The sequence below is a fragment of the Talpa occidentalis genome, unplaced genomic scaffold, assembly GCF_014898055.3.
Source record: "Talpa occidentalis isolate TD23 unplaced genomic scaffold, MPIMG_talOcc4v2.1 talOcc4.7, whole genome shotgun sequence".
NCBI classification, from domain to species: domain Eukaryota; kingdom Metazoa; phylum Chordata; class Mammalia; order Eulipotyphla; family Talpidae; genus Talpa; species Talpa occidentalis.
The window spans coordinates 3,575,759-3,681,586 of record NW_023605083.1 but is presented as its reverse complement, the minus strand read 5'-3'; the positions used below and the strand labels follow the sequence as shown (position 1 = coordinate 3,681,586).

At 55.2% G+C, this 105,828-nt stretch overlaps 3 protein-coding genes across 5 annotated transcripts; all 3 read left to right on the top strand.

Moving 5' to 3' along the window:
* Nucleotides 1-12,004: 12,004 nt before the first annotated feature.
* FUBP3 (far upstream element binding protein 3) lies at nucleotides 12,005-58,402 on the top strand. 3 transcript variants are annotated; one of them, XM_037495092.2, is made up of 19 exons: nucleotides 12,005-12,135; nucleotides 23,552-23,657; nucleotides 33,530-33,563; nucleotides 35,660-35,709; nucleotides 36,082-36,153; nucleotides 37,408-37,465; nucleotides 39,392-39,554; nucleotides 40,624-40,722; nucleotides 43,631-43,735; nucleotides 44,690-44,792; nucleotides 45,484-45,584; nucleotides 47,288-47,429; nucleotides 51,261-51,421; nucleotides 52,134-52,207; nucleotides 52,501-52,581; nucleotides 52,698-52,774; nucleotides 54,899-54,970; nucleotides 56,163-56,290; nucleotides 57,079-58,402. In XM_037495092.2, the coding sequence occupies exons 1-19, from the start codon at nucleotides 12,052-12,054 to the stop codon at nucleotides 57,085-57,087; spliced, it is 1,719 nt and encodes a 572-aa protein (XP_037350989.1). In that variant the 5' UTR covers nucleotides 12,005-12,051; the 3' UTR covers nucleotides 57,088-58,402. The 3 variants fall into 3 exon arrangements, with proteins under 3 accessions (XP_037350989.1, XP_037350990.1, XP_037350991.1); XM_037495093.2 differs by having other exon boundaries at nucleotides 12,030-12,135; nucleotides 33,533-33,563; nucleotides 57,079-58,380; XM_037495094.2 differs by lacking the exon at nucleotides 54,899-54,970 and having other exon boundaries at nucleotides 12,031-12,135; nucleotides 57,079-58,380.
* Nucleotides 58,403-75,917: 17,515 nt separating this feature from the next.
* PRDM12 (PR/SET domain 12) lies at nucleotides 75,918-88,328 on the top strand. The gene is made up of 5 exons (XM_037494846.1): nucleotides 75,918-76,140; nucleotides 77,904-78,094; nucleotides 79,419-79,574; nucleotides 86,598-86,709; nucleotides 87,940-88,328. The coding sequence occupies exons 1-5, from the start codon at nucleotides 75,918-75,920 to the stop codon at nucleotides 88,326-88,328; spliced, it is 1,071 nt and encodes a 356-aa protein (XP_037350743.1).
* Nucleotides 88,329-95,718: 7,390 nt separating this feature from the next.
* EXOSC2 (exosome component 2) lies at nucleotides 95,719-104,212 on the top strand. Its single transcript, XM_037493719.2, has 9 exons — nucleotides 95,719-95,863; nucleotides 97,135-97,236; nucleotides 98,917-98,962; nucleotides 99,164-99,253; nucleotides 100,258-100,323; nucleotides 101,001-101,069; nucleotides 102,013-102,189; nucleotides 102,510-102,638; nucleotides 103,117-104,212. The coding sequence occupies exons 1-9, from the start codon at nucleotides 95,742-95,744 to the stop codon at nucleotides 103,195-103,197; spliced, it is 882 nt and encodes a 293-aa protein (XP_037349616.1). The 5' UTR covers nucleotides 95,719-95,741; the 3' UTR covers nucleotides 103,198-104,212.
* The last annotated feature ends 1,616 nt before the right edge of the window (nucleotides 104,213-105,828 follow it).

Genomic DNA, 105,828 nt, shown 5'->3' with positions numbered 1-105,828 from the left:
TGGGTTGATCCCTTCACTCACATTCAAGATCTCTGAGATGCCAGAAACCTAAGGCTGAGTTCTACGGCTCAACTCTCCAAAGATGAATCATGTCATTTTTTCAAAACAAATCATTGTGAAATTTTCAAACATGAGTAAAGTCAAAAGAATTTAATCATGAGGGGCCTCCCCGGTGGCGCAGCGGTTGAGCGCTGGGTTGCGAAGCTGCCTGCAACCTCTGCAGCCGGTTCAATCCCCGGCTGCTCCCCGGCCACCGGAGGAGGGTCCCACATGGCGCGCAGACCTCTCCTGCCGCCCGCTGCTCCCCTCAGCAGTGTCCTTCGGTCCTTCTGCCTGCTCTGCTCCCCGCTCTGGCTCTGGTGAATTCTCTCACCCTCCCGCGCTTCTGACTGTACCCAGTGCATGTATAAACCAAACAAACAAACAAATAATAAATAAATAAATAAGACATGCCTCTAGAAAATTAAAAAAAAAAAAAAAAAAAAAGAATTTAATCATGAGCAACTATTAACCCACCATCCAGATTCTACTATTAACCTTGTACTACACTTGTGTTATTCATGTCTGTCCATCTATTTGTCCTGCCATCAAGTAATTAAGTCATCTAATTGGCACGTTTCACCAAGTAATTGTAGACATCAGTACATTTCCACCTAAATCTGTATCATTGATGAGAGTCTGATATTTGCTTACTTTTTTTCTTTTATTATAAAATTTCTCATAATAGAATACAGAAATCTTGATATTTGCTGAGTTTTGAATATGCTTTATAGGGACCAAATTCCTATCAATATACAGAATTTTACAATCAGCCCAGAAAGTTCCCTCGTGCCCCTTTCCAATCAATCTCCACCCTCAACTTGTAGCAATAACTACTATTTTGACTATTCCACTTGGGTTATGTCTAGTTTTAGGCTATTATAAGGCCACTGTGAAAATTACTGTGCAACTTTTTTTTGTGGACACAGGTTTTCATTTCTCTTAGGTAAATACAAAGAAGTAGAATTTTTGGGTTAGAGAATGGATATATTGTTAGTTTATTAAGAACCCTCCAATTCTTGTTTTCTAAGCAGTTGTACCATCTCCCATTCCCATGGGCCATGTGTGAAAGGGCCAGTGCTCTGTAATCTTGTCAACATTTGGTATTGTCAGCCTTTTAGTTTTAGCCACTCAGGTGGCATATTATGGTTTTCACTTGCATCTGCCTGATGACTAATAATATTGAGCTTATTTTCTTGTGCTTATTGACCATTTGTTCATCTTTATGATGAGTCTAAATTTTTTTGCCTGTTTCATTGGATTGTTTGTCTTTTTATTATTGAATTGTAGGAGCTATTTATACTAGTTTTTTGTCAGATAGATGCTTTGCAAATATTTTCGCCCAGGTTGTGGCTTGCTTTTCTGTTTTCTTTTTTTAAAGAGTTGAAATTGAGTGAAAAATCATTTAAATCAGGTAGCTAGAAGTGGTTAGGAATTCCCTTTTCCTGCCTGAGTTTTGTATATACCATGTGGTTTTGTTTTTTTTTTAAAGATTTATTTATTTATTTATACAAGCACTGGGTACAGTCAGAAGCACGGGAGGGTGAGAGAATTCACCAGAGCCAGAGCGGGGAGCAGAGCAGGCAGAAGGACCAAAGCACACTGCTGAGGGGAGCAGCGGGCGGCAGGAGAGGTCTGTGCGCCATGTGGGACCCTCCTGCGGTGGCCGGGGAGCAGCCGGGGATCGAACCTGCGCTGCAGAGGCTGCGGGCAGCTTCGCAACCCAGCGCTCAACCGCTGCGCCACCGGGGAGGCCCTACCATGTGGTTTTTTTTAAAAGATTTATTTATTTATGCATACAAGAGATGGGGTGTAGGCCAGAGGTGGGTGAGAGGATTTACCAGAGACAGAGTGGGGAGCAGAACAGACAGATTAACTGAAATACACTGCTGAGGGGAGCAGCGGGGAGACAGGAGAGGTCTGCTGCGCTCTGTGGGTCAGCTCCCTGGCCGGGCATCCAACTCATGTGCAGGGAGTCCCACCATGTGTTTTCTTAATGGTGTGTTTTATTAATGTGTGACCACGGGTTTAGTAAATCTCATTTCCGTGACCACGAGATTATTTCAGGCGGGTACGTGACCATGACCCAGGCAAGCCAACGAGTCATTTTCTAGGAATGCTAGGACAAAAACAGACACTCTGTAGCTGGGTGTGAGCCTGAGGGGATGTGATAGCTATCGCTGCTGGCATCCATCTTGTCATGTGCAGAGAGACGTATTCTGAGAATGGATTCAAGCCAGGGGAGCAGAACCGAGGAACAAAGAAAGAGAAACCAGGTTGCAGTGACTCTGGCAGATCCCCGCATCAGACTCCCAGCCAGTCAAACTCGTCCACAGAGACCCTACCTTTCCTTGCCTGTACGCCTTTGTTCATGCTGCTCCCTTCCCTAGGAGTTCCTTTTGCCACACTCCAGATGTCCAAGGCGCCCGCCTGAGATCCCAATGTATCCGCAAATGTTCGCTGCTCGCTTATTTTTTCTATGCCCATCCTGAAGTCACTTCCTCCTCTTCTGAATGAAGAATACTATTGGTGTCTGTTAGCATGTGTTATTTGTAACCAAGTATCATTATTATTTTTATTATTATACATTATGTTAGTAAAACTAATTTTATTTTTTTATGAAGATCTCTTTATTTATGCACACAAGAGCTGGAGTACAGGCCAGAGATGCAGGGGGTGAGAGGATTCACTAGAGACAGAGTAGGGAACAGAACAAGCAGACTGACTGAAATACACTGCTGAGGGGAGCAGCGGGCAAGACAGGAGAGGTCTGCTGCGCCATGTGGGTAGCTCCCTGGCCAGCCAGGGATCGAACTCATGCTGCAGAGGCTGCGGATTGCTTCATAGTACAGTTCTTTACCCTTGTGCCACCAGGGAGGCCCCCAAACTGTAATTTTATAAAACTGGATTCACATCTGATCTTGATATTACTTACATAATATGGCCTCTGTGAATATTTTTACTGATAGAGATTTCTGGAGGTGGGAACAAAGGGAACCTTAATTTTCTGCATGATGTGTTCCTGGGACTATTTATAAAAGCAGGTGTTGCTTTTCTATTAAAAAAATAAAGATTTTGAGACTCATTGATTGAATAAATGAACAACAGAGTATATTATAGTAGCTTTAATTCCACTCCCAGAGTCTATAGTGATGCCCCCAATGCTCTGTTCCCCCTTTTGAGTCCCTTTCCATCTGCTCCCCTCACTTTAACTCTGCTTTATTCTCCTTCTAATTTGCCCCTCATGAAAGCTCAAAGCAACAATCTGGAATGCCTTGGTAAAGGTAGCTGAATTGGAGGGTGATCTTTTATGGTTCTGTTTTTCCTCCTTCTTGAATGTCAACTCATCCCAATTTTTCCAAAACTTTCCTGGTTTTAGCCCCAAAGTTGCCACATCCCTGGAAACACTTCATTCCCAGCTAAACTACATGGTTGAGCACCGACCTATCACCTGAAAGCTCACCAATCGAATTTCGCTACATGGGAAAAAAAACTTTTATTGGCTCCTGTAATAGGTGGAACTCCCAAACATCCAGCAAAACTCCGGTTCCCTGTGATGCTTTGTATAGTCCCCTCACCTTGAGTCCAGATGATCCCAGGGAAATGTGATGCACTAGTGTGCCGGTGATTAGGTTTCTAATTAGTTGATTGTGTGAATCAAAGTTTCTTGAGTGAGCTTGACTTACACACATGAGCCTTTCAAAGAAGGTGAATTGTCAGTGAAATGGTCTCCTGCCAATCAGGAACATCAGCTTCTGTTCATTCTACAGCCTCAAAGAGAGAAGTTTCAGAATCACATGAACTTGAATCCAAGCCTCAAATCAGACCTCAGCCCCACAAATACTTTGATTTCAGCCTTCTGAGACCCCAAGTGGAGAGCCCAGCTCCTCTGTGACATGACTTCTGCCCTAGAGAACTGTGGGATTATACTTTATTTTTAAGGTGCTGTATTTGTGGTCATTTGTTACCCATTAGTAGAAAACCAATATGACCCCAGAAAGGACACTCTTCCATGTGAGAGAAAGCTGCATGGCTCTGCATGTTTCTCAACCCGTCTGAGCCTTGTCCTTATTTCTAGGACAGGAATGCCAGTCCCATTTCCCAGGAGTGTTGGAAACAGCAAATGAGGTGATGAGTGTCAATGAGGTGGTGTTCAGGGTGGGGAAGCACTCAACAAACAGGAGAGGAGAGAAGAGAGTGTTTCTGCACACGTTCCTTGGAAGCCCACCACTTCCACTGTCAAGAACATCCTGTCTTCCATGACTCCCGGTTGAGCCCCTGCACAACTTGAACAGACCATCTCAGTGGGTGGCCAGGTAATGCCTGCCCTCCCCTCCTCGAATTAAGCTCTTCCTATCTCAGGGGATAGAACTATTTTGCTAGAATTAAATAGGAGCCAAGACCCCAAATAGTGGGTTCTGGCTTGGGGAGCATGGTCTATAGGGCAATTCCTGTTGCTAGAGGGAGGTACTACCTCTGGTGAGTTTCTAACCCAAGACCTCCTGGCGAGCAATTGCTGAGTGCCCTGCAGACCACACACCACAGCCGCGCCTGGCTCGGGTGAAGTTGGGCCCCCTCTTCCTACCCATGGGCCCAGCATTACTTTCTGAATTCTCACTAGTACTAAGTGCAGAGGGCGTGAGAGCAGCCCTCAAAAGATTCAGCCTCCCGGAGACTTAGTATGTGTACATCCTATGAAAATAACGTGACTTAAAATTCAGTTTTATTCACAGTAGGTGGGAGAATCCAGGTCTTCGCAATAATCGTGATGACTGTGTCTTTGACATCCGGCTCTGTGACTGCGCCATGGACAGACAATCTCGTGTCTGGGATTTGATAAGTTGGGGTTCACCACTCAACACACTTTAATGTGACTGATGAGCCAGATGCCTGGTGATGGGAATACAATGGAACATTAGGAATTGGAACACTCCTAGCCTCATGCTACATTTGGAGAGAACAGTCCGCTCTTCCATTCCAGCTTCTGGATGGCGGGGGCGCGTATCCACTCCTGGCCACAGCCGATCAGTATAGAGTTGGACACCTGACCTTTCTGAGCCAATCAGCATCTTTCCCTGGGATCCTGAAACAGGAACTAACAGAATGAGGTCACTTTCTACTCACGTGGCTGGAAATGATGTCATGTAAACAACGGGCTTGTTGGCTTCAATAGTCCCCGTCTAGTGTGAAGAGCAGAAACAGCAGGTTGGCCCCAAGAGAGGAGAAAGCCCCCGGGAGGCACACGAGCCAAGCCCTTCCCGACATGCCAGCCTTGCTCCAGGGCCAACCCCAGTCCTTCAGGATATGTCCTCCACCAGCTTCCACACCATCCTGTCAACAGACCCCCACTTTTTTTTTTTTTGACTACTCAAGATTTTATTTACTAGGGTTGCTACACATTTTTATTGTGGTAACATACACATAGCATGAGCCCCCTCCAGGCTAACCATCCTGTGCGTACACCCCAGGGGCCATCCTACGTGTTCACCCCATTAAGAACATCACAGGCCCCGCAGTCAGCGCCGCCGTCTGCCTTCAGGACTTCCTCAGCTTCCCAAACGGAAACTCTATCCCCATTCAACTGTGCCTCACCCAACCTCCCTCTTCTCACAACCTCTACTCCACTCTGTCTTTATGAATTGACCTACACTAGTATCTCATTCGAGTGGAATTATCCCATATTTGCCCTTTTGTAATTAATTTATTTCACTCAGAGTTTCTCCAAGGCCATCTGTGTGGGAACATGTGTCAGAATTTCACTCTTTAAGGCTGAATACCATGCCTTTGTATGTCCGTGCCACGTTTCATCCTTCCAGCCATCTGCTGATGGGTATTTGAATTGTTTCCACCCTTTGGCTATTGTGAGTAATCTGCTATGAACATGGTGTAAAACAGGTTCCTCTCTCATGTGTCAGTCAGTGACAATTTTTGTTATCATTGGAAGAATCATGACTAATACAGGGAATGAGAAACTGTAATTCCAAAGCCCAAAGCTCTCTCGCCTTCCAAGAACGAATGATCTGACCCCAACGTGACCTCAGACCTGTTTGGAATGCTGAATGGGTAAATCCAGATGAGAATGAAGCCTGGGAGCTAGGAGTGATTCATACTTTCTGTATTATTTCACACTATCAGGAGCCTGCTAATCAGGGAGAATTGAGGTAGAATGTATGATATTAGGGTATAGGAGAAACAAGCTTTTGAGTAGACAGGAGATACAAAATAATCAAAAACTCAAAAGGAAGAAATGTTCACAACATGACGCTGTTTTCTTCTTTAGCCTCAGAACTTGGTAAATTCATTCACACATAATCTTTTTCTGTATTTACCAGGCATCTACTCTGTGGGTACTTAGAACAAAGAATATAGTGGTAAATACACCCAAAATGCTCAACAAGGTATTAGCAAATTGAATTCAGCAAAAAACATAAAAATTCATCAAAAGGAATAGTCATGTGATCAAGTAGGGTTATCATGGGAAAGAAAAGTTGCTTCAACATTTAAAGATCAGCCAATGTTATTCACAACATCACCGCAACAGATACAGAAAAAAAGCATTTCACATGATAAAACATCTAAGTAATTAGGAGTAGAAGGGAAATTCCTTAACTTGATAAAGAGTATCGACAAAAAACGTACAGCTAACACCATAAAAAATAATGAAAGTCTATATGCTTCACCCATAAGATCAGGAACATTTCATGACTGTCTGCTCTCACTACTTGTGTTTGAGACTATAGGAGGTCCAGCTAGTTCAATAGCCAAGAAAAAGTAGTGAAAGACATTAGAAATGAAGACATAAAACCATCTCTATCTGCAGATGGCATAATTATCTAGATAGCAAATCTCAATAAATCTACCCCAAAGCTACTACAACTAATAAGTGAGTTTAGTGAGGTTTAGGGATAAAAGATCAATGTGAAAAATGTATTTTTTCTATATGCCAGTAACAAACAACTGAAAATCAAAATTTTAAGAGTACCATTTACACTAGCACCAAAAACATGAAATATTTAGGTACACATCTAACAAAGTGTGTGCAGAACCCCGGAAAAAGAAGCCAAAGAAGACCAAAATAAATACAGAGCTATAGATTGTTAATGGACTGGAAGACTCATTGCTAGAATAATAATTTTCCTCAAACTGGTCTGTATATTCAACACAGTCTCAATAGGATTTTTTTTTTTTTTACAGATCTCAACAACCTAATTCTACAATTTGCATGCTGACACAAAGAGTCTTCAATAGCCAAAAAACAATTTTTGAAAAAGAACGAAATTGGAGGACTCACGTATTTTAAATTTTACTGTAAAGCTACAGTAACCAACACAACATGGTATTGTTACAGAGCAACCCCGATATAAAACGGGTTGCCTGACTGTGGGTTCTCACCCACGTGCTTAAAGGGGACTTATTAATGCTAAACTGCAGACACACACAAAAGGTGGATAAAAAGTTTATTTACCAGGGAAGGGGAACTGGGGAAATGAATAACTCAGGGAGAAAAGAGGAAGATAAGTTCATAAATGTGTCCTACCCATTCCGCTGGTCTGGAATCCCAATGACCCTCTGAGCTGGTGAGAAACTGAGCACACCGCTTGGCCAAGAGAGAGACCCCCGGCCTCACGGCCAGTTAAATACTCAAACAGAGAATATAGTTGCTTAACTCTGCCCTCAGGTCCTCGAAACCTTCCCTTTGGTGATCATGGTATTTGTAGTTCCCGGTGACTTGATGGAGTGGGGGTGCAGTCCACAAATCCTGTATGGAGTTTGCTCAGGACATCCTTTCACCCTAACAGTGTGAAGAGATAGGCACATGTCAATGGAACAGTATAAAAAAGTCTAGGCTAGACCTTCACCTATATACATAACTAATATAGAGTTTAAATAACTCTCATTTGTTTTAGATTTCATGCTGACATGCTCTTTCGTCTGTACTTGAAATTACTGTGGACACCTGACATTGGAATTTATGTACATAAATCAATTCTCTCTCACCAAAAGAATTAAATGGAGAAGAGATTTTTTTTCCTTTTACATCATTGTTTAAACAATTGGACAGTTTTATGAAAACAAAGTGCATCTGACCCATACCTCATACCTTATGCAAAAGTTAACTCAGAATGAATCATAGACCTAAATATAAAACCTAAAACTTTAAGAAGACATAGTCGTGTGATCTTGGATTAAGCTGTTCTCTGATTAAACACCAAAAATATCATCCACAAAAGAAAAAAACAATGAATTAGGCATCATCAAAATTTGGAATTATGCTCTTCAAAAGAATGAAAAGACATTCACAGATAGAAGGAAAATAGTTGCAAATCATATATCTTATGATTTTTTTTACAAAAAAAACCATTATATATATACAAAGAACCCTCAACATTTGCTATGAGCTGTGTCCCCCAAAATTCATATCCTGAAATCCTGAAGTCCAATGTGATATAATAGAGGTGGGGCCATTGGGGGTGATTAGGAACTTACCTGAGGTAGGGTATTTAGTCTCTGAAGAGTAGGATGGTATGAGGGCAAGAATGATATTCTTACTGTTTACAAGACACAGAGTAACTCTCTAATGATCAGATCATTTAATATGGCTCCAAGGAGTATCTTTATTCTAAATAACTAATAGTGAGTTTGTTTTTTAAAAGATTTACTTATGCATTCAAGAACTGGAGTGCAGGTCAGAGGTGGGATGGGTAAGAGGATTCACCAGAGACAGAGTGGGGAACAGAACAGGCGGATTGACTGAAATACACTGCTGAGGTGAGCAGCAGGCGAGTCAGAAAAGGTCTGCTGTGCCATGTGGGTAGCTCCCTGGCTGGCCAGGGATCGAACTCGTGTGGTAGCGGCTGTGGATAGCTTCGTAGTGCTGTAACTTAACCCCTTGTGCCACCAGGGAGGCCTCTAATAGAGAGTTTAAATAACTCTCCTTTATTTTAGATTTCATGCTGACATGCTCTTTAGTCTGTACTTGAAATTACTGTGGACACCTGACATTGGAAAAGATGTGTCTGGTCTAGGGACATGTGAAAAATCTCTCAATGGAGACAACCCATTCACAAAGAGGTATTGCTATGAATTATTTCTGTCTCAGGGATAAAGAAAAACAGTATAGATCTTGGGATGATAATATGAGGCTCCCCCAAATTACAGATGACCAGATACCAAAGATCTTTGGGATACTAATGAATCCTGGCTACTACCATGCCATATCCTTCAGGGTAGAGGTTTACTCTGCCACATTCCCCATACATATTTTTTCTCTTGATTTCTTTGGAAAATTGTATCATTCTTCAAAAGTATTTGCTGTTTGCTCCCTGAAGGTGGATTATGTCTGCTAGTTGATCAGTGCTTCACCATCTGGCTTGCTTTAGTCAATTACAGTGAATGTGAATTAAATGTGAATGAAAGTCAAGCATATCACTAGAGGCAGAAGCTTTAAAAGGCAGCTCATGCTTTGCCAAGCTCTCTTCCCTTTGCCTCGATGTCATTTAATGTTTGAGACAGAGGCTGTTCTACCAGCCTTGGCTGAAGAGTGAAGACAACATGTAGCCAAGACAAACCCAGCTGCAATGTTGTTGTAGCATGAACAGTGGTGTCCGTGTGAGAAATAACCTGTATTGTCGTAAGTCACTGAAGGTTTGAGGCTTCTTACTAAAGCACAATCTAGGCTCTCCTGATACAATTTCACTTTAGAGTGTCTTCTACTTATGGTGAAGGAGGAGGCATGTGTCATCAGTGACATCATCTTAATGTCAGGAGGCATTTCAATGTCTCAAGTCCCAGGGCAGAATGATTTATTTAGGTGACCATCTCATATGCAAAGCTAGTCACATCCAGAGTACGTGGGTTTTGTTGACCTCTGAGAATCTCTTCCTACCCAATTTGGGCAAAATCATTTCACAAATAATGGAGAGTCAACAAAATGCCAGGCACTGTGCTAGGTGCTAGATGGAGGGATGAACAAGGTCAGCATGATCCCTTTATGAGGTTTTATGCTAGTGGAAAAGACAGATAATAAGCAAACAATTACACAGTGATTTAAAAATGATCACGATAAATGCCAAGATGAACTCCAAGGTGTCAGTGGAACATAAAACAGTGGATCACACTGGGTCTGTGTTATCTTCCTCGACTGAGTCCTGAGAACTACGAGAGATGCCCAAAGTTACCCAACCAGTACAAGAGACTTGTTTTCCTATTTAGGCATTCTGTGGTCTTCGGGCTAAACTTTGGAATTTGTGCTTATATTGGTGCCAGTAATTCTGTTTTCATTATTTATATTCCAAGGAGAAGCCAGCTGGAATTTGCATGAATCAACATACTCACCTCAGAGATTTAAAAATGTATTCAAAACACAAGTTACCACTGATACCGGGTCAGAACAGCCATCCCCATTCCTGAAAGTTGATGTCATTTCCTTGATTTTTGCAAGCATAGCAAAGTTAGAACATTCAACACACTCAAACTGGCCACAGAGAAATGTGTTGGTGTGCTTTGTTCTTGTCTCGTGATAGTATTTCAACAATAACAGCAACACAGCCAACTCTCCTTTTCCTCCATGGGTTGAAACATTCTGTCTGAAAGTGATGATCTTCGACACTGCAATTTTGCCTAATTTTTTAATTTTCCCATGATCCAGGAATTATTCAAACAATCAAAAGATGTTTCCTAAAAAGTTTCCCTACTGTGTGCCGAACTATGGGGAGACAGGTGAAATTAAGACTCAGTCTCTGCAGGAAAGAAACTCACAGTCCAGTAGTGAAGTCATTAACAAAAGAAGCAGTACGCTTTGATTATTGGTCGATTATTCCTCACACTTCTTTCCAAAACCCAAAGCTCTCCAAGCACGCTGATCCAAGGGGTCACCAAAAGAAGTCAACCGCATTTTCTTTCTTTTTCTTCCTTTTCATCTCGTAGGTAACTTCAAGATGTTTGAACACGACTCTTTGCTGAAATCTAACTCATTAGCAGCGTAGAGCTTGGGCCACACGAATCATGAGGGCAATCTTGTTAATCCAAGGTGGGCACCTGATTGGAACCGGCCACTAACAAGATGTGCATCGAAGCCCTGAGGCCCAGTTACGTTTTGGGGGGAGTTTATTTGCTCACTTATAAAAGGCTCAAGTGTGTTCCAGCCGTGAGATTCCTTCCCTTGCTTTGAAAAATCTGTACCTCTTACTCCCATTTTTTAAAAAAAGCTACTGAGGCAGTGCAAGAGGCCTCCCTGCAACACGGTTTGCACTCAGCAGGCACCGAAGCAAGGAGGGTCCGGGGGTCTTGCGTTTCCGCGGGTCCGAGTTGAAGGACTGTGCCAGCGGCGGCCACGTGGCTGTCGGCGGGAGCGTCCCTCCCGAGGGGTTGCCAGGCAACGCCAGGTGCGGCCCCGCCCAGGCGCAGGAGCCCGGGCCAGGGCTCGCGGCGCACGTGGGCACCGACACGCGGGCCCTGCCCCGCGCCCGCGGCCTCCCTCGGGGCCTCCGGTGTCGCCTCGAAGCGCTCAAGTCCGGAGCTGCGGGCCATGTCGGGAGGGGCTCGGGTCCGGCGCTCAGGGGACCCGGGCGGCCGGGGGCAGCCTTGGGAAAGCCACGTCAGCGCTCCGCGTGCCCCCCCGACCGCCAGCCGGACACCCGAGCCTCGGGGGCTGTCAAGACCCCAGGCCCACGGCCAGGCCCCGAGTCGCTCCCGGGCAGGGCGGGGTCGCGAGCGGCCCCTCCGAACCCGCCGCGGACCGGCGCGCTGGGACCGCCCCGGGGACCGCCCCCGCCCGCCGAGGCCACGCCCCCGCCCCGCCGAGGCCACGCCCCGCCCGCCGCGGCCCCGCCCTCACTTCCGGTCCGAGCGCGGTCACGTGCTCTGGCCCCGCCCCCTCAGGCGCGACTCCCGGCGCTGAGCGCCCGGCCTCCTTCCGCCGGAAGTGCGGCGACTTTCCCTTTCCGGCTACGGGTCCCGAGCGGAGCGGGAGGCCGGACCGGGGAGCCGAGCGGCGGCGGCGGCGGGGCGGCCATGGCGGAGCTGGTGCAGGGGCAGAGCGCGCCGGTGGGCATGAAGGCCGAGGGCTTCGTGGACGCGCTGCACCGGGTCCGGCAGGTACGGGCGCGGCCGCGGCGGGGGCGAGTGCCCAGGCGGGGCCGGGCCTGCGGGGAGGAGGGGCCGGCCGGGCGGGAGGCGCCGGCGTTGACGTCCCGGCCGGGCGAGGGGCTCCGGGGGCTCCCGCGGGCCGAGGGCCGGGGCGCCGCGCGAGGCCCGGGCGCGCTCGGCCGCGGGGGAGGCTCTCGCCGGGCCCCCCCCGCCCCCGGCCCCGCCCGGCGGGCCCCGCGCAGCGGCCTGGGCTCGGGCGCCAGGAGGGCGCGGGGAGGCCGGCTCCGCGGCTGCCCCTCGTGGGGACGCTGCCCTGGACTGTCCGTATTTCGAGGGTGGAAGGGAAGGAACTCGAGGTTACTTTACTCGGGAGCGGGGAGAGGGGTGTGGGGCGGGAGTGGGTGGCTCGCAAGACGCAGGAATCCGTATGGGCAGGAGTTCCCCGTCCTCCGGGAGCAGGGGAGGGGGCCTCTTCCAGCCGCGAAGCTTTACCATCTGACAACGTCGCGCATTTTGTCAGAGTGAAACAGTTTTCACAGGTGGTAAACTTCCTGGAGAACCAACATGGAACCTGCCAGAAATAATCTTTGGTTCTGGCACGGTGCTCAGAACAGAAGGTATCCTTGTTTTTGAAACTCACCAACAAGTTAGGTCTAACCCTTCAACATCTGCTGAGTGTCCTGTGCTCATCATCTCTTCCTGTTCACTTGTAGGCATACTAACTGGCGTTACAAAAGTTGGGCTATAACTAATTACTGCTTGATTCCTAACAGAAAGCCACAGGAGTCATTGTATTAGAAGAAGGTCTCCTCTACTCGGGCGCTTGAAGATATGGTCTTTCCATCTCTTTCCAGTATTCCAGGGGAGGGAACCCTACGTGTTTCTCAGATACTGACTTTTCATTTTAATACTGATGTTCCTGTAGACATTATATTGGATCCCAGAACTTTCCAAACCTGTGGTTCCACCTAAAATTCTATCTGATGACTTGTTACTTACTGCCTAGGCGCCAGCCAGCCCAGTAGTGAGTATCCATCTTACTTAGACTTCAGAGCCAACCAGTGGCTGTAATGGATGAACACGCCATCCAGCTCCCTCCATCACTCTGCGTGCCGGCGTGTTGCACTGCTCTACAGCACAGGGTCCTGAACCTTGTTTCTCACTGGCTACTAATATGTAATGGCTTTCGCTCTGGGCTGATGAGTGACAACCACCTTGTTGGCCTTCTGTATCCAGGAAGAATTATAGTCACTATCTAAAGAGCTCAGATCCTCAGTTTGCAGAAGGCCTGTAGTTGAACATAAAATGAATTTCGAACCATTGAGAAGACTCTGCTTCTCTTGAGCCAATGGTTGAACTCATGTTCTTGGACAACCTGCTCGTGAGGGAGGGAGACCCTCTGTTAAATGCTGACCTAATGTGGATTGTTGAAGCAGTGGTGTTTACTACTAGCAGAGAAAACTTCACTGGAAATGTGCACCATTGACCGGAACGGTATTAAGCCCCATGGAGACCGTGCTGTCAGTGTTACTTCTGAATATTAACAACTGGAGGTCGATACTGTCTCCCAGGATTTGATGGCCTTTAAAAACTAAAGGAAAAAAACCAGGTTTGTGGGTAATTTTAGGTTTATTTGTAGATTTGCATTTGGCAGGAATGGGATGTTAGAATCTAACATACTGTGTGCTGATAGTCCATCTTACCTGAAAGGATCTTGTATCATTTGGGCATTTGGATGATGGTGGTTCAACCTCTCCCTCATATACACAACAGGTTACAAGGTGTGACTCCCCTCCATCCTCAGTTAATGGAAATAAAAGACAGTGTATTTATTTAAATCAGTGCTAAGCTCTCTCCCCTCCTGTGTGTCCTCAACGCCAGTGACAGTCTGTAAGACCCTCATAAGTTTGTCAGGGAGCCCAATAAACTTTCTGAGGCCCAATTTATTTAGATAATTGTAATAGAGCCTGAGTTGACCCTGCTGGGATTTGAACCTCCAGTTCTTGTTAAGCCTAGTATGTGGGGTACAGCACCTAATTCACTGGCATCTTGAAACCTCCTTGTATATATCTTTTGGATCCCTTTCAACAGAGAAAACCAATGTTAGTTCACTCAGTGATATTCTTCGAGGACCTCTGGAAATGTGAAAAAAGTAAGTCTGTCCCCTAGCAGTGTGAAATTCCGTGAGTTAATTGTGTTTGGTACAAACAGGTAACTTGCCTCCATTCACTTGGGAAGTATACAAAGTATAGCATTATAATCTGATTCAGCCCCATTGATGAGAATCTAAAACTTCTAAGTATTGAAGAACAACCCATGTCCAGTTCTCTCAAACCATTGACTTGTTCACAAAAATAAAAGTATTTCAACTAGTTGTTTAGAAAGGGCAGGATGCTAGCCAGGACGTGATCCTGGTAAGGGCAGTGTCGGGTGTCCCGGCCCCCGGCCTCCCTACGGTCTACCTTGACTAGGTTACATGGGGAGCTCGTGGAGAATATGGATGAAGAGATGCAATTCCGCTTTGTTCTGCTTGGATTTCCTAAACATCTAACCATGTTTCCAGAAAGCCCACTGCTGGTAGTTTGGTAGCGTCCGTCGTCAAAAGCGTGCTTTTGCCTATTAGCGGGGTGGTATCACACCATGTGCAAGACACAGCCCAGCAGCCTCCACTAGTCGTCACCCAAATGGAAGAAAGTCTCTGGCCAAATCGCTCGTGTCTTTTAGTACTTTAAAGTCTTACTTTGATCTAGACTTTGTATGGCCTCTGTGCTGCATATGTGCAGAGAATTCTGTTCACACATATGCTAGGTAACTGGTGCCCCATGGAGTTGGGCACCCAAATGATTGTGACCAGGCCACTGTAGAATCGATAGAAAGTGACATTTTGACAGGTTTTTTTTTAAGGCCTCGAACCTATTATTTTCCAGGAAATGTTGATGTCCACCCAGAAAATGCCTCCCAGCGCTGCTGGTTCCCACTGTGAGCCTGAGAAGCAGGTGGCTGCCCCTTAAGAGAACACCGCTTCCGCCAGTGAAAGAAAAGCCTCTGTTCTTTAGCTGTCGGACTCCCTGTGAGAGATGCTGCCTTTGCTCACTTAAGATACCGAGTTTCTGACTCTTGTCAAGGGTACTGAATGCTCAGTTGATATCATTTATACTCCATCGAGCATATGCGTATGTACACACGCACGCACGTCTCATACATGGTTGAGACATCATTTCAAGTGACTTGCAACTCCTCCGTGCGCTCGCATTTAACTTTCTCAAACACTGGGACAAAAGCGGTGTTTTCAGGAAGTAGTGCCTGCTCCCGTGTCATTGCTTACAGGAGCCCAGTAGAGCGCCCTGCAGAGAGTGAGCCCTCGCTGCTTCGCCCACATTAACAGGAGCACTGAACTTCACATTTGGTTTTGAAAGGGACCGTTAAAGGAGCGGGCCATTGCACTGGATGCCTCTCAGGTGGTTCTCATTTTAGCTAAACCCCACTTTCCTCTAAACTTCGATGGCACCTGGGTGTCATCACGCTTCGGTTTCTTCTGAAGTCTCAGTTATTTTGTATTTGCGAGTTAGTCTAGACCAGAGTTCGCAAGCTGGTGGCCCCTGAGGTGGGGGTGCGCGCAGTGGGTCTGCAGGAAGGCTTTGACCGCGGGCGCCAACACGTAGGATCTTGAAGGGTTTCAAGTGGAAATTGAGATTCATAGTTTTTCTATAGAAGATTTGGCCACACTGCGCCCACATTCTGTGTGGCCTTCCCCGGTAGAGGCTGAGGAACAGCTGCCCGTTTGGGTGCACGCTGGCCTCCAGGTGGCCTTCACCCCCACCCTTGGCTGCTGTGTGACGCTGTTGAGTGGGGTGTCTCACTGACATTTTTTCCCTGATCCTTTTCCAGATACACGTCTGTCAGCTCTGGCTTTTATTTGGAATTTCTAGTGGAAAGTACTCTAGATGGAGAGTCAGGAGGCCTGAGGCTGCTGCAATAACTGCATGACCCGGACCGGCCCTTCCCAGCATTTGGCCGCCAGGCTGTTAGTGGATGGTCCATGGGACAGGACTCCTGCAGAGAAGCCTGGGGGATGCAGAGTTAAAGGGGAGAGGCTGCTTTGTTGCAGTGTTTCTTGGCGCCATCCAAGCTCACGTGCGTTAACCCCTTCAGAGGTTTGGGGCGTGTGTTGTAAATGTCCTGAAGTTAGGTCACCTCGCAGCCTGTTTTTATAGAACCAAATCATATTCTGTGGATCAAGCTTCAGGAAATGTTGAGCCAGATAATCTCAGCGGTTTCTTCAGGCCTACCAACATTCAACTTCCGTCTCGCTGGATCTGAACAAAATTTTGATGGTATTCTCTCTCTTTCTAGCGCGTGGAGGGTGTGACGTAGACACCCCTCTTTTCCAGGCAGTTCTCTCACAATCGTCCCTCTTAAAAATGTTTTGCATTTGGAGTTTGCTTATATAAAGACTCTTGGGAAAGTACAGGCATGAGCTGCACTTGCACCCTGCTACCAGAGATGACCGGGCCCTCGCAGGTCTGAGGACCGTCCGTGGGAGCAGCGAGGGGACTCGCTCCCGGCCATTATTTGAGACGCGCGGAGTCCGGGCCCTCGTGCCGGCGCTTGCTCCAGCGCAGTGGTAAATAAGGCTGGTTTGGAGCTGGTTTTAACCGTTGCAGGAGTAGAGCCTCCCAACAGCCAGGTGACATTGGCTCCTGTTCTCAGATTTGGAAATAATGAGCCAAAGTTTGGTAAAGCTGTTGTCTCGGAGGTGCCCAGAGTTAGGATGTGCAGTGGCTCTTGGACTCACAGCCCCTGAGGTCTAAGGGGGGGACTTGGCTCCCGCGCAGAGGTGATGGGGTTATCCACCTCAGAGACACACGTGCCACAGAATCTTTGACAGAACATCGAAGAGATACTGGTGGAATGAGTTGGAACAGGGGAGAAAACTCTGGACGTGTCATATTTGGGGCCTTTGATGCAGGGACCCACCAAAGGCCTGGTGGTCTTGGCATGCAGGCGGGCTCTCCCAGATCCGCTTTGCATTTAGCAAGCGTCAACCAGCGCCTTCTGTGTGCCCAGCGCTGTGCATCAGGAGGCTGCCCTATAACTTCTTTGCAATGTGGACCTCTGAGACTCTTAGAAACTTTGAACCTCTTCTCAGAAATACTTCTAAGTATTTTTGTTTGTCATTCTCTAAAGCCACACATGGAGCTCCTAGTTAAGGAACCTCGTCCTGGGGCACTGAGATGATCGAACAGGTCTCTCCAGAGAGTGCCCAGCAGCACAGAGACTGCAGCCGCTAGGTTCCTTGGTGAAGTTACGCCAGAGGTAGATTTTAAAGTGCTCACCAATACTGGTTTGGGCATATTCCCCGCAGATGTGGGTGGCGTGAGGTTGTCAGGAAAGGCTCTTAGGAGGAGCTGACATTCCTTCGACTATCACGTAGGAGCCATCGCTTTGGATAATGGCAGTAAGTAGGGCCGGCCCGGCCAGGCCATCTCTGAAGGCGGCAAAGCCGTCATTCGCTGCGCTGGACTGTGAAGGTCCAAGCAAGGACTCAGTGTCCTCATCTGAGGACACTCAGTGTCCTCATCTGGCCACACAGTCCCCAAGGGGCGCTACAGTGAAGTGGCCGTTAAGAAGATAGGCTTGGTGTTCAGACTGAGCGCAAGTTCTGATTCTACCACTTCCTGGCACCATGACTCGGGGCAGAGTCTGCAAGTTCTTTAAGCTTCAGTTTCCTCATTCACTAAATGGTCATCAGTGATGGTAGTATACGTGTTTAGAAAAATTAAATCTGGGCCTCCCTGGTGGCTCATGGGGTTAAGCAGCGCGCTATGAAGCAATCCGCACCCTCTGCAGCATGAGTTCGATCCCTGGCTGGCCAGGGAGCTACCCACATGGCACAGGAGACCTCTCCTGTCTCCCCGCTGCTCCCCTCAGCAGTGTATTTCAGTCAGTCTGCCTGTTCTGTTCCCCGCTTTGTCTCTGGTGGATTCTCTCACCCCCTGTATCTCTGGCCTGTACCCCAGCTCTTATATCATAAATAAATAAATCCTTTTTTAAAAAAAAGAAAAATTAAATTGAACTTTTGGCATTAGAGTTTAGAGGTTCAGATGGGTAGTGCTGAAAGGGGGCACGGGGACAGGCTTCTGTGGTCCTGGGATTGTTCTGTTCCTTGGTCCTGAGCCAGGAGCACGAGTACTGTGCTGTACTACAGGGAACTCGGCTACGAACTTAGGGTCCTTGGGCTTTTCTCTGTCTCATGCAGTAGGTGATTGTGATAGCAAACATTTCTTGTCCTGTGCCCAGCATCGTCCAGGTCTCCCGTTACCTCATCACCCCGTGGATACAGTTCGGGCAGATGAGTCCCACATCCCGGGTAGCTTCGTGCTCACCGCGAAGATGAGACGAATCTGCCATCGGGCACTCAGTAGGTGTGCAGCGTGTTCGATAGATGGCCTGCTCACTGTGACATCCTGGGCCACGGCCGCAGAGCTGGCACTTGCCCCTGGGCTCCCTCTGGGCTGGCTCTCACCCAACAGCTTGGGCCCCATACTGTTTCTTCCTACTGAGGGGTCGGAGACTTCCGGTCCAGCCATGTGTACTGCGGGGTCCCTCCGGGCGCCCATGGAGCAGAGGTTCTGGGGAAGCAAGTTGGGTTCCAAGTTGGTGGCGCCTGCTGGGCCCAGGGCTGTGCAGCTGCTGTGTTAACAGCACAGACAGTGCGAGGATGCTTGCTGGCATTCCGGCGGCTCTGCCTCTTTCTGTTCAGTAGAAAGTTCTAATAAGTGCACGTCTGCGGGGACATCCACAGCTTCCTACTTGGGTTATGAGACCTGTGGTCTGGGAACTCTAGTCCTGGGCGCGCGCTGGGGATGGAGACTTGCCGCGCGGGGTGACCGCTGCTGGGATGGGCGCAGCACCTGTGTGTTTCTTCCGTCAGCGAACCTCAGTGTTCTGTTGACTTAATATTTCAAAACCACTTTTAAATTTAGATTTATTTTAAATATTTTTATAACATTGTCACAATTGAAAAACTTTGTCATGCATAGAAAGTAACTGGGGAATGGATAAATAATGGATATTTAAAAACATCCTTGCATCACCCAAAAGTACCTTGTTTTCTTTCTAGAAAACTGTGTTGCTGGTCCCTGCATTACAGAAGTATATACCCCAAGGAGCCAGATTAGCAAAGGCCTTACCTGAGGTCACCCGCTGGAAGGCTGGCTGGGAAACCAGGCCTCCCCACTGACTCCCGGTGCAGTGCTCCTCTCCTCTGCATCTCCGCGAGCTGCTTACTGGCAGTGGAGGCCAAATGACTGTGATGTTGATTAATATTTCATCTATTACTGTGCTTAAAATAGCGAGGTAGTGAGATAACCCATTCTCCCTTCTGCCTCCCCCCAGAGGAGGGGGTAGTGACTCAAGTGGTGGAAAATAGGTAGCAGAGTCCCCTCAAGGTCATGCGTTCAGATAAGAAGTGGAGCGGCCTTGGCTTATCCTGGCTTCAGTGACTTGATGGCAGCCCTGTTCCCTAGGAATGTACCTCACCTCCCTCAGAAGCTGCTGCCCCAAGGGTCAGTTCCAGGGGAGGGGCCTCTGCATGGTGACACAGGTCCCGAGCCTGGGCTTCGGTGGTTTCTGCCACTTACAAATGTGACTTCAGACGGCCACGCAGCTTCTCTGAGCCTCTTAAAATAGAAATAAATCACCAGTCTCCTCCGGGAGTGGGGAGAGGGAAGGGTCAAAATGGGGCAGGGAAGGTGCTGTGGTGGTGGGAGAACTATGGGGTGACACCTGTGAGGTCAAATGTCTCAAAATTAACAACGATGTAGTAAGAAAATACATTAATTTTTAAAAAGTATTCAAATCAAAAAAAGAAGTGCATGTATAATTTCCCTGGATGGCCTCATATATATTGGCTCATGCAGATATTTTTTTGCATCTTTAAGATAAATAGTATCTCCATTAATTTTTTTAAGTTAAAAGTCATAGGGCCTCCCCTGGTGGCGCAGCGGTTGAGCACTGGGCTGCGAAGCTGCTTGCAGCCTCTGCAGCGCCGGTTCGATCCCCGGGCACAGGCGAGGGGCCCACATGACATGCAGACCTCTCCTGCCATACCCGCTGCTCCCCTCAGCAGTGTGTTTCATCAGTCTGCCTGTTCTGCTCCCCGCTCTGGCTCTGGTGAATTCCCTCACCCTCCTGCGCTTTTGACTGTACCCAGTGCTTGTATAAATAAATAAATACCTCTTTAAAAAAAAATAAGTTAAAAGTCATAAACCAAATCGTATAAATAGTTCTGGTATAGTTTTTAAAATAATGATTTTTGGTACCAGGCATCAGCTGTCCTTGCACAGCGTTAATTAAGAGTGTCTTAAAGAAATAATACCAGTCTCCTTGAGAACCATTATGAGGAATAAATGAGATAATACATTTAAAATGCCTCACACGTCATAAGCAGTTAATAAAATTTTAATTTTCATTATTGTGGTTGATCTTTGAACATCATTTCTCGGAAGAAAGGGAGGACATTGTTCCTTTACAGTATATCGTAGAACAAGGTGCAGCGTCACATCCACAGTCGATACCACACGATTGTCTGTCTGGCGCTTCCATTTGCCCGGCCAGGTTTGGATGCACTCTGCTGACTTGGGAGCCGTTCCTCTTACCCTTTATTCCACACTGCTTTCTTAGTAGGAATTTCCTAACTTACAGATAAGTGAGGCAAACTTGACTTCCACACAAATCTGAAAGCGTCAGTTGCTTATTGGTTTAATCAAAATTAGGAACAGGAACTGTTGCAACACTTGGGGCAGTCAGGCCCTGGAAAAGGGCCTTCCGGCGACCTGAAACAGATCTTTCTCCTGGGCCAAGCCTCGGGAGCGACCCTGGAGCTCCTGTGGAGGGAGACAGGAAGATCTGGAAGCCAAGGGGCATCATGAGAAGGGAGTGGGTGAGGGCTGAGCATGGAGAGCTATTTGGGGTCCAGCCACACTGTTGGTGGCCCCAATGATAAACAAGCCCCGAACCTCATTCTTTTTGGGGCTCATCACTGTCTTTTGGGAACCCTTTGGCTCAACTTTAAAAAACAACTGGGCTCATAACCTTGCAACCCCCACTAGCCTTTTACTGCTCAGTTTACTGTGGCGGAGGAGCGGGCCCTCGAGCACGGACGCCTTTTACCAGCTGAGCCCTTTAAAGGTGACTTCCGGTCTTAAGTCAGTGGCCGGCCCATCTAGAACAAACACGGAGAGCGAGTTCATGGGTCTGTGGTCGGAGGCTGTTGGGCCACATTTACTTGGCGTTTTGTGTTAGAGCGAATGGCCACTTGCCCGGAGACTTGGCTGTAAGGGGGGTGCCTATCAGCAGTCTACCCTAGTATTTTAATTATTTAAACAAGCACCTCTGCAGGCTGCCACCATCTCTGCCTAGACAGGGACGGCAAACTTCGTTAAAGCTCCAGGCTCTGCAGTCCCTGTGCACCTCTGCAATGAGACAGGGTGCGGCTGTCTGTCTGCAAGAGCAGTGGCTCACTAGCGGTGGCTTTCTCCTCCCTAGAATACCTAAGTGGCCTCCTGCTCTCGTCCCCTTGAAACCTATATACCTTGTCAGGGCTCTCTCACATATCAGCCTGTCACTCGCCCTTTCTAAGATTTGTGGTTGTCTCCCATCACCCTCCTACCGACCCTGCATCGCCCCACATGAGCCTCCCCACCTGTGGAACCCATGTAGTCCACGTGAAGGTCTGTCTTCCAGGCTCATCCTCAGCAAGCTTGCTCCTCCCACAGGGCCTCGGTGTAAACCAGTCCTGGAATTAGCAAGCATCTCCTCCTTTAGGACTCAAATGACATGTCACCTGACAGCTGTCTCCCGAGAACCCTGGTGAAGTGCTTCCCCTGAGCACTCTGCATGTCCCTTCCCTCCTGTTCCCATGATGCTTATCATCGGCCGAAAGGACCCGTCTTCTCATTAGCTCGTGTGCTGAGGGCTCCCCGGCCACTGATTCCGGGACTGGCCTGAGCCCGGACCCTGGAACTGAGCCCAGCACTTAGTAGGCCTTCAGCATTGTCGCGTGGATTGCTTCCTTTTACTACTGTAGTACAGCACACAGTTGTTTTGTGTTGAGTTATTTAAAAAACAAATGGTGAAGCAGATGCTGGTATCACCCCCGGGGGCCTCAGCAGCGAGGAAGGGGGCCTCGCCAGCACCTGAGAGCCAGCGAAGGGGAGGGACGGGCTGGACCCAGCCTGCCTGGCACGCACGTCCTTCCTTGGGGACTTTTGTTTGAAGTAATTTATCTCTGATTTCTGGGCACCTTTGGGCAAACTCAGGAGAACGATCATGGAAGACCTGGGGAGCTGTGCTGGCTGCCTCTCTCCTGCTCGTGAAGCTTAGCGTGGGGCCTAACATCGAGCCATTGCTGTAAATACGCCTTTGATTACAGGAAAGAGTTATTTTCACATTTGACTTCCTAATGAGAACAAAGGAGAGAAGTAACAAGATCTACATAACATTTCTTTCCAGGGGAAGAAATTTTTAATGGCTGCTTTTTTGCTGTTTGATAATAAATATCAACATTGAAATAACTCAGAAGTTAGCCCGCTCACTCCAGCCCTTCTGAAGTGTCTGGACGGACGGGCCGGGCCCATGCGTGGGGCCTGCAGAGAAGAGCAGCGTCGGTGTCTCTCCCTCTGCAGACCCCGCTGCCAGCTCAGAGCCGTCAGGTTAGCAGGAGGGACACGTCCCTAAAGATTTGTCACGTTTGAGTGGCCACAGTCTCTTCAACATTGTCAGGGAATTTGTTCCTGGTTTTGTGTTTTTAAGATTATTTTTTACTGAAGTGACATTGCACTGTAATTGTCATAACAATTGTAAGTTTCAGCATCTGCGTGCACGGCGTGAAGGGGACAGGGCATTTCTGCCCTTTGCCGTCCCCTCGCCCCTTTTGCCCGAGTTGGCCAGCCCACGTCCCCCTTCAGGTGACCGCTAGGTGGGCTTACAGCCTGGTGGTTTATTTTTGTTTTATTTAGCTTATCCGTTCGCGTGTTTGCTCTTCGGGCCACGCAGGAATAGATGAAACGCGGCTTTTGGCTTCCTCCGGGGACTGTTGCTTGAGGGTGTCCCGTGACAGTCTTTTGAAACCAGGTCTTCATGGCGTTAGCCCCATTTGCCCATAAAATGCAGGATCACCTGTGTTGTAAGTGCCAACTTAAAAATAATTTGCTGTAGAAAACAAATCTCTGCAACTATTATTTCTTAATGACAAGTTTCATTAGGGCCCAAAGAAAACTCAGCTGTGCAAAGCGCTCGTCCCACCCGGACGTGGCCTTCATCGCGGGGCGGGGAGGGACAGACAGACCCCGGGGAGGACTGTGCCTCTCCCTCGCAGAGCCCTGACCTGCTACTGAGTGTTTGAATCTGATTCTCTCTGTAGATTGCTGCTAAAATTGATTCAATTCCTCACTTGAATAATTCCACACCCCTAGTGGACCCCTCAGTGTACGGCTACGGAGTGCAGAAGCGGCCCCTGGATGATGGAGGTAAGTGCACGCTCGCTGGCGGGCTGGCCCCTGCCGGTCACGCCCGTCAGCCATTTCCTCAGCGCTCTCCCGCGCCGCCTGCGAGCACGCTGAGGGGAGTGTTTAGGGTGATTTCTCTCAGCAATTCTCCAGCATTTGAGTTCTGATTTGCCTTGATAATACAGGAGTCTTCAGCTGGGCTCTCAGGTAAAGACTTGACCCCTGAGCACCAACTTGGAAGTAATTTGACCAATTCAGGGAGTTTGGTTTGATTCAGCTGTTCGTTCTTGTGGGAATTGAAGTTCCCCCTTTTTCCAAAGAACAGCTCAGATTCAGTTGTGTTTCTGCAGAGCCCAGACTCCCTCTGTCCTGCTGTAACTCCCACAGGGTGTGACCAGAGAGGGAGCCTGGGGTGCGTGTGCGCGGGGGAGGTGTGCCAGTGCCGTCTCTGTTCATCGTCTGCATGTGACCTTGTATGTTTGTGTTTCTGTGATATGTTACGTGGAGGAGGTCAAGGTGCCACAACTTACAGTGTCGTCGCCTCTTCCCCCCAAAGTACATGTTTTTATGTACATGGAAAAATAATAGAATTTGGCAGGACTGATTTCTTCGGTCTGTCTCTTCCGGGATTCTGAAAGAGAGGTCGCTGCTGTTTGTAACGTGGGACTCTTTTGGGAATTATTATACAGACTCACACTGAAGATTTTATGGGCGCAGCACCCACGTGGGTGTATGTTTATGTGGGTTATGTTTACGATCATGCACACAGATGATACACCTCAGGGCCCTTGAAATCGGGGTGACCATTTAAACTGCTGCTCCAAAATGATATGCTGCGATCACTATGTGTGTGACTGGAGCTGGTGATTTCTCAGACCAAGTCTGACTGATCGCATTATCAGCTTTTTTGCTCGAGCTATAAACCGTAACGCAGAGTAACCTTTTCAGGGCAATCACGCTTCAGTTCCTCTCCTGGGACATCAATATCAAAATAAAATGAAGCTACCCGGCTTTGCGTCCATGCCTCGTTAATGGACAGCGTCTCTCTGGCCCACTGTTCCCAGCAGTCCAGATCAATACATTTCACAACTTTCAGTCTTGTTTTCCCGGTGCGTGGAGTTGAGGTGTAAAACTTCTGCACACAGTAACAGGAAGTCACTGTCCTTTGCCCCGTGCATGGAGTCGTGCGTGGAGTCGGAGGTGTAAAACTTCTGCACGCAGTAACAGGAAGTCACTGTCCTCTGCATAAGAAAAGCCTAAATATTTGCAAGTGAAACCACTGGCATTTTGTAGATTTTTCTTCATTAAGTTTCTTGCACACACACACACACACACACACCCCCTTGGAAAGAAATTAGTACAAGTCTGTGAACGTCTTGACAGAGAGAACCAGGGAGCAGGCAGGTGAAGACAGTAAGTCACCAGTAAGTCCAGAATCTCATCTGAAGCTCCAGTTCAGTATTTTAATCTTTTTTTTAGAACCATGATTTTTTGCATGTCCACCTTTTCTGGGGGCTGAGTCCTTGTGATCAGAAAGTGAACGTGGTTATTCTTTCTTCTTCTAAACATTAAGCCTCTTTTACAGTAGGAAAGAGCCTCTCTGCTAGGTGCCAGCCCTCCCACACCCCGGTGCCCATCCCTCCGCTAGACGTTTCCCCGAGGGTCTTACATTCTGCTTACAGTTTTTAATCCTCCCTTTTGCTGAGTGCGTTTCGATGACAGAATTCCGCGAATTGTTTTTCTCCAAGCTGGTCTCCACAAGAGGATTTGAGATTGACTGTTGCCCACAGCGAGCGCCCTGGGTGTCTGGGGCTGGCCCCCTCGAGTAGTCTGTGTCTTCCGCAGGGCAGGGCCGCCGAGACCCACGTGTTGACAGACAGACCCTGGCAAGGGCGTGGTGCTGGTGTTTACCCAGCGGCGCTCTCGGGTCAGCCGCCTGTTTGTGGGTGGAAGTTTAGGAAAGCAGAGACCAGCAACAAACAGGAACCCCAGCACCCTTTTCTCAGCCATGAAGATCCCCAGAGGCTCTGTGCTGCTGTTGTGTTTGACTTGGCTTGGGCTTTGTTTTTTGGTTTTCTCCTAACAGGTTCACTAGATCACTTCTTTAGCAATGTGAACTTTCTCACTTGCCTGTGGAACTGGGTTCTCGAACCTTTCAGAGGTTAAAGTTTAGTCCCCCAGGACTTTTCGGAGGTGTCATCTAGTTTGTTTAATAATTGGACCTTAAGTCAACCAGAAAGAAACTTTAATGTTGGGTTTGTTCAGGACTTGGAGATTGGCGAGCAAGTATATGAATGGGAGGATTTTTAAAGTGCTGGGCAGGAAAACAAGGGCACGGATTTGTTCCTAATGTCGAAGGGGACTTGGCTCAACTGTGACCCAAGGCAGCTTTGAGCTCTCAGGCCTGCTTAGAGCCCAGCACAAGTGGGCACAAGTGGGCACACGCCGGGGCCGTGCTCAGGGCCAGGTCGCTGTAACTCTTGGTGTCTCAGACTTGGCATCTGCACTGCAAGATGCACCTCCCGATCCGCAGACTCCTGCTGGCCTTCTGCCCCAGCTTGCTGCAGCCGGGCCCACGCAGACCTGTCCTGCCCACCCCCACCCCCCCGCAGCTTCTGGGGCCAGGACAGTGCGGCCCTTACCTTCTGGTCTCGCTCCCCCGTTGGCACCTGCTTCTCTCTGCTCTTCCTGAAACATTCCCCCGTCCCAGCTGTTTACCTGGCTGGGCGCTCCTCCTTGACCTTTAGGCCTCAGGATCCACGGGACTTCCTGCTGGAGCCTGTCCTCATCCTGCTCTTCCGCTTTCCCCAGCGCTCCCCCCGCCTTGTCTCCTCCTGCCTTCCGCCCCTCGCCCCTTCTTCCTCCCTACACGCTCATCTCGCCAGGGAAAAAATAAATCACAGTCCGCTCTGAGCTTGTGAGTGGCCCGCTGGCCCTCCTTCTGGGGGCCGGTTTGTCTCTGGCTTCCTCTGCTGTGCGCACGGGGGACCCGCGACGCCGCCTCTCTCTCCGTTGTTTCCCTTTAGCAGTTAGCGTGTTCTCGAAAAGGAAGCTCTAAATTGAACATAAATTCGGCTAAGTGGTCGAGAAGTGCACATTTAAATTGTATCTAAGTCAGGTTGACAAGGTTTTTCTTAAAGGACCATATATTTTAGGCTCCATCCCACCTGCTCAGCAGCTGCGGTAACGGCGCGCGGGGAGCAGGGCCGTTCCAGTCACGCCGCGTGGGCCCCGCCGTCACCTGCCTCTGGCCTCGTCAAGCGACAAGGTGAACTCTGATGCCTTAATCTTCAGTTAGGGAGGCTGGGGGGTGGCCCCTGCTTTCCTTAAGCAGATCTCCCTGTCTTGGGTGCCCCTGTCTAGCCATCTTGACTGCCCGAGAAAGCAAGGGGCTTCTGATGTTTGACCCGGAGCTGGCTGCCAGGTGTGGGTGGCGGCCCTTCTGCCGTCTGCTCTGCGATTCCGCTTCAGTGTGCCGCCTGGGAGAGTTGGCTTGAACAGGCCTGACTTTGCCCTTGGTGGGAAGGGTGGCGCAAAGCTGTGCCTCTGTGGGGGTTGGGGAGGACTGAGTAACTCTGAAAATAGCCGCCCCCTCTGCCAGAGACCCAACTTTGAAGTTTATCCTTTCCTGTAGCACCACATTTTGTAATTTCGTCTTGATGGTGTTCTTGTGGGGTGAAGGAAAAAGAGTGCTTAGTGTACGAGCGAGTTATTACAGAAGATTGGGATAGGGTATTTTATGAGCTTTCCAAGTTTTATTTCAGCGCTTGTACCATAGGGCAAAGAGAAGCGGGGGAGGGTGTCTTTTTTTCACAGAAGAGAGGGAGGTGCCCGGCCTCGTTCGTGGTGAGGCCACGATTCTTGCTGCATGGTCCCTCCCACCTCGGCCGGAGCCGCGAGTACCAGAGTCTGCTTTGGACAGCCAGGAAAGGGGCGCTCGGCGCTGACATGCTGCTGGGTGGAGGACACGGCCGTGCTGCGGGGGTGGAGGGGTGAAGCCGAAGCTCACCCCTGCCAGTCGGAGGGGCTGGGGGAAGACTCGCCTTTCAAGCAGCAGGAAAATGAGCCAGGGCTGTCCTCAGCCGAAGTCCCTGGCTCGGGCAAAGACCTCCGCAGGCCAGGTGGGGAGCCAGGTGGGCATGCTGGGTTTACAGGAGTCCTTCCCTGGCAATTCCGCGTCTTTGCCTTGCTTCCCATGTGGGCCTGTCCAGGACCTGGGTCTGAGCCCTCCTCATGCCCTTTCACCGCCCTGCTTTGTGCATGGCGGGCATTGGCCTGTGAAAGGACACCCAGCCAGACAGAGCCAGTCAGGGATGCGGATGGTAGGGAGCGGAGTGTAGGGAACTGGCCGGAAATGTTGAAGGAGGCGGGGTCTGACTTTGATTTCATCCAGGTAGCAACTCAGCAAAGCTCCCGCGTCTCATGTGATTCAGAAGTGAGGGGGAGTCACGGGCGCATGTCAGTACACATGTAAGGTAGAAAAGAAGAGGGTCTTCCTGGCCGAGTACGAGCTGCCTGGATGGCTTGACAATCGGCTCGGCCAACCAGGTGAAATAGTAGACGTCTCCGCGACGCGCGTGAGCTGAATATGCAGTGCCGGTGCTGAGGGAAATGTGACAAACTCGTACGATCCCCGTTACCCCCTTCATAACCTCTTCACCTTGGGGAAAGTTAGATGTCAAATTTAAAAGGGACTCACCGGTTTTCAAATTATTTTACGAACTATGTGACCCATTGTGACATGAGAACTACCTGACGAGCTTTCGAATGCCCATCTTCATGGTACAGTCTTGCTAGAAACTTAAGAAAAGTCAACATGCGCTCAGCATTCAACACACAGTTGTACTTCTGGTGCATTTATCACCAAGAAAAGGAAAACTGACATGCATACAAAAAACTACCCACAGAATTCTTTTTTTTTTTTTTATGTCAGTTAATCTCTTTATTATGAATTTCTTGTGGATTGTAAATTCACCTTGAATTTTTATAATTTTTCATTATTATTATTATTATATAAGCTCTTTTTAATTTAAATTTTATTTTTATATTCCCCATACAATTACAACACCCTTATTTTGACCCCAATCCCTCCTTTCCCTGCCCCCCCCCATCCCCCATAGAGTGTCTCTGGTTCATAGTTGTTTGTTGATTTTGATATTTTCTTTCTTATAGTTATTTTTCCTGGTCCCTTATTTAAGTTTTCTAGATTCCTGCTATGAGTGAGACCATCCGGGATTTTTCTCTTTTTTTTCTGGCTTATTTTGCTGAGCATGATCCCTTCTAGCTCTATCCATGTTGCTGCAAACTGCATGTGTTTATCTTTTTTGAATGCTGAGTAATAGTCCATGGTGTATATGGACCACATCTTCTTGATCCAGTCATCTATTTTTGGGCATTTGGGTTGTTTCCAAAGCTTAGCTATTGTAAATAGTGCTGCTATAAACATAGGGGTGCAGGTGCTCTTTGGAATTGATGTTTCCCCACAGAATTCTTGATAGCAGTTTACTTGTAACAGCCTCAAGCAGCTCACATAGCCTTCAGCCAGTAGATGACTCACAAGCCCCACCTCTGTGGAATATTACTCAGTAATGAAAAGGAACAGGTTACTGCTGTGTGCCAACAACCTAGAAGACTCTTCAGGGAATTATGCCAAGTGAAAAAAAGTCACTCCCAAAAGGTCATGTACTGTATGACGCCATTCACATAGCATTAGGGGCTGGCAAGGGTTAGAGCTGAAGCAGTGGGGGCAGGTACACCTGTGTGGATAGGAAGAGATCACAGCTAGAAGGACCCTGGAGCCTAAACCCCTTATCTTAAGATACGGGAACTTACTCTGGAAAAGTGCTTTGACCAAGGTAGATGCCTGCTGCGTGGCAGAAGGAAGGCGTGAACCTGCTCTGCCATAATCGCGTGTGCTCCACGACGCACATGCAGACTAGTGGTTAGGGCTTGAGTCCCAGCCTGGCCCTTGGTGGCTGTGTCTCTTTGAACAGGTTGCTTAACCTCTGGGCTGCTGTTTCCTTACCAGTAAGATGGAGATTATATCTCCTTCACAAGATGAGGATTATAAAACGGGGAATTGCATACTAAAATATCTCTCCCAATGTAAGAAATGCTCCACATCTCCATCAGAGCTTGTGCTTATTAAAGCACATCTAAGTGAAATAAAAGCTTTATGAAACATATACGCTGAAGGAAGACTTTGTTTTCTATTTCATTTTTTAATAAAGCTGCTCATGTTCCCCTAAATGAATTTCATGACCGTGGATTAAATAGAAATAAGGCACGGGCTATAATAGGTGTCACAGATCTGCTTTTCATCTTAATTTTACTCCAGTGCTCCATGGGATGGGCACTTGAGCTGGGGAGGGTTCCTGATGGGGTTCCTATGACACTTGCAGTCCTCGGGGCTGGGTTCAGGCGCTGCTTTATTCCACTTGACCCTAAGCTTCCTGAGGGCAAAGATGACCTTACTCACCATTTCGTCCCCAGAACTTGGCCTAGTGCCCAGCACCTGAAAGGCAGCAATTTGTGGGATGAGCAACAACCAGGAGGATTAGCACCAGAAGGAGCAATGGCCACGTTGAAGCCCCAGCATGAAGGCAGGGTGCGCAGCGCTGTCACCCGTCCAAGCGCTGCCATGACGGCGCCTTCCCCCCGGCTCCCATGGCACCAAGGGGGCTCATGCTGGAGCGCACCTAGAAGAGCACCCAGCGAGGCCGTGGTGCTGGCCTTCTCTACTCAGGCTTGTTAGACTGCCAGGGAAAGTGAGGGTGTGGAGATAGACTCCGCTTACTCTCACTTAAAAAAAAAATAACTTGCAAAATGAGTAACAGATTACTGGCCCCGGGACTTTTTGCTGAAGTCAGCTTGTCAGTGTTCTGTGGCCCTGGGGCGAGAGTGGCTGCCTTAGAACACAGGAAGCCTTTGTATTGTCCTTGGGAGAAAAGCTTTTTAAAAACCCTTTGAATGCTGCAGAAATCCCGGCAGCTTTCTGACCTTAACTGGGCAGTCAGCAGTCGCTGGGGACCAGGATTCCCCGCAGACCCGGATCCCAGCCCGAGGGGGCGGGTGGTCCTCAAATCTGCAGGGGAAGGTTTGGTGTGTGTCTGTGTGGCCAGTCATGGCAGACCAGCCCGCAGCGCCGTCCCCGGGCCTCGCTCGCCCACCCGGGCTCCTGCCCCGTGCGGCCTGCACTGTGGCTGCCAAGCTGGAGTGGGGGTGCTTTTGTTGCTTGGGCTTTTATTCCGGGGGTGAACTATAAAACTGATGCACACTCTAAAGTTAGGTATGTTTCCTGGTGCTGTTTTGTTAGCGTTTCTCTTGGGAAAGAAAAGACACTTTTCCTCCTCGCTCATCGGGGAAAATGGGTCTGGCCAGCTTGCTTTTTTCAACCATCATTATTGAAATTGGTAGAGTATTGCTCTCGAGAAAGAATTTCTCATATTGTAGCATGAATATTTTCTCCAGGAGGCTCATTCTCCACAGCCCGTGGCGCCGATTATGTGGCGTGCAGCGAACCGGCGGCTGTGCCCAGCATCCTCGCCACGCCGGAGCCGCGCTCACAGCCACGCGTTTCCACGAGGTGGGGTGACGTCCACACTTGTCCTTGCTTCCAGTAAAATCACTGTCGTTACCACTAAGTGCAGCTTGACAGGAGCCCGCTCCGCCTCCCCCCTTGCGCCCTCTTCGCCACGGAGACTCGGAGGGACCCCGCACCCAGGCTGGGCATCATCGGTTTGCGGCACCAGTACCCAACGGTACTGGTCCCCTTCTCCAACGGAGGGTTTTGCTTTCAGACGCCAGGTGGGGACGTGCCGGAGGGGGTGATCCTTCCGTCACGCGGCCCTTGTGGGGAGAAGGGAGATGCCGTCCCTCTCAGGCCCGCCAGCTCGGGGCCGGCCTGGCCAGCAGCTGCGCTCTGCCATGTGGCCCCCCGCGCCCATCCGTCGGGGGGACATGGCACGCGCACCTGGTCCTGTAAGCACCTCCACGCATTGGCAGGAGGGTCCCGTGTGTGGCGCCCGTGACGCGTCCTTGGCCAACAAAAGGAATTTCCTTTTTTGTGATAAGCACAAAATCTTAAGTGGCTTTTGCCCAGAAATCCTCTGAGTGTTCTTGTGACTCTGATGACATCTGTGCTGGCGCTGCTGCCTTTTACCCTGCGGCTTTCTGACTGAAATACGGGACAGTCGTCAGCCTTTTGACACCTCTTAGCAAACAGCGCCATAGGCCAGCCGCCAGGGTCCAGCCCACTGCCCTGGCCTGGGGAACAGCACCCTCCTCTGTTTCTCGTCCTTTCGAGGCATTCTTGTTCTCTCTCCAGCAGCCTCTCTCCCCCTGAGAGAGGGCCTCCGGCAGCAAGCAGCGGGGCTGAGCTCACGGGGGCCTCCTAGCCATCTCCAGGGCTCTCTGGCCCTCCCCCTGCCCACCTGTCTCACCACCAGGGCCCAGGGGTCACACGGTCCTCCCTCCAAACGTCCAGGGCCGAGTGTGGGAAGAGGAGCCCTGTGCTGAGCCGCCGACAGCCAGCGTGAGCGCGCAACAGGAGTGTGAGCGCCGTCCTGGGCCAGGGCACCGGTCGTGCGCGAGCTGGATGGACGTGCAGGCCTGTGCACAGGCCCGGCGGTGGGGAACGTGTCTCATCCCTGAGATAAGCAGATTAATAGCGCGTGCTGCAGTATTTTGGCTACAGACCATTATCTCGCTATTGATCCAGAAGAAATGTGGTATTGACTCCGTGGCTTCGCGTCCTTTTGCGAGGTTGTTTCTGTGCACTCTTCCTTCTCCTTTTAAAGTCTCCTTTTGTGGTTCCTTTTCCTTTGTCCTTCTGCGACCAGCTCCAGTCGGGTCAGGGTGGCGGGGCCCAGGTCAGGCAGGACGAGCACGTGGAGTCCTGTATTTCAGGTGCGAGGCCCTCTGTGCTGAGGTGCCAGGCGGGCCTGCCTCGCCTGCCTCTCCTCCGTGCTCTCCGTCACGCGCCCCGGGGCGGGTTTTGAACCCACTTGTTAGCGGGGCGGAAGGTTCATTCAGTTCCTTGTGACATGTTTAGGATTTATACTTTTTCATTGTCTGCTGACTTTCCTGGGCTAAGTTTTCCAAAAGAGGAACATCGCAGGATCGTTTTTGCTGATGTCTGGGGAAGGAGACGCTCATCAATAGCTGAAAGAGGAGAAACTGGAACAAAAAGCGTAGCTAAAGCGGTTTTGTGGGAATGTGATCACAGACTTGGTTTTCATAACGAGCGGCCGAGTGGCTCCGCTGTCTCTGCAAAATGGGCCTGAACGGCCGTCATCACACGTGCTGTGAGCAGCCAGTGTGCCGGGCGGCGGTAGTGGTCAGTGGAGAAGCCCGCCCGGGCGGGAGCAGCCCGGCCCTCCTCGAGACAGTGGCGCCCTGCGGGTGGGAGGATGAGGACCGGCGCTGCTGGCGGCAGGGACATATGTGCGCGCGCTGTGGGAACTGCAGCTGCCGTGGGTTGGCCTTTAACAATGCTCCCTGAGCGGGGAGGTTTAAATCTCCTCATTTGTTTGAAAAAGAGAAAGCAGGAACCCTCCTATCTTTACACTGAGCTGGACCCAGGGCAGGAGGGAGGTGGAGGGAGAGGGATTTAGGCAGCGGGATTTTCTCCCAGGCCTCTCAGCATGTGGACACACAGATCAATTCCTTATCCCGCGTTCAGCTGGACCCCGGGTTAGAGATGGCTGATCACGACGTCCCCTCCTGTTCCGTATCACATACCGCATTCATTTCAGCCACTGAGCCTCAATTACTGTGTGCTGGCTTTCTGCCTTTCTTTTCTCCCCCTGAAATGGTAAGAACTCGTGTGAGGATGAAGTTAGTTTATCCGTGCTAATGCTTTGATTTTTCTTTTCTCTTTCTCTTTGCCACAGTAGGTAACCAGTTAGGGGCCTTGGTACATCAAAGGTAAGCAGTGGGTTATGTTTTATTATTTATTGATCATTTCTAATTGTTTATTGACCCGCCATCTGCACTGGAGTGGCAGGACGTCAGAGGCTGAGAGTGTGAACACGCATGGGCTCGGTTTCTGGGAGGCTCAGGCTCTCGTGCCCTTCCCAGGACTTAGTGTGAGCTCTGGGGGTGAGCCGATGGCGCTACTGAAAATCAGTCAGCATTAGCTGTAAACTGGACGTGTTTGTAGAACGTCGGAGCTGTCCTTTCTGTCAGCGTCCATATAATTTAAAAGGAGAGGGTGTGAGATCCCTTCCTGCTTCCCGCAGCCTTCCCTCCGCTGGAGAGGGGTCCTGAGGGAGGGCGAGAAGGCTCTTCCTCTTCCAGTCACGGGCTCGGGACAGAAACATGTCTTCCTCCCCTCAGCCCCCGGTGAGAGCAGCTTGTCTGAGGACCTTGGTTAAGTGCCCCTTTGGTCCCCTGCTTCATTTTCCCTCTGCGCCCACCATCAGGTGAGGTAGGTGACCTGTGGCCTCGGGGGCCCTGCAGATGAGCCGCATCCCCTCTTCCTCCGTGGAGGACTCAGGGTGCATCAGCGGGTGTGACCCCGACCTTCACCAGAGCTGACACCCCTGCTGGTTCTGAGCGTCGATGTCCAGGAGCTTCTCGAAGTCACCTGACAAGAGTAGACCAAAAGATATTTCCCTGAGTTTTTGTTTTGTTTTTGTTTTTTAATAAATTAAAACACTTTAAATGAGGGGGGCAGTAGTGGCAAATGCAGCTCTCCTGTAAGCCGTGATCAGTCAGGGTTCTCCTTTCCCAAAGCTGTGTTAGATAGGCTTCAGCCTTGCGTGGCAACAGAGCTTCAAATTTGGGGGGCCCAGCTCCCCAAAGGTACCCTGAAAGGTACTCACCTTGAGTATCTTTCCCCCTCAGAGAGTCTGGTCAGATTGGCCCCAAGGGCTGAAGAATGGCTGAGTGTGGGGTTGTGATAGTGGTGAGCCCCTTCTAGTGGCCCCCCAGTGCTGCATTCTGAAGGAGACCGCACACCACGCCCTCCTCAGCATCAGGAAGCTGTCCAGGACCAGGCGCCACACCCCAGTGTCCCTGATTCAGGGTGAGCTCAAATATCCTGGCATGTAGAGGGAACCCCTGTGCATCTGTAAACCTGAGGGTGTGAGCACCTCAGAAGACTTGTCAGCCCCACTGGGCACAGGGCGGTGAGGAGTGCTGCCCACCCATTGCACTTCCTCTCCCCGCTGCGCTCCCCTGAACACGGGCGCTGCGTGTCCCCACCCCAGCATGGGGCATTTCAAAACACTCGCCTTTTTCTCTTTTTTAGCCACTTATTTAGCGTCCCCCAATGGTAAATGTTTAGATTTAATTGCTTTCTGGGGTGTTGGCAAGTTGGAGATTGTCCCCAGTGCACCATAGGGCAGGTCTGAAGGTCTATTTGAGTCAGTGCAGTAGTTGTGGGTTTTTTTGTTTTGTTTTGTGGTGGGGTTTTATTTGTTTGTCTGTTTTTAAAAAGCAGGCACACAATGGATGGGCCTGTGTTTAGTGAGGTGAGGTCGTGGCTCTGTCCTGGTCAACAGTGATCAGGCCTCTGTTGGATGCTGTTTTTGTTTGGGGGTGTTTTTGCCTTAAAGGATCCAGATAACTTAGAGGGAATCCTAAAAGTAATAAAAAGGGTTACGAAATAAGGAATGCTAGGGAAAGGTGACTATTGCTCATGTAGACTGGCCACCATACTAGCAGTCTGAACAGCTCCTGAAACCCTAGGGATCGTCAGGTGTCCTGAGATTTGGGGGGGGGGGGCAGATGAAGCTGCACTGAGAGTGGCTGTGGCACGGAAAGGCAGCTTCAGAGGAGGCGGAGATGATGGTTTCATGAACAACTGGGGCTCCTCCCCTGACTCCAGGGGCCGGGGCCTGGAGTCCATTCAAGGAATGACCAGCCAGAGGCTCCCTAGCCCAAGGCTCCCCCTAGGTGACGTGGGCTGGCAGGCCACACTGGAAGGATCTTTATCTTCCAACATGGGGAAACTGGGGGACTTAAGTTAGCTGCAAAATTCTTTATATTTTTTTCTCCAAAATGTTCTTTGTTTTTAGGGCAGTTATAACAGAAGAATTCAAAGTGCCTGATAAAATGGTTGGATTTAGTAAGTATCTGCCTTCTCCTCTCTTCCTGACACCCCTCTGTCCTCATCTTAATCCCTCAGGCTTCACCTGTCCAAGAATGCTTGACATATGGAGTGTTCTCTAGAGCCCCAGGGCACCCAGGTCTCTCCTCAGATTGGCGGAGAGACCTGAACACTGGGCCATGGCTCCCCAACTCTCCCCCTCCCCCACCTCTTATGGGGGTGACCTCTGTCAGCCTGCTGTGTTCCCCATACAGTTTCTGTGGGCTCACGGAGCCCAGTCTGACCTGTTGTGCTTTTGAGCCTGGTGTAAATGTTTGTGGAGATAGTCATCGTGTGTGGCTGGCTGTGAAATGGGAGGGGCACATTCTGACGCTGTTCAATTTGTTTCAGTTATCGGCAGGGGAGGTGAGCAGATTTCACGAATTCAAGCAGAATCTGGTTGCAAAATTCAGATTGCTTCAGGTAAGGGCTGCTTTCTTTTTTTTTCTTTTTTTTTTTTTTTTTTGTCCATAGATCTCAGTTTGTAGGCGTCAGTGTTTTGCAGTTTTCCAGATTCAGTACCTTTGCTCATTGCTTAGAAGTGTAGGGGCTTGGGTAAGTATATGCGGTTGCTGTTTTCTTGTGCTTCTGGAGCGGAACTCCCAGATGAGAACTAGAAAGACCAGGGCAGAGAGAAGGCTGGGTGGCCAGCTCCTCGGATGGCCCTCGTGGCTCTGGCCCAGCGCGGCCCCTCCCCAGCACCTGCTGCTCTAGGGCCTCTGTTTTCTGCACCAGAATGTTACATAGCAGCCCTGGCGGGGCCTGGGGGAGCCCTGTGGCCTTGGGGTCACTCCTGGGAACTGTTCATTGGCTCTCCTGGATTACACCATCGCTGCCCTTGGTGGACAGAGGCCAGCCGGGTTTCTGGCTACACGGGCACGTGTTAAACAGAGTCCGGGACCATCCCGCGGGGTCCGTCTTGACCACGTGCTACGGAGAAAGAGAACTGAAGGCACGGTGTCTGTTACGTTCATGATTTTGCCATCTAATTTGAGTCTGGTCTATGTCCATAGCGGAGGGGGATGGAGGGTGTTCAGCTAGAGAAATGTTTGTCATTTTAAGATATTTTCTACAGTTTCTGGAAGGCCATAACTGCTGCCAGCTATTTCTCTTATTTTGGAGTAAGAATTTTGAGAGGTCTGAGGTCTTTTTTTTTTTAAGGACCAAAGTAATGTGTCACGTGTATTGTTGAAAAGTAAGATTTTGCTCTCTTGTGAAATGGCCCAGGACCAGGTCCACATAGATGTCACTGATCTCTGGGGATAACCATACAATGCTGGGCTATAACCTGAGCATGCGGACCGCTAGCTTCCTTGCTTCCCTGTGCCTCAGAGCCCGCAGCCCTGCTGTAGAGCATCTGGGAAGCACTGGGCCACGAGAGGCTCATCAGCACCCTAGCGGGCTCGCTGTGAAACTGAGCCTGGTAATTAGGACCAACACACAGACCCCCGCTGCATCCCCCACTCTCCCCGGGACTTACTATACTTTGAGAATGTCGGGTGGAGCTGCCAGCTTAATATACCCCTCCAAGTAGAAGCCAACTGCCTTTTTCTGGGAGCCTGGGCTTCTGTGGGGCTGGTGTCGGAGCCAGCCCAGAGACAGTCTGCACACAGAGGCCAAGGTGCATGCTTGCCTGATGCCCACCAACACACCTCGTCTTCTCGATTCTTCTTATAGAGAGTTCTGGGATTCCAGAGAGGCCCTGTGTACTTACCGGAACCCCAGAAAGTATTGAGTAAGTTTATTTTATTTACTTTTTCCTTTCACTCTTCTTCCTCCTTCCCCACGTGGGGAGAAATGGAAGGGCAGAGCTGTTTCTGGACACGGTCATCTGGGCCACAGGCGGCGCGAGCGCTGCTGTAGAGAAGGCTGGGAGGTTGCCATGCCAGGGGAGTTTTTCTGTGACCTTAGTAAGCACAAAAGGTATCACCTTTTTTAACACCCTCCAGAATTTCTCGCAGCTGCCATAACATCGCTGTCATAAACCAGGCCCTCGTGCGTGCAGCTGCCAGCCTGGTTACTCTGGTGACTTGCGTCTTCCCGGTTAAGAGCTCCTTTACTTGAGCGGGTCTGCTTCGGAAACTTGTCACCACAAACCATTGAGAATCCTGGTGCCAAGTGCCTGGGCCGTTCTCGTTGCCTCTCCCAGACTCAACGACCCGAAGGGACTGGCTCCTGGCGTGCAGGCCAGCCGCGGGCCGCCTCGACTTGCAGGGCCCCTGCCACAGCCTGGCGACTAGCCCTGCTTCCACCAGCTCAGCACCCGCCACCCGGCGCTGGCCGCAGACCCCGGCACTCCGGGCAGGGAACGTGCTGACTCGGAGTCTGCTCACGGCCCCTTTCCCTCCTCTGAGTAGCCCTGCATTTGGGCACAGGGCGCTAAGATTATGCCGCTTCAGCAGGTAGGGCTGTTCATTGTTTCCGTTTCTCAAGGAGTCTAGATGAGTTGATGGTCTCATTCTGCTGTAACATTGCAAGCAGCGAACCAGAATAAATTTCACTGGTAGGTGTGCATTGTGGGGCCAGCAGGAAGGTCTTGCGGGGGCCAAGGCATTTTTCTTCCAACGCAGGATAGTCGAGGGCACAGGCAGAGTATTCCAGAGCTGCTGCAACTGAGAAGTACGCGTCGCCACGCAGCAGCTGGGGCTGCGAGGGCAGCACCTGTTTCCTGTCTTTCTCTTCTTTCTTCCAATCTCCTCACCGCCCCTGCTTCCTCTTCTACCCAGGGAGTCAAGGCCATGGGACTCTGACACGAGGAGAAGATTTTGTTTTCTTCAGTAAGCGGCACAGCCGCTGTTTCAGGGCTGCGTTCTCACCGGTCAGAGGCGCCAGAGTGGGATGAGGTGGCTTAAAGAATAAGTAGGGCCGACAGCAGGGCAGAGATTCTGGTGCAGAAAAGGGAACTGGCCCGACAGCGTCTCCGCCGGGCAGGCAGGTGACCTGGCAGGGACGGGGGCACCGCTTCCTTGGTGCCACTTCCCGCCCCCGCCTGCAAGTCAGTCCGCACAAAGTAGCGTCCCTGAGAAGCACAGGGCGTGGAAATGCAGCGCGGGGAGCGCAGACCGGGTGTCTGCCTGGCCGCTGTCTTAGGGCCCGGCTCGCCTTTTCCCACCCTTGACAGCAAACTACCAAACATGGTTCTTAGCCCGAGGAACAGTCAGAGGAGAGTCGACCTGGTTGTGGAGAAGAGGTTTGGAGCTGGGGAACCCAGACGGTGACCGTACTAACCCTTGCTTTCTTTCTTCCTGTCCTTCTCATTGCTCGCTCTCCTGCGCCGCCTAACACCATCTGTGGGGTGTGTCCTCTGTGAGGAGGGTTGCACTGGCCTGGAGGACAGAGGTGTGCCAGGGACCTGGGTGGCTCTGCCCCAGAGCGGCTGACCTGCTAGTATGAGACGAGCCGTGTTGTGGCCTGGGTCCGGGCACCCTTTAAGGGCCTGCGTCTGGTGCAGGCCGCCCTCGGAGGCTCCCTGTCCAGCATCGCTCTGTGCTGTGTTGTTTTTCACATTCCAGCCCAATTGCACACCAACGGCGAGACCTCCGGGCAAGGGGCAGGAGCGGAGCTGGCTGGGGGGCCGCCTGGCTCCTTCATGTCCTCCCTGACGCGGGCCCGTGGGGCGGTGTTTAATGCTGCTTCTCCTGTGGCTCTTTCCTTCCCAAAGACAAGCCAAGAGGCTCCTGGGGCAGATTGTGGACCGCTGTCGAAATGGACCTGGCTTTCACAACGACGCGGACAGCAACAGTGCCATCCAGGAGCTCCTCATCCCTGCTTCCAAAGTGGGCCTGGTCATCGGCAAGGGTGGGGAGACCATCAAGCAGCTGCAGGTACGGGCCTCAGCTGCGTCTTCTGACGTTCCCGGGCTGGGCTTTGGGCTCGACTCTGCCTCCCCTGCTGGGCTGCAGCGCTCCCCAGAACCTCTGCCAGGCAGTTCCAGGCTCCCCGTATGTGGTCAGCGTTTTCTGAACGCTGGCTGTGGCCAGACCTGATGCCAGGACTGCGCTCAGCCCCAGTCCCTGTGAGCTTGCAGCGGGCCCTCCTTAGGGTGGCCTGTACCATTGAATGGCAGCATCGCGGGTTTCTTAAAAATGTGGGCAGCCAGGACTGTGAGCCAGCAGCGCCCTGTCATGTGTTACCCATGGGGTCTTAGTATATTCTCATTCTTGTCCAAGGCTCGGGGGACAGCCGGCCTCCCCAAAACCCTGCCCACGGCCTGTACTTGCATGAGGCCCTCGCTGGGCACCTGCATGTGGGTGCTCAGTGAGTCCCGCTTGCTGTTAGTCCCAGCATCCCTTGTCTGGGACATGCGGGGCCAGCACGTTTCTATAGCCAAATGTAACCAGCCGTACGTACCAAGAAAGGCCAGAAATACGCTCACCTGGGTTACATGGGCGTCACTGCGCATACGTGCAAGCAGGCTCTTACCTCGAGCTTTGAGCTTCTGAGGCCACAGGTCCGGTTTCCAGCCCCTCGTGTATCACACAGCCCAGAGCTCGGATGGCAGGGGTGCTCTCGGTAGCACTGAGATTCGGGGCTTGGAGCCCTAGACTCCAGGTGTGGGTTCCCCCACTCGTCAGTGCTGGGACCTTGGGGATGCTTCTCAGATCCCCCTTCATCGATGCATGAGGGCACGTGTCCCACTGGTGGCCGTGCCTCTACTGTAGCCAGGGCGAGGCCTAGCTCGGCGCCTGGCATTTCGCACAGAGATTTGTTGATGCTTGGGCATCCTGGGGAGCGGGAAGGAAGGTGGGTTTTGGGGAATGGTTTTCTGCATCACAGTTGGAAGCTCCTCGAACAGCCCCATCTTGGTGTTCTTGGAGGACCTGACCTTGGAGGCTTCTTCGGTGCCTGCGTTTTTGTTCTGACCCTGGGCTCCTGCCCTGTGTGTGCCCCCAGGAGCGGACCGGCGTGAAAATGGTCATGATCCAGGATGGCCCATTGCCCACGGGAGCAGACAAGCCCCTTCGCATCACCGGAGACCCATTTAAAGTACAGGTAGGAGAGAGCCAGGGAGCGGCTGTCCCCTGGTAATCGCTTATAAAGCTCATTTAAGAAGTCATAAAGCTACGAGTGCTTTTTTGAAGCAAGCTTGTGTTCCTAGTGTGGTGGTGAGGAGATGCCGGGACATGCTGTGCATGTGATCTTTAGGGTAATCCTCTTGAACTGCACACTCATCACTGCTTTCCTTCCTCTGGCCACACCTTGAATGCCCGTGAGGGCGAGTGGCTGCTGTCAGAGGCAGCATGGCTGGCACATTCAGTGAGTGCAGAGCGCCTGCAGGACTGTGTCCAGCTTTCTGGCCTCTGACCTGCTCGCCTACAGACTCCCTCTGGCCCTGCTCACTTGCTTACTCGCAGCCCAGTTTTTTGGCAAGTGCTCCAGCCAGCCTGTAGCAGTGTCCCATGGCCTGGGCGCTCAGCACAGGGGCAGTCCCACTGGAGCAGGGGCTTGCTTTGAACCTGCGGCTCCTCTGTCCCACCCCTGCTCAGCAGGACTGCGTGGCTGTGCTTCACTCCCTTGAAATACAGGGGCCCTTTCTCCTGCCCACCGCAGCCTGGCCTGCCTGGGTGGGAAGTGGCTTGAGCATGAGTCGGGGCACCAGCAACAGCCAGTCCTCTGGGGGAGCTCTTGGCTTTGTTGCAGTGAAGGCTTCCAGTCTCTGGCCAGATGTAACAACTTTAAAGCTGTGGTTCAGCTACACACAAAGTGATTTCATTGGTGGTTTTTTTGTTTGTTTGTTTTTGTCAAGATACATGTGTCAGATAGTTGTTTTAAAACAAGATTTTGAGCCATGGTTAAAAGGATCTCTTACCTTAGAGTCCAGTCAGTGAGCAGCCCCTCCCTCAGGCCAGGCCCCCAGGTTTCTGTCCTTTCCTTGCCAGCCTTTGAGTTCGACCTTCGAGTTCACCTCGGGGATCCCCTGCCAGCCTGAAGGGCGCTGGAGTGGTGGGACGGTGCCTGCTCCCTCCCCCACCCTACCCGTCTCTGTTGCCACCTGTGATTTTATCTTATATAGATGAAATACCTGAGCAGGGATTATTTCATGGACAGGTCATGAATTTGTAGGAAAATAATTCTAGCAAAAAGTTTCAGAACTTTTTTTAAATAATTTTTTAAAAAGATTTATTTTTAGGGCCTCCCCTGGTGGCACAGCGGTTGAGCGCTGGGCTGCAAAGCTGCCCATAGCCTCTGCAGCGCCGGTTCGATCCCCGGCCGCCGAGGGTCCCACATGGCACACAGACCTCTCCTGCTGTGCCTGCTGCTCCCCTCAGCAGTGTATTTTGTCAGTCTGCCTGTTCTGTTCCCCGCTCTGGCTCTGGTGAAATCTCTCACCCTCCCGCGCTTCTGACTGTACCCAGTGCTTATATAAATAAATAAATGAATCTTTAAAAAAAAAAAAAGATTTATTTTTATTTATGCGTACAAGAATTGGGGTGTAGGCCAGAGGTACAAGGGGTGAAAGGACTCACCAGAGACAGAGTGGGGAGCAAAACAGTGGATCTGCTGAAATACACTGCTGAGGGGATCAGTGGGGAGACAGGAGAGGTCTGCTGCACCATGGGGGTAGCCAGGCATCGAATTCAAGCTGCAGTGGCTGGTGATAGCTTCATAGTGCTGAGACTTAACCCCTGCATCACCAGGGAGGCCCTCTTCAGTACTTACATTTTAAAAGTATGTGTAGTCCGTGGTTTCTTTACTCAAGACAAGCTATTGTGTTTAAGATAAATTAATGTTTGATTTTTCTCCCCTCACTGTTTATAATGGAAAGTCAGACGTGCAGGGAAGCAGCGCAGACGGCTCAGGAAGCACCAGCGCCCTTGCCTGCTGCCTGTGCACCTGATGAATGCGCCCCCCCGCCACAAAGACAGCCCACAAACATGCATCTGATGCCCACCTCATCATCTGATGGCCTGTCTTTATTCAGAGTTCTCCAAACTTCCAAGACTTTGTTAGCTGGGTTTTTTTTTTGTTTTGTTTTTGTTTTTGTTTTTTTTTTACAATGTTTGCTTTTTTTTTTTTTTTTTTTAAGATTTATTTTTATTTATTCATACAAGCACTGGGTACAGTCAGAAGCGCGGGAGGTGAGAGAATTCACCAGAGCCAGAGTGGGGAACAGAACAGGCAGACAGATGAAATACACTGCTGAGGGGAGCAGCGGGCGGCAGGAGAGGTCTGCCCCCCATGTGGGACCCTCCTCCTGTGGCCGGGGAGCACGCGGGGATTGAACTGGCGCCGCAGAGGCTGCGGGCAGCTTCGCAACCCAGCGCTCAACCGCTGCGCCACCGGGGAGGCCACTTTGTTAGCTGTTTTTGTCTGTTGGGTTGGGTTAGGCTTTTTCAGAACCAGGACTCATCCACCTTTATTTGTTGTATGTGGTTCATTCCCGAGGGGCTGATGTGCGCGGGCAGGCAGCATGCATTCTCTCTGGAAGGGCCCTCTGAGCAGAATGGCAGGGCCAGGAGACAGTCTTGCCGGCTGGTGGTTGAGATCTGTGTGCTCTGAGCACTGGGTGGGGTATTTCTGGGCTTTCACCCCTTACCCCCAGAGAGCCTCTGGGGGGGCCCCTTGGGGAAATGAGTTCTTTCTCACAAACCCGCCCCTCGCTGGGTTGCCAGACCATGCTGGGTGGTGGCATCAGACTCTGGCCCAGCACGTGTGTGGGCCCCACGGTGACCTGAGAGGGCAGGTCCTCGATGTGTGCACATTTGCGTGGTGCAAAGAACAGGTTGTGTGAGACTGGACTCACCCGACCTCACCACTGGTCCCCTTAGCCCCACAAAATCAGTTCCCCCACAGCTGAGCACCTGAGGCCATTTTAGAGGGTTTCATCTTGATGTTTCGCTGGCATCAGGTCTTTGTTCAGGATTGTGTTTTCCATAAAGCCTTTATCCGTGTTTCGCAGCAAGCAAGAGAAATGGTATTAGAGATCATCCGGGAGAAAGACCAAGCTGACTTCCGAGGTGCCCGGGGGGATTTCGGCTCCCGGATGGGCGGCGGCAGTATGGAGGTACGCTGGTGTGACGTCCGGGGTGAGTGAGGCTGGGCCTCAGCTCTACCTCGAGCAGCTCACCTTACTCCTGTCTCTTCTGCCAACTCTGCCAGTACTCCCACTTCTTGGGGGCCTGCGGACGGCTGGGGCGGGGCCAGCTATGGTGGGAGGCCAACTCTGCACCCTCAGTACGCGGGGGTTCAGCTTCAGAGCTTCTCCCACTGCCCAGGTGCATGCAGACCAGAGTCAGGTTGTCTTGGCAGTTTGCACAGTGGTTGCGTCAGCCTGGAAGCCTGTTTGATGAGGGGGATGGGGTTGAAACTGTAGAGTGAAATGCTGCAGCCTGGACGGGCCTTACTGACATGGACACGAGAGCCAGATTCTACTTACATGAGAAACCTGGAGCCAGGAGCTTCCTAGAGACACAAAGTGTGGCCTGACGGTTCCGCGGCTGGGCAGGGGGGAATCCCTGGACACAGAGTTCCTGTTGGGATGATGGAAGAGTTTTGGGTGTGGACATTAGTGCTGGTCACACAGCATTGTGAACGTATTAGTACCCCTGAATTAGTGTTAAAATGATAAGCCTGTATATTCATCACAGTGATACAAATGAAAGAGAAAACATTTTAAGAGCCAAAATAGGTGGCATATTGTTGCTTTCTGCATAGAATTTGGAAGACGAATTTGCCACTTTTAGGTATGTTTTTATCAGTAGAGTCTGCTTTTGTGCCTCTGTATTTTTTTGTGACTTTTGATCAAATCTCAGACTTACTGGATACATTTAGTGGATGAGACTTAGTTGTCAACCATGATACTATTCCTGAGAGGAAAAAATTGGCCCTTTTAAAGCATTTCATCACACTGCAGAAAGATCAGAGTGCGTGCGTGTGTGCGTGCATGCGTGTGTACGTGCCTTTAAGAGTACAGACAGACTTGCAGGAAGCTCTGATGAAGCTTCGTGTCTCTGTTCAGGTGTCTGTGCCCCGGTTCGCTGTGGGCATCGTAATAGGCAGAAATGGGGAAATGATCAAGAAGATCCAGAACGACGCTGGCGTGAGGATCCAGTTCAAGCCAGGTGGGTCTTGGTGCCTCCTCAGTGTGGGGAAGCACTGAAGCGCCCCAGAAAGCGAGGACTCTGTGACTGGCTGGTTCTCGTCTCTTGCCCGCTATTCACCAGGTCACCCACCTAAGTCTTCCGGGGGCCTCTGGGCCCCTGTGTCCTTCCTTGAACTGCTGGGCCTGGCTCCCAGAGCCCCTCTGGCGCAGGCTCATGCTCGCCCCAGGGTCTCCAGGCCTTCATTCCTGCCCCCAGACCCGTACGTAAGTCAGGAGGAACTCGACGCAGCATTTCCAGCATGTGGTCTTGTCAGGTTAAAAAAAAAGATTTTGATTTCACAAAATTAAAGATAACCTACAAACATGTGACAGGACAAACGCGTTAGAGTGAAATCCAGTTCTTCTTACGTTTTGTAAAGATCACCCTTACAAGCAGAATCATCGGTGTTGTCTTTTTTCCCCTCATTTGTCTGAAAATGGGAAACCCGTGTCGGGCTGGTTTTTGGAAAATAGGGTCACAACACGACTGTCTCGGGCTTTCTTTGTCCTGTGGCTCCTCTGGACGGCTGGAATCCCACGATGGTACCTCATGGACCACACAGGCCACGCGGTTCTGAATCCGGCGGTGTCATTAGACTCGGGAACCAGTAGGGATGTGTTTCCTTCTAAATTTGGGCTTTTTCTACCCATCTCTCCCCTTGTTCTTGCAGACGATGGCATCAGTCCGGAAAGAGCCGCGCAGGTCATGGGGCCCCCGGATCGGTGTCAGCACGCAGCACACATCATCAGTGAGCTCATCCTGACGGCCCAGGTGGGTCAGCTCGCTCACCTGCGCGGGCAGGCAGTGCTGCCTGGGCCCGGCCTCCCCTCGCGCCTCGACCCCCTCAAGCAGGGCTCTCCCCGCCCACCGCCCGCGGCCTCTGCGTCCGCCCCAGTCCTGTCTGCATGTCTTCAGCTGCTGGTTTGTTCCTCTCCTGCCTTGGCCATCCCAAAATCTAAGTTTTCTTTGTGTAGTAAGTTCTGACTTTAAACTGTTGGGGCAAGCGCAGTGTAGCTCACTGGGCACACGGGGTGTGAAGCTACGTTCCAGTAAATCTCTTCCCAGCTTAGCCTGCGTATCAGGACCTTCCCGCGTCGTCCTCGCCTGGAATGTGAGCGAGCTGGTGTGATGCCGTTGGCACTGCCACCTGCCCCTGTTGTGCGTTATTCCGAGGGACACTGTAACTTGTGGGGGTGCTTCCTGACATGTGGCACCGAGGGAAAGTGCAAGAACAACTGGATGTGAAGAAAAAGCAAGAGATTGGAAACTGTTGTCCCAGCTCTGCCAATAACCATGTGGCCTGGGGGACACCTTTGGACTTCTGTGGGGCTAGACGCACATAGGGGACTTGCAGAGGTGGTGTTCCCTGGCTGACCCCGCGGCCTCTCAGGGTGCGTCGGATCGGAACGTCCCGGTGAGGGGCTTCCCAGGCAGTTAGGATTAGACAAGCTCAGGAAAGGCCGCTGTGGCCCCCAACATCCTTTGTGTGCTCAGACTTGGTGGCCACTTGGAAGAGGCCCTTGTCTTTGAGAGTCTGTGGCATGCCTGAAAGTGGGTTAAGTGCCTGTGTTTTAACATAAATCCCTAGAATCACCTTTTTGGTTTGTCATTTGCCTCATAAAAGCAGAGTGTCAGCTGTCTGCTCTTAACGGACACGCGCGGGTTTTGCCAGACCTCTGTGTCTGTTCGTCCTCTCCCTCCCATGGCAGCACGCTCCGCCTCACCAGCTCTGCCCTCGACGTTGAAAAGATTGTAAATGTGTGGCTCCACAGTGGCTGGGAGGGCACAGGCTGCATGAGATGCTTGCCCTCGAACAAAAGGAACCTTCTCTGTTAAACATGTGCCATCCTGGGGACGCTGTGAGGAGGAGTCAGGTTTCTCCAGCCCCAGACCATGGCCTAAGACCTCGTTGCTTCTATCCTGGTTTTTGAGAGCAGGACAGCAGTTTTTCTTTAAAATCCCCTTGGCCTTGTTGTTAGGTCTGACTCCTCCAGCAGCGAGTGTCTGAGCTGTTCTTCATGGCGGGCTGGTCGGGGAGGGTCAGGAGTCACACAGGGACCTGTGTCACCTCCAGATGCCCACAGCTCTTTAGCACCTAGTGCCTGGCTTCTAGTGACGGGCCCGGTGTGCGTAAGCCACAGAGAAGGCCCTCCACGTCGAGAAGACAGCCGGCCCCAGAGAGGCGGCCCAGCCCTGAGGGGCGCAGGCTCCTGGCGTCGTTTATACCTGGCTGCCTGTTTAGTTGGGTTATTTGTGCTGTTTATGTAACCACACGCGTGTCTGCACACATCCTCCTGGATGCGCCTGTGATTTGTGTTAATTCTGCTTTTAAAGAGCACCGCGGCGTCTGGAACGTGGAGCCTGCGCTGGCTCTAATGTGTGGCGTTGATTACATCCTGTCACTTAACCTCCTGGAGAGGAAAGTGCTGGTGGCAGCGGCAGAAACCGTCACTTGAGCTTTGCTTCCTTCCCAGGAAAGAGATGGCTTCGGAGGCCTCGCAGTAGCCAGAGGGAGAGGCCGTGGCCGTGGCGACTGGAGCGTGGGAGCCCCGGGCGGTGTGCAGGAGATCACGTACTCGGTGCCAGCAGACAAGTGTGGCCTGGTCATAGGCAAAGGTGAGCGGTGGCCATGGGGTCCACTGCCTGAGAGCAGACAGTGGGGCGGCTGGGAGTGTGCAGTGGGGTGGCTGCGCCCAGCGGCAGGGCTGGTCTGTGGTACCCACAGCCTTCTGCAGGACCCTCCTTTGCCGGGTCCACTCATGGGCAGGAGGGCAGGGGCTTTCATGATGGCATAACAGGTCACAAGTAAGGCCTGTTGTGGAAGTGGCTATGTTGTTGGACAAGCACCTTGCGTGATTAACCCACCCCAGGGAGCTGAGAGGCACAGTGGGGACGACTTCTTCCGGCAGCCAGCACTTCCTGACGGGCTTGTCCCGCTTCCCTTCTGGGTTTGGGTGTTTGGTCTTTACTGGCGTGTCATGTGAAAGTTGTTTTTATCCTTTCAACACACTTACCCTGAGACTATCCCATGGGGGTAAATAAAAGTGAACGTGTGCATTGTCCCCCGCGTCCTAGAGCGCGCCCGGTAGACACCCCGCTTGGCTGCTGTGGCTCCTTCCCAGCCTTCCATGAAAAGCAAGGGAGAGCGCAGGCCAGTTTCTAGGCCGGGGTTGCTGGTTCACCTGCACAGGGTGAGGAGAGACTGTGCTCGGCGCAGGAGAGACTGCTGGGAGCGGCTTGTGGCCGGGGCCCTCCCCCACAGCAGGCTGGCCTTCTGTGAGTGTGAGCGCAGCCCCGCTGCCGGTAAACACCACCCCGGGTTCATCTGTGCCTTTGCTGGATTTTCAGGATAAATGATGTGCAGGGTGGGGAGTGGGAACAACCTTTTCCTGAGCCTCCAGTTTCTCTGACCAGCGTCTCCCTGGGGGGTGCTCATACCCCCAGGACCAGGACCTGGGAACCTCCGAGCACAGACACTGTCGTGCACCTGCTCGAGCGCGGAGCTTGGCAGGTTCTCTATACGCCTCCCTTGCCTCCCCGGACCCGCGCGGCCACCAGCACACAGCGGGCTTCGTGCTCACCTGAGTCTGTGTCTGCGGTACCTCTGAGACAGCCTCTCGGAGGTGGCAGACAGCATTGATTCTGGACAGGACGTCCCTGCTGACAAGTATCGGGCAACAGTCGGCCGCCAGAACCCTGGGGGTAGTTCCAGCCCCTGCTCTCTCCTCAGTGGACCAGTCTGAGGCCAGCCCACTCGGTGCCTGTCTGGGTTCTGTGCCCTCGGAGCCATCCTGTGCGGAGATCTTGGGCGAATGTGTCTGCTGGACCCTGGCAGCACCTCTCCCGCCATCTGCCCTGTCACAGGTCCTCACGGACAGGGACACCACACAGCCCGTCTTGTCCTCTCAGAGCCCTCTAAGAGGCCCCAGGCCGGTGCTCCATCTGCACCTAGGGAGCCCAAGCAGTTCTGTCAGGGGTCTTTCGCTACCCTGTGAGGGCTGGGTGTGAGGAGAGGTCCTCCTCCTTGGGAAAGGCTCGTGGGTAAGGGTGAAAGAGGGAGCCACACGCAGACGGCCGCTCCCCCAAGCTCCAGCCCACCCCACCCCCCCTTCCAGCCCTTGGGCAGACGCAGGGCCTGCAGGATTTCCATGATAAATGCGCATGGTGACAGATAGTGCGCCCAGCCCTGCACTTGTCAGCCAGGCTTTTTAGCAGGTTTGATTAATTGCTTTACGATTTCACATCCAGCCAGGAGGCCACTGGTGGGTCGCTTCTGCCCCCCATCAGATGGCAGAATGGAGCAGGCTGCTGAATGAGTGTGTAGACACCCACCATGTGCCAGGCCGGTGACCTCATTTTGAAGGAGGATGAACTTAAATTAACTCCTTCCGGCCCCATGCAATTTGGCGGTGCCTCCTGGCTTTATTCGCCTGCTCCCAAGGCTTCAGGGAAGGGGGTGTCACGCCGCAGGGTCTAGGTCTCAGACATGCCAGCCCTTTTGTGCTCTGGCCTCCAGAAACCAGGGTGTCTGGGTGGAGACAGGAGGGATTCCTCCATGTGCTGGGGTGCGGTGGGAAGGTCTCTGTTGATCCCTTGCTGTTCGTTACCCCCCCGAAATGGTGTTGCCCAGGAGCAAAGCCACTCGCTTCTCATGGTGTGACGAAGACCCAGCCAGCCAAGCGCTGGGCGTCAAAGGCAGCAGGTATGGATCCTCAGGCGATGCGCCCCCCTTGAGCAGAGGGAAGGGGCCAGAGGCTTTGCGCTGGCCAGTGCTGCTGCGTTTGGGCCAGGAATGCTTTCCTTAGACGGAGGCAGAACTTCAGAAACCATGATCACGAGACCTTGGTCTGCTGACTTATTTTGAACTTGCTTTTAAATTTAAAACCACCCTAAGCAGACCAGCACACCGGCTGGGCCTCCTTGAACAGAGCCCTGGCATGTGCTGTTGGCCCTGGGTTCCCCACCCAGCACAAGGGCTACCCCACCGCCGTCAGGAAGCCCATGGACCCAGGCCTCAGCTCAGCCTCTTGACCATCCCGGCCAGCTAGGCCCTGGCCTGTGCCTGCTCTTGGTGTCCCCGACCAGCCCGTGACAAGTAGTAGAGAGCCGGCCAGTGTGGGGGTGGACAGCAGACTGGAGGTGTCTCGGGGGCGCAGCAGTTGTCATTTTAGGGTACTTTTGACTCCCAGGAGGGTGGCCCAGGGGCTGATCATTTGGGAATGCCTGGTACCCTGCACCAGGTTTTTCACTGATTGTCTTTATTCGGTTTTGCAAAGCTCTTTTCCTTGTATTCTGGCTGCCCCCTCCCCCTCCCCAACCCCGCAGGCAAAGCTGATCTGTAAGTTCTGTGAAATTTCAAAAGAAGAATCAAACCATTGTTATACTGGTGGAGCTTTTGTTACGCAAATTTCATTAAGAGACTGGGACTCTCACAAGTTTTTCAAAGAGTCCAACTAAATTTTCATTAGCCCCGCTCCACCCAGGCCTCTCTGACCCCGCGCTCCGGCTGCCTCTCTGTCTAAGCCTGACTCCCTGGCGGAGGAGGCAGGGACTTGAGAAGGACAGGACAGGACTTAAAGGCCCACGTGGGCTCTGGGCATTGTAGGGGGCTGGGGGCAACAGTGCGTTGCCCCTCACCTAGGTCGAAGGCCCCACTGTGCCTGGAAGAGCCCCCAGGTTGCCACTCTTGGACTGAGAAGGAGGAGTGCCTTCGGGCTGGGGACCCGCTGAGATTCAAGGCGGGTGAGGATGGAGGTGCTGCCTGTGGCCTCAGCTTCCCGGCAAACAGCAGGTTTTGCGCTTGAGAGCGAGAGCCTGGTGTGGGTTCAAGCCCTTTTATTTTTTTATTTTTTAAATAATTTTTAGGTAGTTTTTTTTTTTTTTTTAAGATTTGTTTATTTATTTATGTAAGCACTGGGTACAGTCAGAAGCGCGGGAGGGTGAGAGAATTCACCAGAGCCAGAGCGGGGAGCAGAGCAGGCAGAAGGACCGAAGGACACTGCTGAGGGGAGCAGCGGGCGGCAGGAGAGGTCTGCGCGCCATGCGGGACCCTCCTCCGGGGGCCGGGGAGCAGCCGGGGATCGAACCGGCGCTGCAGAGGCTGCGGGCAGCTTCGCAACCCAGCGCTCAACCGCTGCGCCACCGGGGAGGCCCTCAAGCCCTTTTAAAGCACATAGAAATTTCTATCACCAACGGTCACATCGGTCACATCGCAAGGGAGAAAAAATGTAACCGCGTTTAGTATCATTTCACGACACACGCAGATATTTTATTGTCACGTTGTACCCCTGAGCCTAATGCCGGCCGGGTCCATTGTCTCCGTTTTTGAAAGCTGCTTTCTTTGCAACGCTGAATAGAAAGTTCTTTACTCAGAGCACGTGCAGTGTGCTCCCTCCCGTCCTCGAGCCAGGACCTGTGCTCACCCACCGGCCTTGTGTCCTGCCACAGGCGGGGAGAACATCAAGAGCATAAACCAGCAGTCGGGAGCACACGTGGAGCTCCAGCGCAGCCCGCCCCCCAACACGGACCCCAGCCTGCGGATATTCACCATCAGAGGGGTCCCGCAGCAGATCGAGGTGGCCAGACACCTCATAGACGAGAAAGTTGGCGTACGTACAGGCCCTCTCCCCGCCCGCTTCCCGAGGGCTGGGCTTTCTGTGGGGTGTTCCCGGCACCTGTTTCCCCGGCTGCTGGGACTCCTGCGCCTCTCCGCCCTCATCCCACGAGGGTCCCCTCCACGTTGCCGAGGGGGAGGGTCGGGGCCAGGGATGGCCAGGCCCGGGCCCTGAAGTGACGGAGGGAGCCTCTGGCAGGACTGACAGGGCCACAGCAGCACAAGCCCTCCCGGCGCAGGCTTAGCCTAGCCGCTCTGCTGACTCCCGCTGGCGCCGCCTTGGCAGCCAGCCTGCAGGCCGCGCTCATTGACTCTGGCTTTAGTTTCAGGCACCTCAAAGCAGATAAAGAGAGGGAGTGTTGGTGGAGGACAGATTGGCCACTGCTCACTTCCAAGGGGACGTAGAATGGCAGAGAGGCGTGGGCCTGCCTAAATTGACGGGAGAGGCAAGCAGGTTGGTCCCTACCCCCAGGGCACCATGCTAGGGCCCTGGCGGTGGCGCCAGGCCTGACTGTGCGGCGGTCGCGGTCACTTGGGCGGAAGCCATTTCTGCACATCCAGCCCCCTGTGGGAAGGAAGGCTAGTGTGAGCGCCGTAGGGTCTGTCCTGCACTCGGCTGTCTCCCCGGAAGCTGCGGTTGGCCTTGGGGCGGGGCAGAGGGCAGTGGAGCCAGCGACAGCAGGTGACAGTCCTCTGTGCCCACGCAGGGTCCTGGCCTTGGAGCGCCTGGAGCCTTTGGACAGAGCCCTTTCAGCCAGCCGCCCGCCGCGCCCCACCAGAAGTGAGTCTTCTCTCTCGGGCCGCTCCTCCCAAGGGGCCTCTTGCCCGCGCCTTGTGGGGTGTGCCGGCCAACCCGAGGTCGTGCATGCGGGTGGGCCTCTCGTCTTGTCTCACCAGTGGTCCCTATGGCCTGGCCACAGCCCATTGGCCATGATGGGTTAAGGGCCTTCCTGGCAGCCCTAGCATCTTCTCTCCACCCAGCCTCCCCGAGGGGAGCCCACCCCTGGGGTTTATGCCAGAGCCTTTGGTGGGGCCGAAGCCTATTGTTTTGACACATGTCTCACTTTCTTACAGCACTTTCCCCCCAAGGAGCTCAGGGTGCTTCCCAAACATTGCTGCTAAAGTGAACGGAAACCCCCACAGCACCCCTGTGAGGTAGGTGTGACCCTGGCTCTGTCCTCACGGGCCTCAGCTGGGGCACCACTGGCTTGGCTGGGGTGGGGTGAGCCGAGACGGCCCCCTGGAACGAGCGCCTCTTTTGTCGTCCACAGTGGTCCTCCGGCCTTCCTGACGCAGGGCTGGGGCAGCACCTACCAGGCCTGGCAGCAGCCCACACAGCAGGTCCCAAGTAAGTGGCCCGGGCGGAGGTGGGACTGTGCTTGCCCCACACGAACCTGGAGCTGGTCGTCCAGAAGCGCCCTGCTGCCGGCTCATGGTGACAGGCCCGATGGCCCCCGGCGTGGGCGGGGGCTCTGCTGGGTGGCTGTGAAGCAGGCCAGCTCTCCCCTGGCCTCCCTTGGCCGACTTCTGTGTCGTCAGCTCTGTCCTTCTCAGACCTGCGACTGTCGCTGTTCTTCCCCAGGGAGGGTGCGGGCCCCACCCACAACGCCTGGGCCGGCCCAGCTCGCAGGTGCCGTTGCTGCTCCCCTCCATGTGGTCACGCCCGCTCCTCTCCAGGGCCGCCTTGGAAGGGCAGCTTGCTGGTTGATGGGCTTTTCAGAAAATCCACACACTGAGGCGATTAGCTCTGCCGCGTGACCCCTACAGGAGAGCTGGCCGTGGACGTCCTCGCGGGCGTCTGACCCTGTCCCCACTGTCCCCCACACTGGCCTCAGGAACCATTCTTGGGGTTCCGTGCTGGGAGAGCCCATCTTGCACGGCTTTCAAAAGACCCAAACCGCAGGGTCAGTCAGGTCCTCGCGGTGTGAGGCCGCCTGCGTGCGCCGGGGAGTTGCTCCTCGGGGCTTTTGCCCAGCGCCTGTCCCCCGCAGCTCCGTCCGCAGCCTGACCACCTCCTCTGGGTCTCCAGTTTTGCCAGCTGTTCAATGAGGGGCTGGATTTGATTTTGAAAGTACCTGCAAGCTCTGAAAGTGAACGGTTGCGTTTTTCCCAGTATTTTCTGATGAAGTGTGTTAAAAACCCAGAATATGTCAAAGAACTTCTCTGTGGATGCCCGCGCCCACATTCCACTGCCATTCCCGTTCTCTGTCCCTGCTGCTCCTGGAGCCTGGTCCCGTCTGGCTTCCTCCTGCTCCCAGCTGAGGGCGCCCCAGGACGCGGTGCTGGCATCCTGGGGCGGCGGCGTGTGGGTTTCTGTGTGCTGCCGCCTGCGGGGACACAGCTTCTCCCCAAGGGGAGCCAGGCCTCGGGGCTGTTCTGCCGAGCCCCCGGTGTGCAGGGGCAGCCAGCCGAGGCAGGCGGATTGTGGAGAAGCAAACTCTTACTCCTTTCTTGCCTCTTCACTGACCTGGGCTCCAAGGTCTTGGGCTTGGTCTGGTCGTGAATTGGGGGATTTGGGAACTTGGTTTTGGTCAGTGAGGTCTCATTGGGGAGAACCTGCCTGCTCACCCGCACACCCTGGGTCCGAGTTGCCCACATTTCTCACTCATGTTCTAAGTCCCTTCCTGCAGTGAGTGTGGGAGCGGGCCCCCCCTCACTGCTCTTCCCCACCCCACTGCGAGTGTTCTGACTGCCCTCCTGCCCCCACCCCTTCTCAGTCTGCAGTGAGTTAGTGTTTTGCCCTGAGACACACCGCATGTGCTTCCTGCAGCTACAGACTGTCGCTCTAATAGAACCTAGCAGGACCAGGCGTGGCCGGAGGGGTCTAAGCAGGTGGGCCCCAAGCCAGCCCTGACCTGGACACAAGAAAGTCCTGACTGGTAGTCTGGCCAGGTCTGTCACTGGCCTGCTCGCCACCCCCCCCCCCACCCCCCGGTCTTTACCCATGCAGTATAGTGAATGGCCCCACACCACTCCCTCCCCCAGAAAGGCAGGAGGTGAGCCGGAGTCAGCACCTGCTGGATGAGCCTGGACCTGTTCTGAGTCCCTCATCTCCCCCGGGAGCACATCTCTGGACCTTGCTTGTCCAGAGCAGAAGCCTTCACTGGACAGAAAGGCCGGGAGAAAGGTGTGGCCACGAGCCTCAGACCACAGTCATCGGGCACCCACAGCCCCACAGAGTCCCTCCATCCTGCTGTCGGCCCTCACTCGCCCGCCTGGCCTCTCCAGGACTAGGCCGGCTGTGCCCTCCCCTGTAGGCCTGGCTGGAGCCCCACTGGGTGTTGCTCACCGCCTTGCCACCAGACCGGCCCGGACAGCTGTCACCTTCTTCCCAGGCCGGGCCTGGAGCCAACTGCGGAGCAGTGTGGCCGGGGCAAGAGAGAGCGAGTGCAGACGGCAGGGTCTGAGTCGCTGGCGGGCTGAGGCTGAGGCAGCACCGCAAGGCCTGACTGCTTTTGTGTTCTTCGCACAGGCCAGCAGAGCCAGCCGCCGAGCAGCCAGCCTGACTACAGCAAGGCCTGGGAAGACTATTACAAAAAGCAGAGTGAGTGCCTTGGCTTTCTCAGCAAGCAGGGCCCCTCAGCAAGCAGGCCTGGCACAGCCCTGCCCGCCCTGCTTTGCCACCGCATCTCTGTTCTCCGCTCTTTGCCCCAAGTACCGGGGTCTCGGTGCCCCCCCCCTTGCCTCCTGCTCCCCTCCATGCGGTCACACCCGCTCCTCTCCAGCGCCGCCTTAGAAGGGCTTCTTTCTGATTGATGGGCTTTTCAGAAAATCTGTCCATCCGCAGACGTGGCGGCTCTGGCCGTCCCCGCCTCTCCCTGCTCTCAGACCCCGCGGCACCCCAGGGCCTGGAGCTGGGCCTGGCACCTAGACAGGGCGTCCTTTTCCTGGCTGTCTTGCTGCCTCCCCTCGTGGCCTTTTGGGGCAGATGATGGACGAAAAGATGGAGAAACCGGGGAGCGGCGCCTGACCCTGGCATGCGCGTGGAGGCGTTCTTTAGTCCCCTCCCTCAGCTGCCAGGAACCAAAGCAGTCTTTCAAAAGGGAAGCCAAAAACCAGTAACACAGACAAGCCCTGAGCAAGTCATTGAAGATTAGACCTGAGCCCCTGCTGTCCCAGCGTGAGGGGTGGCTGGAGGGGCTCTCGTCGCGCCTCCAGTCTAAAGGGTGTCACCTGCTGGCTGGTAGCGCTCTGGCCGGAGGCTGGGCAGAGCGCTCGCCCTGGCGTCTGGAGTTGTCAGGGGGCCCATAACCGCTTGGGGGCCGAGGCGGGGTGGTGGGTCTTCATCAGCCTGGGCCCCTGTCAAAGCCTGGGATCCCTTACACGGGCCTGATGCTCTGCAGGAGTCAGGCAAGCCCCACATGTGTGTGTCCGTGTGTTTTTCTCTCTCCTCTCCTTCCTCTCTCTCTCTCTCTCTCTCTCTCTCTCTCTCTCTCTCTCTCCCCCCTCCCCCCCCATCTCCCCCGGAGCTGGGAGCTGACGGGCAGGCAGTAGAGCAGACTCACGGGCAGATGTTGTTGGGATGAAGCAGGGACCTGGCAGAAGAGGTCTCGGAGTGCCTTGCAGCAATGTCCCGGGCCCCCAGGCGGCCCGGCCCACACCCAGGAGAGCACCTCCTGGGGCTGTGCTCAGGAGCCCCAGAGTCTGTGAGAAGGGGCCCCCTGAGCTGACAGTGTCCTTTGCCTCCCCCGAGTGGAACCCCACTCCTGCTAACCCGCGTTCTCCTCTGTCCCTAGGTCACGCCGCCCCCGCTGCTCCTCAGGCCAGCTCCCCTCCGGACTACACAATGGCCTGGGCGGAATATTACAGGCAGCAGGTCGCTTTCTACGGACAGACGCTGGGGCAGGCTCAGACCCACAACCAGGTCCGTTGCCATCACCGAGGGGCTCGCGCGGACCCCGGGGCAACACTTTATTTAAGAGAAACAGCTGGGCCCCTCTCTGCTCAGCTTGGCTCCATCTGCTGAGAGCCCAGCCACAGCCATCCTGTCCCCCTCTTCACCCCAGAAAGAGTAGGCAATTGAGCCAGCCGGGAGAGGAGTTGGTGGAGCAGCCCCTCCCAGGAAGTACCTGGTCTTCTCTCACCCCCAGGCCCCAGCTGGCGGCGCTGGGTGCCACTGATGTCTCCCTCTGGGCCTCAGTTTCCCCAGCCATAAGCAAGAGTGCCAAGCTCAAGAAGCGGAGGCCCTGCCCCACTGCTGTTCTTGCGGAGGGTGGAGTGGTTGGTCTGTGACCATCAGCCCCAGTGGGCAGGAGGAGGGCGTCCACGCTGTGGAGGGCAGGGCAGGGGCCTGGAGAGCTGTGTCTGGCCAGAGGCCAAAGAAAGGACTTTTTCCTAATGTAGGGAAGAGGCCCACTGGTCCCCAGGGGCATTTTTCTGATGACCTGATGCCGGCGCAGTCCACACGGACAGCATGGTGGCGACCACAGGCCCCAGACCCAGTGGAAACAGGTGTCAGGGCTGGAAGTCGCTCCCCTCCCCCTAGAATCCCAGGACCTCCCTTTCAGGAGAGGTTGTGTGGGCCAGATGGAGGGAAGGTGCTGAGACACTGCTGGCTGCTGTGCAGGGGCTTGTTGTGGAGCCAAAGGGAGCCAGCGACCTGACGGCAGCCGAGTCGTGGCCTCAGCCTAACTTCTCCTCTTCCTCCCACAGGAGCAGTAGGACAGCGACCTGCGCGCCCCCCACCCCAACCCCAGAATCATTGTGAGCGGAAAACCTGTTTGTAACAGAGGTTTTTAAATTTGCAGACCTTTTGATGAAGAACCTTTGTTTTGTTCTGTGAAACACTATATTTAGATTAACAGATTTTTTCTAAAAATCGGGAAGATTAGTTACTAAAAATTGCTGATAATTTTTGTTTCATTATTATTGTTTGTTGTTTCAAACGTGTGAGCTCTGGGGATTCTTTCTGGCGCAATTCCTGCAAATACAGGCCCCAGGACGCGCCTCGGAGCAGTGACATTTCAACGTAGTGTGGTTCTGTTGTTTTGTTTTTGTGTCTTTATTTACAGTTTTTTCTGTTGCAACACAAAGTGGCTTGGAAGTCTTAGGTGGTATGTAACAAATTCTTTTAAAAAATTTTTAAACAGTATTTAAATATTCTTAAATGTAAATTCATTAAATGTTTTGCTTCTAATTTCTTGTATCTTGGCTGTCTGGTTTTATTGCATTTTTTTAAAAAACTGAACTATTATGTATTGTAATTAATTATGTGAATTCTGAATTGAGACAGATAATTGCATTGCTGTCCAACAGGGTTTGGGTGGGGACATTTTATAGGGTTTGTATGATTTCTAGAGCTCTGAAGGAGTAATATAAAATTGTGTTCATGTGTTTAGCATACTTGTTTTCATGTCTCGATTACCGGTTGCAAATATGTATCTAAGACCTCCAAGCTTGTTTTAAAAACAAAACAAAAACCTTTCTCTATGCTCTCAGAAATATAAATACTGTTATTTTTAATATTAAAAAGAAATTCGATATAACTTTTAACAAACACTGTGGAACATTAAACCATATAAAAATGTAGTAACTATTTTTTAATTCCAGGTGTTTTTGCTTTTTGCTTTTAAATATTTTCTTAATATTGTCAAATTAACTAGATAAATAAATAAATCTAGTATTAACCACAGTATGAATTACATAATTTTGATTTAATAAAAGGGATAATATGATTTCCAATGTTTACTGTAGTGTATCTTGTACAGATAACCTGTATTTTTAAAGGAAATGGAATGGAAGATATTTTTTCTTGTTTTTTTTTAATTGACCTGAGGGACATTCCGTTTGAAATGTGCTAAAGTTAGTTCCTGGTTTTTCTTCTGATTTTCCGTATAATGCTTGAAATGTCTAACTATTAAAAAAAGGCAATTGGAGGATATTATGCATGTTGTTAAAAAAAAAAGTGTTCTTTGACTGACAATTCATTTTACACTCTATATAATAAAATTTCCACAAGATGTCTTGTGGGCAAAGTATCTCGAGTCTGTGCGCTGCGTTCCGTCCCGGCCCGGCCCGCCGCGCCCAGACAGGGGTCCCCTGCGCTGTCACCCGCTCGGGTGCGGAGCAGCCGGGGCTCCTGGCTCTCCGAGGGGCCGGCCATAACGGCGTCGCCTGATGTGGGGTTAGACTGAGCGGCCGGCACCTTCTGACCTGGTTTCCTCAACCAGAGGCGCTGTCGTGGAAAGTGGGGCTGGAGGGGGCTCCCAAAAGAGGTGGTGCTGGCCCTGTGGCCGGATCGGCGGGCTTTCCTGCAAGGAGCCAGCGCAGCCCCGTGCCCCGTCCACACTCCCCCTACCCCTCCCTGGCATAGGTGCCCCGCACCTCCAGCTCTGCTGTTGGCGGGCTGCGGCTCCCTTCCCCGGCGGCTTGGTACCTGATTCTCTGGCTAGCCCTGCCTGGGCCTCCTCCCCGTGCCCAGCCCCCCTGCCTGCCACTGTACCGTAGGCGGCATCGTGCTGTGCCCGGCGCATCCCGGGGCCCCGGTGGTGGCTGCCAGGGCTGGAAAGTGCCAGCAGGTGTGCTCACTTTGTCGTCACTAAGGAAAGCGGAAGGGGTGTCCCGGGCCCTGCACTTCCAGGGCCCGCGTGGCCTGTGGGCTGGGGACTGGGTGGGTGTGGAGGAGAGCAGAGGAGTCCCCCTGTGCACCTCCCCCACCCTTGCTCTTCCTGCTTCCTGCTTCCTGGCGCTGGCTGGAGGGACTGGCCGGAACACAGCTCTGCCCGGGCGCCTGAGCCCGCCTCTGGCACGCCGGGGCCTGGGGCCCTCCGTGGCTCATGCTCGCCCTGTGTTCCCCACCCCAGCCCCGTCTCCACCCCAAGCTCTAAGGGGGGAAAAGAAGCATCTGTGGCTCCTTCAGGCCGAGAAGGGGCGTGGAGGGCAGCCCATCTGCGGCCGTGGGGAGCCTGTTGAGAGCCGGAAGACAAAAAGGAGATGTGGCATCTTTAACTACACCTCTAGAGAATCGAGTTTGACGTTGAGAAATTGAATAGTAAAAGCCACTCGTACGAAGGAGGGGCCGGGCGAGAGCAGGGCATGAGCGCTGATGCTGGTAATGGGACTACGGAGAGGGCATTACGGAGACTTCCTTCTAATTCATCTTCCAAGCTCTGTGCCAAAACAGCATTTGGCATGGTTCACAGGGAGCGATTGTGTGATAATGAACCCTAAGGTGTCCCTTAATTGAAGACTGAGCATTGCGGTTTGTGCCAAGAGTCATAAATGGTGCAGGCTTGCGGGAGGATGCATTTTCTTAAATGTATCGGTAAGTACAGATTAGCTCTCGTCCCCAGTGAAATGCCCATACTATAAATTATGGAAATCTCTCTCTGATGCAACCTTTTATTGAGGGGGGGGAGGCAGGGGGCATCCAGCGGGAGGCAGGGGGGAAAGTTTGCAAGCGTATGAAATTGGGTCTCTCATTAACATGGCGCCCACCGCTGATGGTTCTCATCAGCAGTCTGGTGTCCTGGAGGCTAAAGTGCTTGAAATGTACCAAGTTCAGCGATCGTGTTCCATTAAGAAAGCTGCATGGTCATCAGTGAGCCGACAGTCTGCGTGTCGGGAGGCGCTGGCGTGGGGCCGGCTTGTTTTCAGGACTCGGCCTCACCTCCACCGCAGCACACGCACCCTGGGCCTCTGCCAGCACCCCAGGTTGAGTGTTCGGATGCCGGCGGGTGGCTCCCAACCCTCCCTAGAGTCGGGGCCCTGGGCTGGGGACGCCCCTAGCCCACCCCTCTCACCAGGTAAGGGGCACTGTCCCCCCAGGGCCTCCCTCAGGGGTGCCCACCCACGATGTCCTACAGCCCCCACAGAAAGTGGGGTGTTTAGAGGGTCTCAGCACGCGGCAGGGCCCCGTCCGAGGCCCCGGCTCTGCCTGCTGTTTCCTGGGCCCCACCTCTGTCCGTCGGGGCCCAGCTGGGGTTTTTAAGATGGACTAATGCAAATGGTTCTGATAGACTCTTAGACATTAATGGCCAGAAAGTGGCTTCACGCTCAATTCCGCAGGGGGCAGCCCGCCCCGGCCCCGTCTGCGTGGGGTGGGACGGGAAGCCAAGCCAGCCCTCACCACGCTGGAAACGATGGGCCGCCTGGGCGGCCCGTCCTGAGGGCCTGTTAGCAGCACCTGTCTGGGGCTCTGGCCTTGCGGGTTCTCTCGCTTGGTGCGGCGGCCGCGCTTTGCAGGGAGTCGGGCCTGTTGCTCCCGTTTAACAGATGAGGGTGATTCGGCATCAGGAGCTCAGGGGCCTGCCCGTGCGGGCCTGTGCGGAGCCCGAGGCGGTGCTGGGCCGGACCGCGGAGCGCAGCGACCTGCTGCCCACGGAGCTGGGGTCCTGGGGTGACCAGAAACGGCCCTGGAGAAGTCCCGTGAGTGCCAGCTTCGGGCCAGGCCCTGTAAGTGCGCCCCGTCCACTTCGGGCGCTGCGCTCCCGGACCCCCAGGCTGCGGGGCAGACGCGCCTTCCCAGCCGGCATCGGCCGTTGGGGCGAAAGCTGGAGCTCCCCTGCGCCTTCCCGGGCGGCTCTCGGGGTCAGCAGCCGCCCGCTCGCCATCCATTTCGCGCCACGGTTTGGCGTTCTCCAGCTTTCTGTGCATGTCGCTGTTGCCGACGGCGCGGGCGCCCGTCCAGGCCGCAGGCCCCGAGCTCGTCCCGCCGCGTCCGGGGCTGCTCCTGGGCGGCAGCTCCCCAGCCAGCCGGCCCGTGTGTGCGGGACACGGTCACGCGCCGCCCAGGGAGTGGACACCTCGACGGCTCGCGGGAGGCCACCCGCGTGTCCCGTCCTCGCGGCTCGGCACGCCCGGCTTTGAGCAGCGGCCCGGGCGGGAGTCCTCTGCGCGCCGCACGTGTCTTTCTTGCTCTTGGCGTCCATGGCAGCATCGAGGCAACGGGTTTGGACGGGTTCTTGCCCCACACACGAGTGGACGAGCTGGCTGCCGCTGCCCGACTGCAAACCAGCCCCACAGACCCAAACGGCCCCCGCGGGAGGGACACCTCTTTGCGTTCTCCAGGCCCTGGAGGCGCCTGCGGCCGCAGGTGCCACAAGCTGGGTGTTGAGTCCCGCCTCCGCCCTCACCGCTGAGTCCCATGGGAAGCTACTGAGCACCCTGTGCCTGAGCTCCCACCTGCCCTGGGGTAATCCCCGCCAAGCCGAGGCCTACCCCTGCGGCCCTTAGCTGTGCGTGTGGAGCGCTCGGCCTTCTTGGTCTCCCAGGGCGCTTCAGAGCAGCTCAGGGCGCTCACTGAGCCAGGGCTTCTGATGGCCTCCTCGGAGGCCTGGAGGGCCTTCTCTGCTCCCCTGTGTGCTCCCGGGACAGACAGTGATGGGGGTAAAATGCCGGCCCTCTCGCTTCTGGGGTCTGAACACCATGGACCCCTGGCCTAGCACATTTGTCCCCAGAAGGGCAGCTAGGCTGTTAGGAAAGATCAGCCCCCGAGGGGCAGGTGACACAGCACGGGAAGGAGACACTCCCCCTCACACAGATGTGTGACAGATGGGGGGAGGGAGAATCTAGCCAGCCCTGGGGGGGATGGAGACGGTTCTATCCTGGTCCGCGGGATGCCGTGCAAGGAAGTCCTATTCCGAGGCCCTTGGCCTTGTGTTTGTTCGGGCCTCTCCTTCCTGCATCTGTGCTGATTTGACTTCCCTGGAACAGGTACCTTGGCCTTGAGCCAGGACCTGGGCCCTCCACTGTCCCTGCTGTCACGCCCTGACAGCCTCTGTCCAGTTCACGCCAAGTCAGTCCCAAGAGCTCTGTGTTGGGACAGGGATAGCAATGAAGACTGGTGGTGCCAGGCGAGTGCGGGTGACCGGTCAGGTTCTCGGGATGGATGCCTCCCAGGAGCTCCTGCGTCTGAGTGTGGCCATCAAAGGGGCTCCCTAGCTTTGCCTTCTGTTCCATCAGGGGCAGAGAGACCTGGTTTTTGTACCCTCTTTGGATGGGCAACTTGCGCTGGGACTTGAACCAGTCGCCTCTCTTCAGTCTCCCTTCCCAGAAATCGGAGCCCTGGAGCTGTTCCCTAACTATTAGGCTGGTGGCAAGTCTTCCACAGTCACCTGATTCAAATTCCAGTAGGATATAGTAGATGTGTGTAAGCCTTCTGAGTCATGGGTTTTTTTAGAAACACCACCCTTTTAAGTGTGTTATAAACTGCATTTCCATTTTTTAAATCTGCTCGTCTACATCTGTGCCAGTACAACCCATGTCTGAATTACTGTACCCTTGTCGTCAGTCCTTCATTTTATTGTCTTTCAAAGTGGCCATGGCTAGTCTCAGTCACTGGCATTCATATAAACCTGTATAAAATGTGGAATCTGCTTGCCAATTCCCTACCCCCACAGAAAAGTCTTTAAAATCTGCTGGGATTTTTGTTGGACTTGCTATTTGAGAGGAATCAACAAGTTAATTTAGTCCATGAAAGTGGTCTACCCCTTCTTCCATTGAGTTTTTTTGTTTCTCCCTACCATTTCAGTCATTGTCAGTAAAGAGGACTTGCACATCTTTCTTTCTTTCTTTTTTTAAAGATTTATTTATTTATTTTATACAAGAACCAGGGTACAGGCCAGATGCACGGGAGGGTGAGAGGATTCACCAGAGACAGAGCGGGGAACAGAACAGTCAGACTGATGAAATACACTGCTGAGGGGAGCAGCGGGCATGATAGGAGAGGTCTGCCGCACCATGTGGGACCCTCACCAGCAGGCCGGGATCAAACCCATGCTGCAGAGGCTGCGGACAACTTCACAGCGCTGCGCTCAACTGCCCGTGCCATCAGGGGAGCAGGGGAGGCCCACACATCTTTCTTTCTAGATATTCCTAAGTTTTGGATGTTTTGTTATTATTGAAAATGGTATTTTTAAAATTTCACTTTTCATGTCTTTTTTGTGAGTTGTAGAAATATAATGTTTTCTATCTTTACCTTGAGTCCAATGGTCTTACTTAAATTCTTGTTTAATTCAAATAACTTGTATACTCCTTTGGATTTTCTATCTTCAGAATCATACATTGGGAATAATGATGATGTTACTTTTTCTTTCTCTTTTTTTCCTTTTTTTTTTTTTTGTGGGACCCTCGCCAGCGGCCGGGGAATGAACCGGAGCTGCAGAGGCTGCGGGCAGCCTCGTAGTCCAGCATTCAACCGCTGCGCCACCAGGGGAGGCCCTGTTACTTTTTCTTTTACAATGCTTATTTGTTTCTTGTCATTGTTCTATCACATTGGCCAGGACCGCCTGTGCATTGTCGACTGAAAACAAGGAGAGTGGACATCCTGGGAACTCAGAGGGAACACTTCCAATCATTTGTCATTGATTTTCATTGCTGTACATTTGCTGTGCATACCTCTTGTCAGATAAGGGAGATCCTTTTTGTTTCTAGTTTACCAAAAGTTCTATCACAAATGGGTGATTGCATTTTTCAAATGCTTTTTCTGCATCTATAGAGATTATCACATGATTTATCTCCTTTTTTTTTAAGATTTATTTATTTGTTTATACAAGCACTGGGCACAGTCAGAAGCGCGGGAGGGTGAGAGAATTCACCAGAGCCAGAGCAGGGAGCAGAGCAGGCAGAAGGACCGAAGTACACTGCTGAGGGGAGCAGCGGGCAGCAGGAGAGGTCTGTGTGCCATGTGGGACTCTCCTCTGGTGGCCGGGGAGCAGCTGGGGATCAAACCGGCGCTGCAGAGGCTGCGGGCAGCTTTGCAACCCAGTGCTGAACTGCTGTGCCACCAGGGAGGCCCTGATTTATCTCCTGTTTCATTTCAATAGAGCAAATTACATTAATTGATTTTGAAATATTAAGCCAACCTTGCATTCCTAGACTAAACCTACTTGCTCATAATGTGTTATCCAAGATTTATTTATGCATACAAGAACTGGGGTATAAGCCAGAGGTGTGGGGGGTGAGAGGATTCCCCAGAAACAGAATGGGGAGCAGAACAGGCAGATGTACTAAAATCCACTGCTGAGGGGAGCAGCGGGTGAGGCAGGAGAGGTCTGCTGTGCCATGTGGATCAGCTCCCTGGCTGTCTGGGGATCGAAGTCATGTTGTAGTGGCTGGAAGTAGCTTGATAGCACTGTCTTTAACCCCTGCACCACCAGGGAGGCCCAGCCTACATATTATTAAATTGATTTGCTAATATTTATGTTTAAGACTTTTGTACCTTTTTTTTTTTAAGATTTATTTATTTGTTTATACAAGCACTGGGTACAGTCAGAAGCACAGGAGGGTGAGAGAATTCACCAGAGCCAGAGAAGGGAGAACAGGCAGAAGGATGGAAGTACACTGCTGAGGGGAGCAGAGGGCACGGCAGGAGAGGTCTGCACGCCATGGGGGATCGAACGGGCGCTGCAGAGGCTGCGAGCAGCTTCACAGCCCAGGGCTCAACCACTGCGCCACCAGGGGAGGCCCTATGTTTAGGATTTTTGAAGGTATTTTCATGAGCACAACCAGTCTGTAATTCATATCACATTTTAAACCACTGAAGACCTGCAACATGTTAATGTGTGTGCTACTAGCTCAATTCATTTCCATCTGGGTATGTCATCACTGCTCACCTTCCTCATGACAAATGCTTTAGCTCTGCACTGGTCTTTGAATTCAGGCCTGTAGGCACTTGCTCCAGCAAAACCGTACCCCCAAATTCACCACTTTGTTCATTACTGAGTTCTTTGCTCATGCTTGTTCCTGCAAGCAGATCATCTTGCTGTGGTCAGCAGTCACTGCAGTTAATATCTACAACTAATATCACTGGAGCATCAACTGTAATCCAGGGACTGTCCTTGGCCTTGAGGGCTGGGACACAGTCACTTCCCTAAAGGGGTGAGCCCCCGAGGAGAGCGGCTTGTTGATGCCTGGCAGTGGCTCCATCACAACTCAACATTGAAACAGAAAGTTCTCCTTGCACGTCTTTGAAGCTTCAGAATTTATTAGAGTCTCCAAAAAAAAAGGTGAACAGATCAAAACCTCTTGTCATTAAAACAGCTGCTTTTCCATGAGTCAGGATCATACCCAACCATGTACATAGCTCAGAGATGACAGGGAGGCAGAGGCTCATAGGAAGTTGTCACCACCCCCACCCCCCCCCCACCCCCGCATGCCTTGTTTTGCATTTACTCTGGATTACAGTTGATGCTCCAGTGATATTAGTTGCAGATATTAACTGCAGTGACTGCAGGGCTCGTCAGGATGATCCGCTTGCTGGAGGCTTGCAGGAACAAGCCTGACATCACTTCTACCCTTGTCTGACCACACAGCAGACTGTGAACTTACACCAATGAACTTATAAATATGTTGCAATCGAAAGGCCACTTGTATCTGCTTTGGTTTATTTTTCCTGCAATTTGAATATGTTATGCCTCAGGGTGGCATTTTTTGTATTTGTTGTGTGTTATTTGTTTTGTGCATTTTGTGCATTTTGTGGCTCTTAAACGGTTTTTATTATTTATCCTGCTCGGTGTTCCCAGAGCTTCCTGAATCTGTGCTTTCACTGCTGGCCATTTATTGTGGAAAACTCTCAGCCGTTATGACCTCAGCGATGTCTCTTGCTGGAGATAGATCTTACTTCTTACTTCTGGCTCCCCTCTTACTTCTTCTGGCGTTCCAATAATCCACACATCACACCTTCCAAATTGCTCCACAGTTCTTAGATATCTTGTGACTTTTTTCCTCCTTTTATCTCTTTGCATTTCAGTTTGGGAAGTTTCTGTTGACATATCTTCAAGCTCACTGATACTTTCCTTGCCTGTGCCATCTGCTGATGAGTCTGGACCATCAAAAGCCCTCTTTGTTTTTTTGCAATGTGTTCTATTGCCGGCATTTCCTTCTGAGTCTTTCTTAGCGTTTCCCCCTCTCTGATCACATTTCCCATCTCTTCTTACATCACCCACTTTTTCTATTAACATAATGATAACATAGCCTTAACATAGTGATCATAGTTATTTTAAACTCCCCCCTGGTAAGCCTAGTGTTGGTGTGCTGTGTGTGTCTGCTTCTGATCGTTGCTTTGTCTCTTCAGATTGTTTTTCTTGTCTTTTGGCACAGCCGGCAATTTTCTGTCGGAAGCTGAATGCGTTGTATCAGATCATAAGAACTGGGGTGAATTGGCCCTTAGTATGAAGACATCTGTTAACCTGCCCAAAAGCGGGGCAGTGCGTGTATTTGCTATGGCTGTAAGGTATGGAAGCTTCATCCTCTATCATCTTTTCCATTTCTTCTTTTTCCTTTGTGCATCCCTCCACAGAGCCTGCGTCTGGCAGCCCCCCCAGCTGTAATATATCATTTATTTCCTGGAGCCCTGCTGGTGCAGGAACTGGAGAGCATGCTATAATCTTCCATGAAGTAGCAGTCTTTTTGTGGACCTGTCTCTCAGCTAGAGCTTACACACACGCACGCACACGCACACACACACACGCACGCACACACACGCACACACACAGAGCTGCCTTCTACCTCTTTCTCTGGCTGCAGCAATTCCAAGCAAATTCCTAGAAGCCCTGACCCCTGTTGAGTATATGTGCTTGTGTTTTCTCCCCTCGGTGCGATAGGACGGTCAGAGTAGGAGTTCCCTTCCCAGCTGCAGTGAGGCTCTGGCAAGACTGTCCCTGGAGCAGAGGCCTTTGTGATAAAAAAGCTCTGGATGTCTCACCGGGATTACACGCCCTCTCCCTGCCCAAGACGCAGGGTGAATTCTTAGATCTTTCTCTGGAGCACCTGCTAGGGTTTATAGAGTTTTTTTTTTTAATTATGGAAGCGTGGGGCCCCCAAACCAGAGGATCCTGGGATTTTCTCGCTCTGATGCCAGTCGGTGCTCAGCCTCCAGTTGGCCACGGTTACCAGTGAAGCGACTGCCCTGGGTGACCAGGTCTCAGTGGCGACTCCTGGCTCCAGTGTCCCCCGACTGCAGAGAGGCGGTTGGCCCTGCAGCCTCAGTTCTCTGACGAGCCCAAGGAGAACTGCTGCTTCCAGCGTGTCCAGCTTCCTGCTGATGTGAAGACGAGCTCTTTGCCTGCTGGCGGAGCCGCGGCTGCCCTCATCTCATCTCGCGCTGAGAGTCCTTCGTGGGAAGGCTGCTCGCTGCTCTCAGCTTCCCACTTCATGGAGACAGGGTGAGAACTGGGTACAGAACTGGGCGCAGGGGACAGTGACTCTAAGCTCCCCTTTAAGAGAGCTGCACAAGAGGACAGTGCTCCTTGAGAGGCTTTTCTCCTTGAAATCCCACGGAGAAGGATTCCAGGATCCCGCGAAGATCCAGCCGCATGGCTGGGCACTTTGGTCAGGACACCTCTGGGACTCCAGGCCAGACACCGGGAGGGCCCCCTCTGGGCTCTCCCTGCTGGCACCGGGCTGGCAGTGTGCAAGTTCTCTGTGGGCGCTGGTTGAACTGGTTCCCCTTTGAAGTCTCTGGGTGCAGGTATCTCGGGGTGAGGCCAACCCCCACTCAAAGCCCCGGCCCCAGGTGCAGCCCAGCACATTGTAGGTCTGCAGGAAATAGTTTGCACCATTGAAAGAAGGAAATGATGATCTGAGAACATGGCTCATCCGGAAGACTCCAGAATAAGCACAACTTGTACTTGCTTGACACTTGAGGCAGCAGATTCCCCTTGCTCGTGACAACGTATTGAACTGGTTCTCCAATGAGTCTGTCTTCCCTTGTTGTGCCGAGGGGATGGGAGATGCCTCGTCTGAAATAAGTCTGCAGCCCGATGACCAGACTCCTGCAGACACCTCCGAGCGCCAGGCCTGCAGGGGCGTGGACAGGAGCGCACAAGCCACACTGGGCGGTCGCTGGCTGCCGAGGAGAAAACACCGGCTCAGAGGGAATGAATTTGTTACTCTGGCCAATGTCCACTCCTTCCAACAAGAAAAAGGGGGGGCTTTGGGAAGTGTCTTGCAGGTCCCACGAGCATGTGATTGACCGGCGTCCTGGCACGGAGCAGGAAGGAGCTCTGGGAGGGGCATCTCTGAGTGCCTGGGAGGCAGGGTGAGGCAGGGAGGTCCAGGAAGGCTGAAGACCTGCCTGGGGCTGGGAGGGCAAGGCCGGCCTTGAGCCCACCGCGTGCGCTCCCCGCTGTGGCCGGCAGGTCTGAAGACTTGACTCGTCCTGCTCACCCATACTCAGGCACAGCTTTTGCTGGTGGGCCTCAGTCCCTCTTCCATCGTGGAGGCCCCAGGATCCCGCGGTTCTGCGCTGCCCTGGTCTATGGATGGTGGCGCCCTGAGCAGGGGCTGGCAGTCCTCAGGCGTCTTCGCTGGAATGCAGAGGCCAGAGGCCTCACTGTCTTCCAAGAGCCGTTCGTGCCATCATGCCCTCATCCGCCGGGCGCTCTCTCTGACCAAGACCCTGTATGCCAGGTCCCAGCGCCGGCCCTGGAGACCAAGGAAGATGCAGGCAAAGTTCCACTTTAAGGACTTTACAGTCCACTTAAGCAGGCTGCTGAGATGGGGCTCATCGCTGCGCTCCCCACACCTAGTTCTGCAGCCAACAAAAGCCACTTCCCGAGCAACAGGAACAGCCACTTGGGGTTGACAGTGTGGGGTCACCCCGGGTCATGGCGGCTCCTCTGGTGTGAGCAGGCCCAGCGGGAGGCTGTGCAGGACGGTGGTTCTGGCCCAGCCCTGGAGTCAGGCGTCCGGGCTTTCGGTGTCAGCTCTGCTCTTTCATCACTGACTGTGACCCCAGGGGGTGTCAGCGGCCCCTTTCTCCTTCCCACCCTGTAGCAGGGTGGCCGGGCTGCGGCAGCCATCTTGTGGGGCGAGAACAGAGGAAACTTCAGGCCGCTCCTCCTCGAGCTGCTGAATCAAGACCAGGGGTGCCCGATGACCTCTGCAGTGCCAGCAACGCCGGAGGTCAAGGCCGCTTGCGCGAGGACCGTGCCTGGCCGAGACACTAACCTTGTCCGGAGCTCACCGTCCCCTCCTGGTCGGGGCCTTCGTGAGGGCGGTTGTCCCAGTGTCAGAGGGGGAGGCTGGGTTGAGAGCAGCCGCATGAAACCCTCGAAGAACTTGCGTCACGAGAGCCTGGCCGGCGCCCGCTGTGTTGTTATGAAGCTGTTGTGACACGACACGGCGGTGCTGCAGCCACTCTGGGGGACAAACCGGAGCCGCCGCAGCATCCTGACGTGCTTCCCGCACACGGGCTCACTTTTCAGTGTCTCTCAAAGGGGCATCTGGCTCCCACCTTCATGCTGTCCTATTCCCGGCTCGTCACGCCTGGCCCCGCGTTGCTTCCCGGGGGGGTGAAGCTCTAGCACTGTCCGTGGGCAGAGTCCCTTCCCCACTCGCTGAGCTTTTCAGACACCATGTGTTCTTCTCCCTCGCAGCAGCCCTCCCAGCCGAGGCCCTACTGTCCCCGTTGTGCAGACACAGACATAGCTGCTGAGGCTCAGCGAGAAGTGGGTGCTTCGGCTCCCACTTGGTGCCTGCACTTCACGCAAGCCCCTGGGGCCCGCAGCACCTCCTGGCCGGGGCAAGCCATCTCTGGCAAGGAACAAAGAATGAATGCCACACGGTGCCTCTGCAGTCTGCGCTCCATTACCAGGCACGTGGACTTGAGGAGACCGGGGGGTTATTTTTCTCACTTTACACATGAGGTCCAAGTCCCTGACAGATGTGTCAGGACCACCATGCTGGCCTAGGAGAGGTTGCCACCCCCTCTGATCCCACCAGAAAGCACCCCAAGAGCCCTGGAAGCCAGGACAGGGCCTGCCCCTGGACACTCTGGTGTCCCCGGGCCTTATATAGGTATAGGGCCTGGCACATAGTAGGTGCTCGATAAATATTTGTTGAACATGGAAGGACCAAGGTCTCTGAGACTCGTGGTGAGGTGGTGGGATTAGCAGAGTTAGGGGACAGCTCCCCGACCCAAGCCTCTTTCTATTACAGGACACCCCAGGAGCAAGGGCTGGGGGGCGGGGAGAGGGCACAGTGTGGAGAACTCAGGCTGCTGATGGTGGCTGAGAAGGGGTGTAAGTGGATCTGGAGTTCCTTTTGGCTTTACCAGCAAACTGGCACATAGGGTGAGGGGCTGGGGCTGGTGGCCCCTCAGAAAGACAGCCCAGGGCAGCAGCCCACCTCCCGCCCGCCCCTCCCAGGCTGTCTCTCTTGACCACGCCTGCTGCTTTCCCCAGCGCCCAACCCCCCACACCCCAATTTCTGGGTCCGAAAGACCCCTATTCGGTCCTCTTCCTTCCTCTCCTCCATCTGGCTCTCGAGTGTCCCCAGCACTGGCTTCCCCGGTACCCCGACTCGCTTCCCTCACCCCTGTCCGAGGGTCCCCACATTTCAGACCGAGGTTTCGTGGGGAATCTTCCGTCTCCACCACTCCCTGCCTCAGTCTCCCTCCATCTCCGCCCTTCTGTCTCCGGGAGCGGGTGAGCGGGTGCTGGGGCTCCCTCACAGCGTCCCCGCCCCCCAGCCCGAGCTTCCCGGAGCGTCTCTCCCTCCCCGCCGTCCCGCCGCATCGATCCGCCCGCCGGGCCCTCGCTGCTGGCTTCGGCGGGCCCCGGGGCCCCGCGCAGGTGAAGGCGCTGGAGGTGCCTCGGGGCGCAGGGGAGGGGCGCGGGGCGCAGGGGAGGGGCGCGGGGCGCAGGGGAGGGGCGCGGGGCGCGAGGCGCGGGGAGACTCGCGTGCCGTCACCTGCCGGTCCCGGCGCCGGCTGCGCGCCCGAGCGCAGGACGTGGGCGCCCCGGGGCGCGCCTTTGTCTCCCGCGGGCCCCGGAGTCCCATCAGACTGAGGGGGGGCGCCCCGACTCCCCGCCGGGCCCGCCCTCGCCCGCGGCGCCGCCGGCCGCAGAGTCCGCCGCGTGGAACCGTTTCTGCCCCGCTCCGGCGGCCGGAGCCCCGCGAGAACCAGGGGGAGGGGACGCACGGGCCCCACAAGGGACAGGGGTTCCCCCGGGCCACGCAGGAATGGGGCCAGAAAAACACGCGGAGAAAAGGAGCAGTTAGCCCAAGGGGTGCGAGAAGGCCGGGGGGCAGGGTGGGGGCGCCGGCCGGGGTGCGGGCGAAAGAGGAGAGAGTGGGGGAGACGGGGGGGGGGGGGGGGGGAGAGCAGGGGGCAGGCAGAGCGGCGAGGCCGGGGAGGGCGACGGTGGCACCGAGCGAGCCTGGGAGGGAGGGAGGGAGGCCGGCAGCGGGGAGAGCCGGACAGGGCCGGGGCCGGGCGGCGAGGGGCGCGGGCCAGGCGCGGGGTGCCCGGGCGGCGAGGGGTGCGGGCCGGGGCCGGGGCCGGCGGCGAGGGGAGAAGCCCGCGGGCGGCTGGACACGCCGACGGCCGCGCGGGCCCCCCACGCCGCGGGCCGGGCCAGGGGCCGGCGTCCGGGACGGGGCGAGGGGCCGAGGCGCGCCCACGGGCTTCGCCTTTTCTTCGGCGGCTCGTTCTGGCCGATCGATACCTGCGCGCCCGGCCCGGCCGCTAATATCTTTTAATGAGTTCGCGGGGCTTAGCGCGAGGCGATCTGCCCTCCAGGGTGGATTTTCCCCGGCAGATGTTGAGCCAGAGGAGGGGCGCGCGGGCGCCCGGAGGGGCACAAAGCTCTCCTCCGAGGGGCGCGGGCGCAGGACTTTCTTCTAAACTTCAAAAGAAAGACGGTCTTTCACTCGGCGCCCCAAAATGTATTTCTAGACGGACAATGGGCCCCTTTCTGCACCTCCCCGGGCCCCCGGGCGGGAGGGGCGGGGACCCGCGCCCCCGGCCCGCCGGGCCGCCGCGCCCCGCCTCCCCCGCGCGGGCGCCGGGCCGGGACCCGCCTCGTCTCCGGATGCGCAGACGCCGGATCGGGCCGCAGGGCCGGGGAGAGCCCGGACTGTCCCCCGAAACACCACCGCGCACCAGCCGCTCAGGCGGGGGCGGGCGTCGGGGCCCAGCACGAGGCGCGCGGGGTCGGGGCTCGCTCTGCGCCTCGCTCCTCGCGCCCCGCCCCGCGCGGGCAACAAGTGGAAACCCGCGGGCCCCGGGCGGGCGCGGCCTGAGGCCTCGTGCACCTGCGCCGCCCGCACCTCCCGGTGCGCCCCCGCCGCGGCTCGCAGTCCGTGGGTCCGTCGACCTGCCGCCGCGTCCCGCGGCCACGCCGTGGGCTCGGGGAGCCGGGGGGAATGAGCTTCGGGGAGCCGGGGAGAGTGACCCTCGGGGAGCCCGGGAGAGTGGCCTTCGGAGAGCCCGGGAGAATGAGCTTCGGGGAGCCCGGGAGAGTGGCCTTCGGGGAGCCGCGGGGAATGAGCTTGGAGAGCCAGGGAGAATGACTTCGGGGAGCCGGGGAGAGTGACCCTCGGGAGCCGGGGAGAGTGACCCTCGGGGAGCCGGGGAGAGTGACCTTCGGGGAGCCGGGAGAGTGACCCTTGGGGAGCCGGGAGAGTGACCCCCGCAGGCCCGCGGCGCATCGATTCGTTCCGCCCCGCAGCCCCGGCCGCGTGAAGGGCCCGGGCGGCGGCGGCGATAAAGATGTTCTCCCCGCAGGGGGAGGGGGCGCGGGGCGCGAAGCGGGGCCATTCACTCCTGGCCCGGCCCCTCGGGAAGCCTCGCGAAGAAAGGGGCCGGGGCCTATTCAAGCCCGACGAGCCGCCCACAATGGCCGATATACTGGGGGCCTCTCTATTAACGCCCATGAATATTAAAGAGCTCGCCGAGCGGCGGCCGGGGCGCGGGGCGGGGCGGCGCGGGGCGCTCGGGCCGGCTGGCCCGGGGGAGGGGGTGCTGCGCCCACACACTCCGCGCCGGCCGCGTGGAAAAGGACGCGGCGCATCCGCGGGAGACCCGGAGCGCGCCCTGTTTCCTCTCTCAGTCTCAGCAAGGAGCGGTGCGCGCCGAGACCTTGCTCCCCAATCCCCAAGGACCCTGGTCCGGGGCGCTCCCTCCGCTTCCCCCTCCCTGGGGCGGCCCGGGCGGGTCAGCGGCCGGACCCGAAGCACAAAACCTGAGCGTGCGGCGAGGACGCGCGGACGGCGGGCGCCCGCGAGGGGCTGCTCCGCGCTGTGTCCGCAGGCCCCAGCGCCTCCCTGGGTTTTCGGGGCCCAGGAAGGGAATAGGGCTCTGGTCCTTCCCCTCCCGACCCCCAGCCGGGGTCCAGGGCCAAATGCTGCGCCCCAGGACAGAGGGTCGCACAAACCCGGGGGTTTGCTCTGGTGATGTGGCCCGGCAGGCACCGGGCAACCTCCCTGGGGCTTTCCGAGGACGGCGCCCCGACCCCGTGAGACAAGGCGGGGAGCAGCCTCTCTCCACAAAGTCCAAGCGAAACCACCACACAGGCGGGGCGCCGAGGCCGGGCGCGGGGCTGGGCGCCCCAAGAGCAGCGCTCGTGCCTCCTCCGGTCTCCGGGAACGGAGCTGGCAGCTCCGGGGGTCGCTCCCCGAGGTTGTCCTCTCCATCCCGGGGCATTTTCCCTCCACCAGGTCTCCGCGGAAGCCAAAGCCCGGGCGCCAGCGAGGCTCCCCTGGCCGGACTCAGTGCGCCCCTCGGACGCGGATCCCCGGCTCCCCCCGAAGCCAGGGCGGCTCGCCCGAGGCGTCTGGAGGGGAGTGAAAGTCGGGCCCGGCTCCTCCGCAGCGCTGCCCTCTGCTGGCGCCCGGCCCGACGGGCGCGCCTCCGGCCGGCGCAGCCTCCGCGGACTCGGCCTCCGCGCGGGCCCGGCCCTGGGTCCGAGGCGGCGGGTCCCGCCTGCCCCCCGCCGCGGCCCGCGCGGATCCCGCCAGCCCGAGACCGGGCCGGAGCCGGCGCGGGGCCGCGAGGCGGCGGCTTCCAGGTGCGAGGCTGGGTTGGCACCGGCGGGCGCCGCGGCGCGGCTCTGGCCAGGGCGCGCGCACAGAGGCGCGGTGGGAAGGCCGGGCCCCTGCCGGCCCGAGCCCCGCGCCGCCGAGGTCTGGGGAGCCCCGCGCCGCCCTCCGCGAGCCCGGCCCGCGCCCGGCGTGTCCGGGAAACGCGCCGCAATCGAAATCTGGAATTGCGGGGCAGGAGGACGGCCAAGGAGCTCGGTAGGTGGGAGAGGTGTCCCCGCTTTCCCCCGCCCCGGGTCTGGGGCTCGGGGCTAAGCCCCCCCGGCAGCAAACCCTGCGGGGAGCGGCGGCCTCGCCGCGGGCGCCGGCTCCGCACCGCCCTCCCCAGCGAGAGACCCGGCCGGCTGCGCGGGTGCGGGGAGCGTCTGCCGGGAGGCGCAAGGGGGAGCTGGGGGAAGGGGAGCAAGCGTGGGGCCAGCGGGAGCGAGGGGCTCGGAAAGAAGCAGTGGGGCCCGGCGGGCTGGGCTGCAGCCGAGCTAAAGCCCCGCGCCCGGTTCAGGCCCGAGGAGCCGAGGCCGGGTCTCGAGCAGGCGCGGCCTGGAGCGGCAGCCGGCAGCCTCCGCGGGGTCCCAGGGGGGCAGCCTCTCCCGCCCGGGAAAGTCCGGGGCCCCTTTCCCACACCCCGTGTCCGGCAGGAAAGTCTTTCCCGCGAGGGCCCAGCGGCCCCGCCCGGCCGGCACCGGCCCCCGGAGCCCGGCTGCGCACGGAGGTGGCTGGGCCCGCCCGGCCCGCCGACGGCCCCGGCCGGTCTCCGCAGCCGTTCCTGCGGGGCTCGCGGCTCCCGCCGGCCGCGGAGCGAGCTGGGCGCACGGAGCGGCCCCGCGTGAAGCGAAGCGCCCGCCTCGCAGCGCGGTCTTCCCGGGCTCGGCGGCCGGCGCGGGTCCTGCGCGCTCGGGGCGACCCTCCAGTGCGGGCTGCGCGTCCCGGGAGCCCGAGCCGGCGCGGGGGCGCAGCGCAGCCGCGAGCCGGCCCCCAGGCGGGCCGAGGAGCGGAGGGCGGCGCCGGGCCGGGCCCGGGACCTGAGCGGGGGGCTCGTGGGGCCGGAGTCCGGCCGTCCCCACCCGCCCGCCCCGGTCCCAGGAGCCCGAAAGAGCCTCGTGGCGCCCCTCGCCCGCCCGCTTCCCTCCGCGCCTCGCCGCGGGCAAAGCCACCCTCCCGGCCCGCGCTTCCCACGGGGAGAGGGGGAGGGGAGGCAGGGCGGGGCGCGCGGGGCGCGCGGGGGGACGGTGGGGAGCGGCCCGCCCCCCCCCAGGCTCTCGCGACGGAGGCTCAGCGCGCCGGCCGGTACAACAAGTCTGTCCTCCGACGTCAGGGGGTCATTAATAACCAATTAGGAGGGTCGCTGCGGCTCCTATAAAGGCGCCGAGATTTTGCCAAGGGGAGACGGTCCCGGCCCGGCGCGCGAGGCGAGCGCACGGCCCCAGCCCTCCCGCGTCCTCCGCAGCGCCCGCCCCGCCCCGCACCCTCCCGCGCGCCCCGCCTCCGCCCGCCTCGCCGGCCGCGCCGCCCGCCGTCCTGCAGATCCCTCGTCGCTCCGCGCGCAGCCCCGCGTCCGCGTCCCCGTCCTCGCGGCCACCGCCGGCTCCCGCGGCTCCGGCGCCCCGGCCCGCTCCCCGCCGCCCCCGGCGCCCCGGCCCGCTCCCCGCGCGTCCCCGCCGCCCGCCCCGCTCCCCGCGCCGGCCCGGCCGTCCGACCCGCCGCCGTGCCGGCGCGCCCCGGGGCCGCCCATGATGGGCTCGGTGCTCCCGGCGGAGGCCCTGGTGCTCAAGACGGGGCTGAAGGCGCCGGGCCTGGCGCTGGCCGAGGTCATCACCTCCGACATCCTGCACAGCTTCCTGTACGGCCGCTGGCGCAACGTGCTGGGCGAGCAGCTGTTCGAGGACAAGAGCCACCACGCCAGCCCCAAGACCGCCTTCACCGCCGAGGTCCTGGCGCAGTCCTTCTCGGGCGGTGAGTCGGCGTCGCAGCCCGCGGCCCCCGCCGCCCGCGCCTGCTCCCGCGCGCCCCGCGCCCCGGGTCCCCGCGCGCCGCGCGCCCCGCGCCCCGTGTCCCCGCGCGCCCCGGCGCCCCGAGTCCCCGCGCGCCCCGGCTCCCGGGTGCGGCTGCCCGGGCGGGCGGGCGGGCGGGGGCGGGCGGGGGCGGGCAGAGGCGCACCCCGGCCCCCCCCTCCCCCGGAGCCGGCACCCCGGCTCCTGGGCGCACGGCCCCGCGCGCAGCCACCCCGCCCGCCCCTCACCCCTTTGCGCCGCCGGGGTCTCGGCGTGGAGCGCCTTCCTGGGCGTGTAATAGCAGTTGACTCAAAAAGAAGGGTTTTAAATTCATTTAGTTAACTTGGGCTTGACCCGCGAAAGTTCCCCCTGAAACCGCGGACTTTAAAAGGCAGCGGGGACGCAGGAGGGGCGCGGGCGGGCGGCCGGGAGGGGAGGCCGCGCAGAGCGCGAGCGAGAGAAAGAGAGAAAAGTTTCCTTTCTTTGAGATGTCTCAAGTTCTCACTCCTCATTCATCAGCCCGCGAACAATGTCTTCGCCGGCGCTGGCATCTCTGCGCGTCGCCCGCTCTTCCCCTCCGCGATTTCTGTTCCTCTCCTAATGCGCCGTGAAGACTAATTCCACTTCCATTCACGCTATGTCAACCATCTAATCCCCCCTTTTTGTAAGGGGAATTCCTCGGCCCCTTTTAAACAAGTCCCCTCCGCATTGAGCGACAATTTACTGCTACAGCATTCTTCCAGGGCTAATGAATTTAGAATTAGCAATTTCTTTCGGAAGGCGCCGAGTGAATGCGCTCCCGTTAACAGCGTGACAAATCGCCGGCCGCGCCGCGAGGGACACCGTTTAACCCCCCTTTCAGCCGGCGGCTCGCCGGGTATTTTCCCAGGTAGCTTAGAGGGGAACCTTGTAAGACACGGAGGCCGCCCCTGCGCGCCTCGCCGCCCCGCCCGGGCAGCCGGACCCGGCCGGGGCACCCGCGCCCCGAGGGGCGAGTCCGGGGATCTCCCGTCCCCGCGCGCGGCGCTTCTGGGCACCCGGGATCCGGGGCGAGCGCCCAGCCGCGCGCTGCGGGGTGCGGCCGCCGCCTGGTTTTTTGGAGTCTCCGCGGCGGCCCCGCACGCACCCCGGGGTTTGTTCCCCGCGCCGTCAGGCACCGCCGGCGGCCCTCTGCGCGCCCCGAAAAGGAGTCGCTGTCCCCGGCCGGCCGCGCGCGCGCGCTGCGAGCTCCCGCCGTGCCCTAAGCGCCGCCGGCCGCGCGGTCAGCACCAAGTGACCGGCCCCAGGGCCCAGGGCCCGACGGGGCGAAAGACTCCGGGGGACAGGCACCCCCTCCGGGGAGCTGCCCGCGGTTCGCCAGCAAAGCCACCAGCACTGCGGTGTGCGCCGTCGGCTCCGCAGTCCTTAAAGGAAGGACAGAGCGCAGGGGGAATTAGGGGTGCTCTGAGATCTCGTGAAGAGACTAAAACAAGACCTCCTAGAAACGAACCCCCAAGCACCACTTGCCTTTGAAGAAGAGGGAATAGGGTCCCGGTGGTAAATATTAGAATCTCCACTCCCCCCACGCCTCCCGAAATTCTCCAGCAGGCATACCTGAGTGACTTCTCCCGAGAAGGGGGGCCGGGGTGTGTTGGGCTCCATAAGGTGGGGCAGGTCCAGCTGCATCCCCAGCTCAGGACCTCCTGGCGAGGGCTCTGACCCAGCCCTCCTGCTCCTTGACCGCAGAGGTGCAGAAGCTGTCCAGCCTGGTGCTGCCCGCCGAGGTGATCATCGCCCAGAGCTCCATCCCCGGCGAGGGCCTGGGCATCTTCTCCAAGACGTGGATCAAAGCAGGCACGGAGATGGGCCCCTTCACTGGCCGGGTCATCGCCCCTGAGCACGTGGACATTTGCAAGAACAACAACCTCATGTGGGAGGTACTGGGGGTCTGGGGGCTGGGAGCAGGGGGGAGTGGGGTACAGAGTTCCTGGCCAAGGATGACTTTGCTGGAGAATTGCTGCAGAGTTCCCGCCCAGCCCACTGAGCCCGGCCTGGAGAGTCTGCAGGCCACCTTCTGGGAAACTGTGACCCTCCTCCCTCTGGCCAGCCCTCCGGGCTGTTGCTGGCCACCTCTCAGAGGAGGGCGCTGAGACGCAGAGCCGCCCCCATCTTGTCCTGGCCTGCAGAAAGCTAGAGGCCGCCCCTGGGAGCATCTCCCAGTCGCCTGCATTCTTTCCCTCTCGCAAAACCACCCCAGTCTGGGGTGAAGGTGTCTAGAATGCAGAATACCGGAGGCCTGTTGTTTTAGGGACCAGGCTTCTCCACCCAGAATAATGACCTTGGAAATAACCGTCCCTGAACTAGCACCAAATCAGCTCCCTGAGTCCCAGGCCTGCCTCCCCCAGGTACTCTCAGGAGCTCTCAGCTATTATCCCCATTTCACAGAAGGAACTGAGGCTCCCCAGGGCTTCCGTCCTAGGCTCTGAGCCTCCTTTGGGGCAGATGCCAGGGAGCCCCCCCCCCCCAGAACAAAGCCACTCCCAAGGCAGTGCCTCTTCTTAGTGTTCTTGCCCTGCAGAGGCCGAGCTGGTGCATCTTCTCCCGGATCTCATTTTCCCTGCACCCCCAGGGCTCCCCACCTGCCCCACTTGGCAGTCGCTGGAGGAGCCCAGCGTGACACATCTTGCACCTGCTCACAGGAGCAGCGGGAAGGAAAGGAGCCTGGCCCAAGGCCTCTCTGAGCAACCCTCCTTCCTCCGGAGGAAGGAGGCCGGCTTACCTTCTTCACTTCTGGCTAACTTAGGGAGTGGGGTCCAGTTTGAACCCTGAATACGCTTGGTAACTCCCATGATTTCAGATGCCACACCAGGGCCTCCCTGGTGGCACAGGGGTTAAAGTCTCAGTGCTCTCCAGCTACCGCCAGCCTGGCCAGGGAGCTGACCCACAGGGCGCAGCAGACCTCTCCCGTCTCCCCGCTGCTCCCCTCAGCAGTGTGTTTCAGTAGATCCGCCTGTTCTGCTCCCCACTCTGTCTCTGGTGAATCCTCTCACCTCCCCCACACCCCTGGCCTGCACCCCAGTTCTTGTATGCATAAATAAATAAATCTTTGAAAAAAAAGATGCCACACCAGCCAGCCCTCCCTCTCCAGCCACCCGTTCCCTGCTCTGAGGTCCTGACCAGGCCCACTGCAGCGTGTGTCTGTGCCTGGCAGCACAAGGGGCACAGCCCTGCCTCACCTGGTCCCATTTCACCTGTACCCAGGTGTTCAATGAGGATGGCACTGTGCGCTACTTCATCGATGCCAGCCAGGAGGACCACCGGAGCTGGATGACCTACATCAAGTGTGCACGGAATGAGCAGGAGCAGAACCTGGAGGTGGTCCAGATCGGCACCAGCATCTTCTACAAGGCCATTGAGGTGGGTGTGTGGACAGTTGTGTTGGGGCCAGTGGGGGAGCCTGTGGGGGGTGCATGGGGCCTCTGTGTCTGGAGGACGGGCGTAGCTGGAGGGGTGTGGTCGCCAGTGCAGCCAGCCCTGCGGGGCTTCAGGAAGCCTGGGTCTCTGGGAGCACGAGATCATGGCAAATGCTGGACTTTATGCCGTTGTGAATGTCACGAGCACCTCGGCGGTGAGGCCCGGGATGCCTGTGGACGGTGTCCTGGGCTCAGATGTCATAAAGACACAGAGCGAGATGTGGGCGGCAGCCCCGGGAACCACGGAGCTGAGCGGGGCTGGGTCTGCGCCCTTCAGCTGCATCGCCTGCCACTCTGCGCGCATGGGACACTGACGTGTGGCCCGCGGCGCGTGGCTCTAGTCTCAGCAATCACTTGGGCCGTGGAGCATTGTCACTCTCCTGCGTGCTGTCTGCGTGTTATCATCTTTAATCCTCGCATGTTTAATCCACGATGGAGGATTCTGAATTTTCTACCAGGCACACTCGGGAGCCTTTGCAGGGAACTCGGGGCTGGGAAGATATTAACTCATGTCTATGCCGGCGAACCTTCTCAGAGGAGAAAGGGGGAGATGTCGGACGAATAGTGCATCCCACGGTGGGCAGAGCTGCGGCTAAGCCAGGCCCGGGTTCGGGAGCGTGGGAAGGAGAGTTTCCTGCATTGAAGTGTTCGGACTGAGGCAGAAAAGCCCGTGCCGTATGGGGAGGGGAGAGTGGCAGGAAGCAGGGGAGAGGTGGCAGCCAGACGGCCACCCTGTCGGGACCCGCCCGGACAGCGTCCCTCGGTGGAATGGGGACCAGTTGCCCGAGCCCCAGCAGCAGGGTGAGGGCGAAGTACTGCATGGTAATGGTGGGGCTATTCCCCCCATGTCTGGCGCTCATGTTTCAGCAGTGCCCCTTGGGGTGGGGTTGGACTTGCTTGAGTTTTGTGGTGGCCCGAAGGAGCCCCCCGGGCCAGAGAATGACTCCTCTTTAATCCATTTTCTCCCTGGAACTCAGAGCCCTGAGTTTTTCTAAGGCCCAGGGGCACTGTGGCCTGGAAGCTTCTGGAACTGGGACAGGTTGTTTCTGAATGACCAGGCCCTGCAGAAATTTCCTAGGGCTGACGCAGAATGACCTTTGCCTGGGCCCTGGTGTGACCAGGGAGTGTGTCCCAGCCAGGGGGTGCACCTAGGGAGGACCAGAATGTGAAGGGTGGGGAGGAGGTGAGCCCGTCCCAGCCTCGGGTCCAGTGAGGTGGGTGGCGCACATGGGGCAGGACTGAGGGCAGGCCCAGGACAGAAGTGACTCCTGCGACATCAGCTGCTCCCCATGGGAGCAAGGCCCCCCAGACACCCTGGAATGGGCTGATCCCCACTGCTCTCAAAGCTCTGCCTCTCACCTTCTCAGCCTGAGACACCCTCACATTCCTACACCACTGTCCGGCCACCCAGAGATAGGCGTGGTGGGACGCCCACCCTTGCAGACCTGTGCACACACACGCACATGTGCCACCAGCACACAGGCACACACACACATGGGTGTGCACGCATGCGGTTTGCACGCACCCCAGCACCCAGGCACCCGGGAGATGCGCTGCATGATCTTGGCAAAAGGGTGCCCAGCTGAGGTGACGTGGGACGCTGAGGCTCAGCCGCTGTCAGGTCCCGCCAGCTAGAGGCTGGGCAGAGTCAGGGGCCGTGAATAGACATTTACACAGAAGTTTGGAGTCGGGGGCAAAGTGGCTGCAGGGCTTGTCCGGGGAGGGATTTGAATTTGTAAGAATAAACAGAAGGTCATGTACAGCTGGTCAGGAATTTCAGAGGGTGGGAAGAGCCGGGCCTTGCCGCCCAGCTGGCACACGAGAGCCGATGGCACGCACCGGTTTGGCGGCATGAGCCCTCCCGGCGGGTCTGAGCGAAGGACGAGGCGGCACAAAGTATCAGCCTTTTCACTACGAATAAGTGAGCTTGGGCATATTTGTGGTGGCGGCAGTTTTCTCGGCCTGCTGGGAGGCTCCCCTTTCTGGACACCATGTGTCGCGGGGTGTGTGACCCCTGGGCAGCAGGGCGGGGCCAGCGCTCACGGCCCTCCCGGCCCCCCCCCGACGCCTCTGGAACTCGGGCGTGTTTTCTCCTGCGTGTGCGCGGCCGGCCAGGGACCAGAGCGGCCTTTGCGTCTCCACGCGGCTGTTGCTCTTCACAACGCTAACCCGCCGCTGGGCCCCAGGTGGAAGGGAGGCCTTTGTGCAGGACGCCGAACTCACCGCTGCTGCCGTCAGGGGACGGTGGCGGGGCGAGACTCAGCAGAGAGCCCGGGGCGGGCTGGCATCCGGCGCTCCTGAAGCATGTCTGGGCTGGGCAGCTTCCTGGCTCATTTTAACCAGGAGAATTTGCTGGAACCTCGGGGCCTAAAGTGGACATTTCTAGAAAGGGCCTGGCATGTGGTGAGTGAGAGCTGAGCACTGAGTGAAGAGGCTTTTTGTGGATGGGGCGGGTAGAAAGGGGGACTCGGGGATGCGGGGACCCAGTTCTTCCAGGAAGACGAAACCCAAACCGGCCACCCCAGGAAGCCAGACCTTTCTCCCCAAAGCTCAGCTGAGGGAGGGATGTGGGACACATCATTTTGTAGGTATGCTTTGTAATTTTGGATTTTGTCACTGGGAGGAAACTCCTAGTCTTTCCCCCACCCCCCAATTTATTGGCCCATCCCCGTGTCCTGAAGTCCCGTCATCTCTGCCACTTTCCTCCTCGTTTCCAGCCACCGAGGGGTTTGCGTTCCCAGAGTCCCGTGGCCCCTCTGGCCTTTTCCCGGCGCCACGAGCCACTTTCCCCTTGCACCGGCAGGGCTCACCGGGGGTGCAGGTAGGTGCTGTGCTGCGGTGACCCGCCACATCGCTAGGAATGCTGCCGCCAGGAGCGCGCGACCCCAGGGCCTCTGCAGCTTTTTTTGTTAAAGATTTATTTTATTTATTTATGCATACGAGAGCTGGGGTGCAGGCCAGAGGTGTGAGGGGTGAGAGGATTCACCAGAGTCAGAGCAGGGAGAAGAACAGGCAGATCTACTGAAACACACTGCTGAGGGGAGCAGTGAATGAGTCAGGAGAGGTCTGCCGTGCCATGTGGGTAGCTCCCTGGCCGGTGATGGAACTCAGGCCGCAGTGGCTGCCGATAGCTTCATGGTGCTGAGACTTCAACCCCTGCGCCACCAGGGAGGCCCCCTCTCAGCTTTTAAAACAGAATGTTCTCAGCCTTGGGAGCTGCTATCACTGTCTCCATCTTAATGACGATGAAAGGAAAGTTCAGGAGGCAGACGGGAGGGTGGCAAGCTGTGACGTCCATCTAGGCCTGTTTGACCCCAGAGCCGGAACCCTTGATCCACGCGCTATGGGGCGTCCCTGGCCAATATCTATTTGCTGGAACTCTATTAATTGGTGTGTCGGGACATCTGTGGTACAATGGAAATTGATATTCGTCCAGATGACACCGAGATCCTTCTAGACTGGGGCTTCTGCTCTGCGGGGGGAATCGGTGGGGGGGGGCATCAGAGCCTCCTGGGAGCTTGTTCACTAGCGTGACATGAATTGATATAGGAAAGCAAACCCCAAGCCCCATCGTTTTCAATGTGTAATAAAAGTGCAGAAGCGGGGCAGGACGACCGTGCGGGATGGCAGGCAGCTAAGAAGCAGGCAGCGGGAGCCCGCGGCTTCTCGGTGATCTTCCCCCGGCGTGTGGCGGTGCGGATGTCACGGGCAGGGGCCGGTGTCACCGGGGCTGCTTTGTTTCCTGCCCGTCCTCAGCCGCTGCTGCAGCCCCGAAGAAGTGAAGCTGCTGGTGGCGCCTGCGTCTCTGAGCTGGCGCCGAGTCCGGCGGGGCTGCGTTGGCGAGTTGGCAGGACAGAAACAAACAGTGCTGTTGAGGGGTCACTGCGGGCCGCTGGGGACCACGCTCTTCTTTGCTCCTTGGCATCAGCTGGCAGGACGCTGGGACCCTCTAACAATAGTGCCGCCGTGGCAGGGGAGAGCCCGCAGCTCCCCAGGGTTCCCTGGCCTTGATCTTCAGGGATGTGGTGAGGGGTCCCCAGCAGCAGGTGACTGGCTCCCCAGAGCTCTGAAGAGCTGAGCGAGGTCCCAGCCCTGGCCTCAGTGCCGATGGCTGCCCCGAGGGCCGGTGGCTTCTCCCTGTCTAGACAGGCGTCACTTTCGACTCCAGCTCTTTCTTCTTGATAGATTCTCTATCTTAAAAAGTCATCTGTGTCAAGTAGTACGCACTTATTTTTTAAAAAACCATCTGATGTGTCACATGGAAAATGAAGTCACCTCATCCTACCTTATCAAGCTGCCCCCCACAAACCGTGAATCGGCATTTAAAAAACAGGTTCAAAACGACAAACTCTTCTGGGACAGGAGCTGGGACCGTGTGCCTGGGCATCCTGAGCGGAAGAGACCAGCGCGCTCGCCTTGTCTGCGTGGCCACTTTCCTGTTTGTCATTATTTAGTAAAATGTCAGCATGTTTTTAAAATGTGCTGGTAACTACCGGGCTCGCCCTTGTGTTGAAGCGGTAGCTGCTGCAGCTCTTAGTCACCGCTCGAGCGGCATTTGGGATCCACGCCATCCCGGGCATTCTCGGCCCCACGCCCGCCGTCATCATGTTATTTTATTTTAGATTTAATAGTAATTGTCACCGGCACTAAGATGAAAAGGCCAGTGTTGAGTCAGATATTTGCCTAAGGGTCCCAGACCACGAGTCTGGAGGTGGAGATGGAGCTCAGGGTGCTCTGCTCGGGGGCCACTGACCCTCCCACCCCACATCTGTGCTGCCCTGGGGGAGGCAGTACCTGCAGTGTGGGCTGGTGTCCTTGGGGCCTGCGCATCTGCTGGGCGCTGAGGACACAGCCCAGGCCATGCTCAGGCTTTCTGCGGTGGACCAGTCCAGGGAAAACCCTAATAAGCCCTTGCCCCATGCTCGGTTGTACCAGGAGCGCTAGGTGCTCCTGGCCCCCCAAACTCTGGCAGACACCCAGTGCGCCCGATCGCGTGCCCTGCCCCTGCAGTCCGGTCCCCTGAAGGAGTGGGCAGCGCTGACCGCCGGGGGGCCTGCTGGCTTTAGAATGGCAGATGGAGATGTCTGGTTCTGTCTGAGCACTGACACCATGGATGACTCTCAAGCAGAGTCTCAGAATTGGGGGAACCTCGGGATGTGCTCCCCCAGCCACTTATCGGAGGCAGCGTTTGCCTAAGGATCCCATGATCAGGGCCCTCCCACCAGCGCCCTTCACAGTGAATTCCTCTGAAGTGTTTTGTTTTTTTTTTTAAGATTTATTTATTTATGCATACAAGAGCTGGGGTGTGCATGAGAGGATCCACCAGAGACAGAGCGGGGAACAGATCAGGCAGACTGACCGAAGCACACTGCTGAGGGGAGCAGCGGGCAAGACAGGAGAGGTCTGCTGTGCCATGTGGGTTGTTCCATGGCCGGCCGGGGGATTGAACTCGTGCTGCAGAGGCTGCGGAAGCTTCATAGGTTGTGTCTTAACCCCTTGTGCCACCAGGGAGGCCCCCTCTGAAGTATTTTACTTTCATCAGCTTCTCGTCTAAGGGACTCACAAAACCTCCGCCCTCTTCCAGCCGAGCCCTGCTCGCCTCCCGGCAGCGGCCATGACCGGGCGTGACCAGAGAAGCCTGGGCTCTTGCTCTGATGTTGGATTCTGACCCGCCTGCCTGCTTTATGGCACCGGCTCATTCCCCTTGGGGCCCCTAGACTTTCTGATTCTCAAACCTGGGCCACCCGAGTGTGGACCTCTGCCTGGCTTCCCCCTCACTGGCCCTGAGATTTGAAGCGACACTCTGTGGTGGTGGGGGGGGCTGTTAGGGAGGGACCCAGGGACCCCAGGCTGTCTTAGGACCATGGTAGCTACCAGGCCCCGACCCCCTTCTCTGCTCAGAGGTCGGGGTGGTGTGGAACAGCTGGCTGTGATGGTCTCAGGGTCTTTGGGCTCTGGTATGCACAGAGGCGTCTGAGCGGGCAGGTCTGCAGGCCAGAACCACATGGAGCCCGGGCTTCTCTGATCACGGAGGCCAAGGAAGGCCCTCCTCGGGGGTGATTTCAGACACCCCTCGATGGAATCCCCTGTGACCCTTTGCTCTTAGACTAAATACAGACACCCCCCACCCCCACCCAGGGAGACAAACCAGTTGTGGCTTGGGGGTGTCCAGCTTTTGCCGTAGGTGGGGGGCACTGAGGGTCCCCACTTGGGAGGCATAACTGGCTTTCACCAAAGGCCTGGGGGGGGGTTCCTTGGGACATCCCAGAGTGTGGGGTCTACGGTCAGCATGACCTCAGAGCCCTGTCCCCATTTGTGGGGTTCTCTGCCATAGTGCAAGGACATGGTAAAGTGTGTTTGGTCCAGGGCTGTGTACCCCCGAATTTCCTGAAGTGGAGGCGCTCATCGGATCCAGATTGTGTCTTTGTAGCCTCTGCTGCATGCATGGAGTTGTGCAGGGTGCTTTGCTGGGGACAGACGTGTACATGATGTGGTGTGGCCGTGTGGGTTTGGCTTTGGCTGAGAGATGTTTCCAGAACATTCCAGATAGGCTGTAACCAAGTACCCTAGAGTGCCTCACAGTCTGTGTTCCTTGGGGACATTGGCCTCAGCCCCGCAGAGGCAGACTGCCTGGGTAGGAAACGTTTCCTGGCTTCCCGGCTCCTGTGACTGGGCTGGCTGCTGCAAGGCAGCCTTCTGCTCTGTTGTTGTCAGCTTAGAAGCACTCACGTGGCCAGGAGGCAGCTCCTTCCCAGAGGCAGCGCAAGGGCTGGGGTGGAGAGCAGGCCTGGGCAGGCCTGTGGAGACGGGAGTGAAGGGCAGCACATCCCGGGGCCTGCCCTGTTGGTGCAGCTTGCTGGGAACGGCCAGTGGAATGGGCCTGGAATGGCGGCCTCGGGACGGGGCCAGATGACATGAGACCCCCGGGGGCTGCTGCCCCTGACTGGCCCTGGCCTCCTCCCTGCAGATGATCCCTCCAGACCAGGAGTTGCTGGTGTGGTACGGAAACGCCCACAACACCTTCCTGGGGATCCCTGGTGTGCCCGGGCTGGAGGAGGAGCAGAAGAAGAATAAGCATGGTAGGTGTTCTCCAGGGCCCCAAGGACAGGGCACCCACAGGATCCAGAGGAGGGGTTGCAGGGAGGCGCCTGGCCTCTGGCACCCGGTTCCACCCAGCAGCATCAAGCACAGGAGCTCTAATGGTACAAGGAAGCGGGTGTCCCTGAACTCCCGTCCAGTCTGGCAGTGGCGGGGGGCATTTCTCCTGCTTTCTAACAGAATAGATGGGGGGGGGGCAGAGTAGGTGGTGGGACACCAGAGCCCGCGGAAGCAGGGGCCAGGCTTTGGGAGCCTGGATTGAGATCTGGTTCTGCTGTGCAGACTTGGGATGGCTCTTTGCCTCAGTTCCCCTATCTGTAGTGGAATGATGTAGAGCAAGATGACATCTGAGTCCCTTCCAGCTCTGAGACGCTGGGGATTGCCTGGTCCCAGGTGGCAGGTCTGGGCAGTGCAGGTGCTCAGTGGAAACCTGTTGAACAAAGGTGGGGTGGGGGGAGGGCCTGTAAGGAGACAGTGATGAGCAGGCTTGAGGCCCTTTGCTCACCACCTAGTTGGTACCAAGTATCTGGGTAAACCTTACCCACTGGGCCTTCACAAGACCCCGGCAGCTGATTATCCTTATTTTTAGAGGACGAGCCTAGGGTTCATGAACTAATGTTTCCCCAAGGCTTGCTCTGCCGGGAACGTCCCACACACTAACTTCCCTGATCCTCACAGCAGGCTGGGGAGGGGGCTGCTGCTCTTACCCCCTGAAAGGGAGGTATATGGGGAACGGGCACACTTCTGATTCACAGCTGGCGCTCAGTACAACACATGAAAGGTGGGGGACAGGGCTGTGGTAGTTACAACCACGTCTGGGGGGCCGCTTTGAGGCTGGCGCTCCCCACGCAGCGCCCAAGGCCGCTGAGGACGCAGCGCAGAGGTCAGGCGCAGTCGGCTTCGCGCGATCGCTCGGGCGGTTGCGCAGTCCGTGGGGTCGCCCCCATTTTACAGATGAGAAAGTTGAGGTTTCGTGAGGTTTCCAGGCCCGCACCCCCAGGTTTGGATCCAACTCCTATTCCACCCCTTAGGGCCCCTCCAGGCCCTGCCCGCGCCCTCGACAGGCCTCCCCAAGAACCACGCGTGGGGAGGCGGGAGGAGGCTCGAGGCCGCAGCTGGGCACGGGGTGCGGGGCGCGGGGCGCGGGGCGGGCCGACGGGGGCGCGGGTTCTAACGGGGCTGCTCTCTCCCCCACCCCGCCCGCGCGCCAGAGGACTTCCACCCCGCGGACTCGGCGGGCACCGCGGGCCGCATGCGCTGCGTCATCTGCCACCGGGGCTTCAACTCCCGCAGCAACCTGCGCTCGCACATGCGCATCCACACGCTGGACAAGCCCTTCGTGTGCCGCTTCTGCAACCGCCGCTTCAGCCAGTCGTCCACGCTGCGCAACCACGTGCGCCTGCACACGGGCGAGCGCCCCTACAAGTGCCAGGTGTGCCAGAGCGCCTACTCGCAGCTGGCCGGCCTGCGCGCCCACCAGAAGAGCGCGCGCCACCGGCCGCCCAGCGCCGCGCTGCAGGCGCACTCGCCCGCCCTGCCCGCGCCCCACGCGCCCGCGCTCGCCGCCGCCGCGCACCACCTGCCCGCCATGGTGCTGTGAGCGCCGCGCCCCCGCCCCGCCCCGCCCCGCGCGCCCCCGCCCCGCGCCCCCAGCGCCCTCTCGTCGCCCGGCTTCGCCGACGGGGCTCGGGGCGGCGTCCCTCGCCCGGGCCCCGCGCTGGCGCAGCCGCTCGCGCGGCCTCTGCGGCGTCGGGTCCCCCCCGCCGCTCCACGCCCGGGCCTCCCTCCCCGGCCGTCGGGCTGGCACCCCTCGAGGGGCAGGGAAGGGGCTGCGAGTCGCGAGGGCCCGCGGCGGGAAGGGGCGCCCCCCTGCCACACCCCCTGCCCCCGCGCTCGGGAACGGAAAGGGGCCGAGGTCCCCGCGGGGGCCGGGGCCGGGGCGGGGCCTCCTGCCTCGGGGGGCCGCTGTCCTGCCGGGCCGGGCGTCGCGGGCGCGCGTCGAGGGTCGGGGACTCAGGGGCCGCCGGGAGACGCCCGCGGGCACCTTCTTGGCCGTGCGAGCGCTCCCCTCCTTCTGGCCACCCGGCCCGGAGCGCGCTTCCCTGGGGGAGGGCTGCGTCCTCGGCCGGGCGCCAGGCAGGTCGAGGGTGAAAGCAAAAAAACCATGCGGGGCCCCCGGAAAAGGCGCTGCCCCTCTCTGGGCCTCAGTTTCCCCATTCCCCACCTGTAAAGCGAGAGTGGGACCAATAACCCCCCTTCCGCCCGGACCTCGCGGTCGGGAGGGGAAGGTTCCTGCCCCCCTTGCTGCGCTGCGCGGGCGGAGGCGAGACTGGCCCCGGGCGCGCTCGCCCTGCCCAAGCCCCCCAAACGCCGACCTTGCGCGCCCTCTGGTGCCGCCTCTCCCACCTTGCAGCCACCCGGATTCCTGGAGGGCGTTTTGTAAATTAAAACAACAAAAAACAAACAAAAAACCCCTATAATAATATTAATGAAAAGTATAAAATGTATAGAGTTTTCAGGAAACTGTGTTCTACTTCCAGAAAATGGTCACTTTAACTTTGTAAATATTTATCTGAAATGATATTTACAAAACTGTGATATATATTATTTGATTGTATATGTACAACTGTAAATACATTTGTACCTCTCTTGTATTCTAAAATAAAATAACTTGGAACATTTATTACTCAGCATCTGAAGGATCGGCACTTTGGTCTGCAGGAGAAGGAACTAGGCCAAGGGCCTGGAAGCCAGAGAGGGACCCCTGTGCCTTCTGCGAGGAAAGGCTGCCCCAGCTGGGGGTCAGCGCCCAAAGAGACAGGTGCAAAGATGGGGAATCTCGCAAGGAGAGGCTGGGCAGACGCCCCGGTTTCCAGCTGACTCAAATATCAGCACCTCATCCTGCGTCTTCCCCCAAATCCTTACTTCCTCTCTTTTTCCATTTTCATGGATTACTTGAAGGAATTCAAGCAGCCAGCAGGGGTGGGCTGAGAAGGCCACGAAGCGCCTTCCCAAGGCCTGCAATTTCCAAACACTCTGTGCTCCCATTTTAAGACCCTGCCTTGAGGAAGACCAAGGAACAAGGTAGGGCCAAAGGCTTCCTGTTGGCCCAGAGGAGGTGTGCACACTAGGGACTGTGAGTTCATACCTGTGCTCCAGTACATGCTACCTGAGGGTGGTACCCTTCCAACCCATGGGAAACCTCTCCGTGCATCCTCATCTTCCCTGCACACACACACACACACACACACACAGAGGCTGGAATTCACACTTGTCCAGACCATCCCCATGGGAGCTTCAGGTGTGTGCCATCAAGGAGGCCCATACTTTTAAGCATTTTTCCCCCACAAATAGCGCAATCTTCTCTATAGATGACAGAGACGCGTGGGCGCTGTCTCCACGTCTGTTCATCTCTAACGTCTACATGTCTCTAGATACCTGCGTGTCACCAGCTATGGATAGAGAGGATTACGTAAAGCTGTTTGAAAGGTAGGCACCTCTCTGACACTTTTCTCCTCCAGCACTCTTGGCCTCAGAAACCACCAGTTTGCACCAGCCTCCTGCGCTCTCAAGTCGCCTGCTGTGTAACATTTGGCTTTGTCATGCTGCTGACTTGCTGCTTTACTACACAGAATTCCCTCGAACGCCTTCGTTTTGCTGTAAACGGCAACACTTCAGCTTTCCTTCTGGCCGAATAGTATTCCAGGGCGTGACCACAGCGCAGCTCCTCGTGGTCTGGCACAGGCGGAGCTGGACCCTCGGTGCCCGCTTCCAGCTCGCACCTAGCTAGCGTCCCTCCCTGGGCCAGCAGGGGCGCCAGCCTCTGGCCTCCCTCCGGCCGCAAACCTTGTCTCTCCTTTGAAGTCTCACTATTCGGCTTCTGATGCCTCTGGTGGCCTCTGGGGCTACCCCCCCCCCTTGCAGGCCCCCCAAGCCTCTTGCTCCCCGGACCCAAGCTGTCTCTCTCGAATCTCTTCTCTCCGGATGCCCGAGGGTGACGGAGAACTAAACGCCCTCAGAGTCTTACTGGCTTCCTGAAGCAGGGCCAGCAGGAGTCAGACGTCAGAGAGAGAGATCAGGGCTCTTGATCAAAAATCTAAAAGACGCTCTACAGGTAATTCTGCTCAAGTGCCAGCCGCCGGCCCACAGGGCCCACAACCGGGCTCTAGAACCCACCTGGCGGCAGCAGCTGTAACTGCAAATGAAGGACCTCGCTTGACAGGTAGGTGCTGGCACTGCGCATACGCGGAGGAGCGGAGAGGGATGCTCCTGAAGAATTTGCAAACTTCTGCAGATTTCTTTTTTTTTTTTCTCTTTTTTTTTTCTGCAGATTTCTTACCTTGTCTGCTTCTCCAGCAGAGGCCTCCGGCCCCTTTATGGGCAGTCCAGGGATTTGAATGTGTGCATTCTAGAAGTCCTCCCTCCAACCCCATGAGGCAGATATCTTTTTTCTCTTTCCCCCCACCAGGCTCTTTTAATGTCCACTTGAAGAATGGAAAACCGAGGGCTCAAGTAAGCCTTTGCCCAGGTCACTCAGCTACAGTGCGACAGAGTGGAGAGTCGCCATGATGTCTGACCTCAGAGCCATGTTTGTGACCAGTGGGCCACACCGCCTCCCGGCCAGCCTGCAGTTCAGTCCCAAGTGCTTTCTGCACCTGGTGCAGAGTTGCTCAGCCCTTTATACTGACCTTGTAGCCTTCAACCTTGTGAGCCTCACTTATTCGTTCTGGCTGCTTTCTTTGTAGATTCCTCACTGAAGACTTTCTATAGACACATGATTGGGGCAGCTCTGGATAAAGGCAGTTTTACTTCTAAGTTTCTGATCAAAATGCCTTTTATTTCTTTTTCTTACCATATTGCATGGTTCAGGACCTCCAGTTCTAGAGGATTCTAGATAGAGGCCACCTGGTCTGGGTCGAAACCCTGCTCTGCTTTTCACTAGCTGTGTGACCTTAGGCAAATCATTGAACATCCCTGTGCTCATGTTCTTCATCTGGAAATGGAATAGAGGATACTTAGCTCCTAAGAATGCTGTGAGGATTAAGTGGGATAACATATATATGCATACATGTATTTATCCGTATATGTATATATATGTGTGTCTGTGTGTAGAAGATGAAGCTGGTAGCTGGCACGTGGTGAGTGCTCCATAAATGGACACTGATGTTAATATGAGGATGCCTTTGGTGGGTGAGAAGAGGGGTAGCTACTCCTCCCAGAGGGCACTTGAGGCAACTGTCCTGCTCCTCTCTATCTACAGCCGTTGTCCTCAGATCTCTGGAAGTGGAGGAACAGATATCCTACATTTTCAACTTCCTTCCTGCCTTGGAGCTGGCCTGCTCGGGTGAGCGTCTGCTGGTGGAGGGGAAAGTTACAAATGGTGGCTGCTGTCTGCTTCCTCACAAGATGGCTACCTTAGGGCAGTCAGCCTCCTTATAGGTCAGCTAGCGCTTCAAAGGCCAGGGTTCCAAGAGAACCAGGTGGAAGCCACATGGGCTATTATGACCTGGCTGTGGAGACCCAGAGAGGCACCTCTGACACAAGCTGTTGCATAGTCACAAGCCTGCCCAGGGAGAAGGGGAGGAGGCCCAGATGCCACTTCTTCATTGAAGGAATATCACACAATTCATGGATGTGCTTCAAAACTGCCATAGACACAATGGCTATTTCTCATGTCTCTAGGAGAGGCTGTGCATAACTCTTCGTACACAAGAGAAATTAGAAATTTCCAGAGCATCTTCCCTTCATTTTTTTAAAGATTTATTTATTTATGCATACAAGAACTGGGGTGCAGGCCAGAGGTGTGGGGGGGTGAGAGGATTCACCAGAGACAGAGTGGGGAACAGAACAGGTAGACTGACGGAAATACACTACTGAAGGGAGTGGCGGGAGAGTCAGGAGAGGTCTGCTGTGCCATGTGGGTAGTTCCCTGGTTGGGGATGGAACTTGTGCTGCAGTGGCTGAGAATAGCTTCATAGGTTGTGTCTTAACACCTTGTGCCACCAGGGAGGCCCTGTCTTCCCTTCTTAATGGAACATGAAGTGAAGGCAGTGGGTAGATAAGGACTGGGCAAGAGTTCAGCCCAGAGAGTCCCCACTGCCTCTGCTTTCACAGTCGTCACGATTCCCTGGTTGTTTACTCTTGCCTGGAGTTCACCTGCACTCCTCAACCCTTCTCAGTTCCTTCATTTCAAGGTTCACTCAAGTGCCTCTTCTGTCAGGTTGACCTGTCTGCCCCCCACCAGCCCACCCACCCTGTCCACCCCACTCTGAGCTCCTGTCAGAGCACCTTGATAACTGGAGCAGCACATGGCCCAGCGCCATAACTCCAGTGCACACAGTGGATGCCCAGCAAGTGTGCGTCGAGTAAGCTTACTGGTGCACTTGCAGATGTTTACAGTCATGCACATCAACACCGCATTTCAGTCAACAACAGGTCACACATTTGACAGTGGCCCCCTGTAGCGTGGAACTGTGTTGCAGCCTCCACCCGGGTCACATGTGTACACTGATGTTTGCACAATGACAAAGCCACCTCATGACAAGTTTCCCTCAACGGATCCTCCCGTCGTTAAGTGATGCCAAGAGCACTTCCAAGGAACTGGGATTTGTTTTAATCCAGTGAAGTAAGACACACAAACATGGAAGCGACTGGCATGGAGATCCTGGGCACTAAGCAGCCACCATCTGAAATCTCCTCCCCCACCCCCCAAACACATCCCTGCAGGCCAACACTGAGGCAGGAAAGCTTAGGATATCTGTTCCTCTACTTCAAATGGTGTGAGGACAAAAGCTACAGGAAAGGGTAGGAGGGTGGGGGTGGACCCCAGATGACCCAGAGTCTTACACCGTGTCTTACACTCACACTGCCCTAGAGCCCTGAGCTCTAGACTCAGGGCTCACCAGGTGGGGCTGAGCAGGGAAGCCCTAAGGCTGGCAGGAGGCACAGGAGCAATGAGCAAGTGTGGGAGAGACCCTTTATAATGGCCTCCCTGAGACAGAAGGGGTGGGCTGGTTTGAACCCTCTCAGGGGCGCTGAGGCATAGAGGCTGCCGTAGCTGTCACGGAGCTGCCCTGGCAATCAGCGGTGACCTCTGGGCAGGTGGCTGGTGACCCTAGAGTGTCAGAGCCCAGACGAGGGGTTGGGAGTGTGGTTTGCATTTCCAAGGCACCTCCCAGGCCAGTGATTGATTGTCTCTACCGATTGGATCACCCTGGGAGGGGCCTTCCTGCCAGTGTCAGCACCACTCCAAGATGCCAAAGCATCAGAATCCAGAAAATAAAAGACCTTGTTATTAGCAGGCCCTGCTAAAAATGAAGCAACTAGGAACTGGGCAGCAAACAAGGTAGACAAACTGGGCACACACAGGGCTCATAGCTTGTGGGGGTCACAGAGGACAAACACAGAGATATAGATGTTTCTAAATACATCTTCTGTAACACTGTTTCCTGGCTGTCCTCTTTGTGCCAAACAGTTTCCAGCACTGAAGAAACAGATATGTCTCTTTGTTGGTGCACTCCAGGTGTTAGCAGGGGGAGGTTGCAATGAACAAGCAAATAAAGAAGAAAATCCACTGACAACAAATAAAATGGGATCAGAGATAAAGGAAAGGGACAGAGGGTTATTCTAGACTCCTTTCCTGCTGGGTATGTGAGGGAAGAGCTGAGTAAGGAGAAGGAGGCAGCCACACAAAGACCTGGGGGAAGATCATTCCCTATGCAAAACAGGCCAGTCCTGAGATGGCAACCAGCATGGTTGCCATTTTTAGTGTGATGGGAAGCCCCTAGAAAGTCCTAAGCAGGGAAGTGGTTGGGTCTGATCTGTTTTTAAGAGCTCCCTCTGGCTGCTGCATGGGGACTGGATGGTGGAATGAGGAAAACAAGCTACGAGGTGACACCTGGCGGAGAGATGCTGGTGATTGATTAGGGAGTTAGCTCTGAAGGTGCACAGGCAGGAAGTAGATGGATGGGGGGAGCCATGAATGTCATTAAAATCACACAGGGAGTTAAAATACACACTCTCAGTTTCTAGGCCCCCCCCCAACCCTGACACCTCAATCTGGGCTCAGGAGTCTCCTGGGGTGTACACTGTTTCCAGGGACCCACTTCTCTGTGGTGAGAAGAGGCAGGGATGATGCGGGGTGGGAGGCATGGGGGGGCCTGGAGCCTGGGGTCTTGTCCCAGCTGTGGGTCTGTTTGGGACTGGTGGCTCCCGGCGGCCGGCAGGAGATCCAGGCTGGCCCTGGTTGGCGGCATGTGAGAACCAAGCCACGCGGCAATTGTGAAGCACTCAGCCAAGTGCCAGGCCCTCACCGGCAAAGAGCGCTGGATCCGCGCTGGCTCCGGGGCAAAGCAGGTGTGGTGGCAGGAACATCCGCCCGGCCACCAACTGCCACGTGAATTCTAGTCCTTTTGGGGCCTCAGTTCCCTCTATAAATCGGTCTCTGTGATGGACTGAATCTTTGACTCCCCCTCAGTTCATATGTTGGAATCCTGAGGATACTGGGGGCGGGGACTCTGGGAGGCGCCCAGGTGGAGCGGGTGGAGGCTCCACGGATGGGATCAGGGTCCTTGAGAAGAGACCCCCCACCCCGTGGTCTCGGGGGACACCGGGAAGCTTCCCCGGAGGCTGCATCCGCGCCCGCCTTGACCTCGGATTCCCAGTCTCAGAACTGTGAGAAACAAACTCCTATTTACGACAGTATAACAAAATACCAGCCTAAGGTGAGTCTGAAGCAGATTAGGTAAAAAGTCATAAGCCACACAATTTGGGATTTTAATATTCCACAGGTGTAGCCCTGCCAATAGTAAACATGACAACTGAGCTCCCTCCTTCCCTCCCAGTGAACCTCACGGTTGCCAACAGGCAACATGGCTGCCAGACGCTGAGCTCCCATTGGCTGCTGCTCTCAGTCCCCGCCCCGCCCCGCCCCTCTGGGCCGCGCCCGGGAAACTGCGTAGCCGGAAGTCGCGGTTCCTGGCGAACTGCGCCTGCGCAAGGCATTGGCGCCAAGATGGCGATGGAGATGAGGCTGCCCGTCGCTCGAAAGCCGCTTAGCGAAAGCCTGGGCGCCGACACTAAGAAACATCTGGTTGTCCCGGGGGACACCATCACCACGGACACAGGCTTCATGCGGTACGTAAGGTTTGGGGGCGCGGGCAGCAGGGGGCGGCTGCAGGACTCCCTGCACGTGGCCTGCGGGCGGAAACCCGGGCCTCTGGCCGGTCTCAGGCTGGTCTCCTGAGCATCCCCGCCCCTTCGTTAACGAGGCCTCGGGCTTCTTACTCTCTGCACCTTGTATGGCCCTGTCGGCGTTTGTCTCGGCCCCCCAACCTCCACTCGCCCCACCTCTGCTGGCCGTGAATCTTGTTCCTCTCCCCGGGACCCCGTCTCGTGAGTCTTACTCGTTGGAGCCCTGGAACGCTGACGAGGGTTAAGAACATGGGCCACTCGGTAGCTTTCAGCTATGTGGGGGACTGCGGGCGTTCCTGGCATGGTCCCTCCACCCTCAGCCTCATCTCCTAGCTCAGTGCTCCTCTTTTGGGCCAGTCTGGACTTGATTGGACTCAGGACAAATATTATATTATGTGCACACCCAACTATCCAACTTTAATTCTGAGGGCAGTACACGCCCCAGCTGTAGTTAAGACTCTAGGCTCTTGAGTCAGACAATTGGGGTACTGGTCTTGATGCCATCACCTGTTATTAGCCGTCAGTTTCCTCCTGTGTACAATAACGATAATGGTAACTATTTGCTAGGGTAGTGAAGATGAGATGATATTTTGGCAATCATTAAGAAGAGATCATTAAATCATTAAGAAGAGAAGCAAACCTCACTATTCTAGCTCTCTCAGAAATAAACACCGGTGGTGTTTTAGCTTTTTTTCTTTTTTTTTTTTTGGGTACATCTGTACATATAGGAGATACAGTTACACACTGGACTTTAACTCCTTTAGTTTGAGGTTACTGGAACCTTGGAAATCTTAAGATTCAGTTCTTCATTTACACATTCAACGTGGTTGGAGTACACAACAGTGAACAGAGTGGAAATCTTGGTGGAGTTTATGTTCTAAGAGGGAGAGACAGGTAAACAATAATTACTGAGATGAATGCAGTGAAAGGGATGAAAAACTCCACAGGGAAAGTAGAATGTGGTTGGTGATACGGTGGGGTGGGCGACTATTTTCAGTGGGATAGTCATGTAGGCCTGATGGAGTGAATGACCTTTGAGTAAGATGAGGGAGTCATCCGTGTCGCTCTCTAAAGGAGGAGTGGCTGTAGGTGGGGGAGCAGCAAAACGCCAGGCTCTCCGAGGCAGGAGGAGCCTGTTAGGTTGAGGAGCACATCATCCTTGATGGGAGAGGTCATATTTCAAGTGTCACCTCAATGTCTTTCTCTTGCAACAGGGGCCATGGGACTTACATGGGGGAGGAGAAGCTCATCGCATCTGTGGCAGGTTCTGTGGAGAGAGTAAACAAGTTGATCTGTGTGAAAGCTTTGAAAACCAGGTGAGAACACAAGGTGTGTATTCTCCTTGCGGCGTCCATGCTGCACAACTAGGTCTTTTCTGCCTCCCCGCACTTCCCACCCTCACCCCAGCCTGCCCTGTCATGTAGGTGTGTGGTTTTGAGCGGGACTATAGGAAGGGGATAAAGGCGAATAGATGAGTGCAGGCTTCAAAGATTTCCCCATCTTACCTGGCCCCCCAGACCGTGGATGCCTCCTCGGCAAAATGAGGATAATAAATAGCACAGCCTGCCTTGTAAGATTTTCATTAGCATTCAGAAGGACTCAGGCCTCCCTGTGGCCTAGGGGTTAAGTCTCAGCGCTACTACTGTGACCGCCCACCACCACGGCCTGAGTTCGATCCCCAGCCAGGGAGCCAGCCCACATGGCACAGCAGACCTTTCCTGTCTCCCGCTGCTCCCATCAGCAGTGTATTTGAGTGGATCTGCTGTTCCGCTCCCTACTCTGTCTCTGGTGGATCCTCTCACCCCCTGCAACTCTGGCCTGCACCCCAGTTCTTGTATTGAAAAATAAATAAAACCTTTTTAAAAAATAGAGAACAAATATTAAAAAAGTAATAATAATAATTCAGAAGGGCTCCATAAAGGTTCACCACCAACAGGAAGCAAGTGTGGTTGCAACAGTGAGCAGGGGAAAAAGCAGGTGCAGATGCTGGCAGACCTGATGGGCAGACAGTGGGGCTGTCCTGTAGTGCTTTGCCTTCTACTTTGTGTAATCTAGGAAGCCATTGGCCGGGGAGAGGGTGTGGGCATGATCTAACTAGGTTTTAATGGAGTCATTCTGGTGGCCGTGGGGAGAGTGAAGGGGGACCGGACAGGCTTAGGAAGACAGACTTGAGACTGTTCTCTTCATATGAAGTGATGGTGGTTTGGACTCAGGGAGGCAGTAGAAGTGGAAAGAAGTGGTTAATTTTGTATGTGTTTTATGTTCTGAGTGTTTTTTCAGTCACGGAAAGGGTGTTGGATTTTGTGTTACTTGGGATTTTGAGAGAGAAAGAGAGAGTGTTTTAGGTCTGTTTTGCTTGAAGATGCCTGCTAGTCACATGTTGGGTAGCCGGCAGCTGCTGGAGTCTGGCATTCAGGAGAGTGGTCCAGTCACCAGTGGGATTTGAAGCCATTTGGTTGGATGAGCTCACCAGGAAGTTATTGTGGGGGGAACGGAGAAGTGATGCAAGGACTGAGCCTTCGCCTGGCACACCTCGCCGCCAGCACGGGATGAGGAGCTAGTGGAGGGGCCAACTCAGCAGATAGCACCCGGGCAGGCAGGTGTGTGTGGAGGGGAAAGTGAAGACACCCTTTTGGCCGGAGCCTTGTCTCGGTCTCCCTCCTCCTTTGGCTGACACAGAATTATCTGTGTTCCAGAGCCCACCCAAAAATAACTCCATACCTGCCACTGTCATGTAGTTAACAAAATAGGGGTTTCGGGCCCAGCGAACTACTGGGATAAATGGTTGTCTAAGAGTTGTCGGTGGAGACGGTGCTCATGTGGGAATGTTTGCGGTTACCAGTTCCTGAAAATAAGTCCAGACAGCGTCGTCACGTGAATTCCCTAAGTCAGTGCCCTGTCAAGGCCCTCGTCTTGTTCACCTGAGCTGGCAGATGGGGCTGGCTCTTCTGATCAAGTCTTTTCACTGATGGATGACCCTTTGTCTTACCTTCCAGATACAACGGTGAAGTAGGAGACATTGTGGTGGGAAGGATCACAGAGGTAAAGACAGTGTGGGGTTGGGTTTTACAAGGTGAAGGCGAGCTGGCCAGGCTGCGGGCGGGACAGCCACACCTCCTTGTAGTCAGCGCTCGTGTGACCTTTGATGGAAACAGTTGCCTTGGGACATTTGGGACTGTGGTTCACTCAGTGATGAGACCTCTTGCTCTTGGGTGGGTGTCCAGGTGTGGAATTTGTTTGTAGGTTCAGCAGAAGAGGTGGAAAGTGGAGACCAACTCCAGGCTGGATTCAGTGTTGCTCCTCTCATCCATGAACCTTCCCGGAGGAGAGCTGGTAAGGGTTCCGGATGGCCCGGGTTGCCCCCCATGCTCACAGAGCTCAGCGTCCTCTGCTCCCCTCGGGCAGCTTTATTTGTCCCTTGTATTTCTGTCCATCTGCCTGCCTGCTGGATGCATAGGTAGGCCTTTCACTTGACCCAGGCCTCCCAACATGGCAACATTTGACGTATGGTAGACTGAAACATCCTTGGGGAGGGAGCCCAAGAGAGTAGGGGAGGGGAGCTCTCAGATGCTTGTAGCTAGCCTTGTCCTCTCCTGAGTGCGTTGGCTTTGCACAGCGGGTATTCTCAGACAGGCTGTGTTTAGGTGCGTGTAGAGAACTGAATGGGATTGATTACTCCAGACACTGGCATGGCCTAAGCTGCAGCTCTGTGTACGACATCCTGGCTCATCTTCAACTTGGTGCACATACAGAGCACTTGCTGTGCACGGGTCCATGGAGAATGCACAGTTAAAGAGGCCTGATGAGTCCTTGGAAGGGCTCACTGACCAGCAGGGGAGGTGGGAAAACGGACCCAAATTCCTGGCTGTAGAAGAATAAACAAGTGTGTGTCGTAGAAAAGAAGGGGTTGTTTCGGTGGGAGGAGCTCATTGGAAAGATGGGCGCCGGTGCTGTCCTGGGCCGGGGGCTGAGTGTCCGAGGTGAGAAAAGGGAAACACGTGAGCAGAGAGACAGTCGCCCTAAGGGCGGTCTGCCCCTTCCAGAGCATGGAGGGCTGCAAAGAAGGGGTGTGTGGAGAAGTCGCTGCTGGGCCAGACAGGGCGAGGGGTTTGAATATCACGGCAGGAGCCTGACTGTTGCTCAGGAGGGAGGCAGAGGAAGGAGAAGAGGCGCCTTGGCAAGGCCCGCAAGGTGGATACTGGTTTCACCCGTGCAGGTTACCTACTCTCTTGTTAGGCTGCCCGCCGGCCTCTGCGCGGGAGGATGCGGGAGCTGGTGGAGAGACCGGCAGGGTCTTCCTAGGTCTGCTGCAGTCATGTGACCTTTGTGCATTGCAGAGGAGAAGATCCGCGGAGGACGAGCTGGCCATGAGGGGCTTCTTGCAGGAAGGGGACCTCATCAGTGTATCCTGCACTTGCATTCGTGTGGGCTGGGAAACTGGGGTGCTGGGAAAATGGGGCGTGAGTGGACAAGTGGCGCCCTGGCAGGCTCTGCTGCTGCCTCTCCCCAGCTGCTTGGCCAGGGACACCGCTGTGCGCAGCCCCGTGCCGCCGGCCCTCCGGGTCTGTTCTCTGTGCTCTCAGCCAGACTCGGTTTTCTCCGGAACCTTTGTTTCCACTAAGCAGGGAAACAGCCTCGTTCCTACAGAGATGCTGCGCTAATTGACGTTGAAATCAAGGGCAGCCACTAGCGCTGTTGACAAATACCTTTAACAATCATTTTGAAATGCTTATATTCATGAAGTACACTTTTCAAAAACAGTATGTGTGCTCAGACTGGTGGAAGTCTCAGAAAGTACCTACCTTGAACACCGGAATTAATGGTAATTTTTAAAACAGCGATTTTTTTTTTTTTCTACAAAGACTCACATTTTCTTCGCCATGGTCACCGGTATCCCCTGGAGTAGATGAGGCGCCGTTCCTGTTGGAACGTTTATGGCCACCCCGGGGGGAGGATGGGTGCAGTGATGTCCTCCAGGCCCGTCTGAGGCTGCCAGGCACCGTGGTGGGACAGGAGGAGAGAAAATGGAGGGGGCAGGGAGGCAGACCTGAAGTGTTTGTTCCTTCATCACCCCGGCCAGGCCGAGGTCCAGGCCGTGTTCTCGGATGGGGCGGTCTCCCTGCACACGAGGAGTCTCAAGTATGGAAAAGTAAGTTGGACTCTGACTCCCCGATGGTTTGCGGAATCCCCGTGGCGGAATCCCCAGAGTTCTCTGGCATCTGGCTAGGAGATCCCCCAAAGTTAGGTGACCCCGGACTGATGGCTTGACAGTCTTGAGTTCAGACGACAACCTCTGTCCCACGGAGGAGGTGGTTCTGGCAGCAGAGCCCCTGGGACCATGGGCGCCGAGGCCCTGCTGTCTCCGCTGCCTCCCACAGGACACTGCAGCTTGGCACTGAAACCAAGGCAGGTCGAGGACTGATGAAACGGTGGTCTCCACCCGGACTGGCTCCTGAGTGACACGGCACCGCTCTCCTGTCGAGGCTGCATGTTTCTTCGTGGCAGCAGACTCCTTAAAATGTGTTTTGATTTCTTAGCCTCTGGGCTCTGTCCAGGCGGAGGGGAACAAAAGCTGCTTCTCTTAATGGTGTGGCTGTGCCAACCACACTCACCCCTTAGGGCGGCGGAGCCGGGTGCAGACCTTCACGGTACTGCGTCTGCCCTCCGTGGGCTGGACTCTGCGCTGTCCTGCCAAGCCCACGGGTGGATTTTCACCCAGCCCTTGGCCAGTCCCCTTGCCTAGTGGTGCACATCTCGTGGCAGGGTTGGTGGTGTGGAGTTAAGGGTTCAAGCTAGGGTGTTGGATGAGGACAGCACGGCTGGGCCTTCAGGCAGCTCAGGCCCCATCCCCACCGACTGCTGCTTCCCTGACAGCCAGCTCCCCAGCCCCTGTGACAGTGACCGCGGAGGGTACCGGACGTCATCTCTCGTTGATGTATGAGAACGCGTCGTCCACACATGTTCTCCAGTCACTGTGTGCGCGTCGTGGTGAAGCAGCTGTTGATAAGACGGAACTGGGACGTGTGTTCTGTGACTTGCTTTTCGCGCACTTCACTGACGTCAGCGCCTTCACTTCCGATGTATTTCTTTAGCTCGGCCAGGGTGTTCTGGTCCAGGTTTCTCCCTCCCTGGTGAAACGGCAGAAGACTCACTTCCACGACTTGCCTTGTGGTGCCTCAGTGATCCTGGGTAACAACGGCTTCATCTGGATCTACCCTACACCTGAGCACAAAGAAGAGGATGCGGGGGGCTTTGTCGCCAACCTGGAGGTGCGTAGACGCCGCTGCTGCTGTCGGGCCGGTGGAGCGGGTGCTTTTTAGCTGTTCGTGCTGTGCTCTGAGTTCATTTAATTCTGTCACTCCGTGTTCGTAACATTGGCTGTGGCCTCTCTTTCCGAAGAGAGGAAATCAGCCAGCGGTTTGGTCTTTGTGGGCAGAGATGCCAGCTCACTGCCGAAGTACCACTGAGGGAGCTGTCGCAACAGCCTCCCTCGGGGTTGCTGTCCAATGGGCTTGCAGTCTGGTTGTGATTCCCGGGGCTGCGGTGACCGCTCACTCATTTTGATCCTGGCTCTTGTGTCCCCTGGTAGCCTGTCTCCTTGGCCGACCGAGAGGTGATCTCGCGGCTCCGGAACTGCATCGTCTCGCTGGTTGCACAGAGGATGATGCTGTATGACACCAGTATCCTGTATTGCTACGAAGCCTCCCTTCCTCACCAGGTACCTGTCCAGGGTTCCCCGGCTCCAGCTCTGTGAGCAGGTGCAGCCTCCATCTGCCCCGCTGTCCCCTTGGCGGTAGCCGCTCATCTCCCGCACCCTCTCCCATGCCCACTGACAGGAGCGGACACGGTGGCAGGCCTTGCCCATAAGCTGGTGATTGTTTCAGCGTCCAGTGCCAAGTGAACGATTTTGTGGGGTGGGGGTGCCAGTAGGACTGTCTTATCACAGCAGCTCTCTCGCTTCACCTGCCCCACCAAATTTCAGTTGTCTTTCTAATGCTCGGTGCTCTCGTCGGCTCTGTCAGGACTTTTGCTGACTTATCCAGCTGGTCCTCACCGACCGTGTATTGCAGCACTTGGCCTCTGGTCAACGGAAGGCTGGCTTACGTTAACCGCGCTTGGTTTCTACATTTGGCTTGACTTTGAGGGTCCATTTATGGTGTTTCTTTTTCTGAACAAATGCCTTTTGCCTTTTTCAGATCAAAGACATCACAAAGCCAGAAATAATGGAGGAAATTGTAATGGAAACACGCCAGAGGCTTTTAGAACAGGAGGGGTGAGGGCAGTGTCTGAAGGACTGGACTGGGTACTGGCTGGGGCCTCGTTGAAGAGTGTGGTCTCTGGTCCCACGGGCACCTCTTCAAGACCTGCGACACCCCTCGCTGGCCCCCAGCTGCTGCCTCGGCTGCAGCCCCGCTTTTTCCCCACTTTCAGGCAAAGCCTCAGGGACACGGCAGCGCCGCCAGCCTCTGGGGCTGTCTGCAGAATTCCCTGCATTCAGTTGGTGTGGGGCTTACACGAAGCGTTCCTGAGTGGATTCCCATCCTGGAATCACGGAGGGTCTTTTGTTTTCTACTTACCAATTCACAACACATGCCCGTGAAATTGCCCCTATAAAATCCATGGCCTCCCAGACCCCCAGTCGTCTGCTTCGGCCTCCATTTCCACCTCTCCAGCGCAAGTCTGACCTTGAAGAAAATGATGGGTAAAGGAGCTCCAGCAGCCAAATGGAAGAGTGAAGTTGCTCAGGCAGCCTTTCTTGGGTGGGCACTTACTTCAAGGCTCCTTGCAGCCAGGCGTGTGCGTGTCCACACCAGGTGCCGTAGCCGGACTTGCTTTTCAGGGTGATTTGTAAGAAGTTGAATCACCCACTGGGGGATGGTTTGTGGTGCTGTGATTAACATGAGAAAGAAAAAATGAAAAGCTATTTTCCACCTGTACTTAAAGTAGCAACACATTAATTAACTTTTGAACAATCCAGGGTTAAATAATAAAAAGAAGATATTGAAGTTCTCACTGAGGAATGCTAGCTTTCCATGCACTGTCTTCAGGCAGGTATCTGAAAACGGCTCTGATTTAGTTTTGGGAAACGGTTTTTAGAGGCACTTTTATTTCACATGTGGTGCTCTTTTCTGCCTGTAAGTGTGCCACTGATGCCACTTCCTATTACGTCCTGTGGCACACTTGTGCCCTGAGTCCCCCAGCAGAATGTAAATGTAGGCTTAAGGCAGCGAGATGGAACTGCATCTGTGGTTCTGAAATACAGCTCAGTGTGTTTCTTTATAACATCTCTCAACACACAGCTTTTTTTTTTTTTTTTTTTTTTTTTTTTATAGAGGCATGCTTTATTTATTTATTTATTTGTTTGTTTGTTTTGTTTATACATGCACTGGGTACAGTCAGAAGCGCGGGAGGGTGAGAGAATTCACCAGAGCCAGAGCGGGGAGCAGAGCAGGCAGAAGGACCGAAGTACACTGCTGAGGGGAGCAGCGGGCGGCAGGAGAGGTCTGCGCGCCAGGTGGGACCCTCCTCCAGTGGCCGGGGAGCAGCCGGGGATCGAACCGGTGCCACAGAGGCTGCGGGCAGCTTCGCAACCCAGTGCTCAACCGCTGCGCCACCGGGGAGGCCCTCAACACACAGCTTTTTAGCTCATGTTTATTTTCTCCCAGGTGTGCCACTTGTTTTGAGGAGTTTGCAGGTAACTGGATCTTCCACAGGCATGTTGCAACTACAGGTTCGCTCACTAATTATTTTTGAGAATGCATTCTGGGTACTCTCTCTCCCTCTTGAGGGAGGGAATTTGAAAGACTGGAGCTGAGTCCTGGGTTTGTTTTGGTTTTCACCAGGGCTGTATGTCAGCTCCTTGGGCATTTATGTCTCCTAAGCTTCCAGCCTGTGCTGTTCAATGAATCCTGAAGGTGCAGCTCTGAAGGCACCTTTGGTTACTGGCTAGCAATACTTTCTGTGGCCCAGTAGGGGGTGCTGTTGTTCAGTGTAATTCCAGTAGGTGTATTTAAAAAAAAACAAACTCAAAGTTTTACAACTACTGAAATCCCTGCAGCAACATGGGCTGCTTTGCTTGGTGAAAATGAGGACAAAATTAGACTGCACTGCATCACTCATATATAAAATGAAAATATATGAGCTTATAATTTATTAAATATTTGGCAGTCTTCTGACTCAAGCATTTGCTGGACTCTGGATTCTAGTTTTAAGCCCCCAAAAGTATTTGAAAGTGAATTCCTTAGCCATGTCAGATACTTTCCAATCGTCTGTGCTTCCTGCAGTTTCTTGTTATATAGGAAGTAGAAATGTACAGAGACTATGCGTTATAGTATAGGCTTGGGGTGCACCTAAAAGTAGAAAATGGTAAGAGGTAACTGGAGATGAGGCCTTCAGAGCGTGCCAGTAGCTCGCTGCTTGACTTTCACAGGTGTCTCAATTTTTGTGGTAAGCAAACAAAATCTTACCTGATGCTCTCAACCTGGAGAGCTTGCAGATCTGACCCCCCACTTAACAAGTGAGGAGGCCGATTCAGAGAAAGTGACACAAAGCCTGTTGACAACTGTAAATCAGAAATGGGCTTAAGGGTGGAGAGGTACCCTAAAGGGGCCCTGTAGGGCCTGAGCTGGACTGATTGGTGAAAACTGTCCAGAAATGTTATACTTTGTATTGTTACAGGTGTTGCTTAGCTCCCCTCCCTTGTGCTCCTTCAGGGTGAGGCTGCCCTCACTACACCCCCCATCCTGGCATCTAGGACAGTGCTTGGCACATGGGCTCAATAAACACTTGTGGAATGAATTCGTACTTCAAGAATGTTAGTTATGATTTAATTGATTTTAAGTTACACTGGTGAATGAGGAATGAAGCTGTACAGGAAATGATTAAAGCATGAGTGGCAACAGAAAGGT

Bases quoted from the DNA above. Each gene is read 5' to 3' on its own strand.
- FUBP3 (XM_037495092.2), top strand. From the start codon at position 12,052: ATGGCGGAGCTGGTGCAGGGGCAGAGCGCGCCGGTGGGCATGAAGGCC. The intron at 43,736-44,689 runs GTACGCTGGTGT...GTCTCTGTTCAG, and splicing joins TGGGCGGCGGCAGTATGGAG to GTGTCTGTGCCCCGGTTCGC. The intron at 54,971-56,162 runs GTGAGTGCCTTG...CTCTGTCCCTAG, and splicing joins AGACTATTACAAAAAGCAGA to GTCACGCCGCCCCCGCTGCT.
- PRDM12 (XM_037494846.1), top strand. From the start codon at position 75,918: ATGATGGGCTCGGTGCTCCCGGCGGAGGCCCTGGTGCTCAAGACGGGG. The intron at 79,575-86,597 runs GTGGGTGTGTGG...TCCTCCCTGCAG, and splicing joins TCTTCTACAAGGCCATTGAG to ATGATCCCTCCAGACCAGGA. The intron at 86,710-87,939 runs GTAGGTGTTCTC...CCCGCGCGCCAG, and splicing joins GCAGAAGAAGAATAAGCATG to AGGACTTCCACCCCGCGGAC.
- EXOSC2 (XM_037493719.2), top strand. From the start codon at position 95,742: ATGGCGATGGAGATGAGGCTGCCCGTCGCTCGAAAGCCGCTTAGCGAA. The intron at 95,864-97,134 runs GTACGTAAGGTT...CTCTTGCAACAG, and splicing joins ACGGACACAGGCTTCATGCG to GGGCCATGGGACTTACATGG. The intron at 101,070-102,012 runs GTAAGTTGGACT...GTATTTCTTTAG, and splicing joins GGAGTCTCAAGTATGGAAAA to CTCGGCCAGGGTGTTCTGGT.